We start from the raw sequence: 144179 nt of genomic DNA on the forward strand, positions 1-144179 counted from the left end.
TGCTTTTGGTGCCTCGTGCCAATTGCTAGTCTCCACCCCTTCTCAAACAGATAAATCCTGCTCAAATATAAACACCCCCCTAACTGTCCAACCACTCTAAACTTTTGACCTCATAGAGACCGTGCTTCTACCCATATTTAATTTTTTAACCCTGTTTGCCCTAAAACCAATGTAATAATAGAACAACACGGCACTCGTAGTAGTGTATAGACTAGGTGCTCAAGTAGGGTATCCAGCCCCACAAGTCCAAATCCGAAAAAAACTTGGCACTCTAGATGAATAATTATCATATGCAAAAGGTTTATTGATGTGCATCCATAAAGGCAAGTCGAACGTTTTCGGTCCACATCCGGACCTTCATCAGAACAAATATACTAGCAAAAAACAAAATATGCACAAAGATATAAATGAATACCCTTCATAGTAAATGGATCTTTTTACGTAATAGAATAACAATCATGCACATGTAAATCAAATGATACAAAAATAAAGAGAAGAACAAACACACGCTGTGTTTGTTCTCTTTATTTTTGTCTCATTTGATTTGCATGTGCATGATTGTTATTCTATTACGTAAAAAGATCCATTTACTATGAAGGGTATTCATTTATATCTTTGTGCATATTTTGTTTTTTTGCTAGTATATTTGTTCTGATGAAGGTCCGGATGTGGACCGAAAACGTTCGACTTTGCCTTTATGGATGCACATCAATAAACCTTTTGCATATGATAATTATTCATCTAGAGTGCCAAGTTTTTTCAGATTTGCCCTACAAACCAAGTCATGTGTCAGTCCGCCCATGGCTTTGCTGAGGGCTACGTTTTTTCTTTCTGATGGAATCATTCACTTTTACCATGTTTTCCATCTGGCCCAGACCGACATGACGACTTCTTCCAGTCAAAACTCGTCTGCAGAGATAACAACAAAGAAACATTTGACTTCTCTCATTTCCAGAACGGTCCCATCGATTCCAAACCTGCACAAATTCATCATCCTACTGATACCCCGTATGTGTCCATACTACTGCATCTACTGTGTGCCCTCTAGATGGTAAAACAAACCTCTAGAATATATTAATGCCATGTGCAATTGCCCTAGAAAACAGTACCCACATTTTGCCCCCTGGAAACTAATAATTCCCTCTGTGTGCCCCCTAGACAGTCACAATAACCTGAGTTCCCCTATAACATTAAGTGCCCACTTGCATTTAATAATGTCCCAAGTCTCACCACTGCACAGCTTCCATCTACATAGTATGATGCTCTTATACATATTATAATGCTCCCCTCACTGTATAGTACTCCCCACACAGTATATTGACCCCTTAGTAGCCCCAAAATTGTTTGAGCACTCCAACACTATATAATAGCCCATACAATGTACACATTAGCTCCAGTACTGTATGATGACACCCTCACTGTAATCTCCACACTGTATGATGGCCCCTAAATAGCCTTCATATGGTATAATGCACCCCATAGTCCTCCATATAGTATACTGCTCTTCTCATAGGCCTTTATATAGTACTAGCTATTGAACCCGTTCTACGCCCGGGTGGCGAGCATTTATATTGGTATATGGTCTCCATCCTGTCATGTGCTGCTCCATCCTGCGTCCCCATCCTGTCATGTGCTGCTCCATCCTGCGTCCCTATCCTGTCATGTGCTGCTCCATCCTGCGTCCCCATCCTGTCATGAGCTGCTCCATCCTGCGCCCCCATCCTGTCATGTGCTGTTCCATCCTGTGCCCCCATCCTGTCATGTGCTGCACCCATCCTGCGCCCCCATTCTGTCATGTGCTGCTCCCATCCTGCGCCCCCATTCTGACATGCGCTGCTCCCTTCCTGCGCCCCCATTCTGACATGTGCTGCTCCCATCCTGTGCCCCCATTCTGACATGTGCTGCACCCATCCTGCGCCTCCATTCTGACATGTGCTGCACCCATCCTGCGCCTCCATTCTGACATGTGCTGCACCCATCCTGTGCCTCCATTCTGACATGTGCTGCACCCATCCTGCACCCCCATCCTGTCATGTGCTGCTCCCATCCTGCGCCCCCGTTCTGTCATGTGCTGCTCCCATCCTGCGCCCTCATTCTGTCATGTGCTGCTCCCATCCTGCGCCCCCGTTCTGTCATGTGCTGCTCCCATCCTGCGCCCCTGTTCTGTCATGTGCTGCTCCCATCCTGCGCCACCGTTCTGTAATTTGCTGCTCCCATCCATATGCCCCGTACACTGCTCCATAAAGGTTTATGGCCCCCATAAGATGCTCCATAGTATATGCCCCGTACACTGCTCCATAAAGGTTTATGGCCCCCATAAGATGCTCCATAGTATATGCCCAGTACACTGCTCCATAAAGGTTTATGGCCCCCATAAGATGCTCCATAGTATATGCCCCGTACACTGCTCCATAAAGGTTTATGGCCCCCATAACATGCTCCATAGTATTATCTGCCCCGTATGCTGCTGCGATATAAAAAAAAAAAAAACATACTCACCTATCGTCGCTGGGCGCCGAGTGCTGGGGGGCCTGAGCAGGCGGGGATACCGGCGCGCTGTGGGGGTCAGGTGCCGGAGTCGCCGCTAGCTCAGGCCGCCGACACTTGCTATACACTGCAGTGCTAAAACATGTAAACTTGAAATACGAAATTTGAACTGCATTACTGCACTAGAAATATGAAAAATGAGAGCGTTTTTTATGCGCTAAACGCTCTCATTTTTCATATTTTTAGTGCAGTAATGCAGTTCAAATTTCGTGTTTCAAGTTTACATGTTTTAGCGCTGCAGTGTGCTGCCTTGTTTACTTGACTATATACGAGTTGGCGACTCTAGGTTCAGCACCTGTTCACACTTAGTCTATGTTTGGATGTGCAGGTCAGGTTTTTGAAATGGACACTTGCTATAGTCACCTGCCCTGATCCAGTGCTGCGTGCCGCTTCTTCCGGATCCTCTGGCTGTGACTGTTCAGTCAGAGGGCGGCGCGCATTAAGCGCGTCATCGCGCCCTCTGAACTGTGAACGTCACAGGCAGAGGACCCGGGAGACAGAGCGGCACGCAGCGCTGGAACGGGACAGGTGAATATAGCATTCTCACCCTCGTGGCGCATCCCTGCCTCTCCATTGGAGATCGCGGTGTGCGTGCAGAGTTTACGCATACCACGATCTCCTGGGAGCGTCACTCTGTGGGGTTCACACTGCGCCGGCGCTTGCGCAGTCTATAAAGGCTTCAGACAGAGTGATGCTCCCAGCCTTATATTATAGATAATGCTCGTCTATAGTCCTTGATATAGCATAATGCACTTCCCATAAGCCTCTATATAGTATAATTAACTCCAAACAGGCCTCTATATAGTGTAATTCACTCCCCATAGGCCTCCATCTATATATATAATCGTCTAAGGGGCACTTCCGTCTATTTGCTTGTTTGTTTGTCTGTCACGGAAATCCCAAGTCGCTGATTGGTCACGGCCAGCCGGTTGTGACCAATCAGCGACGGGCACAGTGCGGCCGCGAAATGGCCGCTCCCTACTCCCCTGCAGTCAGTGCCCCCTCCATACTCCCCTCCCAGTCAGCACCCGCCGCCCACATAGCGTTTTAGCAGTCCTTTAAACCGACTGCGTTACACCGCGGCATAACGCGGTGTAACGCAGTCTGTTAACGCTGCTATTAACACTGTGTGACGAACTTTTTACTATTGATGTTGCCTATGCAGCATCAATAGTAAAAAGATATAATGTTAAAAATAATAAAAAACGTTAAAAATGGTGCTATTCTCACCTTCCGCCGTCCACCGATGTGCGCGAGCGGCGAGGCTGCCGCCAGCTTCTATTCCCAGAGATGCATTGCGAAATTACCCAGATGACTTAGCGGTCTCGCGGTAGCCTCGCCACTCGTGCGCATCGGTGGATGACGGAGGGTGAGTATATAACTATTTTTTATTTTAATTCTTTTTTTAACAGAGATATGGTGCCCACATTGCTGCATACTACGTGAGCTGTGTTATTTACAGTGTGGGCTGTGTTATATACTACGTGGCTGCTATATACTACGTGGCTGCTATATACTATGTGGCTGCTGTATACCACGTGGCTGTGCTATATACTATGTGGCTGCTACATACTATGTGGCTGCTACATACTATGTGGCTGCTGTATACTATGTGGCTGTGCTATATACTATGTGGCTCTGCTATATACTAGGTGGCTCTGCTATATACTACCTGGCTGTCTGTGTTATATAGTATGTGGACTGTGTTATATACTACACGGCTGTGCTGTATACTACGTGGCTGTGCTATATACTACGTGGCTGTGCTATATACTACGTGGCTGTGCTATATACTACGTGGCTGCTATATACTACGTGGCTGTGCTATATACTACGTGGCTGTACTATATACTATGGGCTGTGCTATATACTACGTGGCTGCTATATACTACATGGCTGTGCTATATACTACATAGTACGTGGCTGTGGTATATACTACGTGGCTGTGTTATTTACTTCGTGGCTGTGCAATATACTACGTGGCTGTGCTATACACTACGGGCTGTGCTATATACTACGTGGCTGCTATATACTACGTGGCTGCTATATACTACGTGGCTGTGCTATATACTACATACTATGTGGCTGTGCTATATACTACGTGGCTGTGTTATATACTACGTGGCTGTACTATATCCTGCACCCCGAACCCCCGACATCCAGCGCCCCGAACCCCCGACATCCTGCGACCAATCAGCGACAAACGCAGTCCAGCCACAAATTGACGCAGGATTTAAACCACACTTCGCTGACCGGGCGCGACCAATCAGCGAAGCGTGGTTTAAATCCTGCGCCAATTCAGCGATATTGGCGCGGTATTTAAACACCGCTTCGGTCATTGGTCGTGCCCGGCCAGACGCGACCAATCAGCGACAGGCGCAGTCCGGCCACGAATTGGCACCAGATTTGAACCACGCTTTGCTGATCGGCCAGCCGGGCGCAACCAATCAGCGATATTGGCGCGGAATTTAACCCCCACTCACAGTGCGACGTACATACATACATACATATTCTAAAATACCCGATGCGTTAGAATCGGGCCACCATCTAGTATAGTATAATTCACTCCCCATAGGCCGCTATATAGTATAATGCATTCCTCATAGGCCTCCATATAGTATAATACACTCCCCATAGGCCTCTATATAGTATTATGCACTCTCCATAGGCCTATAGTATAATGCACTCCCCATAGGCCTCTATGTATATAGTATAATGCACTCCCCATAAGCCTCTCTGTATAGTACAATGCACCCCCCTTAGGCATATATATAGTACTAGATGGTGGCCCGATTCTAACGCATCAGGTATTCTAGAAAATGTATGTACGTCGCGCTGTGAGTGGGGGTTAAATTCCGCGCCAATGTCGCTGATTGGTCGCGCCCGACTTGCCGATCAACGAAGCGTGGCTCAAATCTGGCGCAAATTCGCGGCCGGACTGCGCCTGTCGCTGATTGGTCGCGGCCGACCGGGCACGACCAATGACCGAAGCGGTGTTTAAATACCGCACCAATATCGCTGATTGGTCGTGGCTGACTGTGAGCTACCAATCACTGAAGCGGTGTTTAAATCCCGTGCCAATATCGCTGATTGGTCGCAGCCTACTGGGCACGACCAATGACCGAAGTTATGCTTAAATACTGCGCCAATATCGCTGATTGGTCGCACACGGCCGTGTGCGACCAATCACTGAAGTGGTGTTTAAATCCCGTGGCAATATCGCTGATTGGTCGTGGCCGGCCGGGCGCAACCAATCAGCGAAGCGTGGTTTAAATCCCGCGTCAATTCGCGGCTGGACTGCGTCTGTCGCTGATTGATCGCAGGATGTCGAGGTTCGGGGTGCAGGATATAGTACAGCCACGTAGTATATAACACAGCCATGTAGCATATAGCACAGCCACGTATTATGTAGTATATAGCACAGCCACGTAGTATATAGCACAGCCACGTAGTATATAGCAGCCACATAGTATATAGCACAGCCCATAGTATACAGCACAGCCACGTAGTATATAGCACAGCCACGTAGTATATAGCAGCCACGTAGTATAAAGCACAGCCACGTAGTATAAAGCACAGCCATGTGTATATATAGCACAGCCACATAGTATATAGCAGCCACATAGTATATAGCATAGCCACGTAGTATATAGCACAGCCACATAGTATATTGCACAGCCACGTAGTATATAGCACAGCCACGTAGTATATAACACAGCCCACGTACTATTTAACACAGACAGACATGTAGTATATAGCAGAGCCACATAGTATATAGCAGAGCCACGTAGTATATAGCACAGCCACGTAGTATATAGCAGCCACATAGTATGTAGCAGCCACATAGTATATAGCACAGCCACGTGGTAAATAACAGCCACATACTATATAGCAGCCACGTAGTATATAGCAGCCACGTAGTACATAACACAGCCCACGCAGTAAATAACACAGCGCACGCAGTATATAACACTGCCCGCGTAGTATACAGCAGTGTGGGCACCATATCTGTTAAAAAAAAGAATTAAAATAAAAAATAGTTATATACTCACCCTCCGTCGTCCACTGATGCACCTGAGCGGCGAGGCTGCCGCCAGCTTCCTTTCCCAGAGATGCATTGCGAAATTACCCAGATGACTTAGCAGTCGAGACCGCTATGTCATCTGGGCAATTTCGCAATGCATCTCTGGGAACGGAAGCTGGCGGCAGTCTCGCCGCTCGTGCGCACCGGTGGACGGTGGAAGGTGAGAATAGCACCATATTTTATTTTTTTATTATTTCTAACATATCTTTTTACTATTGATGCTGCATAGGCGGCATCAATAGTAAAAAGTTCGTCACACAGTGTTAATAGCAGCGTTAACAGACTGCGTTACACCACGTTATGCTGCAGTGTAACGCAGTCGGTTTAACGGACTGCTAAAACGCTATGTGGGCGGCGGGCGCTGACTGGGAGGGGAGTATGGAGGGGGCACTGACTGCAGGGGAGTGGGGAGAGGCCATTTCGCGGCCGGACTGTTCCTGTCACTGATTGGTCGCGGCCGGCTGGCCGTGACCAATCAGCAACTTGGGATTCCCGTAACAGACAGACAAACAGATAGACATACAGACAAACAGACGGAAGTGCCCTTTAGACCAGTGGTCCCCAACTCCAGGCCTCGAGGGCCGCCAACAGTGCAGGTTTTCAGGATTTCCTTAGTATTGCACAGGGGTTGGAATCATCACCTGTGCAGATGATCACATTACCACCGATGCAATACTAAAGAAATCCTGAAAACCTGCACTGTTGGTGGCCCTCGAGGCCTGGAGTTGGAGACCCCTGCTTTAGACGATTATATATATAGATAATGCACTTCCCATAGGCAGACAGTATATAGTAAAATACACTCCCCATAGGCCTCTATAAAGTATAATGCATTCCAAATTTTCCTACATACAGTATAATGCACTCATCATAGGCCTCTATGTAGTATAATATATTCCACATAGGCCTCTTTATATTACAATGTACTCCACATAGGCTTCCATACAGTATAATGCACTCACCATAGGCCACCATAAAGTGTAATGCACTCCACATAGAAAAATACAATAATCACCTCTCCTCCTTGTTCCCCCACTGCTCCGAGCGCTTGCACATCTCAGCACAGCAGGCACCATGTAGTGAGGCCATTGCACCTGCTGTCATTGTCTGCATCAGTGACGGCAGACGCAGAGGGGAAATGATAGAAGAGAGAGCATGAAACTACCTTTTTCATCATTGCTTTGAAACGTGTCAGCATCATCCCCTGCTCATTGGCCCCATAGCAGCCGGGTGGCAGTGCAGGAAGATCGAGTCTCCATGCTCTGCTGCAGAGTTAAACTGTATGGGAATGCTGTGCATGCTGATGCAGATAGCGGTTGTAATGCTGCTGCAGTGCAGTATAGCGCAACCTCCACCAGGGGATGCTGGTGAGGGAAGAGAGGCTGCACACACAGTCTAACACCTAGCAGCAGCACAAGCACCACCAAGTGGCGAAACAGTGGTCAGACAAGCCGAGTCAGAAACTGTCAGGACGAGAAGTACCAGAAGTCACAGCAATACACGTGATCAAATACAAACCAGAAGTCAGAGCCAGATGGAAACAGATACAACCGAGACAAGGGACAGTAAAACAGGTCAGAAGACAAGCCGGGTCACATACCAAGAGGTCCAAGAACAGGGAGGGAACACTAAGACAAAGCGGGATGGAAGGAAAGGGAAGTCACAGGAACAGAGTACACAAGCAGAAGACAACACATGGTTTCAAGGGGTCAGCTGCTCTAGCCTGGGAGCATGAACTATCACTGACATAGGTCTGCAGGAACAGCAGACTGAAAGAGCCACACTGAAGCCAAAACGAGGCCGAGGTTAACCCCAGCATGACCAGACTGGGGAGAGAATAACATGAAACAAACCCCTGCCTGGATCATGACAGAGGTAGTGTAGCCCAGAGCAACTGTTCTCCCCTCAGCCCTCCCAGTAGCCGCGCTACTGGTTTGTGGCATGGGAAGTAGGCAATGAAGGTTTCTATTAGATTACTGAAAGCAGAGATCTTAATGATTTCGACGGATTAATACAAAAATATATGGAAAGGGTAAACTGTGTTTTTTTGAACCATAATAACCCTTCTTGAAGATTTCAGGAAAAAAAAGAAAGGCATGGATGTGAGGTAGGGCTCCTCTCTACCTTATGCATCCTAGGAATGGTTGGTAAAATGTGACACACTGGTGGGACATAGCAAATAGATAAATGAGTGCACTCAGTTGTACTAAAGCAAGGGAATTATGCTATTCACATTTCATGTATCACACATTCCCTTGCTTTAGTACAATTGAGTGCAGCCATTTATCTATTTGCTATGTAACTTGTTTTCGGTTATGCACCAGTTCAGACTAGTTCTCTGATCAGTCTGTTTACCTACACTGGAGGGACATTCATTGTTATGCCACCTTCAGTGCTAGTGATAAATTGTATTCCATCTGATGTGCTCTACGGACTGGTTACCTAGTCTCTGTATTCATTATGTATCTGGCTGCTGTATCTCTATCTCAACTCAGTCTACCACTATTTTTGCAGACCTTATCTAGGGGCAACATAAACTATTTATTAGAGCATTTTGACACTATCGGGTTGCTGCATGCATAATTTATCCGGTCTCTGTATGCACTGATTGTGCTACTTATCTAGGTGATGCGTTTACTATATACAGTAACAGTATTTGAATGCTCATAAAATCATGAACTCTCTGTATATACTAGTGACCGGTATGATGTAGTCACTATGTCCCCAATTTATCAAGACCGGTGATTTTCCTGACAGTCTTGATGACTGGGCATGTTGGATAAAAAGGTTCCTAATGCATTAAGAGGCGCATACCTCTGACGATTGTCTTGTACCTCTTTGCTAGAAACCTTTCTCCAGTCCCTGACTGGACTGAGAATTCTGATGTAAAGAATGCCACAGCCTCTCATGATATTTATTAGATGATCTGTAGAGTTACGCCCCAGCCATGCCCATTTTGGCAGAGCTGGAAAAAAACCTATGTGAAAATGGCAAAAAATGTTCAGCAACTCTGCGCTTCATAAAACTTTTGCAACTTTTCAAAGCGATTTATGCCAGAATTCAGGCAAAATTGCCTTGATGAATAGAGGCCTATTTGTCCTATTTATCAGGATGCATGGTATGAGTAATGTACCCACTATATACCCAAACATCACATGGACTATTTATTGTGTGCTGTATGATACTATCAGGAAGTTGTATGAAGCCATTTAACTGAGCTTGTTACAGGACAGTATTTATCTGCTTGATGCATGTAACATTTGTCTGTAAGTTGCATTGAGGCCATGTTCACACGTTCTTGATTTCCCTGCTGTTTTTTCTGCACTAAAAACCGCAGCTCTTGGCAGAAAACGCAGGTGCGTTTTTTGATGCGGTTTTTAGTGCGTTTTTTTATGCAGTTTTCTCTGCAGAGTCTGTGTGTTTTCTAGGAAGTTTTTTTAGGGTTAAAATGGCTGAAAATACCCTACCCCTACCCCTACCCCTAGTTCTAACTGTAGTGGGGAAAAAAAGTAAAATAAATTCTTTATTTTATTATTGTTACTACCTATGGGGGTGATAAAGGGGGGGGGGGTCATTTACTTTTTTTTTTATTTTGATCACTGTGAGGTTATCACAGTGATCAAAATGTGCCTGTAATGAATCTGCCGGCCGGCAGATTCGGCGGGCGCACTGCGCATGCGCCCGCCATTTTGGAAGATGGCGGCGCCCAGGGAGAAGACGGACGGACGGACACCGGGAGGCCCGGTAAGTATAAGGGGGGAGATGAGGGCACGGGGGGGCGTCGGAGCACTGGGGGGGTGGCATCGGAGCATGGGGGGGTGGGATTGGGGCACGGGGGGACAGCCACACTCCGCCCACGCACTTCCTGCTGCAGCGGTTCTGCACCACAAACCGCAGAAAACCCGCAGATATTTTTTTCGTCTGCGGGTTTTACTGCGGGTTTGACCTCACAATGGAGGTCTATGGGTGCAGAACCGCTGCAGTTCCGCACAAAGAAGTGACGTGGTCCTTCTTTTTTACCGCAGCTATTCAGCGCGGCTTTTTTAGTGAATTTCCGCATCATGTGCACAGCGGTTCCTGTTTTCCATAGGGTACATTGTACTGTACCCTGCATGGAAAACAGCTGCGGACCCGCAGCGGCAAAATCGCGGCGGTTCCGCAGTAAAAAACTGTTTATCTATATTTTGGAAGATTTTTGACATTATTTATCTGGTTGCTATAAACAGTATTTATTTTTGTGCTGTATACAATGTGTATCTGAACACTCTATACAATACTCAAAATAACAATATTTATCTGGTTGACATACCTACTATATACAGTCGTGGCTGAAAGTGTTGACACCTTAGTAATTGTGCCAGAAAATGAAATATTTCTCCCAGAAAATTGTGTTTTCTTATACATACCGGTATGTTTATTTCCTTTGTGTGTATTGGAACAATACAAAACAAAACAAAGACAACTTGGACGTAATTTTACACAAAACCTCTAAAATGGGCCAGACAAAAACAGTTGGCACCCTCAACTTAATATTTGGTTGCACACCCTTTGGAATAAATAATTGCAACAAATCATTTCCTAGGATCTTCAACAGGCTTCTTACACCTCTCAACTGGAATTTTTGACCACTTTTCTTCTGCAAATTGCTCCAGGTCTCTCATATGTGAAGGGTGCCTTCTCCCGACTGCAATTTTAAGATCTTTCCACAGGTGTTTGATGGGGTTTAGATCTGGACTCATTGTTGACCACTTCAGAACTTTCCAGCAATTTCTTGGTGCTTCTTGAAGAATGTTATGCTGGAAGACCCATAACCTAGGACACGAACCCACCTTTCTGACACTTGTGACACTGGACACAAGATGAACTATGGCCTTTTCGCATGTAATCACTTCAACGGCACGAAACGGCTGTAGTTTATCTTTCCCGTCCCTGCATGCCTCCTTGACCTGCACGTCCATTTCATTGTTCGATGCCACTTAGGGTGAAATAAAGGACTTTGAAAAATAATATTCAACATGGTGAGTGCTGCATTTTCTTCTCTGAACATTCTACATGTGATTTATTCATGCTGAGCACCACATACCAGTTGACCATTCTGCTGTATCTCAGAAACCAAGGGATCATTCATCTGCAAGTGTGACACAGGTGCTCCACTGGTGCAGTTCTACTTTTCCTCTTTAAGAATAGATTATTCATAATAATGTAGAAATAATGCATATAGCCACTATTAAAACTGAAATTTAACTGTGTTAAAAAAATCTGTGTCGGTCTCAAAATGTTTGGCTACTACTGCAGTTTATGAGTTCTTTTGTTTGAAGGAAAAGTATTAGAAGAGATCACAAGCAACTCTTTTAACCCCTTTCCAACGTTGGGCGTAATAGTACGCCCAAATCGGACTCACCTTAACCCCGGAGCCCGCACCTTTTCGGGCACATGACAACTGATCTGTACAGTTGACATATGCCCGCAACAGCAGCGGGTGGAATCACAATCCACCTGCGGCTTTTAACTAGTTAAATGCTGCTGTCAATCTCTGACAGTGGCACTTAACTCGCGCTTACCAGAAGCGCGTTGCTAATCCCGCCCATCGGTGACCCCGATTGCGGGTCACCGATGGGTCGGCATGACAACCAGAGGTCTGACGCAGACCTCTATGGTTGTCATTGCTGGACTGCTATGAGTGTCACCCTGTGGTCGGAGCTCATAGCAAGTGAGCAATTCTACTACACACAGGCGATCTGATCATCGCCTGTGCATAGCAGAGCCGATCAAAGTCCTGCAGCTTCTAAAATCCCATGGAGACTATTGTAGCATGCCAAAAGTAAAAAAAATGTTTTTAAAAATATATATATACGGTATATAAAAAAACAATACAAAAGTTCAAATCACCCCCAATTCAAAGCAAAACAATAGAAAAAATATTATTTCTGCTTAGCATAGTCATGTTATTTCCATGTGTTATTAGGCCGGTATTTCATTTTGTTATTTCCACACTATGCAGCCATGTTATTTTTGCACTGTCTGAGACTATTTAAAGTTTTTGATAGTGTTGCTTCCATAGTCGTATAGCCAAGTTCTTGAGACTGGATAGTGCTGCCATTTCTACACTGTATGGCATTAGTATTTGTCACTGCTGTTTCTGAAAGGTACTACATTATGGCACAAATATGTGGACAATGCGTGTTACTGTTTTTTACTCACTGTATAGCCAAGTTCTTTAGGCACCGTATGACACTAATATTTGAACAGTGTTTGGTACGGTAAAAAAGTGCATATAAAACTTCTTCCATTGTTTTTAATAAAAAATCCAAAAAGTGTTGTTGTGCACTCAATCACATTTTGTTTCAACGCTGCTACCAAATCTGCTTCAATATGTGACAAGTCATTAAAGGGTTTATCCAGGACTATTTTTTTTGCCTAAAAGTTAACAGGCCAGTAGTTGCTACTCACCTGTCTGTTGAGCCTGGTGCCTGTGATGAAGCCATACCTCGTCACTCCGCCTGAAGTCACTATTACGCCAGAAGGATCACGTAATGTGGTCTCTCCACTTTCACCAATGTACGGTACCATACACCCTGAGGACATATAAGGTGAGCTTGGTACAGTTTTATACAGACACCCCCTCTCCTTACGAGCCCAGAGAGACATAGGGAGTGAGAGGATGTGGCCCACGCAGTCACTGACATGGCACCACACTCACAACTGACAGGCTGAGAGACCCCTTTCACTAGCACCAATGAAACAGAGAAATTCCAGCCTGGTAGAACTGCCACCAGTTCCTCATTAGATATAAGCCAGGTCCATTAACAGGATTATATCGGGCCAGAAACCAGTCCCGGTAGCATGGAAAGTTAAACCATGAAACGGACATGTGGATTCATTGGAACGAGATAAAAGAACAGCCTATGGTTAAATACAGTAATATATTTAATTGCCTTAAAATCACACTAGACAATGCACTATATACACAATGGTTATATATATACAATTGTCAGATATGCATATACAATAGTGGTAGGACAAAAGATATAAGCAAAAGATATAAGATGAATCATGTTAATTAACGGGTTGATATGCGACCATGTGTGTGCTGGGACACAGGGGGCATGGACTGCCAGCTGGCTCCTAGGTCCTTCACAGCACGTTACTTGACGTGATTCCCCTTTCGAAGTGTACTGCATGCATAACAGAGAGAGACCACATGACCTTACACTAGCCTTTATTCCCTTTGGGTCACTGCTCTCCTGCCCTTTGGGATGATCCTAAATCCCTTTCCTTTAGCAGCTAAAGACTCCAAAACCTAAGATGAGTCATCATAACTCTTTAATGGACAGTCCGAGGGAGGCGGTTTTGATGCCGTCAGATCTGGCCGGGCCCCTGCTACTCATTGAGACTGAACACATTTTTCTATCTGGTTCCTAATAGCCATTCTATGTATCTCTCTCCCCTCCCTGGGGTGTTACAATGAAATCAAGATCCTGGGAAGCGTTTGGTCTATTCTAGAGATTTTGAAAATGTGCACGATGTATAGATAGGACATATAGTATCTCCATAACGCCTTATAGAATTATGTTTCTAGTATGTTTTCTAGCAGCTTCAACATGACTCTATATTGCAAGCAAGTCTTTGTCTTACTCTGAGCTGGATGGCTCAAGGTGTGAGATCTGTCACACTAAGCCTTTTGAGGCTTGACACCCCCCCCCCAGAGCTTGTTGTTCTCTTACAGCTGCACTCTGAAGGCTTTTTATAATCCTATGCTACATAGGATACAAATGATTGACATGGAACTATATCGCCAATAGTTTTTACAGTGCCCATCTCTCCCATCTCTGCAGGTACAGAGTGGTCGTAGACCGCACCTTCTGGAGAATCAGCGGTTTCCACTGACGTTAGGTTGGCATACCAGATGCTTCTTTTCCACTCTGCTCTGTTGATGAAGCATCAGTGGACATCATGCGGATTAACATCCAGCGGTCTAACTGCAGGGAACCAGCTGTCAATCAGCACTACATCTGCAGTCATGCCCTATCCATTGACCGTTTAACTGAAGTGGTGTCCAGGTGGATTCTTCTCTCAAACGGTGTGCATAAGGATGCTTCCACTTTGTGTTCTGTGTCCCCGTCGGGGCATATGTCCAAAATCCCCCTCAAAACGGGATCCGACTGGGCCAACAGACTGCAATGGTGATGGCTGAGCGAACTTGAGCTCTGCCGTGCACTTTTTTCGGGAGTGTACGCCTACAGGAGGCAGACATTCAGATACGGGGGAAGGAGTGATGGGTGAGAGAGGGACTGGAATAATTCATATGAGTTCTATCTGTCATTTTGACGGAAAGCACCAGTCTCCAGGTTATTCAATGAGGTTGTGGACGTCTGAATTTTTTCCTCAAACCGAGGGGGTTCCAAGAACAAAAATCGCAGCATACATTGCCTCCAATAATCGGATGACAGTCACCTACTCAAGTCTATGGGTTCCTTGAAAAAATGGGACCTCATTCAGATGACGGACAGAATGGAGAAACTTTTTTTTTCATTCTCCACATCTGAGAACATTGGATCACATAATTGTAACGATTTTCTTGGATGAGAGAAAAACTATTGTGTGACCTCGGCCTAAACATCTGGAAACCCCAAAAGACACTCCACCACGCAAACCATAAACAAAATGGAAGAATAAGGTGCAAATAAAAAAACAGAGACAAAAAAAGTAGACAAAAAAGGCGTAAATGCCACAATGAACTGGGCTCTAGTTCTGCCTTGGATTATGGAGCACCTGTGACTCTCCCCTATCTTTGCCCCCTATGACCCGCTTGATGCCACAGTGCTGGCCATTACCTGGCACCATTTTGGCTTTGTACCTAGTATAGTGACACATTATACAAGTCCCTGGGTTGTGTTTTTTTTGTATTTTTCAGATTTTTGTCCTGCTGTGACTGCTCCCGTCAGGGGTGGCCTGCAATGTGCGGCCTGCTGTCTGCCGTCCACCTGCCGGGGCTGGAGGGTGACACGAGGAGAATGGCCCCCAAGATGCTGATGACAAATGGCGAGGAGGCTGTTATGCAATGTCTCCCCGCCTCCTCTCCCGTCCTCCCGTGCAGCCTGGCCGGGCTCCTCGCACTCACAACCTCCAGCAGGAAGCAGCTGAGCACACGGCCGGCCGTGTCTATGTGTCGGCGGCTGGCGTCTGCGCCTCATGCCGCCCGGTGCCCCATGCCGCCCTGTGCCCGGACCGTGTGGCTGTGACTGAGGCGGCGGAGGAAGGGGAGCGCCCGCAGCTCAGGTGAGAGGGACGCGCTGCGCACCGTCGCCTTAACCCCTTCCTGGCCTCGGGGGCCGCATTGTCACCTGTGCTGGCGGCAGACTGGGCACTGTGCACCCTGCTGGGTGGCTCCCTATAATCCCACATAGCAGCACATTTATGGTTGGACTTCACCCCAGCAGGCGTGCAGCAGAGGCAATGGTGGCATGTGCTGGTACAGACTGGTTTTCTGTCAGTGCCACTGGGACTATTGCTATGTATGCACTTATGTTACTGGAGATGGCATCTGCAGGACTGTATGGCACAAAAAAGGCTGGCATGGGGTACATGCCATGTTACTGAGCCGCACTGGACCCCATAGCTGGTCCTAAAAAGTCAGAATCCTCAGTCCATAAAAGTCAGAATCCTCGGTCCTAAAAAGTCAGAATCCTCAGTCCATAAAAGTCAGAATCCTCGGTCCATAAAAGTCAGAATCCTCGGTCCATAAAAGTCAGAATCCCCAGTCCATAAACGTCAGAATCCTCGGTCCATAAAAGTCAGAATCCTCGGTCCATAAAAGTCAGAATCCTCGGTCCATAAAAGTCAGAATCCTCAGTCCATAAACGTCAGAATCCTCAGTCCATAAACGTCAGAATCCTCAGTCCATAAAAGTCAGAATCCTCGGTCCATAAACGTCAGAATCCTCGGTCCATAAAAGTCAGAATCCCCGGTCCATAAACGTCAGAATCCTCGGTCCATAAAAGTCAGAATCCTCGGTCCATAAAAGTCAGAATCCCCGGTCCATAAAAGTCAGAATCCTCGGTCCATAAAAGTCAGAATCCTCGGTCCATAAAAGTCAGAATCCTCGGTCCATAAAAGTCAGAATCCTCGGTCCATAAAAGTCAGAATCCTCGGTCCATAAACGTCAGAATCCTCGGTCCATAAAAGTCAGAATCCTCGGTCCATAAAAGTCAGAATCCACGGTCCTAAAAAGTCAGAATCCTCAGTCCATAAAAGTCAGAATCCTCGGTCCATAAAAGTCAGAATCCCCGGTCTATAGAAGTCAGAATCCTCGGTCTATAGAAGTCAGAATCCTCGGTCCATAAAAGTCAGAATCCTCGGTCCATAAAAGTCAGAATCCCCGGTCCATAAACTTCAGAATCCTCAGTCCATAAAAGTCAGAATCCTCGGTCCATAAATGTCAGAATTCTCGGTCCATAAACGTCAGAATCCTCAGTCCATAAACGTCAGAATCCTCGGTCCATAAAAGTCAGAATCCCCGGTCCATAAACGTCAGAATCCTCAGTCCATAAAAGTCAGAATCCTCGGTCCATAAACGTCAGAATTCTCGGTCCATAAAAGTCAGAATCCTCGGTCCATAAAAGTCAGAATCCCCGGTCCATAAAAGTCAGAATCCCCGGTCCATAAACGTCAGAATCCTCAGTCCATAAACGTCAGAATCCTCGGTCCATAAACGTCAGAATTCTCGGTCCATAAACGTCAGAATCCTCAGTCCATAAACGTCAGAATCTTCGGTCCATAAAAGTCAGAATCCCCGGTCCATGGTGATGGCTGTCCCCATATACACAGTCGGCATCATACCCATAGATGAACCATGAAATGCACCCAAATTCATCATATTTCCCCTGATAGCTTACACGGGGCACTTCATAATGACTTGAGGTGCCAGCCCACCATGAGACCCCAGATTATCGTACAATATCTCAGACCTGAAGATTAATGTCTCACGCCGTGGAACAAGCTCCAGGCCAAACTAAGCACCGGCTTGTGACATTGATGGATATGTTGCATCAGCCGTGAGCACTGAATCTTCACATGGGTCTTTGCCAATATGTAAAAAGTCTTAGAGTGGTTAATATGGCCCATGTCATCCCCTGAAGCCTCCTCCATCAGGTGCTCCGCTACGGCACGTTCTTGTCATCCATTGTTCCTTCCCTCGGGTGATTCCGGGAATCCATCACCGGATGTGATTTGCTGTATACTGGTTTAGTCTCCTGGGAGAGACGACATATGGCTCATGGCTCCCTTCCTCCCATAGGAATATAGGAAGCTTCTGCCTGTAATGTGCTAATTATTAATAGCAATTATTAGTTACCGTATATTTGACGCCAGGCAGCTAATTCTCTGTATACGCATGTGGTTATCTGCAAGGGTGTGAACAAGAGGTTAAGAAAAGCCAAGCTGAAATACAAGATCTTGCCAATTTTACATTTTCATCCCTTGAGAGCCTGGAGTCCCCAACCTTTCTCACCTTGAGAGTCACATTCAGCTCTGAGAGATGGTCCGTATCCCCAATAGTAGAAGCCTCCTGTGTGCCCCCGAGTTCCCCCTTATAAAATAATAACACTTCAAATGCCCCTTTATAAAGTAAAAATGCCCCAGTGCCATCTCATAAAGTTATAATGGCCTAAGCCCCCATATACTTTTGCCATTTATGCCCTTTTATAAAGTAGTGTCAAGTGTCCCCATATAAAGTAATGATCGCCCAAGTGCCCCATTATAAAGTAGTAATTCCATGTCACTAGTGCGTTCTTTGAAATTGATAATGCCCTGAATGCCCCTTTTTAAAGTAATAGTGAACTGAGTGCCCCTTCTAACGTGTAATGTCCCTTCAGTGCCCCCTTCACAAGTAGTAGTGTATGCCGATACAGCTGAGAGGGGCACTCACTTGAGCAGACGGCTGCGAGCCACACATAAGGGGCCAGTGAGTCACATGTGGCTCCGGAGCCACAGGTTGGGGACCCCTGCTGTAGACTGAGACCATAATGGGGGGCTGGCCACATACGGCTGAAATTCAGCTCACCCGCAAGGGCTACATAATTTTGGTTGAAATTGTGTGGCCACTAGGCTTTGGCCACCAGCTGCATGCATGGTCCACCATAGATATGGTACACTATGCCTACGTGTCTAGAACCCCCCATAGACCATCGTTCGGTCAATCATTTGTCCAGCAGCTGTCTCGGTCCATCTCTCCCACATACAGGAGCTTATGTAAATGTGGGTGGGCTGCTAAGGGGCTACAGGTCCTTGAAATTTTTTGCAGGAGCAGAAATTCCCCTTTTCATTGATATTCTTTTGGAGGATAGTTGCTATCCAGACTTTCTATAGTGGACTGAGAGAGCACACGCTGGTCTCATTTTTTACACTGTGACATAGTTAATGTATTACTTTTAGTTGCAGAATTTATAGTGTCTTATCTGGCATAGAACGAGTTAATCTCGTTTCCTCTTTCTTTAGCAGCTCTGACATTTTTGAGGTTAAACGTTGAGGAGGTGCAGAGAGATCTGTTAAAATCCTTCAGCGCATAATTGCATGTTCTTGAAAAATGAAAGACCACCAGCGCCTCATGTCACTCGGTACCTCCAACTGTAAGGCGAGGGCTACGTGAGGATTGTAGCATGGCGTTGAAACTTCACTAATTGCAAATTTGGCAGCATTGCAGCCTGCGACCAGCTGCGACTGCAGCGTGACTATTACAAGATCCAACCTATTTGGATTTTTGGCCTCAAGGAGATCCCAAGTTTGGGTTGTGTGCAATTGTGACACGAATACAGTCAGACTTGGATTTTTTTTAAAGCGGTCGTCCACTCAGAGAATATTGATGCCCTATCCTTTATATGCGGAAAATCTGCCTAAAAAATGCGCTGCGTGTGAACCTGGTTTTTATGCTACTGGAACCAATAACAGCTGATCAGTGGGAGTGCACGGTGTCGGACCTCTACTGATCTTCTATTGCTGACCTATCCTCGGACCGGACATCCACTTACCGGTCACATGCTGCATATTTGGATGCAGATTTTCCACAGCATTTACTGTACTAGCAAAGTGGATGAGTTTTAACTTAATCGCATCCTCTTGCTGCATTTTTTTGTGCAGAATCTGAGCTGAAACTGACTTGTCTTTAGAGTTGGTATGAATTGATTCGTCCGACCCGGTCCATCGGCCATGACACTAAACCTTGGCCAAGGACGGGAGCCATGAGAAGCACATCTTACCTGCCAGCATCCTTGGCTCTTCTTTAGGGTATGTGCACACGATGCAGAAAACGCTGCGGATCCGCAGCGTGTCCGCAGCAGTTTCCCATGAGTTTACATTACAATGTAACCCTATGGGAAACCAAAAACGCTGTGCACATTCCGCAGCATGCCACTTCTTTCTGCGGATTCCACAGCGGTTTTACAGCTGCTCCTATGGAAAACGGCAGTTGTACAACCACAGTGAAAACCGCAGAAAAAACACGGTAAATCCACGGTAAATCCGCGATAAATCTGCAGCAAAAACGCAGCGTTTTTGCCCTGCAGATTTATCAAATCCGCTGCGGAAAAATCCACAGTTAACAAGAATACGTGTGCACATAGCCTTAGAATAGCCAGCCTGGCGCGATGTCATCATTGGGGATGCACAGGCCGGATAATTCAGGCTATGTGCACACGTTCAGGATTTCTTGCAGAAATATCCTGACAAAAAACGGACATTTCTGACAGAAATCCACATGCGTTTTTTGTGCGTTTTTGATGTGTTTTTTGCACTTTTTTTTACGCTTTTTTCCCGCGTTTTTTTCCCAATGCATTAAATAGTGGGAAAAATGCGAACAGTCCACAAAATTAATGAACATGCTGCTATTTTTAGCGCGATGCATTTTGTTTGCGGAAAAAACCACACCATATGCACAAAAATTGCGGAATGCATTCTAAATGATAGGATGCATATGTGTGCGTTTTTTATGCGTTTTTATCGCGGAAAAACGTGAAAAATCCTGAACGTGTTATCAAGCAAGGGATGGCTCTCGGGGCTCTTGTCCTTCGGCCAATCACTTTGCACCAATTCTACCTGCGTTGCGTTTTTGAAATCCACAGTCAAATTCTGTTGCAGAAACGCCCCTTTTGGTGAAGATTTTACTCTTTCATTTCAATGGGGGCCCAAAATCCACAACAGTAAAAGTGCACAAAAGCACACAAATAAGTGCGTAAAATATGCGTAGGTTTCACATGCAGTAATACTGCTCATTTCCGTTTAGAAATCCGCACTTAAAATCCTTACCAAACACGTGTGATCTTAGCCTAAAGGCAAACATTTTGCATTTTACAGAAATTTCTGCAACAGTCAAATCCATCTTCTAACTTGTCGAAATAAATGTGCTTGCCACCGAAACAACCGTATCTAAGTTCATGGAGATTAATTGATTTTGTAGAATATTCTGCAACAAAATCTGACACGTGAGGATTTTTTGTAACAAGGTGATTGATGTAACTTCTTCAGATATAAAGACCATCAACATCTCTGAAGTCAGCCAGCTTTGGTTGTAGAAGACAATCAGTTCATTTTGGTTTTTATTTATTTTTTATATTACTTTGATTATAAGGTTAAGGTGTATTAATGACGTTCATTTTAAATCAATTTTTATATATTTTTTTATATTAATCCTTGTAATGCACTGACACCAGCAGTCCTCTAAAACGAGAACTCTCTGAGCGACCCCTTCTATTACTTTCATAAGTTTTAAAGGGATTTTCTAGGACTCATTTGTGCAGCCATGCAGATTGTCAAATTGTGACAGGGTTCAATACTGTCATAATTGCTCTATATTCCCAGCGCAAGTTGGCGCAGGTATGCGATTTGCACGTTTCGGTCACATGCCAACTAGACTTTCATACGCTTCCCTCGCTGTTCTATTGAGCACATGTCCTGAAGTACGCAAGTAGCAAACTTGCCATCATGTCGCCACTGACTCTCACTGGAACTAGAGGGGAATCCTCAGTGTGTGCATTGAATATTGTCGCAATACAGTAATCGCAGTCACATAGAGTGACTGCAAAAGTTTGTCCAGAGTCTGGAAAACTCCATTAGGGAAAGGTCACACTAGGCATTTTTGCTGCGTTTTTTTTCTCTGCAGCTAACCTGATCTCTTGGCAGGAAAGAAGCTGCAGAAAAAAAAGCATTTTTTTTTCTTTCTTCTTGCATTTTTGTGGCGTTTTTGGCATGCTAGATTTGTCTTTTGTGCATGATGATAAAGTCCTACTCCATAAAATTAGGTTTTGGCACAAAAACCACAGCAAAACCTGATACCTGTGCTTTTGGTGCATTTTTTCAGCGTTTTTTCACCACCCATTTATTTCAATGGGTGAAAAACGCTGAAGGAAGTGACATGCTCCATTTGGCAAAAAAACATGTAAAGCACAAAATCCTGATTGCAAAAAAAAACAAAGTGTGTGTCATGATCCAGAGCGGGTTTTGAGTCCTGTCTTCCCCTTTTTCTGGTCTTGTCATGCCAGAAATTAACTTTCCCAGCGTCAGTCTGGTCTCAGGTTTGCTATTTAACTCCGCTGTGTCCTGCAGACCATGTCAGTTATAGTTTCTGCCTACGGCATGTGTAGCTGTCTCCGTTTGCCTTGATTTGTCTTGCTGCTTGCTTACTGAACCCGTGTCTGCTTCTCCCCTTTTCCTTTCCCGACTCAGTGTTCCCCTTCCGTGTATTGACTCTCTGGTTTGGTCTTGGCGTGGACCTGGACCTGTAGTTTTGTCTCTTGTCTTTGACATATCAGCTCCTGACCTGTACTGACCATTTGGCTTGTTGTTGACTCTGTGTTTGCTTATTCCTTTTGTACTGCGCTAAAGTCTTATATCGACCCGGCTTGTTTTGACTATTCCACTGCTACCTGGTGATGGTCTTGCCGCTGCATTGAAGGTCTGGTCTTGCTGTGTGCACTCTTTCCTCCACTCTATTGCCACGTAGTGGAGCTTGCATTTACCTGCATTGCAGCGGCGTGACAGTGTGTGCATGAGATTTCTGAAATCTCAAAGACTTTGCTGGTACTGTAAAATGCAGCTGAAAACTTGCATGAAAAAAACGCTGCAAAAACGCCAAGTGTGAACTTAGCCTTAATAGGACAAATTACTAATTAGGATGCAAAGAAGGCATTGAAGTGAAAGCCGATACCTTTACGTACTGAGATGTTTACAGGTTAACACAATACACGTGGTCATGTTATGCCATGGCTAGTATCATAATAATGATTGCCCCACATGGGAAATGCCTGTGGATTGTTGGTAAATGCTATGATTATAATATTTGGTTTGTCACCTTGTGGAATAGTCAGTTACATAGTTGCTTTTAGTTACATCCGTGGTTATTATTATTATTATTATGTTTACTTTTTACATTTTATCACCTCCTGCTTGGAGTCAATATTTGAATATCAGATTCCAAAAATCAAAGAACTTTGTGTTAAGGAAACTTGGTAAAACTGTCTGATTAAAGGAACCGAGAGCATTCTATACAGCGATAACCTGATGATGTAAGGTTTTCACTTCCATCTGGAAGCAGCTGCTGGGCGACCTTTTCTGCCGATGTCTGTCCATACTAACCGCATTAACTGCAGCTGGATTTTTCTAGAACACTAAAAAAGTCTCCTTTTTTGCATGTTACTAATAAGACAGATCAAGACTATTTCCTATGTTATTTCCTTTAAGTAAAAGTGTTTTTTAAAAAACACATTTAAATTAAAATATTGTTTAAACTATTGTTTATTTATAAAATTCACTCCCTGCACATTTTTTTTTAATATAAATTGAATGTGAAATTACGGCCCATGCTTTACCCATTCTGAAGTTGGCACACAGTGGCACATAGCTAATATCAGCAGGCCAGTAAAGGCCAAGAAGCAACCTAAGGGTACCGTCACACAGTGCAATTTTCATCGCTATGACGGTACGATCCGTGACGCTCCAGCGTCGTAACAATATCGCTCCAGCGTCGTAGACTGCTGTCACACTTTGCAATCTACGACGCTGGAGCGATAATTTCATGACGTATGTGCGATGTAGAAGCCGTTGGTTACTATGCGCACATCGTATACGATATATGTTACACCATGCAATCATGCCGCCACAGCGGGACACTAGACGACGAAAGAAAGTTTCAAACGATCTGCTACGACGTACGATTCTCAGCGGGGTCCCTGATCGCAGGAGCGTGTCAGACACTGCGATCTCGTAACTATATCGCTCGAACGTCACGAATCGTGCCGTCGTAGCGATCAAAATTGCACTGTGTGACGGTACCCTTAGTGGTGTGAAGGAAAGGACAATGCAGCATTGTTCTGTTCATGTGTACAACCATTGTAAAGTTTGCTATCACACTGGAAACTATTCTCTTCCAGGGTCTCACAGTAGTAGAGATGGAGAGATTGAGAAAGTTCCCATTAAAATTAGGCATGGAGAAATCTCAGATGACAAGTAGGCACTTTTTGGCTAATATGTTGCGTTAACTTGAACTGAATACTATGGGAAGTTTTTATTGATGCAGGATCTTATAGTAGGCTGCTCTGAATTTGGTACACCCTCATCATTGGCTTCAATGTCCCACATTTATCAAATCGGTATAATTTAATAAAGAGATATTTCGATATCTGACATTTATAGCATATCCTTAGAACTTTACAAAAATATCTTTGCGAACCATAGGACACACATCTATCTTGACCCCTTCTTATGCCGCTATGAATGAGGAGGGGGCTGCACATGCGTCACTGCCTCTATTCACTTTTATGGGAGCTCAGAAAAAAGTTGAGAAAGGTGAAAGTAGAGCTGCGGGGACCACCATGAATATCTGGACATCCCGGCGGTGTTGCTCCTTTCACCATTATAAATGTGAATCAGTATTTGTGGTGAGAATTCTACTCAATTATTTTTTCTGTTTTTGGTGACGTAGCTCATTAATTATATTAAATGATTAAACATAGATCTCAAATGTGCGTAGGCATATGGTAGGAATTATATTGTCATATGGCCAATGAATAAAACTTGCTAAGTCATATTCCGGCCTTGAAAAATATACTTTACTAATCTTCATTTAATTGTATCTGCAATGGGTTTTCTAAGGTCAGTTGGACAACCATAAATTTGCTGCATAAATCTATGTTCGTTTCAATATCTAGAGAAAGGAGATTTAAGGACTTTAAAGGGAACCTGTCACCAGGAAAATGCCGTCCAGTCTGCAGGCACCATGTTATAGAGCAGGGGGAGCTGAGCAGATAGATATATAGCTTTGTGAGAAAAGATTCGGTATATTCTTTGTTTTACTCATTTAATCCTCTGCTCATTCTGGGATATTCAGTCCAGTGGGCGGTCCTATCAGTGACTGAAAGCTGTCTCTTGTACATAGAAAGCTGTCAGTCACTGATAGGACCGCCCACTGGACCAAAGATCCCAGAAAGAGCAGTGAATTTGGCTCGCCTTTCAGTTCCGCTCCTCAAGAAATGTACACCAGTTAAGGTACCGTCACATTAAGCGACCCTGCAGCGATATAGACAACGATGCCGATCGCTGCAGCGTCGCTGTTTGGTCGCTGGAGAGCTGTCACACAGACCGCTCTCCAGCGACCAACGATCCCGAAGTCCCCGGCTAACCAGGGTAAACATCGGGTTACTAAGCGCAGGGCCGCGCTTAGTAACCTGATGTTTACCCTGGTTACCATTGTAAAAGTAAAAAAACAAACACTACATACTTACATTCCCGGTGTCTGGTCACGTCCCTCGCCTTCAGCTTCCCGCACTGACTGAGCGCCGGCCGTAAAGCAGAGCACAGCGGTGACGTCACTGCTGTGCTGTGCTTTACGGCCGGCCGGCGCTCACCAGTCAGTGCGGGAAGCTGAAGGCGAGGGACATGACCAGACACCGGGAATGTAAGTATGTAGTGTTTGTTTTTTTACTTTTACAATGGTAACCAGGGTAAACATCGGGTTACTAAGCGCGGCCCTGCGCTTAGTAACCCGATGTTTACCCTGGTTACCAGTGAAGACATCGCTGAAACGGCGTCACACACGCCGATCCAGCGATGTCAGCGGGAGATCAGCGACGAAATAAAGTGCTGGACTTTCCTCAGCGACCAACGATCTCCCAGCAGGGGCCTGATTGTTGGTCGCTGTCACACATAACGATTTCGTTAATGATATCGTTGCTACGTCACAAAAAGCAACAATATTGTTAACGATATCGTTATGTGTGACGGTACCTTTAGAGTTTCTTGGTGTGCATTATGGTGAATTTGTCGGCCGTACTCCGCCATGCCTTTTCCTGGCTAAGCTTCGCTTGCTTTTCAAAAAGATGGCTGAGCTGGCACAAAAATGGCAAAAGTAGTGCATTTCTGTGCAATTACGAGGTGTTCCAAAAAATTTGCACCCTTTCCAGTAGTTTTATTGCAGAAAATTGTTTTAAACTGCTTGATGAATCAGGGTCAATATTTTTTTGTGTTTTTCTAAGTTAAAATGATGCAGTTGGATAGATCTGCACCAATGGGTCAAATTTATCTTTGTTTCGTAAGTAAAATACATGGCATGTGAAGATTAGAGATGAGCAAACGTGCTCTGATAAGGTGTTGTTGGATCATGCTGAGGTGCTAACCGAGTGTCTTGGGCATGCTCGATTATTATGTTCGAATCCCCGCGGCTGCATGTGTTACAGCTGTCGAACAGCCAGCCGCGGGGACTCCCAACATATTTTTCAAGCACGTCGAAGACACTGGGTTAGCACCTGAGCATGCTCAGATAACACCTTATCCGGGCACGTTTGCTCACCACTGATGAGGATCCTTAAAGAGGTGTAGGCGATCTATGTCATGTTATTGGGCCATTAATGAAAGCTTTGACTTTTAAAATGGCTACTACAGGGAATCGGCATTGCTGTGTGTCAAACGTCCATCAATATAATTCTTAGGCATAACAGACAATTACCATGAACCATGAGACACTTTACTAGAATGTGTGATCAGAAAATTACCTATCGTTTTAATCAGGTTTTTTATGTTACAGGAATTTTTAGAACGATGGTCAAAAGAGTCCTTCGTGGTTAATACCTTTTAATGGTTAGCTGAAAAGATGACAACAAATAGCAAGCTATTGTTTTTCTTTTAATGACTAACATGGTACAAAGATATATGTTTAACCATTTTCAGATTTTTTTTTTTTTCATATCGCTATCTTTATTTTGAAATACTAAATTTGCAATTTTTACAATTTCCTGTTTAGAGTTTACAGCAGTTTTCTTATCATCAGAGGCAGGTTTACAATGACTGACAGCACTGTGATAACACAGGATCCATCAATCACAATATGTAATGTCACAGCTGACCCTGTTCACCCGTACTTCATAATGATCTTTGCACACGCTCATTAGATGCTTCAATACAAAAGATAGGCTCAGAGTCTGTTCATTGTGGCTAATGTACATGTGCATTTCCTGAAAAAATAAGTTTCTATTTTTTATTTTTTTTTTGTGTAACGAATGTGATATGGAAAATAAAATATCACCAACAATGTGTGAAAGAAAAAAAAACATTAAACACAAAAACTGTTCCAAACAATAGGTCAGTTTCCTTAAAAAAAAAAGATAAACTTTAAACTTTAACACCAACTTTTTCCGTTAACAGCATGCACAAATGTGCCACATTATTCCACTTTCTGCATCATATAAAATATAACTTAGTGAATATATAAATAATACTTGTAACACAAAAAAACTGTGATTCTCTACAAGAACAGCAGCCTGACAAAATGTTTATAATGTCTGTGTTCAGCTGATTTGTAAAAGCACCAAAGCGAAAAATCTGGGATGAAACCTTGAATTATGTTCCACTAAAAGATGTGACCTTTCCGCATGGTTAAGAGCTAAATGTTTTATCCGCCGTCGCCTTTCCCATATACCGGCTCACCGATTAAGTTGTATTCAGCATTTTTATAGCTTTTTCTTTACACCACAGTGTGGGCTTCTGCAGAGGGCTAATGATTAGGTGCACATTCTGTACTCGGGTTAAGCCTTTTTTTTTGCAATAGGAAGTTAATGTTTAAATGACCTTTTTTGCTTTAACTTTTCATATAGGTGTGCTGCTTAATGTGTTTGTCTGAGCATGCTTTTTTTCAGATGCACATACTTCAGGTGAATGAAATAACGTGCCATACCCAAGGGCTACCAGTAGACATTGCATTGGGCTACAGTGTCCTGCCCTGTACATTGGAACAGATATCAGCTAATCAGATAGGGTCACTTGTCAGACCCCACCGATCCCACATTAATGGCCTATTCTATAGAGAGCGCATGAATTGTTACTAAACAACCCCTTTAAGGCCCTTTTACCCAGGCTGATAATATCTGAAACAGAAATCTGCCACTTAAAAGAAAATATGTCACTAAGATCGATCCCCCCTTCAAACTGCACATTTGATCATGTAGGTCTTTAAAATGTAAATCTATCTACACCTTTATATATTTTATGTGTTGCTGCTTTACTGAGTAATTAGTGCTGTCATTCATATGCAAATGAGGAGTTAAGTGCTCTGGACCCAGGTAAGCACATAAGGAGCTTCTGCCTCCAGAGGTTGTAGCATCAGCTTTTTTAGTTTGATTGATAGCTCACTGTTTGATTTCCTGGCCTGATGTCACACAGATAGTTATCAATCAAGCTAAAGAGGCTGGTACTGGGCTATAAAAGAACCTCAGGAGGCAGAGGCTGGGCATGTGCTCTCTCATGCTCAAGGCACTTAATGCCTCATTCGCATATGAATGAAAACGCTAATTACATGGGGAATGCAGCAACAGATAGAAAATATAAAGGTGTCAACGGATTTACATTTTACAGACCTCCATGCCCATATATGCAGTTTGTGGGGGAGGGGGCGTTCCTTTAAAGGTGCTCTTCAATATTGTGTGCATTAATACCACTGTACATAGGCTACCTTCACCATTGAACACTTGAGTACTGTGAATAAAGTTAGATTTTAGAAGCTGAAGCACTACACTCTTAAAGGGAACCTGTCACATCAGATAACGCTATTAACCTTCATATATAGGGTTAATATGACACCGAGTCACTTCTCACAGACAAGCCATGAGGCAGGGAAGTCAAGGAGTCCAAGGTCAAATGCCAGGAGGGTACGTCATAGACAAAGAGAAAATATAGCCAAAGGCAAAGTCCGGGGTCAGGAAACCAATGTTAGCATATGTCAAGGCAAAAAGGGGTTATAAAAACTGGTAGGCAAAAAGGCAAAGCCAAGTGTTAGGAGTCGAGTTTCCTCTGCTGCACTGGGGGAATCTCGATCCATCTCCGCTGCGGTCTCCCATTCTTCTCCAGCCGCGGTGGAGTCTGCTCAGCAGGGACGTCGATCCCAGCGTCTCGCTCAGTCTGACTCTGTGCGAAGAGTTACTGCTGCTTTTCCTGCTTCTGCCATTGAAGCCAGTGCTGGGCAGCGGCGAGTGGACGTTTCTGGATCTAAGTCCTGCTTTTCTCTGTCTGAGCATGCCCAGGGCAGGATCTCCCGTTGGAGATCGAGGGTCACATGCTCAGGTATTGCAGCACATCCCATTGGTCCTCTTGGCAGGTCCTGAAAGGGCAAAACTTCTGGAGCTGCTTCCTGTGCTGCTACTATATAAACTGCGCATGACCGCACGGCCATGTGCTAGTATTGTCTTGTAAATATGTGTGTGTGTTGTGAGTGATAGTCGCTCTTTAAATAACCCTCCCTATTGAATGTCTGTTCGCGGAAGGTGTATGTTTGCTATCTAGCGCCCGACTTATCCAACAGCACGAAACACACATTACAGCTACCAGTTGCTGTGTCCGCCAGTACGGCGCCGTGCGCTTGCTCTGCGCTTTCCTGACCCAAGCCTGGGTGGTTAGTGGCGTCCGACAGTGCGGCACCGCACGCACTCTTGTGCCTTTATATTATTATTTTTGTTCCTCTGACACACCCAGTTGCGGTGTTGTGCCAGCAAGAGTCTAATTGGACTTCAATCCTGTGTAGGGGTTGAGTCCGCTGACTTCTTGCTCGCGCTTTATGTGCGGTACTGCGGTCCTGTGACGCAACAGGATCGCTTCCTTCACGCAGGGTGAAGTTAACCCATGTGTGTATACTTAGTACCGCCATATAGTCCGTCTTACTAGCAGCAGGGTCTTTTACCTGCACGGTGGACCTCGGACTGCGAACGCACCTAGTTTCTTATTATCTATACTTGGTGCGTTCCGCCGGTCCTTAACACCAAGGTCCAGCAACAAAGATCACAGTATCAGAATACAGAGCATGTAGCAAACACACCACTGAACTTAAAGCTACAACTGGGAAGGTCTGATAATAACCAGCCAGCTAAATAGCCAAGTAATTATCTAGATTTAGCGATACCTGCAGAACCTGTCTGTAAGATCTTAGCCCCTTAGCAAAAAATAAGCAGAGTCCCGTATAACCCCTTTAAGAAGGCAACAGCTGCTGCAGTTTCTCTTTGATTCCCTCTCCTATTTCTGTATGCCTGGCCTTTGTATGCAGGCTGATGCAGAAGCTGTTGTGTGACTGGTGCTTTGCCTTAGACCTGTCCTAACTCTTAGGCTATGTGCACACGCTGCGGATTAGGCTTAGGAATTTCTGGTGCGGATTTTGTCTCTCCTGGCAGAAAACGCACCTGCGGATTTGGCGCGTTTTTTGTGCGGTTCCGCAGCGTTTTTTGTGCGTTTTTCCTGCAGTTTTCTTGCGGATTTGCTGCGTTTTTTACCCCTGCGGTTTTCTATAATGGAATGGGTACAAAAACGCTGCAGATTCACAAAAAAGAAGTGACATGCTACTTCTATTAAACCGCAGCGTTTCCGCAGCGGATTTTCCGCAAAGTGTGCACAGCATTATTTTTTTCTCATTGATTTACATTGTACTGTAAATCAATTGCGCATCTGCAGCTTTTCTGCACCTCAAAAAACGCTGTGGATCCGCAGAGAATCCGCAACGTGTGCACATACCCTTAATGTCATTGAGAGTTACCAATGCCAGTGTTGCCAGCCTGTGACATCGACAGTGGATGAACTGTATAATCGTTTGTTACCTGCATTCATTGCCAAGTTTTAATGATGTTTACCAGTCGCACTGCGTACATTTACTTATCGGTTTTCATTCTTATTTTTGGAAATGTAAAAATAAGAGTGAGGTGAGAATACAAAAATGAAATATTTTGTGCCAGCAAAGGGATTTAGGAAAGAAAGGATCTGATTCTTTTCATTGTGCAGGTCTTGACATTGGGCAATGAATTGGACAGATCTGTAAAAAGAAAAGCAGACCCTTGTAGCGTCATATAACCCCTTTAAAGTATAACTTTGGTCAGTGAAAATTATGATCGGTATTCTGCAGATATTAATCAGATTTCGTATATTTTTCTGTGTTCAGGGTAAGAGTTATACCCCAAAAGTGGAGTGATACGACGGCAGCTTGCTATATAGTAGCATATACACGAAATGATCCTTCTGTCTGGAGTTATATTGGGGCAATATACTTGATCTACATAGAGTTCAAGGGCAGGACAGCGACTTCAGCTCCATGCCGACATGCGCCATGTAACGGCTGCCATGGTGCACCGTGCCTGTGGATGGTAACGTCTTATCTGAATCCTCCGCCTTGTACACTTTTGTGCATTTTCTAATTCATGCCATTCCCTATCATTACCATTTTTTTTCTTTTACTTGTTATGTTCTTAGATGTTTTTTCCTTTGCCTTTTTACTGGTAACAGACAGTGACAGCGCTGCTGGTCTATGAGGCAACTCTGGCTCTTAAAACTGAAATGTTTAACCAGTCCTGACTTTCCCCGTTCAGTGCTAATATAATATACAGTTGGGTCCAGAAAAATTTGGATAGAGAAATCATTTTTAGAATGTGAGTCTCTGTACACTATACAATGGATTTTAAACTTTGCCGTGAAGATGTGATTGAAGTGCAGACCTTCAGCTTTAACGCAAGTGGTTTCACAAATGTATTACGCTAACCATGTGTAATGGAGCCTGCCCACTTTCCCCGTTCAGCCAACAGCTACTGATGGTGTATAAGTACAGTAGGTGCTCCCTAAACATTAAAAATGCCCAAACCTGTGGATATCGGCTGCATCAGCCAACAGTGTAACGTGTATGGAGGTCTCTCGACACTTCTCCAACATGTGATGACAGGGAGGGTACAAGGTTCTGGCTTGTTAGATGTCCAATGGTCAGTCCCTCCTTTTGTTCTATGGGAGGTAAGCCGCTACCGGAGATGTCTGGCACTGGTCCTCTTAGAGAACACAAGCTGATCCGATTGCCCCGTGTATGGAGGAGTCTGGGGAGATAGTTGTCAGCTGTACGATCATTCAGTCAATAGATATCTAATGTGTATGGTGGTCTTAAGAGTAGTGAATGCTTCTAGATGATAATTTGACCCATCATTACATTACCATGGCAATCTGATGAATGTAGTGTATGTAAAGAGACTGAAGGCCCCACACACAAATTAGATTCAAGTATTTTGCTGATTGAACAATCACAATGCCAACACAGCCATTCACATTTCATTTTAGTCCACATTGCCAGTTATAGTCGTTCCACCTGGTCACACACATCCACACATCCAGTGACACAAGGCAACAAATACATTTCTACATTTCCTGGAATATTCTTGCATTGATAAATGGTTCATGGATAAATAAAGTTTATTTGAATGAAAGAACTTTCATCTGACTTTTGGATGAAAAAAAATCGAAAACATCCGATTTAATTTCAAATGACGACATGGTGTAACGCGCTAGAGCGTTGTAGGGCATCGTGGCAGTGACATAGGCGGACACACTCCATATACAGAAAATGTTGGACTTTATTTTCACCCAAAATGTAACAAACAATAAAGAAACCAAAACAACAAACACTTGCCCGGCTAGGCGCTATCTAACACACCCTACCTCTGACTCACGCTACCAGGGATATATGTGGGGCTTGACTCCCCAGCCACTCATCATTTAGCACATTTAATCACTGTAAATATCCTCCACGGGAACACATTTTATCAGTTCAGAGGCTGTGTCCCCCTCTGGAGCTTTTCTTCAGCCTTTTCTGCGTCCGTAATGAGAGACCTCTCTTGGCTGAGCTGGCTAAGCCACAAGTACTACTTATACTGGAACGAGAGTGGGAGTGATGAGTCCCACCACTAAATCCTTCTCATTGCTCCAATAAAATCCGGAACAGAACTATCATAAATAAAACAGCGCTGCACAAACCAGCACTACCTGTACTGAAGCGGGAGTAGGAGTGATGAGTCCCACCACTAAATCATCCTCATCACTCTATTAAAACCCGGCCCAGAACTATCATAAATGAAACAGTGCTGCACCAACCAGCATTACCCGTACTGAAGCGGGAGTAGGAGTGCTGAGTCCCACCACTAAATCATCCTCATGACTCTCTTAAAACCCGGCCCAGAACTATCATAAATGAAATGGTGCTTCACCAACCAGCATTACCCGTACTGAAGCGGGAGTAGGAGTGATGAGTCCCACCACTAAATCCTCATCTCTCCAATAAAACCCGGCCTAGAACTATCATAAATAAAACGGCGCTGCACCAACCATTACTACTAGTGTTGAGCATTCCGATACCGCAAGTATCGGGTATCGGCCGATACTTGCGGTATCGGAATTCCGATACCGAGATCCGATATTTTTGTGATATCGGGTATCGGTATCGAATCAATAGGGATGTGTAAAATAAAGAATTAAAATAAAAAATATTGATATGCTCACCTCTCCGGCGGCCCCTGGACTTCACACTGCTAACCGGGAGGCTTCTTTGTTTAAAAAGCGCGCCTTTCGGACCTGTGAATGACGTCCCGGCTTCTGATTGGTCGTGTGCCGCCCATGTGACCGGCACGCGACCAATCAGAGGCCGCGACGTCATTCGCAGGTCCTCAATTCCTAGAATTAGCAGTTTTGGGAATGAGAATGACGTCGCGGCTTCTGATTGGCCGCGTGCCGGTCACATGGGCGGCACGCGGCCAATCAGAAGCCGCGACGTCATTCTCATTCACAAAACTGCTAATTCTGATGCATTTTACGTGGCTAACTTCTCAATATACTTGTCTAGTAATCCGGTATGTATTATGTTTTGTATTCCCAATTTTTTTCTAATCTTTGATGCATCCATTTACATTCTTTCATATTACTGGACATGTAGTAGATATCAAGTTTCCTTTAGAAACAGAATTTCCTTAATTTTATCTTTCCAAAGTCCATAGAAAGCAGAGTACATGTAATATCACATTTATATTATATGCAAAGTCCTCAGAATTAGACTGAAAGAATTTGTGATAACAATTCCACAGAAACACAAGGGCAATAACATTAATTATTGTTGGCAGTCAATATAAGGAATAAATGGTTGTGACAATCAATATGACAACTGTATGTCGATGTAGTGGGAACAGTTCATTTTGATTGATCACTATCTAATATCTGTGGACAGTTTAGGTTTTCAGTTGATCCATGTTTCGCAGTTTTGGTACGGACCGCAACGCATGGACCAGCCATGGACGTCCTGTTCCAAACTCAGCAGTCTCATAGACTTGGGTTGTGTCCATTCTCGGACCAGAAAACATGAATGTGTGCTTCTGTCCCTATAGGGATCTTCGTTCTGGTGCGTTTTCCCTGTTCATGTGGTTCTCACTGATTTGTGCTTCTTGGTCCTTTTCATGCAGAAGGTGTTTGGAAATGACATAGTGAATTACCACTATGAGTGAGTGCTACAATGGGAGCTGTGGCAGATCGCTCAGGATGAACATCTGTTCTTTTATTATTTTTAACACTCTATTGAGCCCTTTTATGAAAATATTAAATTGCTCGGAAAACCCTGTTAGGCATGATTTTCTTTCTCCCAGTGTAAAGTTGAGGGGATTGTTCTATGAATAGATCACCAATATCAAGGTGCGTTCAGTACCTGGCACATCCACCAATCGGCGGCCATTTTGAACTCCGATTCATGCCATATGTAAATAGTGTATGGAGTCAGAAATCCATTGCTCTTTCACAGTGTATAATGGCAGCTTGGGGCTTCTAATCAATTGAAAAGGCTGAAAACAGGTGATCAATACGGCAGCCAAGTGTCCGACCCCATGAAACTGATATTGATGACCTATCTAATCAATAGGTCATCAGTATGATCAGGCTGGACAATCCCTTTCATTGACCGTGTGTACATTAATGATTACACGCCAACATCAAGTGATTAACATCTGTGAAGGTCAGGCAGCATTTTTATGGGAACCGATATGTATCAGGCAGTGACCATCATGGGCATTCACTATAGGGACAGACAGACAGATAGACGAGATCAGGGTTGCCGACAGTCCAGAAATTCCAGGACAGTCCCTAAAAATATGGCACTTTTTTTTTTGCAATGAAGAAACTTATACAGATAATGTTGACTGTAATAATCATCATTTTACAGTTTACAATGACTGCAGCTGAGGTTTTCATGTGATAATTATGGGCTGCAGACATGTAACGCATAATCGTAATGATTTATTATGGTTTTCCAATGTGTCTGTCCCTGATTTTTTTGATTACTGCTGTCCAGAAAAAGATAAAAAGTGAAGTTGGCAACCCTGCAAAAGATTAATCTGCAGTGATCATAGTTCTGTATTAACTCTTTCATTACTTTATTACTATATTAACTTATTATGCCCTCAAACCACAGGAATAATCATGCTTCTTGCCTCGCTTTATTACTTTCTTGTCTTACTGTTCTCCCATTTATTGTTGTTCTGCTCTCGTGTTTTGCAGGGCTTGGTGGTATTTTGGGGATTAGTGACCACACACAGTTTTGCTTTTCTAGCATGAAAGGGATTAATAGCAATAAGTTTTATGTGCAAGACAAACTGCAGTTATTTTCAACAACTTTTTTTTTTAGCATTTGATATCCCAGTAATTTTTGTAAATCTTCTACAGTTTAAACAAGTAAAAAGAAATAAAAATGTATTGAAAAAAAAAAAAACCTTGTAAAAATACAGTATTTTCCTTATTGAACCCCTCTATTTCATTACTAGGATGTCATATATTGGCCTTATCTTATAACTTAATATATATAGTTTATGGTATTTGTGGCAAATTTGTGATAAAGCAGGTGTTTTTTTCTTACATATCTGTGTATTGGTGAACCGCTCGAACACTTCCATCTCTTTTGCAATTGACAAATAAAGAAAGACTGAAAAATAGTTGCCCGGGATGATTCATCTGCGGATTGTGAAAACCTGTACCTCCCGCTGCCCAGTTTTTGGCTAAGGGATTATATGTACAAATTACGTATGAAGGTTTGTGGGGCTGAGCTGCAGGACTAGGTGTATCTGCCTGTATGAAAAGATTGTTTTGTCTGAAATAGTATTTTTCAACCCATTTATTAAACCTGACCCAATTACACATTGCTGCCTAGCTTTGGTGAAATTAGGGATCCAAGGAGGAGGTACAGTATAGCTTGTCCCAAAGGTAAAGGTACAACATGGGTCCGTAGATTTTTGTTGGTGCCCCATTACAAATTCATACAATACAGTCCCGTTATTATCATGCATTGCATATCATATTCCAGTCTGAATAGAGACATTATTATCACTGTCCTCATCACGACTAACAATCTACTTTCCCTATCAGTATGTCTTTGGAGTGTGGGAGGAAACCGGAGAACCCAGAGGAAACCCACACAAATACGGGGAGAACATACAAACTCTTTGCAGATGTTGTCCTTGGTGGAATATCTGCCTGGTCTTACTTTGACCATCGTCGCTATAAAAATAAATATATTTTGCAGGTCAAAATGTAATCCTGACAAATCAAATTCTGAAAAGGTGAGAGCATAAAAGGGGAGATCAGGGTTCGACTAAAGTTCCCCATATCGGGGGGAATCAGCTGACAGTCAAATGTGTATGGGGTCTCCTACTGCCCCCTAAAAGGTGATATTGGGGAGACGTAAAGTTGATACACACGATCTTTTTGTTTGGTGGAGAGATAAATGAATAAGAGAGGAGTCTGGACACTGCTCTCATAGAGAACATACGAGCACTCGGCCGAACTGTACCTCCCTGTATATGGGGCAGTCCAGAGTGATAGATTTCAGTCATTCCATTGACAGCTATCTGATGTCTATGTTTTTTTGGGGGGATATCCCATGCAGTATTTCTAGGAGAGTTCCTTTAATTATTTAATTGAGATTACTGTAAAAGATATTCCCATTGCACTTCCATTTGTTTAAAGGAATGACTTACATGTCTGGATACACATGATGAGAGCATTATACTGCCTCTGTACAAATCCCTGGGTAGACCGCACATGGAGTACTGTGTACAGTTTTGGGCACCGGTGCTCAGGAAGGATATAATGGAACTAGAGCGAGTACAAAGGAGGGCAACAAAATTAATACAGGGGATGGGGGAACTACAATACCCAGATAGATTAGCAAAGTTAGGATTATTTAGTCTAGAAAAAAGACGACTGAGGGGCGATCTAATAACCATGTATAAGTACTGTATTTTTCAGATTATAAGATGTTCCAGATTATAAGATGCACCCCAAATTTTGAGGAAAAAAATAAGACTTTTTTTTTTTTTTTTTTAAATAAAATGGTGGTGCTTCTTATAATCCATGCGTCTTATTGCTTATTGCTAACACCATGCATCACAAGTAAGGGAGGATCGTCTCCTATAGTCTGGCCACCAAGCCTGCTTCATGAGTATTGCAACAAAGCTAAGTATCGCTGGCTATGAATTATCCATGTACTCCTGATGAACCTCAGTGGAGGGGAAACGCATTGAGTGTGTGTTTGTTGCACTACTGTAGTATGCAGCGTGCATAGGCATTTGAGTTTACTGCTCATAGTGTACGGAGATTGAAATATGTTGTATTATTGTGTACAAAACTATCTAAGTTACTGAGGCGGCCTGATTTTTACAAGTGTATCCTTCTCTGGTATGCAGACATTAGAGGACACGGTGGTTATTACTACTATCAAGCAGCTATATTTTGAATATGTGCATCTATGCTAATAAACCGATATGATTGATTTTTGTCTGAGATCTTTTTGCATATTGGATCCATATCAGTGTTGTTAACACGGTCTAGATCTGTATCTTTGGGTCACACAGGTGATCAACCTAGATCACTGTATAGTGATAGCTGCATATAATACAGAGCATATCGGGTTAAGCAGATCCCTATTGGTTGTCTTATTTATGTGTGCATTGATTACACATGGGGACCATACGCCATCAGTAGGATTAAGATAAGATAAGATATCTCTTCTATTGTTCTCTGCTCTGTTTCTTCTATCTATGGACATACAGTAAACAATTGGCTCGAAAATTAAAATAGCATCTGTTTTGAACCATTAAGGATTCTGAATCTAGCTATTAGGTAACCATATAAGAAGATATCCACTCAACAACCTACATCTAGCTTTGCCAAATCTGTAGCCAGTGATTAGGAGTCCATACAAGAAGGTATCTATCTAGCTGAGCCGATAGACAAGTTATATCCAGTTCTATTATACTAAAGAGACAAATTCCATATCTCCTTTTCTATCTTTTCACCCTTTAGGCATCCTTTTTCACTCCCCTGCCATGTTTGGGAGCAATTAGGGCAGACAGGGAGAGCCGCCGACGAGCGGGGGCGCCAAAGCGCAGGTCATAGGGTGCCAACCTCCGCTGTCAGGCAGGGTGAGATAGGTTATATATAGGGACAGGCACCTCCCCTGGGTGCTTCTGTATTTTAGTTTAGTGGTGTTGGTGTCTATTCACTTTGTTGTATTTAATTGTTTTAGACATTAATAAAATTGAAGTTTTATATTGACACGTTAGAGTCTAGCGGTGATTACTTGGGGTGGTGGCTGCAGTGAAGCAGGGTCCCAGGGTTGCTCCCGGAGGAGGCAGGATGGGATGAGGGGTGTTCCAATGTGTGGCACGCCCCTGCGGCTTCCCAGTAACAAACACTGTTACGTTACCGTAGAAAAATAGAAAAAGTCCACAGCACTGTTGTGCCTGTGTATCACCACCTCCTCAGGTGCAAAGTGCTGCTGAATGCGGTTGCTGTGCCATATTTGTCATATATAGACGCTGGGTGCATTTAAAAAGACAAGTATGCAAATCCAAGGGAAGGAAAAAACAGAAATGCACTCACCGGTCTCTTGTGCGATAGTCCTTTATTCAGAACATGTGCACGCACACTTGGGGAGAACGTGGACAAAAGACGACAGCCGTTTCGCAAGACCCGTAGAAGCGTGGAACTGTTACGTTACCGCTTTTTTTCAACACCTGCCTAAAACTTATTTACAGTGATACATGTGCCCTGAAGGCTGCCCCCTATTGTCAGCTGCAATCTGTGAGAGAATTCGGGCAACTGTTTATTACTCCAAAGAGTCACCACAGTTCTCACTGAAATTGGTAACCTGTCCATGTCAAATAGTGAAAAAAACACGTACTGGGTCCTCCAAATAGAAAGATGCACTTTGTTCCAGGTACCTGATGTGGCATTAGCTGCGGGTGTCTCCGGTGCTACCGGGGTGTCCGGTGCTGCTGGCGGTGCCACGGGGGTGTCCGGCACTGCGGGGGTGTTGGGGGCGGTGCTGCCCGGTGGTGCTCATGTTGGTCTCCGGTGGAGCCCCCGGCAGTTCCATGGGTTTCCTCCTGTGTGGTGGGCTCTGTTAAAATGGCTGCCGTGGGCGGCGCATGCGCAGATGGAAATCTCAGCACCGAGATCTTGGGAGATTACACCCCCTTGGCACCGCCAGCTGCGCCAGACACCCCGTCATCCAACCTGCGGCCTGCAGCAACACTACTGGGTAAGGTATATCTGCATTATAAGACGCACCCCCATTTTCACCCCAAATTTGGGGAAAAAAGTACATCTTATAATCCGAAAAATACCGTATATAAAGGGACAATACAAATATATCTCCGAGGATCTGTTTATACCAAGTAATGTGACTGTCACAAGGGTGCATTCTCTGTGTCTGGAGGAGAGAAGGTATTTCCACCAACATAGAAGATGATTCTTTACTGTTAGGGCAGTGAGAATCTGGAATTCCTTTCAGTCGAGGAGTTCAAGAGAGGCCTGGATGTCTTCCTGGAGCGTAGCAATATTGTATATTACAGTTATTAGGTTCTGTAGAAGGATGTAGATCTGGGGAGTTATTCTGACGGAATATAGGCTGAACTGGATGGACAAATGTTTTTTTTCGGCCTTACTAACTATGTTACAATGACTATTGGCCTTTTCCTTCCACTCGACCTTGTGGAGGTGTAAAAATAAATTTTCTATCTCTATTGCGAAGCAATATTTTATATTTTTCTTTGTTATGCATTCTTACATATATTTCCCATAAGATTTGTGTACATTTGCATATGATATATCTTTAGGGTGATTAGATTAGTATTTTAAGCTGCATTTACACTGCAAGATAATCACGAGTGAGCTTTGCTAAAAACTCTGATTTCTCGATAATCTTGCTGTGTAAACAGGCTGCCGGCTGCGTTTTAAAATGATCTTTTGTCTTTGTTCTCGGCGGTTCATCGTCCTTTGTAAACAGGACTCGCACTGCCGATAACTATGGTGGGCTATGTGCACTGAGCCATCTAGTATAAATCCCTCAGTATGCATAGTTTACTTTTTCTTTGCCTGCCTGTGTAAACAGGCCATTAAAAATGATGGCCGATCTGCAAAAGTTTATCGATTGGCGGGCGTATCGTGCTGCTGGGCGTATCGTGACACCAGTCGGTCTATGTAAATGGAGCCTTAGTGGTAGTTTAACCCCTTTCTGACATTGTGCGTAAATGTACGCCAATGTCATACTCTCTCCTTTTGATGTGGGCTCCGGCGGTGAGCCCACATTTTTCCCGGCACATGTCAGCTGTTTTAAACAGGGGAGCAAAAAATGAAAATGCAAAGCCAAAAATACCTCTGGTCGTTAAGGGGTTTAAGTAGCGCTACAATGAACATTTTTATCCTCTTAATATAGTGAAGCCATCATACCGTATGGCACTGTGTGCTTATAATTGCTCATTTTTCTACCCAGTTGAATGTCCTCTTTTCCATTAGGTCTATGACATCAGATGATTAAAAAAAGACTAGCTAAATCCTTCTAAGCTCGATGTAAAAACAGGAAGTTTCTTTTCCTCTACATGAGTCATTATTAGAACTACAATTCTACTTACAGCAAATTCCCTAGCATAGAGGAGGGGGGGCAGCTGAGTCAGGAGGTGAAGATGGGGATGATTTATGCAGGGGAAAGTGACTTCCTGTTTCTACATAGAGCAGAAAAAAGAAGAATTAACTGGGTAGAAAGGCAAAATGAGCAATTGTAAGTACACAGTGCTATATAATATGACTGCAATATATTAAGAGGATAAAAACTGTGCTTCTTTAAGAACCAAACAGGCAGTTTGACACTTTTTAAACCCATCTACACTTTGCCAAATAGCCTTAAAATACATTATAGTCATTGTGTTTCAGTTGCTCCCATTCTTAAACGTCTATGGGACCTACAGTCATGGCCAAAAGTATTGATACCCCTGCAATTCTTTCAGATCATACTCAGTTTCTTCCTGAAAATTATTGCAAACACAAATTCTTTGGTATTATTATCTTCATTTAATTTGTCTTAAATGAAAAAACACAAAAGAGAATGAAGCAAAAAGCAAAACATTGATAATTTCACACAAAACTCCAAAAATAGGCCAGAAAAAAGTATTGGCACCCTCAGCCTAATACTTGGTTGCACAACCTTTAGCCAAAATCACTGCGACCAACCGCTTCCGGTAACCATCAATGAGTTTCTTACAATGCTCTGCTGGAATTTTAGACCATTCTTCTTTGGCAAACTGCTCCAGGTCCCTGATATTTGAAGGCTGCCTTCTCCAAACTGCTATTTTTAGATCTCTCCACAGGTGTTCTATGGGATTCAGGTCTGGACTCATTGCTGGCCACCTTAGAAGTCTCCAGTGCTTTCTCTCAAACCATTTTCTAGTGCTTTTTGAAGTGTGTTTTGGGTCATTGTCCTGCTGGAAGACCCATGACCTCTGAGGGAGACCCAGCTTTCTCACACTGGGCCCTACATTATGCTGCAAAATTTGTTGGTAGTCTTCAGACTTCATAATGCCATGCACACGGTCAAGCAGTCCAGTGCCAGAGGCAGCAAAGCAACCCCAAAACATCAGGGAACCTCCGCCATGTTTGACTGTAGGGATCGTGGCTTCAGTCATTGTTATTCTTCACAAAGGACCTTGAGCGCAGTTCTTGGTAAGCAGATTTCACTGTTTGCTGTGCTAAGCCCCGGTGCGCAGTTGCTTTTTCGCTTCTCTTCCCCATCTGAATGTGTAGAGGAGGGTTTTGTACTGTAGTGCGGCGCTTTTCTGCAGCCTGATACTGTAAATTATCCCGCATCCTCTACACCAGCCAACATAAAGGGGCTGTCAGGGTTTAGGGATCAAATCTGCAGTCACTCGATGTGAGTGCACACTTGTGAATCCTCATAGTGTGTGAGGATCCTCTGGTGACGGCACCAGGAGCCAACGCGCGTTTGACTGCAAGTATGTGATTTGCATACATGTTGTCACATGTCAACTAGACATGCTCTGTCTCTCTCAATCCAAGTGAATTGAGCGAGGCCGGACACATCTAGTTAGTATGTGGACAAAGGTATGCAAGTGGCATACTTGCGGTCACATGACCGCCCACTTCCGTTGGCGGGAAAATCTTGACAGTTTGCACTGTGCACGCTGTGAGGATTCACAAATCTGCAGTCACATAGGGTGACTGCAGACTTGACCCCCAAGCCTGGACAATTCCATTACTCATGATGTATATATTATTTCTGTACAAGAACAAAGGGGTCATTTCCTTATGTTCATTAACAATTAAATTAATTTGGATTCAAAATGTTAATTAAATGTTGAAATGCCAAGACATAAAACAGTTATGGTTCAGAATATGGCTTATTTTTATGAATTTTATTGCAAAACAGGCGGGAAAAAGGAAATAAAATAATTTCATCCATTGAGAACATTAACATGACACCTATATCACACTGTGAAAGCGGTATATAAAAAAGACTTTTCCATAATTTACACCGAAAAATGATGTCAGTGATAGCCTATGGACGGTTCATAGAGGCAACAAAATTGATTAAAGAGGTTATCTGAACTTGGCAAACTATTGCTTATCCACAGAATAGATGATAACTTGGAGTTTGATGGGGGTCTGAAAACAGGGACCCCCGACAATCCTGAGAACAGGACTGTGATGCCCATATGAGATGAACTGCGATGTGCGTGTCACAGATTCATTCATGGTCTGTGGGATTGATGGAAATAGCCGAGCTGTGAATCACAGGCTGAATAGAGCACAAGTATTCAGTCCGTGCAGAACATGTATTGCTACCATCATAGTCACCTTGCAAATTACAGAAGGATAGTCCACCTGATACACAGATTATCAAGTACTAGATGGTGGCCCTATTCTAACGCATCGGGTATTCTAGAATATGCATGCCCACGTAGTGTATTGCACAGCCCACGTAGTATATTGCCCAGCCACGTAGTATATTGCCCAGCTACGTATTATATTGCCCAGTCACGTAGTATATTGCCCAGCTACATAGTATATTGCCCAGCCACGTAGTATATTGCCCAGTCACGTAGTATATTGCCCAGCCACGTAGTATATTGCCCAGCCACGTAGTATATTGCCCAGTCACGTATTATATTGCCCAGCCACGTAGTATATTGCCCAGCTACATAGTATATTGCCCAGCCACGTAGTATATTGCCCAGTCACGTAGTATATTGCCCAGCCACGTAGTATATTGCCCAACCACGTAGTATATTGCCCAGTCACGTAGTATATTGCCCAACCACGTAGTATATTGCCCAGTCACGTAGTATATTGCCCAACCACGTAGTATATTGCCCAACCACGTAGTATATTGCCCAGTCACGTAGTATATTGCCCAACCACGTAGTATATTGCCCAGCTACGTATTATATTGCCCAGTCACGTAGTATATTGCCCAGCTACATAGTATATTGCCCAGCCATGTAGTATATTGCCCAGTCACGTATTATATTGCCCAGCCACGTAGTATATTGCCCAACTACATAGTATATTGACCAGCCACGTAGTATATTGCCCAGTCACGTAGTATATTGCCCAGCTACGTAGTATATTGCCCAGTCATGTAGTATATTGCCCAGCCACGTAGTATATTGCCCAGCCACGTAGTATATTGCCCAGCTACGTATTATATTGCCCAGTCACGTAGTATATTGCCCAGCTACATAGTATATTGCCCAGCCACGTAGTATATTGCCCAGTCACGTAGTATATTGCCCAGCCACGTAGTATATTGCCCAGCCACGTAGTATATTGCCCAGCTAAATAGTATATTGCCCAGTGATGTAGTATATTGCCCAGCTACATAGTATATTGCCCAGCCACGTAGTATATTGCCCATGCCCAGCTACATAGTATATTGCCCAGCCACGTAGTATATTGCCCAGTCACGTAGTATATCGCCCAGCCACGTAGTATATTGCCCAGCTACGTAGTATATTGCCCAGTGACGTAGTATACAGCACAGACACGTAGTATATTGCCCAGCCACGTAGCATATATTGCCCAGTCACATAGTATATTGCCCAGCTACATAGTATATTGCCCAGTCACGTAGTATATTGCCCAGTCACGTAGTATACAGGACAGAGCCACGTAGTATACAGCACAGAGCCACGTAGTATATTGCCCAGCCACGCAGTATATTGCCCAGCGAAGTAGTATACAGCACAGAGCCACGTAGTATATTGTCCAGTCACGTAGTATATAACACTGCCCACACAGTATATAACAGTGGTCACGTAATATCTAGCACAGCCCACGGAGTATATCACACAGCCCACAGAGTATATAACACTGCCTATGTAGTATACAGCACAGAGCCACGCGGTATCTAACAGCCCACGTAGTATACAGCAGTATAGGCACCATATCCTTGTTAAAAAAATAATTAAAATAAAAAATAGTTATATACTCACCCCTGGGATCCAGCGAAGCTCCGGCGATACACGCGCGGCTGCCGCCATCTTCCATTCCCAGGATGCATTGCGAAATTACCCAGATGACTTAGCGGTCTCGCGAGACCGCTAAGTCTTCTGGGTAATTTTGCAATGCATGTCCGATGTCATGTTGACGGCGCTGCAGCCAGTAACTTAGCTCTGCCCAAATTGACGGCATGAACCACTCAGGGCCATTGAGTTCACTGATTGGCTGCAGTGCTGTGCATGTGACATCAACGCTGCAGACAATAAAAGACACTGGGAGCAGCAAAAGAGATGGACCCAAGGAGGGTGAGAAAGGGGCAATTTTTTTAACCCCTTAGTGACGGAGCCAAATATTTTAAATCTGACCAGTGTCACTTTATATGGTAATAACTCTGGAACGCTTCAACAAATCCCAGTGATTTTGAGAATGTTTTTTGTGACACATTATACTTTATGATAATGGTAAATTTAGGTCGATATGTTTTGTGTTTATTTATAAAAAATATCAGAAATTTGAGAAAAATGTAAAAAAATTAGCAATTTTCAAACTTTGAATGATTATCCCTTTAATCCAGATGATCATACCACAGCAAAACATTAATAAATAACATTTCCCACATGTCTGCTTTACATCAGCACCATTTGTAAAATGTTCTTTTATTTATTAGCATTTTAGGAGGTTTAAAAATGTAGCAGTAATTTTTCATTTTTTCAAGGACATTTACGAAATTAATTTTTTTAGGGACTTATCCATGTTTGAAGTGACTTTAGGGGTCTCATATATTTGGAAACCCACAAAAGTTATACCATTTTAGAAACAGCACCCCCAGACATATTGAAAACTGCTGTCAGGTAGTTTATTATGCTTTTCAGGAATTAATGCAAAGTGACATGACCGAAATGACAATGTGCATTTTTACCACCTACATGCCTCTAACTTCTGAACAGGTTACAACAGCCGTCAGACTCTTAGGCCAGCATTTGGTCATGAATTGCCAATCGCAAACATCAGGACCACACAATCATGATCTAAAACGCACAAATTGGGATTAGGAGGAAGCCCCCACAGTCTGTTACCCATTTATAATGATGTAGTCACTATTGAAAGCGGCACCTAAGATTTGGACGGTGCAAACACTGATCTGATATTAGACCGGGGGAGGGTGAGTAAAGTGCACTTTTATTTTATTTATTTTTTTAAACCAATCTGCAGCCAGGGGAGAGGAGTATTCTGTACCTGGAAAACCCCTTTAAGAAAAGAGACCTAAGCATTAATATTGTATTACACAGGGAAAAGCAAGCGCTGACATGTGAGAATGGTTCCTGCTCTGCTCCATCTGCTGTGTGGGTGGTTCCCGTTATCGCACATAGGTTTTGTACAACGCCAGCATGCCAGTGGATCACTTATTTCTAGATGCACGGTCCTCGTATACAGAATTCTGTGCGAAATCTTCTGTGACCAGGGTAGATTTCTGCTGCCTCCGAGCCCAGATGGCGCCGGCTTCCTTAGGTGCCATTACATCGGCGTGACCTGCACAGCTGCCGCTCACATTGGCAGCGCAGGACTGACACAAGGATTTTAAGGGTCGGTTTTTGCTTTATTTTAAACTGGTTGAAAGCAGAATGAACGTACAGCATCCTGTTTCCTGCAATAATCCGCCTCGGCATCACGCGGCAGCTTTTCCTGCAATAATGTCCTCCAGGGCACTGTAATTTATATTTAGCTCATTACATTGGCCATGTCCTTTTTTTTAGCAGGTTGATGTAATCTGATTTATGCATGCGGGCGCTGTCTTGTTGGCTTTCTTACCCCAGGGCAAAGCTGACCAATATTTCATAGCTGGCGAGTGATTCCTGTCTCTCCAGACAGGGTCGAATCTTTCCAATGTATCACATAAGTCAAAATCCTGGATTTCTACAGATCCTTATTTCTTACAGGACGTCACTCACCAGAAATATGTAATTTTTAATCTGGCGTAAATGCTGCTGTTTTCTTTAATCTGACAATGTTTTTTGTTTGTTCCCATCCCTCTTCATTCCCTCTATTCTATGTATGCAAATCTAGTTTTCTCAACCAAGTGGGTGTGGTCATTGAGTTCATTGTGGATGTCTTCTGAATGGTCACACCCACTTGCCTAACAAGACTAAATTTATCATGAGAAAAGGGGGTGAAATCTGGTGGATTCATAAGAACCACGGAATTTACACCAGGTAAAAACAGATGACATGTCCCCTTTAAATTTAGAGGATTTGTCTCCAGGTCAGAAGTGGCCAGTTTTTTCTCTTATTCTATTTCCGCTGTTTCCCTCATTATTAGTTTTTTTTTTAATTTTTCTAAAATCCGCCATACAGTTTCAGAGATATGAGCCTTTTTATTTAGTACTAATTTTTTTTCTTTACTCTGGGGGCGTGACTTACTGGATTCTCTGGGGGCGTGTCTTTATGCCGCTCTACATTATTACCCTGGTAGCCACGCCCTCTTGATAAAGACCATAGAAAATAGTGTAAAATAAAAAGAGCCATATCGCTGGAACCGTACGGCGGATTTTAGAAAAACGAAAAGAATAATAATCGGGGAACCATCGGGAATAAAATAAGAGCAAGAACTGGACGCTTTTGACCCGGTGACAGGTTCCCTTTAAGGCCTCATTAAGACGGCATCCTTTTAGCATTTATAGATACCTATGATGCTGTTAGTTCAGATGATGAAACCCACGTTCAGGCCAGGATTTGTGGCCATAATACTCATGCAAATATGCTCTCGTCTCAATGAGGCCTATCCATTGGGGTATTGTCTGGCTGCCCCATGTGGACAAAGATGTTTGCTTATTCCTGTAAAATCTAAATAATATATAAGCCCAGATTAAGGCTGTTTATGCACCTGCAGTTTTTAGAGTCAAAGCCAGAAGTTTCCCTTGTATTTCCTTTTCCTTTAATTTCTATACAAGTTATTGAAAAAGAAACCTGTAACAAAGCCTGGCCCGAAACATACAAGTGGCTACACTGGAAAATTTCATAGAAGTCAATGGAGAAACACGCCCGTCTGCAACCATTTAACTATTGGCAGCAAACACGAGTCTAGGAACAAGGGGCCCATGTTCTTGTGACTGGACCCCATTGAGATGGTCCCAGAGAAGAGACCCATATTTATCAAACATTTATTTTACTACAATGTCATTATTATTATTATAAGGCATTCATCATCTATATGGGCCTTGATTAGATTGTTGTCATTCATTGTCAGATTATTGTCATATGTCTTAAAATTCTTATTGGGGAGTAGAAAATATTTAGAATTGAGAGTCCTCAGTGGTTGATACCTTTTAATGGCTAACTGAAAAGATGGTAACAAATTGCAAGCTTTCCAGACTACACAGGTCTCTTCATCAGGCAAAGACTAAAACAAATTCTGAAGAATCACATATTTATGCACAACATAGTATAGGAAAAAAAAAAAAAAAGAGGGGGAAAAAAAAAAATTGGGGAGTAGAATTTTTTGCAGCATTTATAACATACCTGACTTGTTTTCTTCTGACATTTTTTCAGTGTCTTTTTTTTTCTTTATTAACTAATTCTTGCATGTTTGGTGGCCCTTTTAATGCATTTTTCATACTACATATCCAGAGGTGTATCTAGCTCCTCCTACACCCGGGGCAAAGGATCAGTTTGGCGCCCCCCCCCAGATTTCTGCCACCTATAATCTCCTCAGATTTCGTCTGCCCCCATAATGTCCTCAGATTTCTTCTGCCCCCATAATGTCCTGATTCCTGCCTCCATCCCCTCCCTTCCCGGGTGCAGTTGCATGTGGTGGAGAAATCTGAAGAATATATGGGGGGGGGATGGGGGCAGAATTCAGGACATTAGGGGGCAGAAGAAGTCTGAGCACATTATGGGGGCAGAAATCAGGACATTGCACCCATCCAGCCTACTGGCCTTACTTCAGTCCTCACATAGTAGTATATAGCACAGCCCACATAATAGTATATAGGACAGCCCACACAGTAGTATGCAGCACTGCCCACACAGTAGTATACAGCACTGCCCACACAGTAGTATACAGCATAGCCCACACAGTAGTATACAGCACAGCCCACACAGTAGTATACAGCACAGCCCACACAGTAGTATACAGCACTGCCCACACAGTAGTATACAGCACTGCCCACACAGTAGTATACAGCACTGCCCACACAGTAGTATACAGCACTAACCACACAGTAGTATACAGCACTGCCCACACAGTAGTATACAGCACAGCCCACATAGCAGTATACAGCAGAGCCCACATAGTAGTATACAGCACTGCCCACACAGTAGTATACAGCACAGCCCACATAGTATACAGCACAGCCCACATAGTATTATACAGCACTGCCCACGTAGTATATAGCAGCCCACGTAGTATAACACAGCCGACGTAGTATATAGCAGCCCACTGTTGTGAAAGACAATTCAGAATCACAATGGACATGGAGGTCAGAGCACATACAGTGAACTGACAATAACCCAAAATAATAGAACGAGCTCTGAGACGTGGGAACTCTGCAGACCGCAATCCCTAAGCCTATCAAACCACACTAAAGGTAGCCGTGGAGCGCTCCTGACCAGAACCTAGGCGCCTCGTCACAGCCTGAGAAACTAGCTAATCCTGAAGATAGAAAAATAAGCCTACCTTGCCTCAGAGAAATTCCCCAAAGGAAAAGGCAGCCCCCCACATATAATGACTGTGAGTAAGATGAAAACACAAACATAGAGATGAAACAGATTTAGCAAAGTGAGGCCCGACTAGCTGAACAGAACGAGGATAGGGAAGATAACTTTGCGGTCAGCACAAAAACCTATAAAAAACCACGCAGAGGGGACAAAAAGACCCTCCGCACCGACTAACGGTACGGAGGTGGTCCCTCTGCGTCTCAGAGCTTCTAGCAGGCGAGAAAAACCAATAAAGCAAGCTGGACAGAAAAATAGCAACAAAATAACATAAGCAAAACTTAGCTTTGCAGAGCAGCAGGCCACAGGAATGATCCAGGGAAAAAACAAGTCCCACACTGAAACATTGACAGGAAGCATAGATCAAAGCATCAGGTGGAGTTAAGTAGAGAAGAAGCTAACGAGCTCACCAGATCACCTGAGGGAGGAAACTCAGAAGCTGCAGTACCACTTTCCTCCACAAACGGAAGATCCCAGAGAGAATCAGCCGAAGTACCACTTGTGACCACAGGAGTGAACTCTGCCACAGAATTCACAACAGTACCCCCCCTTGAGGAGGGGTCACCGAACCCTCACCAGAGCCCCCAGGCCGACCAGGATGAGCCACATGAAAGGCACGAACAAGATCGGGAGCATGGACATCAGAGGCAAAAACCCAGGAATTATCCTCCTGAGCATAACCCTTCCATTTAACCAGATACTGGAGTTTCCGTCTTGAAACACGAGAATCCAAAATCTTCTCCACAATATACTCCAATTCCCCCTCCACCAAAACCGGGGCAGGAGGCTCAACAGATGGAACCATAGGTGCCACGTATCTCCGCAACAATGACCTATGGAATACGTTATGTATGGAAAAAGAATCTGGAAGGGTCAGACGAAAAGACACAGGATTAAGAACCTCAGAAATCCTATATGGACCAATAAAACGAGGTTTAAACTTAGGAGAGGAAACCTTCATAGGAATATGACGAGAAGACAACCAAACCAGATCCCCAACACGAAGTCGGGGACCCACACGGCGTCTGCGATTAGCGAAAAGTTGAGCCTTCTCCTGGGACAAGGTCAAATTGTCCACTACCTGAGTCCAAATCTGCTGCAACCTGTCCACCACAGTATCCACACCAGGACAGTCCGAAGACTCAACCTGTCCAGAAGAGAAACGAGGATGGAACCCAGAATTGCAGAAAAACGGTGAAACCAAGGTAGCCGAGCTGGCCCGATTATTAAGGGCGAACTCAGCCAAAGGCAAAAAGGACACCCAGTCATCCTGATCAGCAGAAACAAAGCACCTCAGATATGTTTCCAAGGTCTGATTGGTTCGCTCGGTCTGGCCATTAGTCTGAGGATGGAAAGCCAAGGAAAAAGACAAGTCAATGCCCATCCTACCACAAAAGGCTCGCCAAAACCTCGAAACAAACTGGGAACCTCTGTCAGAAACAATATTCTCTGGAATGCCATGCAAACGAACCACATGCTGGAAGAACAAAGGCACCAAATCAGAGGAGGAAGGCAATTTAGACAAGGGTACCAGATGGACCATCTTAGAAAAGCGATCACAGACCACCCAAATGACTGACATCTTTTGAGAAACGGGAAGGTCAGAAATAAAATCCATAGAGATATGTGTCCAAGGCCTCTTCGGGACCGGCAAGGGCAAAAGCAACCCACTGGCACGAGAACAGCAGGGCTTAGCCCGAGCACAAATCCCACAGGACTGCACAAAAGCACGCACATCCCGCGACAGAGAGGGCCACCAAAAGGATCTAGCCACTAACTCTCTGGTACCAAAGATTCCAGGATGACCAGCCAACACCGAACAATGAAGTTCAGAGATAACTCTATTCGTCCACCTATCAGGGACAAACAGTTTCTCCGCTGGGCAACGATCAGGTTTATTAGCCTGAAATTTTTGCAGCACCCGCCGCAAATCAGGGGAGATGGCAGACACAATTACTCCTTCCTTGAGGATACCCGACGGCTCAGATAAACCCGGAGAGTCGGGTACAAAACTCCTAGACAGAGCATCCACCTTCACATTTTTAGAGCCTGGAAGGTACGAAATCACAAAGTCAAAACGGGCAAAAAACAACGACCAACGAGCTTGTCTAGGATTCAAGCGCTTGGCAGACTCGAGATAAGTCAAGTTCTTATGATCAGTCAATACCACCACGCGATGCTTAGCTCCTTCAAGCCAATGACGCCACTCCTCGAATGCCCACTTCATGGCCAGCAACTCTCGGTTGCCCACATCATAATTACGCTCAGCAGGCGAAAACTTCCTGGAAAAGAAAGCGCATGGTTTCATCACTGAGCAACCAGAACCTCTCTGCGACAAAACAGCCCCTGCTCCAATCTCAGAAGCATCAACCTCGACCTGGAACGGAAGAGAAACATCTGGTTGACACAACACAGGGGCAGAAGAAAAACGACGCTTCAACTCTTGAAAAGCTTCCACAGCAGCAGAAGACCAATTGACCACATCAGCACCCTTCTTGGTCAAATCGGTCAATGGTTTAGCAATACTAGAAAAATTGCAGATGAAGCGACGATAAAAATTAGCAAAGCCCAGGAACTTTTGCAGACTTTTCAGAGATGTCGGCTGAGTCCAATCATGGATGGCTTGGACCTTAACAGGATCCATCTCGATAGTAGAAGGGGAAAAGATGAACCCCAAAAATGAAACCTTCTGCACACCAAAGAGACACTTTGATCCCTTCACAAACAAAGAATTAGCACGCAGGACATGAAAAACCGTTCTGACCTGCTTCACATGAGACTCCCAATCATCCGAGAAGATCAAAATGTCATCCAAGTACACAATCAGGAATTTATCCAGGTACTCTCGGAAGATGTCATGCATAAAGGACTGAAACACTGATGGAGCATTGGCAAGTCCGAACGGCATCACGAGATACTCAAAATGACCCTCGGGCGTATTAAATGCAGTTTTCCATTCATCACCTTGCTTAATTCGCACCAGATTATACGCACCACGAAGATCTATCTTAGTGAACCAACTAGCCCCCTTAATCCGAGCAAACAGATCAGATAACAATGGCAAGGGGTACTGAAATTTAACCGTGATCTTATTAAGAAGGCGGTAATCTATACAAGGTCTCAGCGAACCATCCTTCTTGGCTACAAAAAAGAACCCTGCTCCTAATGGCGACGATGACGGGCGAATATGCCCCTTCTCCAGGGATTCCTTCACATAACTGCGCATTGCGGTGTGCTCAGGCATGGACAAATTAAACAATCGACCTTTTGGGAATTTACTACCAGGAATCAAATTGATAGCACAATCACAATCCCTATGCGGAGGTAGGGTATTGGACTTGGGCTCATCAAATACATCCCGGTAATCAGACAAGAACTCTGGGACCTCAGAAGGAGTGGATGACGAAATTGACAGAAATGGAACATCATCATGTACCCCCTGACAACCCCAGCTGGACACCGACATGGATTTCCAATCTAATACTGGATTATGGGCTTGTAGCCATGGCAACCCCAACACGACCACATCATGCAGATTATGCAACACCAGAAAGCGAATATCCTCCTGATGTGCAGGAGCCATGCACATGGTCAGCTGGGTCCAGTATTGAGGCTTATTCTTGGCCAAAGGCGTAGCATCAATTCCTCTCAATGGAATAGGACACTGCAAGGGCTCCAAGAAAAACCCACAACGCTTAGCATATTCCAAGTCCATCAAATTCAGGGCAGCGCCTGAATCCACAAATGCCATGACAGAATATGATGACAAAGAGCAGATCAAGGTAACGGACAGAAGAAATTTTGACTGTACAGTACCAATGGTGGCAGACCTAGCGAACCGCTTAGTGCGCTTAGGACAATCAGAGATAGCATGAGTGGAATCACCACAGTAGAAACACAGACCATTCAGACGTCTATGTTCTTGCCGTTCAACTCTGGTCAAGGTCCTATCACACTGCATAGGCTCAGGTTTAAGCTCAGGTAATACCGCCAAATGGTGGACAGGTTTACGCTCACGCAAGAGTCGTCCGATCTGAATGGCCAAAGACATAGACTCATTCAAACCAGCAGGCATAGGAAATCCCACCATGACATCCTTAAGGGCTTCAGAGAGACCCTTTCTGAATATTGCCGCCAGCGCAGATTCATTCCATTGAGTGAGCACTGACCACTTTCTAAATTTCTGACAATATACCTCTATCTCATCCTGAGCCTGACAAAGAGCCAGCAAATTTTTTTCTGCCTGATCCACTGAATTAGGCTCATCGTACAGCAACCCAAGCGCCTGGAAAAACGCATCGATATTACTCAATGCAGGATCTCCTGACGCAAGAGAAAACGCCCAGTCCTGAGGATCGCTGCACAAAAAAGAAATGACGATCCTAACCTGTTGAATTGGGTCACCAGAAGAGCGAGGTTTCAAAGCCAGAAATAGTTTACAATTATTTTTGAAACTCAGAAATTTAGTTCTATCTCCAAAAAACAAATCTGGAATAGGAATTCTCGGTTCAAGCAAAGAATTCTGGACCACAAAATCTTGAATATTTTGAACTCTTGCCGTGAGCTGATCCACACATGAAGACAGACCTTTAATGTCCATTGCTACACCTGTGTCCTGAACCACCCAAATGTCTAGGGGAAAAAAAAGACAAAACACAGTGCAAAGAAAAAAAAATGGTCTCAGAACTTCTTTTTTTCCTCTATTGAGAATCATTAGCACTTTTGGCTTCCTGTACTGTTGTGAAAGGCAATTCAGAATCACAATGGACATGGAGGTCAGAGCACATACAGTGAACTGACAATAACCCAAAATAATAGAACGAGCTCTGAGACGTAGGAACTCTGCAGACCGCAATCCCTAAGCCTATCAAACCACACTAAAGGTAGCCGTGGAGCGCTCCTGACCAGAACCTAGGCGCCTCGTCACAGCCTGAGAAACTAGCTAATCCTGAAGATAGAAAAATAAGCCTACCTTGCCTCAGAGAAATTCCCCAAAGGAAAAGGCAGCCCCCCACATATAATGACTGTGAGTAAGATGAAAACACAAACATAGAGATGAAACAGATTTAGCAAAGTGAGGCCCGACTAGCTGAACAGAACAAGGATAGGGAAGATAACTTTGCGGTCAGCACAAAAACCTATAAAAAACCACGCAGAGGGGACAAAAAGACCCTCCGCACCGACTAACGGTACGGAGGTGGTCCCTCTGCGTCTCAGAGCTTCCAGCAGGCGAGAAAAACCAATAAAGCAAGCTGGACAGAAAAATAGCAACTGTTATGTTTGCTAATGACAGGTGTTATGAAAGCAATCCAGAAACACAGTGTGCTTAGCGATCAGAGCGCACACAGTGATCTGACAAATACCCAAAAATACAAGAACGAGCTCTGAGACGTGGAAACTCTGTAGACTGCACACCTGATCCTATCCTAAACACAACTAAAAGCGGCTGTGGATTGCGCCTAACAACTACCTAGGCAACTCGGCACAGCCTAAGAAACTAGCTAGCCTGAAGATAGAAAAATAGGCCTGACTTGCCCCAGAGAAATTCCCCAAAGGAAAAGGCAGCCCCCCACATATAATGACTGTGAGTAAGATGAAAAGACAAAAAGTAGGGATGAAATAGATTCAGCAAAGTGGGGCCCGATATTCTAGGACAGAGCGAGGACAGTAAAGCGAACTTTGCAGTCTACAAAAAACCCTAAAGCAAAACCACGCAAAGGGGGCAAAAAAAAACCCACCGTGCCGAACTAACGGCACGGCGGTACACCCTCTGCGTCTCAGAGCTTCCAGCAAAACAAAAGACAAGCTGGACAGAAAAAAAGCAACAAAAAAGCAAAAAGCACTTAGCTATACAGAGCAGCAGGTCACAGGAACAATCAGGAGAAGCTCAGATCCAACACTGAAACATTGACAAGGAGCAAGGATAGCAGCATCAGGCGGAGTTAAGTAATGAAGCAGTTAACGAGCTCACCAGAACACCTGAGGGAGGAAGCTCAGAAGCTGCAGTACCACTTGTGACCACAGGAGTGAATTCAGCCACAGAATTCACAACAGTACCCCCCCCCCTTGAGGAGGGGTCACCGAACCCTCACCAGAGCCCCCAGGCCGACCAGGATGAGCCGCATGAAAGGCACGAACAAGATCGGAAGCATGAACATCAGAGGCAAAAACCCAGGAATTATCTTCCTGAGCATAACCCTTCCATTTAACCAGATACTGGAGTTTCCGTCTAGAAACACGAGAATCCAAAATCTTCTCCACAATATACTCCAATTCCCCCTCCACCAAAACCGGGGCAGGAGGCTCAACAGATGGAACCATAGGTGCCACGTATCTCCGCAACAACGACCTATGGAATACATTATGTATGGAAAAGGAGTCTGGGAGGGTCAAACGAAAAGACACAGGATTGAGAACCTCAGAAATCCTATACGGACCAATAAAACGAGGTTTAAATTTAGGAGAGGAAACCTTCATAGGAATATGACGAGAAGATAACCAAACCAGATCCCCAACACGAAGTCGGGGACCCACACGGCGTCTGCGATTAGCGAAAAGTTGAGCTTTCTCCTGGGACAAGATCAAATTGTCCACTACCTGAGTCCAGATCTGCTGCAACCTATCCACCACAGAATCCACACCAGGACAGTCCGAAGACTCAACCTGTCCTGAAGAGAAACGAGGATGGAACCCAGAATTGCAAAAAAATGGAGAAACCAAGGTAGCCGAGCTGGCCCGATTATTAAGGGCGAACTCAGCCAACGGCAAAAAAGACACCCAATCATCCTGGTCTGCAGAAACAAAACATCTCAGATATGTTTCCAAGGTCAGATTGGTTCGTTCGGTCTGGCCATTAGTCTGAGGATGGAAAGCCGAGGAAAAGGATAGGTCAATGCCCATCCTACCACAAAAGGCTCACCAAAACCTTGAAACAAACTGGGAACCTCTGTCAGAAACAATATTCTCAGGAATGCCATGCAACCGAACCACATGCTGAAAGAACAAAGGTACCAAATCAGAGGAGGAAGGCAATTTAGCCAAGGGCACCAGATGGACCATTTTAGAAAAGCGATCACAGACCACCCAAATGACTGACATCTTTTGAGAAACGGGAAGGTCAGAAATGAAATCCATCGAAATATGTGTCCAAGGCCTCTTTGGGACCGGCAAGGGCAAAAGCAACCCACTGGCACGAGAACAGCAGGGCTTAGCCCTAGCACAAATCCCACAGGACTGCACAAAAGTACGTACATCCCGTGACAGAGATGGCCACCAGAAGGATCTAGCCACTAACTCTCTGGTACCAAAGATTCCAGGATGACCAGCCAACACCGAACAATGAAGTTCAGAGATAAGTTTATTAGTCCACCTATCAGGGACGAACAGTTTCTCTGCTGGACAACGATCAGGTTTATTCGCCTGAAATTTTTGCAGCACCCGCCGCAAATCAGGGGAGATGGCAGACACAATGACTCCTTCCTTGAGGATACCCGCTGGCTCAGATAAACCCGGAGAGTCGGGCACAAAACTCCTAGACAGAGCATCCGCCTTCACATTTTTAGAGCCCGGAAGGTACGAAATCACAAAGTCGAAGCGGGCAAAAAATAACGACCAACGGGCCTGTCTAGGATTCAAACGCTTGGCAGACTCGAGATAAGTCAAGTTCTTATGATCAGTCAATACCACCACGCGATGCTTAGCTCCTTCAAGCCAATGACGCCACTCCTCGAATGCCCACTTCATGGCCAGCAACTCTCGATTGCCCACATCATAATTACGCTCAGCGGGCGAAAACTTCCTGGAAAAGAAAGCACATGGTTTCATCACTGAGCAATCAGAACCTCTCTGTGACAAAACCGCCCCTGCTCCAATCTCAGAAGCATCAACCTCGACCTGGAACGGAAGAGAAACATCTGGCTGACACAACACAGGGGCAGAACAAAAACGACGCTTCAACTCCTGAAAAGCTTCCACAGCAGCAGAAGACCAATTAACCAAATCAGCACCCTTTTTGGTCAAATCGGTCAATGGTTTGGCAATGCTAGAAAAATTACAGATGAAGCGACGATAAAAATTAGCAAAGCCCAGGAACTTTTGCAGACTTTTCAGAGATGTCGGCTGAATCCAATCCTGGATGGCTTGGACCTTAACTGGATCCATCTCGATAGTAGAAGGGGTAAAGATGAACCCCAAAAATGAAACTTTCTGCACACCGAAGAGACACTTTGATCCCTTCACAAACAAAGAGTTAGCACGCAGGACCTGAAAAACCATTCTGACCTGCTTCACATGAGACTCCCAATCATCTGAGAAGATCAAAATGTCATCCAAGTAAACAATCAGGAATTTATCCAGATACTCACGGAAGATGTCATGCATAAAAGACTGAAACACAGATGGAGCATTGGCAAGTCCGAACGGCATCACTAGATACTCAAAATGACCCTCGGGCGTATTGAATGCAGTTTTCCATTCATCTCCTTGCCTGATTCTCACCAGCTTATACGCACCACGAATATCTATCTTAGTGAACCAACTAGCCCCCTTAATCCGAGCAAACAAGTCAGATAACAATGGCAAGGGATACTGAAATTTAACAGTGATCTTATTAAGAAGGCGGTAATCAATACACGGTCTCAGCGAACCATCCTTCTTGGCTACAAAGAAGAACCCTGCTCCCAGTGGTGATGACGATGGGCGAATATGTCCCTTCTCCAGGGATTCCTTCACATAACTGCGCATAGCGGCGTGTTCGGGCACGGATAAATTAAATAATCGACCTTTAGGGAATTTACTACCAGGAATCAAATTGATAGCACAATCACAATTCCTATGCGGAGGTAGAGCATCGGACTTGGGCTCTTCAAATACATCCTGATAATCAGACAAGAACTCTGGGACCTCAGAAGGGGTGGATGACGAAATCGACAAAAATGGAACATCACCATGTACCCCCTGACAACCCCAGCTGGATACCGACATGGAATTCCAATCCAATACTGGATTATGGGTTTGTAGCCATGGCAACCCCAACACGACCACATCATGCAGATTATGCAACACCAGAAAGCGAATAACTTCCTGATGTGCAGGAGCCATGCACATGGTCAGCTGGGCCCAGTATAGAGGTTTATTCTTGGCCAAAGGTGTAGCATCAATTCCTCTCAATGGAATAGGACACCGCAAACGCTCCAAAAAAAACACACAACGTTTAGCATAATCCAAATCCATCAGATTCAGGGCAGCGCCCGAATCCACAAACGCCATGACAGAAAACGACGACAAAGAGCATATCAAGGTAATGGACAGAAGGAATTTGGACTGTACAGTACCAATGACGGCAGACCTAGCGGACCGCTTAGTGCGCTTAGGACAATCAGAAATAGTATGAGTGGAATCACCACAGTAGAAACACAGACCATTCAGACATCTGTATTCCTGCCGTTCAACTCTAGTCATAGTCCTATCGCACTGCATAGGCTCAGGTTTAACCTCAGGCAGTACCGCCAAATGGTGCACAGATTTACGCTCGCGCAAGCGTCGACCGATCTGAATGGCCAAAGACAAAGACTCATTCAAACCAGCAGGCATAGGAAATCCCACCATGACATCCTTAAGAGCCTCAGAGAGACCCTTTCTGAACAAAGCTGCCAGCGCAGATTCATTCCACTGAGTGAGTACTGACCATTTCCTAAATTTCTGACAATATACTTCTATATCATCCTGACCCTGGCACAAAGCCAGCAAATTTTTCTCAGCCTGATCCACTGAATTAGGCTCATCGTACAGCAATCCGAGCGCCAGGAAAAACGCATCGACACTACTCAATGCAGGGTCTCCTGGCGCAAGAGAAAATGCCCAGTCTTGAGGGTCGCCGCGCAAAAAAGAAATAATAATCAAAACCTGTTGAATAGGATTACCAGAAGAATGAGGTTTCAAGGCCAGAAATAGCTTACAATTATTTTTGAAACTTAGAAACTTAGTTCTATCTCCAAAAAACAAATCAGGAATAGGAATTCTTGGTTCTAACATAGATTTCTGATCAATAGTATCTTGAATTTTTTGTACATTTATAACGAGATTATCCATTGAAGAGCACAGACCCTGAATATCCATGTCCACACCTGTGTCCAGAATCACCCAAATGTCTAGGGGAGAAAAAAAAAAAAGTGAACACAGAGCAGGAAAAAAAAAAAAAAAAAAAAATGATGTCAGAACTTTTTCTTTCCCTCTATTGAGAATCATTAGTTTGGCTCCTTGTACTGTTATGTTTGCTAATGACAGGTGTTATGAAGGCATTCCAGAAACACAGTGTGCTTAGCGATCAGAGCGCACACAGTGATCTGACAAATACCCAAAAATACAAGAACGAGCTCTGAGACGTGGAAACTCTGTAGACTGCACACCTGATCCTATCCTAAACACAACTAAAAGCGGCTGTGGATTGCGCCTAACAACTACCTAGGCAACTCGGCACAGCCTAAGAAACTAGCTAGCCTGAAGATAGAAAAATAGGCCTGACTTGCCCCAGAGAAATTCCCCAAAGGAAAAGGCAGCCCCCCACATATAATGACTGTGAGTAAGATGAAAAGACAAAAAGTAGGGATGAAATAGATTCAGCAAAGTGGGGCCCGATATTCTAGGACAGAGCGAGGACAGTAAAGCGAACTTTGCAGTCTACAAAAAACCCTAAAGCAAAACCACGCAAAGGGGGCAAAAAAAAACCCACCGTGCCGAACTAACGGCACGGCGGTACACCCTCTGCGTCTCAGAGCTTCCAGCAAAACAAAAGACAAGCTGGACAGAAAAAAAGCAACAAAAAAGCAAAAAGCACTTAGCTATACAGAGCAGCAGGTCACAGGAACAATCAGGAGAAGCTCAGATCCAACACTGAAACATTGACAAGGAGCAAGGATAGCAGCATCAGGCGGAGTTAAGTAATGAAGCAGTTAACGAGCTCACCAGAACACCTGAGGGAGGAAGCTCAGAAGCTGCAGTACCACTTGTGACCACAGGAGTGAATTCAGCCCCAGAATTCACAACAAGCAACAAAATAACATAAGCAAAACTTAGCTTTGCAGAGCAGCAGGCCACAGGAATGATCCAGGGAAAAAACAAGTCCCACACTGAAACATTGACAGGAAGCATAGATCAAAGCATCAGGTGGAGTTAAGTAGAGAAGAAGCTAACGAGCTCACCAGATCACCTGAGGGAGGAAACTCAGAAGCTGCAGTACCACTTTCCTCCACAAACGGAAGATCCCAGAGAGAATCAGCCGAAGTACCACTTGTGACCACAGGAGTGAACTCTGCCACAGAATTCACAACAGCCCACGCAGTATATAACAGCCCACGTAGTAAATAGCAGCACACGTAGTATATAGCAGCCCACGTAGTATATAGGAGCCCACGTAGTATATAACACAGCCCACGTAGTATATAACACAGTCCACGTAGTAAATAGCAGCCCACGTAGTATATAACACAGCCCACGTAGTATATAGCAGCTCACGTAGTAAATAGCAGCCCACGTAGTAAATATGGAACCAAAAACACATGGGCTACTTGCACAGTGAACAAGTCTGTAGAAATCTGTTCACACCACCAAGAAACTTGAATACACAATTGGTGGAGCAGCTTAATATACATTTTTTTGCAAAAAAAACGTATTAACTAAATACCCTGTATTTTTTTCATTTTTTGACTAGCACTTGCTCATTTACTGTGACTTCTTTACAACAGAGTATTTTTGAACTCGCTGTGCTCTTTTTGTGTATCCACGTAGTAAATAGCAGCCCACGTAGTATAAAACACAGCCCACGTAGTAAATAGCAGCCCACGTAGTATATAACACAGCCCACGTAGTACATAGCAGTCCATGTAGTAAATAGCAGCCCACGTAGTATATAGCAGCCCACGTAGTATATAGCAGCCCACGTAGTATATAGCAGCCCACGTAGTATAAAACACAGCCCACGTAGTGAATAGCAGCCCACGTAGTATATAACACAGCCCACGTAGTAAATAGCAGTCCACGTAGTAAATAGCAGCCCACGTAGTATATAGCAGCCCACGTAGTATATAGCAGCCCACGTAGTATATAGCAGCCCACGTGGTATATAGCACAGCCCACATAGTATATAGCAGCCCACGTAGTATATAGCACAGCCCACGTAGTATATAGCAGCCCACATAGTATATAGCAGCCCACGTAGTATATAGCACAGCCCACGTAGTATATAGCAGCCCACGTAGTATATAGCAGTCCACGTAGTAAATAGCAGCCCACGTAGTAAATAGCAGCCCACGTAGTATATAGCAGCCCACGTAGTATATAACAGCCCACGTTGTATATAGCAGCCCACGTAGTATATAGCAGCCCATGTAGTATATTGCAGCCAACGTACTATATAACAGCCAGCGTAGTATATAACACAGCCCACGCAGTATATAAGAGCCCATACCTTGTCCTCCCAACCAGGCTCTGCATCCCCCCGGCCCCCGCAATCCTTTGCTCCAGGTGGCAGGTGCTGCACACTTCCTGTTTGGCGACACGCGGCTCATTCTCCGGGCACTGGACGCTTGGAAGTCACTCTGTGTATCCATGGCGACGCATTGTGGGCAGCTCTCCAGCAGCTGCGAAAGTCCCAGAGCTCCGTGCCGCCTCCCCTCTTCTAGCGTGCACCGCGGGCTCTCCAGCAGCTGCAAAAGTCGCAGAGCTTTGTGCTGCCTCCTCTTCTAGCGTGCACCTCGGGCCGCAGATGCCTGCCTCGGGCCGCATGCGTGTTTGAATTCTGCCGATGGGGAGCCTCTTCCTTGGACCACCGCATCAGGCGGCCTGCTGGCGCCCCCCTGTCGGCTGCGCCCGAGGCACATGCCCCGGCTCCCCCCCTGGATACGCCACTGTACATATCTTGTGATTCATAGAACCTTTGATTCAAAGCTTACTCTTAGACTCACATCAATTGTACTGTAAAAGAAAACATAACAAAAAATACAAGCAAAAAACACCAAATACCGTATATACTTATTAGTACTATAGTATATAGTACTATTACTGTAAGTCTTGCCAATGCTGGAGCAGATTTCAAAGGAACAGTGGGAGTGCCAGGTGTCAGACCCCCACTGATTTTCTATGGTCAAGTCATCAATATTAGTCCCAAGCAATCCCTTTAAGTCTTGCACAGTTGTATATATTGTGCACTAACCTCTGTGCTGTCAAATTTCTATTCTAATTACAATAATTGTGATTTTTTTTGTTTTACATATGGCAAAAAAAAAGTTAATATTTTATTGTTTCATTACTAAATATCTTTCTTTTTACTCCAAGTGAACCGCTTTTAAAATGTAGTGACTGTTTTTTCTTTTCCTTCTCTTCTCTGTGTCTTGTAACCTTTGTAGTGTGGAACAACCAGTCTGTGCCATATAGCTGAGTCTCGCAGGTACTGAGTGCAACCAGAGGCACAAATAGATTTTCACACTTAAGGTGTGTTTCCACGTTCAGGAAACGCTGCGTGTTTGATGCTGCATAGAGATGCAGCGTCAAACACGCAGCGTCCAGATGTAACAGCATAGTGGAGGGGACTTTATGAAATCCCGTCTCCACTATGCGTGGTAACACGCATCCGGCGGCCCTGCGATTCCGAACATGCGGCGCGTATTTTTAGATTCGCAGCATGTCCGTTTACCTTGCGGCGGCGCTGCGCCGCCGCACACTATAACACAGGGCCCTATGTGTGGGGTGCGATGATTCCGGATGTGTGCAATGAACACATCCGGCATCATCGCGTCTCCAGAAGGGGGCGAAACTTTGGGCGGAGCGAGTTTGCTGCTCGGTCAAAACCGCCGGCCATCCTGAACGTGGACACGTACCCTAACAATCTGAAATCTTCTGCTGATGTAACTGCTAAACTTACTCATCTACTTCTTGTAATAGTAGCACACCGATATAAATAGATATTTCCTAACTTTTCTTGGCCCTTCACCAACAAAGACCTGTTGAATTTCTATTGTTTTCTTAATGTTGCTTTAATTTTACCTCCTGTGACCTCAGGATATTAAATATCAGCCACCCTTATCCAGGGTCGGACTGGCCCATGGGAGAACAGGAGAATCCTCTGGTGGGCCCATGTACAGAAGTAGGCCATCACCCTCTTAAATGAGCAGTACTTGGCACATTACACTCGATTCACTATGTACAGATAAAGGCAACATCTTATTTATTTCACAATAAACCCTGTTGCTATAGAAATTTGTGAGTGAGGATAAAGTCATATTTGCAAATAGCTAAAAAGTGGGGCCCTGGAGTTGATATTTCTTGTGGGCCCTTAGCACTCCAGTCCGACACTGCCCTTATCTCTCAACTTAAAGCATACCTGTCCTTTTATACGAAACCTGGACAAAAGCATGCTCTTGCAGCTCTCATCCCTCACCAAAATTGTAAACGGCTTTTGGTGCACATAAATGTCTCGGAACTATCCCAATTTTCATTTTCTGCAATATTCTTCGCCTGCTTTGTCAGCGAGGGGTTCCTCTTCATCAGCTTTCTAGCAGTATTACATGTGCAGAAGCTCCACCGTGCTGCAGAGAGCATTGCTCCTGTCATTTTCCAGTATCATGCCTGTATACAGTATAAGCTGGAGCAAAGAGACAATAATCCTCTTCACTTCCTGAAATCCTTAGTGTTTGCTGCTGGAGACAGATTACACTTGACAACAGGCAGCAAATGATAAATTAGAAGAGAGGCACCTATTGTTTGGAATTTTGGAGTAGTTTTAAAGGAGCAAGACAACTATTATTAAGTAAAGTGATTTGCAGATTGTTTATTTATCACATTTATTAGTTGAGATCAAGTTGTCTAAAAGTACAGCGACCATCTATAGACTTTTCTGCAAGCTCTGGCACATAAGTATAAATCAGCAGCTCCGATCACTTTTTCTATGATTGATATTCAATGGCAGCCGACATTAATGTGATTAGATGTGTTGGAACCTTTTTTTCATGCCATACTAAGGGCATATTTACACATCAATTTTTTTCATCCCTTTGGGCAGCACACATATCCATAAGGTTTATTGGAACACTTCACATGTCCTCATTTTTAATCGATCCATGTGTCCTCTCCGGAAAGCTCAGTGCATGCCCTATTCGGATCTATTTTTGAGGATAAAAATCATCTGTTCAAGTTTACGGGGATCTGTTTTCCATCCTTTTCTAAATAACAGTGAAAAAAGCTCACACATTTTACCTCCTTCAGTTTTTTTAAATGGATAAGAAAAACACTAGTCTTAAAAAGATATATAACACGTGCCACGCGAGACAAAATAATTTCCGTCAACGAAAGCAGAAACATTTAAACAAATGAATATATCCTGAACTATATACTAGAGTCTGCCACATATTTTTTTGTCATATTTTACCATTAGAGACAAGAGATGAGTGGATTGATCCTCGGAAATTTGAATTTCCTGAATCTTGCAGTTTTGTGCGAATTTGAACACTTTAACATTCGATTTGCGGTTTGCAAAAAAAAAACTTTCCTGGGCACCATTTCCTACACTACTGAAGCATCCGAGAGTGGGCTAGTGTCTTTGTGTTTCTTTGTGTTTGACCACACGGGCTTCCTCCTATTCCCTGCAGCTACGACTTCTTACGAATTATTATACTTTGTACAGTGTTGGTCAGTACCTGGGCCATCACAGATCAGTGGTTCCCAGTGGAGGACAGTTTGTACCGCAGAGTCGTTTTCCATCTCCAAAATGACTGGGTAAGTCTCTCTCCTGTAGGCTGTAAGCTCTTTATGATCAGAGAAGTGCTCTGTCTCCTATAGTGTGAAATCACTTTTGATCAGCGGGGTCCTCTGTTTCTTCTAGAGTGTAAGATCGTATGGTCAGTAAGGTTCTCTCTTACTTCTCTGCTCCATAAGTATTTTTCGATCAATTAAAAGCTTTCCAAGCATTGAGATTGCTGAAAATTAATTATTTGAGAAAAAATCATCGTAGCTGGTGATTTTGAGTTTCAAAAGATTGGTTCATCTCTATTGGGGAAACCTCATATTACAATTGTTAAAGGAAAATGCTGGAAAGGGTCTACATTCAATCAGTAGAAAGGTGGCTGTCAATCATTTCCGTGTGTTCCATACCATAAGCCAAATTTAAGAACTATCCATTGTCTTATTTTACAATTGGGAGGAATAGAATAGGAGCAATAGAACTAAGCAACAGCATGTGTGAAAAAGACCTGGGTATACTAATAGATCACAAACTGCACATGAGTCAACGGTGTGATGCAGCAGCAATAAAGGCAAACACAGTTCTAGGATGTATTAAGAGAAGCTTAGAGTCTAGATCACTTGAAGTAATGATCCCTCTCTACTCCTCCTTGGTTAGGTTTCATCTGGAATACTGTGTCCAGTTCTGGGCACCACATTTAAAAAAAAGACATTGAAAAACTGGAGCAAGTTCAGAGAAGAGCTGCCAGGATGATGAGCGGATGACAAAGTATGTCCTACGAGGAACAGTTAAACAATCTGGGAATGTTTAGCTTGCAAAAAGCAAGGCAAAGAGGAGACTTAATAGCTGTCTACAAATATCTGAAGGGATGTCACAGTGTAAAGGGATCATCATTATTCTCATTTGCACATGGAAACACGAGAAGCAATGGAATGAAGCTGAAAGGGAGAAGATACAAATTAGATATTCGAAAAAAGCTTTTGAAAGTGAGGGTGATCAGTGAGTAGAACAGGCTGCCACGAGAGGTGTCGCGTTCTCCTTCAATGGAAGTCTTCAGAGGCTGGACAGACATCTGTCTGAGATGGTTTAGTGAATCCTGCGTTGAGCAGGGTTTTGGACACGACCCTGGAGGTCCCTTCCAACTCTAACATTCTAGGATACTATGAATTGTTCGGAACACTAATAAATGTAATATAGTGCAAAATTGACTTTTCTTTTGATTTTCAAATGGTACAACCATGCAGTAGGAAGGCCGCTGCCAGTAATTTCCATGCGTTCCTTATGTCTTTAATTTACAAATCTTGACAGAATCATACACTAAAACTGATGAGATGTAAAAGTATAGAGGTTCAACTAAACAATTAGTCAGTTCAAGAAGTCACAGAGCATCTTCAGCTTCTTCATGTCTCTCATTAGAAAAAGTGGCCTAATGTCTTGTCCCTTTGACCCTCCAAGTATTTCATAGAGTAGAACCAATCTCGAAGAATGCACGGGACAGCTATGTGACAGTGTCTTTCGTTTAGGTTATGACCAGACTGATTCGGCAGTCCCTTGAGATTTTATGGGAAGAATAGTTTTGCACAACTCATTTGTGGGTTAATGGGGTCCACTGTGCACCACTGGTATCAGATGCCAGGCAGCAAGTCCATCACTTTAGATTCTGCTAGAAAACGATCAAACCTGTAGCTCAGTGATTGAGATTCGACATATACATAGTGCAATAGGTTGCTCATTTCTACAGCTAGCTAGGATCTAAGTGATGTCTATTACTAGTATATTCTGGCATATACTGATCACGTAGTGTGAGATGATGCGGTGAAACCCATTGTTATTGTATTTTATTACATAAGATAATAAACATTCAAGAACACAAAAAAACTAGTTTTGTACCAGTGTAAGGGAGGTATTTATTGGAACTGCTCAAAAACCACAGTTTAGATGAACTGTACAAAGCGGTTTCAATTTCCTTTACATTATTTTTAACTTCTGCAGGAAGTGCTGGCTCGTGTAAGGCTGATTGTTGAATTTTTAATCAAAAGAAAAGCTTACTGCTTTCATTTAAATTCATTCCCTTGAGAGACATCCATGATAAACTCAATAAGAAAAGCCCTATTCCCGGTAGAATGTAGATGTCACACTGTCCCCAAGAATGCAAGCCTTTGAAAACTGACATAACGGTTTGATGGTATCAAAATGAGAAATTAAGACAAAATGTTAAAGTTGACACTGTGTGTGTGTGTGTGCGTGCGTGCGTGCGTGTGTGTGTATGTATACAGGTGCATCTCACAAAATTGGAATATCATCAAAAAGTTAATTTATTTCAGTTCTTCAATACAAAAAGTGAAACTCATATTACATAGAGTCATTACAAACAGAGTGATGTTTTTCTGTTAATGTTGATGATTATGGCTTACAGCCAGTGAAAACCCAAAAGTCATTATCTCGGTAAATTAGAATACTTTATAACACCAGCTTGAAAAAAATGATTTTAAAATCTGAAATGTTGGCCTACTGAAATGTATGTTCAGTAAATGCACTCAGTACTTGGTCGAGGCTCCTTTTGCATCAATTACTGCATCAATGCAGGAGGCGTCAGCCTGTGGCACTTCTGAGGTGTTATGGAAGCCCAGGTTGCTTAGATAGCAGCATTTAGCACTAGATCTTAAGCAGCTTGGATTGTGGCCTCTCCACTCTTCCTCCAGACTCTGGGACCTTGATTTCCAAGGTCTAGTGTGAAGTTCCACAATCAGTGATGGTTTGGGGAGCCATGTCATCTGCTGGTGTAGGTCCACTGTGTTTTATCAAGACCAAAGTCAGTGCAGCCGTTTACCAGGAAATTTTAGAGCCCTTCATGCTTCCCTCTGCCGACAAGCTTATTGGAGATGGAAATTTCATTCTCCAGCAGGACTTGGCACCTGTCCACACTGCAAAAAGTAAGAATACCTTGTTTAAAAACAACAGTATCACTGTGCTTGATTGGCCAGCAAACTCACATGACCTTAACACCATAGAGAATCTGTGGACTATTGTCAAGAGGAAGATGAGAAACACCAGACCCAACAATGCAGACGAGCTGAAGGCTGCTATCAAAGCAACCTGGGCTTCCATAACCCCTCAGCAGTGCCACAGGCTGATCGCCTCCATGCCACGCCGCATTGATGTAGTAATTGATGCCAAAGGAGCACCGACCAAGTATTGAGTGCATTTACTGAACATACATTTCAGTAGGCCAACATTTCGGATTTTTAAATCATTTTTCAAACTGGTGTTATAAAGTATTCTAATTTACTGAGATAATGACTTTTGGGATTTCATTGGCTGTAAGCCATAATCATCAACATTAACAGAAATAAACACTCTGTTTGTAATGACTCTATTTAATATATGAGTTCCACTTTTTGTATTGAAGAACTGAAATAAATTAACGTTTTGATGATATTCTATTTTTGTGAGATATGCCTGTATATATATTTCACCTGTATTATATATATAAACTCATGGGACATTTTGTCTTCCATTTCCTCAAGGAGAAACCTTACTCCTTAGACCCCAGTCCAGAGCCTCTCACCCAGCCAAATCAGTGCGACGGGCTGGGGGCAACCTCAGTTCTCATACCTTGCACTGATGAGGGCCTATAGCATGAAACACCATGTCTGCAAATTGAGATTCCGACTTGGCTTTTATCGTAAGTCATATTGAAAGACTCGTAAAAGGGTTGATTGTGACTTGTATCGCTACTTCCAACAGATGGCGCTATAGAGTTCAAGTCCTATTTCTCTCTGAAGAGGCAATTTGCATGGTATGTTACTAGGGATCAAGCGTCAAAATAGTAGCCAAAATATACACTGATATTCTAAAAGAGCTAGAGTAGCGAACAATATCTTATATAAAAAAAAATTAAACGGAGGATTGGGTCTCCCCAATTTAACTGCCTATTATTTTGCTAACCTCATTAAGCAAAGTGAAAACTGGTTTACACAAGATATTCGGAATTCCTGGATGGTATTAGAACTTGGTTACAATAATAACCTTTCTTTTCTTTTATGTTTTAGGCTATGTGCACACTTTAGGAAGGGCTGCGGGTTCTCCCGCGGGTTTTCCCGCAGCGGATTTGATAAATCTGCAGGGCAAACCCGCTGCGGTTATCCCTGCAGATTTATCGCGGTTTGTGTTGCGGGTTTAATCCTGCACTTGTTACCATTGATGCTGCATGTGCAGCATCAATAGTAATGTTAAAAATAATAAAAATAATGATATACTCACCCTCTGACGTCCTGATCTCCTCGGCGCTGCAGTCGGCGGTCTGGTTCCAAAGATACTATGCGAGAAGGACCTTCGTGACGTCACGGTCATGTGACCGCAACGTCACCGCAGGCCCTGCTTGCATAGCAACCCTGAGACCGGACGGCTGCGTGCAGCGCTGAGACTTCAGAGGGTGAGTATATCATTATTTTTTATTTTAATTCTTTTTTTTTTTTTTACACAAATATGGTTCCCAGGGCCTGGAGGAGAGTCTCCTCTCCTCCACCCCGGGTACCACCCGCACATTATCCGCTTACTTCCCGCATGGTGGACACAGCCCCATGCGGGAAGTAAGCGGATCAATGCATTCCTATGGGTGCAGAATCGCCGCGATTCTGCACAAAGAAGTGACATGCTGCGGGTTGTAAACCGCTGCGTTCCCGCACGTTTTTTCCCGCAGCATGTGCACAGCGGTTTGCGGTTTCCATAGGGTTTACATGTTACTGTAAACGCAATGGAAACTGCAGCGGACCCGCAGCGGCAAAATCGCCGCGGTTCCGCGGTAAAAACCGCAAAGTGTGAACATGGCCTTATTGTTCTCAACGCATTCCACTATGTAATGAATAAAGATTTGAAACTGGAATATTTCATTGTGATATCTAGGATGTGGCATTTTAGTGTTCCCTTTATTTTTATGACCTGTGCATAATCTTACTGTAGCAGGTATCTTTACATAATTCATACTGGTAAGCAGAAAGAGTCCCTGTGCCAAATATGTGGTGCCTTCTTCTTCAGACCAGCCCATGGCTCAATACTGCAGTCTTCTGAGGATACCATAGATTTTACATGTTTAATACAAAATTGCTCCGCAATCATTGAATCATTTCTGTCATGACTGATTGCTTCCAATTTTATTCCAATCTTTACTTCATTTCAAAACTACATTGGTGGAGGCTTAGGGTATAGATTGAACTGTTCTGTTTTTTTCTCATTTTGCAGCTGTGTGAATACGTAAATCAGCCCTTTCCCATCTCAAACTATTTGTAGAATCTGCCAACATAATAATGCAATTAGTTATTCAAAGACTTGTTGTATTTGTAAAGATTTGAGAAGCATCTTCGGAATATTAAATGTTTTGCCCTTCAGCAAAAGATGTTTTTACTTTGATCCATGGGGCCCCGTAAACATCATTTAGCAAAAGGACTAAATTAAATTACTTGTCTAATTGCAGTTTAAAAACTCTAGGTATTACAATGTCAGCGGTCAAATAATTAACTTCTCACGATTGACCCTTCCCTGCAGTCACTACTTGTTTTCAGGTTCTGCTCTGCTTCCTATAAGTTGTTGTTCTCATATATCTCCTTCCACATGATTACTGAGGACTGCTGTATAATCTCACTCCAACCAGCAATTTTAATTTTTTTGTTTGACACCAGGGGGCTTTTTGATGGGCTTGATGGATGAACCATCTGTAGGAAGATCGATCTTTTGTAAGCCTAGATAGGTCCACCAGGGTCTTTTCTGACATTTGGATTGTATCAATCGGGTTGCTGGTCTTCCTATTTGCCTTGTTCCTTCTATTCTTCCAACCATGATGTCCTTCTCCAGTGATTGCTCTCTTCGTATGATGTGTCCAAAGTAGTCAAGTCATAGCTTGGTGATCCTTGCTTTGAGTGATATGTCTAGCTTGATTTGTTTCAAAATTGATTTATGTGTTCTTCTCCTTCTCCAGCACCCACATTTTGAAAGTGTTGATTCACCTTCTCTCTTGTTTCTTTATCATTCAGGTTTTGCATCGGTATGTAACCACAGAAAAGACCAAACTATGTACGTGCCCTGTCTTCTTTGCCAGTGAAATGTTCCTTGATTTGAAGATCTTGTCCAGTGACTTTATTGTTGATTTGCCCATAGTTATTCTATTGACTTCTGGCGTTGTCTCTGCATCCTGAGTTATCATCGATCCAAGTATTTTGATGCCTTTACAACTTCCAGTTCATCGCCGACCATATCAAATGTGTCCCGTTTGTTGTTCATGGCAGTAGTCAATATCTTTGCCTTATTTGTGTTGTTTGTATAGAGTAGCATATACCGTATATACTCGAGTATAAGCCGACCCGAGTATAAGCTGACCCCCCTAATTTTGCCACAAAAAACTGGGAAAACTTATTGACTCGAGTATAAGCCTAGGGTGGAAATGCAGCATTTACCGGTGAATTTCAAAAATAAAAATAGATCATTATTTCCCCATAGCTGTGCCATACAGTGCTCTGCACCGTTCATATTTCCCCATAGCTGTGCCCCATATACAGTGCTCTGCACCGTTCATTGTGCCCCATAGCTGTGCCATATACAGTGCTCTGCACCGTTCATTGTGCCCCATAGATGTGCCATATACGGTGCTCTGCACCGTTCACTGTGCCCCATAGATGTGCCATATACGGTGCTCTGCACCGTTCACTGTGCCCCATAGATGTGCCATATACTGTGCTCTGCACCGTTCACTGTGCCCCATAGATGTGCCATATACGGTGCTCTGCACCGTTCACTGTGCCCCATAGATGTGCCATATACGGTGCCCTGCACCGTTCACTGTGCCCCATAGATGTGCCATATACGGTGCCCTGCACCGTTCACTGTGCCCCATAGATGTGCCATATACGGTGCTCTGCACCGTTCACTGTGCCCCATAGATGCTCCACATAAATCTCTGCCGCCGCTGCTGCTGCTGCAATAAAAAAAAAAAAACACATACTCACCTCCCTTGATTGCAGCTCCCGGCGTCTCGTTCCGGCGCCTCCATCTTCCCGGCGTCTCCGCTCTGACTGATCAGGCAGAGGGCGCCGCGCACACTATATGCGTCATCGCGCCCTCTGCCTGAACAGTCAGAGCGCAGACGCCGGGAAGATGGAGGCGCCGGCCGGGAAGATGGAGCGACGCTCGGCGGCTGGAACGAGGACAGGTGAATATGCTATACTTACCTGGTCCTGGCGATCCTCGCGCTGTCCCTCTGCCTGGTCTTCGGTGCCGTAGCCTCTTCCTCTATCAGCGGTCACCGGCACCGCTGATTAGAGGAATGAATAGGCGGCTCCGCCCCTATGGGAGGTGGAGCCGCTTATTCATTTCTGTAATGAGCGGTCCCACGTGACTGCTGAAGAGGGGAAGAAGCTGCAGCACAGAAGCCCGTGGGACGGCAGGGACAGCGCGAGGATCGCTGGGACTAGGTAAGTATGCCTCAGCGCCCTCACCCCCTCACCCGCCGACCCTGCCACCCACCTTGACTCGAGTGTAAGCCGAGAGGGGCACTTTCAGCCCAAAGTTTTGGGCTGAAAATCTCGGCTTATACTCGAGTATATACGGCAGGGTGGATAAAAATCTTGATTTTTTAAAAAAAATCAAAAAAATCAGATTTTTTTTATTTAAATCAGATTTTTTTGATTTAAATCATTTGATTTAAATCAGATTTTTTAATCAAGTTGTACACAAGCAAAACTTTGTCTTTTTGCAAATCTAATTGTTTTACACAAATAAAAATATTAAAACAGTTGATTATGAAACCTAATAATTTTTATTTGCACTATTAAACACTCAGAATTGAACTACAGAGAGTAAGTACTTTTTAACAATAGCCTATCTCTAACGTTTGAAGTAAGCAAACATCTTCAGTGAATACATCAGTCCTTTAAGCCTACTGTTTATTTAGGACTTTTAATAGGAAAACCAGTTGTCCTGCTTTAGCAGTTCCTAAGCGGTTTCGGACTGTTGTGTGCACAAAACCAAATGAAGAAAACAATCTCTGTACTAATGCGGATGAAGCCGATGCAGTCAGTAGCTGAGTAGCTAGATTTATTATCTTTGCTGGAAGAACAAGTGATTGCGACTTCCACCAGTCCAGTGGTTTTAGTTCATTAACGACGTTATCTGCAAACATGTATTTTTGAAATGGTGCAGATTCACACTTCAATTTCAGCACAGTTGCCACAATGTCATGGTTAGTATTGGCGAGCCACTCCATTGCAGAGTTGATTTCCGCCTCAGATAATTTTTTCCCTCTGTAGATGGGATGCAAGATATTGGCTAAATAGTGTTCTTCTTTTAATGCTTGGTCCTTGCGGTGCTGTATTGCAACCTTTACATTGTTTGAGAGGTTCAAGCGATCTAGAGAACCTTCTAAATCTTTCCAAACTTCTGTGGCATCAGCTATGGTTGCAGTATCTTTCTGCATTTTATCCAACGCAATCGATATTGGCTTTAACCTTTCCAAAAGGTCCTCGGCATTTCTCTTCACACCAAGATTTAATACTTTGCTTCGTATATTAGCATCAATTTTATCCTGATGTGTTTCGCAAATGGACAGTAATTTTGACCAGTTGTTAATAAACATTTCCAAGCAGTCAGCCAAGGTATTCCATCTAACATCTTGTGGTAGAACCAACTTCAGTCCTCCCATTTCCTTGTAGGTTGCATGTGCAAAATGATTATTGCGGAAATATTTAACAATTTCTACAACATGTTCCTTGACACCCGAAATATGCAGGTCTTTTGCCAAAAGATGCAACAAATGGGCAGAACAACCGTATGTAATGACATTTGTGTCATCCTCATGTGCCAGTTCCGCTCGCATTTTTGCCACATTGCTTGCGTTATCAGTAACTAAGCTCCTTACTTTACATCCAAACTGTTCTTGGCATTGGTGAATTGAGTTCTTAGCAATTTCAAGTAAATATTCAGCAGTATGTGAATTTCCAGATGTGTCGATTGTGTCTGTAAGGTAAGTTTCACCATCTTCTGTTGTGACACAAGTGCAAATTATGGGGTCGTTGTGGATGTTGCTCCAACCATCCAAGCTCATGTTAACAACCTTGTCTTTCAAATATTTTGTACAAGCCGCTCTTTCTATGTCGTATACAGCCTGAAGATGTTTTCCTGAGATATCAAATCTACTTGGTGGTTTGTAGCCTGGTCTAATTCCTTCGATCATTTGTACAAACAATGGGTGCTCAACTAGTCGGAAAGAAGAATTGGTTGCAAATATGAATTTAGCAATTAATTCATCAAAATGTTCTTTCTGGCTCGTCGTAGTCTTTAAGATGAATTTTTCTACACTTTGCACGCAAAGTTTTTTTTTGGGCTGCTTTGTTGAAGTTGTACCCAGATATTGATTGTCATGTGCAGCACAAGCCATATTTGACCCTGAAAGCACAGAAATTAAAAATATAAATCGGCTGCGTATTTGAAGAAATATAACGAAAATATTTTGAAACAAACTTTTTGAACAATGTAATGGTCCTCGTCCTATAAGGGCTGTCTCAAAAGTTATGCTACTCAAGTTTTCCGGTGAAGTTGCTGTAATACTGGTAACTAATATCAGAGCAACTGAAAAAAATTATGTCACAAAAGTTTTAAAAATGTTTTTTTTTTAAAAATGGTCAATTTGGCAGACTTCAAAAGTGAATTGCAGCCTACAATAAAAAAAAAATAAGCGTATACACACTTTATTTTTACTTAAAGGACATGTGCACCTTTATTTTTTAAGGTGCAGTGTGCACATGTCCTCCCCCCGCAGCTCTCTTACCTCCGATGTCAGCGCTGCGGGGATCCGTGGCTTCGTTCTGCCCGTCCGCGAGCGCGCCTCCATTCATTTCAATGGAGCGTGCGGCCCGCTGACGTCACGCCGCTGGATCACTGCGAGTAGGCCGCAACCGGAGGACGGGAGGCGGACGGTCAAAACGAAGCCACGGATCTCAGCGCTGCGGGGATCGGAGGTAAGAGCGCTGCGGGGGGGGAGGACATGTGCACCTTAAAAAAATAAAGGTGCACATGTCCTTTAGCGTTAATTTTCTGTGAAATATTGCCTTAACATAAATTTAAATTCTATACTCCAGAACTACTAGTGCTAGAAATTTCTCTTTTCATAGACTTTAACCATCCCAGTAAAATGTCTGTTAAAAAAATAGGTTGTAATTGCCAGACTTACTAGTACTAGGCTCCTGGTGCATAAGAAGCTGTGGGGGTTCATTGACATTAGTTGTATCACTATCAACATCTTCATTTCCCTTCTGGTTGCAGTTTTCATAATGTGATTTCAAACGGCAAACAAGTCCTTGGATATCCTTTTGACAGTATTTGCACTTTGCTCTTGCACCTTTCTTTCCAAGATCTGCTGCTGGCATCTCAACAAAATGAACCCAAATAGGGTCTCTCTTACGACCTGCCATGGCTCACACAGATCACTTATGAAGTTTGATTGTTACTACAGCCAAGTACTGCTGACTATCCAACAAGTTTGGGCATGTCAACTGAATGGAAAAAGAAACTAAACCAAAAGTGAAACCAAGCTAGAAGTGTGGAATTAAAGGGGCAGTATGAACAAAATGTGGAGGCTATTAATAGTTTATACAATTAAGACATGCTGCTTTTAAACACCTACCTATTGCCATATAGTAAAACAAAAAAGATTTTTACTTACTTTGGGGTCCCCCCCCTCACCCTGGCGTTAGATCGTTGCCCCTAGTTTCGTCCGTGTAACTATGGGCGCACATGCGCACTGCTCTCACTTCTCATTTTAATCGTGATTTATATTAAAAAAAACCTTTTGATTTAAATCAGTGATTTAAATCATGATTAAAATCATGATTTAAATCGATCCGATTTAAATAGAAAAAAATCTTTTGATTTAAATCGTGATTTAAATCATGATTTAAATCGGCGTGATTTAAATCAATCCATATACGGTAAGTTGTTTTTTAAATAATACATTGGAACACATCTGATTCCAAAGCATTATTTATTGTCAGGGAATTACTTCCAAATTTGGTAAATCTAGTTTCAGCCGTTCTCTTACAGGCACAACTTTTGTTAGTTTCATAACTAAGCAGTGCATTTATGATGCTGATCCTTACTTTAGGCTTCCAGCACTTTAAATGAACATACCGTATATACTCGAGTATAAGCCGAGATTTTCAGCCCAAATTTTTGGGCTGAAAGTGCCCCTCTCGGCTTATACTCGAGTCAAGGTGGGTGGCAGGGTCTGCGGGTGAGGGGGAGAGGGTGCTGAGGCATGCTTACCTGCTTCCAGCGATCCTGACGCTCCCCCTGCCGTCACACGGTCTTCGGTGCTGCAGCTTCTTCCCCTCTTCAGCGGTCACGTGGGACCGCTCATTAGAGAAATGAATAAGCGGCTCCACCTCCCATAGGGGTGGAGCCGCCTATTCATTTCTCTAATCAGCGGTGCCGGTGACTGCTGATAGAGAAAGAGGCTGCGGCACTGAAGACAGCTGTCCGGGAGAAGGAGCCGGACGCCAGGACCAGGTAAGTATGTCATATTTACCTGTCCCCGTTCCAGCCGCCGGGCGTCGCTCCATCTTCCCGGCGCCGCTCTGTCTTCCCGGCGTCTCTCCCCTCTGACTGTGCAGGTCAGAGGGCGCGATGACGCATATAGTGTGCGCGCCGCCCTCTGCCTGATCAGTCAGTGCAGAGAGACGCTGGGACCGGACGCCGGGATCGGATGCTGGGAGCTGCAAGCAAGAGAGGTGAGTATGGTTTTTTTTTTTTTTTTATTGCAGCAGCAGCAGCAATGGCAGAGCTTTCAATGGAGCATCTATGGGGAAATATGAACGGTGCAGAGCACTATATGGGGCACAGCTATGGGGAAATATGAACGGTGCAGAGCACTATATGGGGCACAGCTGTGGGGAAATATGAACGGTACAGAGCACTATATGGCACAGCTATGGGGCAATAATGAACGGTGCAGAACACTATATGGCACAGCTATGGGGAAATAATGAACGGTGCAGAGCACTATATGGCACAGCTATGGGGAAATAATGATCTATTTTTATTTTTGAAAATCATCGGTAAATGCTGCATTTCCACCCTTGGCTTATACTCGAGTCAATAAGTTTTCCCAGTTTTTTGTGGCAAAATTAGGGGGGTCGGCTTATACTCGAGTATATACGGTATGTACCGATGGATTAATAGCATTGTTTGGGATTAGAAAAGTATGGCTTCTTCTAGAAACAATGTCTGTCTTGTCCATGGGCTTTGCCATTGTTTTTTTGCTTGACTATGCCACAAGAATTCAATTAGAAAGGTCTGCTTTTTTTAAATTTTTTTGAAAACCAAGCCAAACGCTTTGAATAAAGTGTGTACAGTCGTGCCCAAAAGTTTTGAGACTGACACTAATTTTGGTTTTGCTGCTTCAGTGTTTTTAGATCATCAGAAAAAATAACCTTACCCAAGTTCTCTTCGGTCCAATCAAAACACTTCCTGCTAAATTATTTTCTCTGATGAAGCCCCCTTCAGATTCTTTGAGACATCTGGAAGAATGATGGTCTGGAGAAGAAAAGGTGAGCACTACCATGAGTCCTATGCCATGCCAACAGTAAGGCTTCCTGAGACAATTCATGTGTTCGGTCGCTTTTTATCCAAGTGTGTTGGCTCATTCACAATTTTGCCTAAGAACACTGCCATAAATAAAGAATGGAATCTAAACATCCTCCAAGAGCAACTTTTCCCAACGATCCTAGAGCAATTTGGTAATGAACAATGCTTTTTTCCAGCATGATGGAACATCATGTCACAAGGCAAAATTGATAACTTAGTGGCTCGGTGAACAAAACTTTGACATTTTGGGTCCATGGCCAGGAAACTCCCCAGATTTCAATCCCATTGAGAACATGTGGTCAATCCTCAAAAAGGGGGTTACAAGCAAAACCTCAGAAATGGTGATAAACTCCAACTACTGATTAGGCAAAAATAGGTTGTTATTAGTCAGGATTTTGATCTGTAGCTGCCATGGCGAAGGGCAGAAGTCTTAAGATATAAGGGTCAATTCTGTAAATGACTGTTTGCATAAACATGATTTGTCAAGAAAAGTTTAAAACGTATGAGATGCTCAATTATACTTCACTAGATGGTGGCCCGATTCTAAATCATCGGGTATTCTAGAATATGCATGTCCACGCAGTGTATATTGCATAGCCACATAGTATATTGCCCAGCCACGTAGTATATTGCCCAGCCACGTAGTATATTGCCCAGTTACGTAGTATATTGCCCAGCCACGTAGTATATTGCCCAGCCACGTAGTATATTGCCCAGCCACGTAGTATATTGCCCAGTGACGTAGTATATTGCCCAGCCACGTAGTATATTGCCCACTGACGTAGTATATTGCCCAGCCACATAGTATATTGCCCAGTTACGTAGTATATTGCCCAGTGACGTAGTATACAGCACAGAGCCACGTAGTATATTATACAGCGACGTAATATATAGCACAGAGGCACGTAGTATATTGCCCAGCCACGTAGTATATTGGCCAGTCACGTAGTATATTGCACAGCTACGTAGTATATTGCCCAGCCACGTATGTCACAGGTTAAAAAATTAAAAATAAACATATACTCACCTTCCGAGGGCCCCTTGTAGTTCGGTCATGTGACCGCGACGTCATCATGGCAGGTCCTTCTCGCACAGGCGCGCGGGACCTGTGGTGACGTCACGGCAGGTCGTTCTCGCGCAGGCCCTGTGATGACGTCGCGGTCACATGACCGTGACGTCATGGCAGGTCCTTCTCGCGCAGGCGCGCAGGGCCTGTGATGGCAGGTCCTTCTCCCATACCATCCTTGGCACCAGAACCTGCCGGAGGTCACCGGAGCTTCGCGAATGGTATATTTGTTATTTTTTAAATTATTTTTAACATTGGATGTTTTTACTATTGACGCTGCATAGGCAGCATCAATAGTAAAAACTTGGTCACACAGGGTTAATAGCGGCCGTAACGGAGTGAGTTACCCGCGGCATAACGCGGTCCATTACCGCTGGCATTAACCCTGTGTGAGCGGTGACTGCAGGGAGTATGGAGCAGGCGCCGACTGCAGGGGAGTAGGGAGGGACTAATCGGACTGTGGCCGTCGCTGATTGGTCGCGGCAGCCATGACAGGTAGCTGGCGAGACCAATCAGCGACTTGGATTCCATGACAGACAAAGGCCACGACCAATGAATATCCGTGATAGACAGACAGACAGAAGGACAGAAAGACGGAAGTGTCCATTAGACAATTATATAGTAGATTAATGTTAGATCTTTTAGTCTGATGTTTCCAAAAAAAGTGGAGCAGCAACTTTATGAAAAACAAAATTTGTGTCAGTCTCAGAACCTTTGGCTACAACTGTAGTCGGTATCATTTTTAAAAACTATGGTCTAAGAAAAGAATAAAATGTATTAAGCCTACTTAAAGAGATTTTTCAATATTAGGATATTGATAACCTTTCCTTAAAGGAACCTGTCATGTGAAAAATGCTATTTACCTGCATATATGGGGTTATTCTGCAGGTAAATAGGGTTAAAATACTTCCTGGCTGTTTTGCAGAAAGCACTGCTCCCAGGAGGAAATTAACTTATATTCTCGCTTTCAATCATAGGGGCGTGCAGTTACAGTCACTACATACTATACTGTGAGCGGTGATTGCAATAGACACCTCGCTCTGCAGCTTGTATGTCACCTTTAGAATGTGTGCCCACGTTACGCTTTTTATGCGTTTCTGCCGTGTTTTTTGCCGCAGCGGAAACGCTTAAAAACCGCAATCCTATGGGATTCCGCAGTTGCTGTGCCCATGCTGCGGATATTCCCGCTGCGGAATCGCATAGTGGTAAAATCGGCAGCATATTCATTATTTCTGTGAAATCGCGGCGATTCCGCAGCCATAGGATTGCATTGAAACGCTCACTTTATGCATGTGGCTATGCCCACCATGCGTAAAGTGAGCGCTTCATGGGCGGATGGTACCCAGACTCTCCTCCAGGCCCTTGGGAACCATATTTCTGTAAAAAAAAAAGAATTAAAATAAAAAATAGGGATACACTCACCTACCGAAGGCCCCCGGAGTCCTCCTGCCTCTCAGCGGTGCACGCTGCGGCTTCCGTTTTCAGGGATGCATTGCACGAATCACCTGGGATGACATCGCGGTAACGCGACTGTGAGGTCACAAAGGTCCTTCACGCAAAGCATCCCTGGGAGCGGAACATACCGGGAGCGCCGCTGAGGAGATTGGGGGCCGTCGGAAGGTGAGAATAACAATTTTTTTATTATTTTTAACATTCTGTCTTTTATTATGGATGCTGCATAGGCAGCATCAATAGTTAAAAGTTGGTCACACTTGTCAAGCACTATGCTTGTGTGACCAACCTGTCAATCACTTTTCCAAGCGATGATTCAAATCGCTTGTAAAAGCGCAAGCATTCTGCAAGCTAAAAATTCCTGCAAGACGCATACGAATTCCGCATACGTTTTACCCGCAGCAGTGAGTTGCGGAAATGCTGCGGACATTTCTGCAGAATTTCTGCAACATGGGCACATAGCCTTAATAGGACCTGTCATCAAGTCAAGTGTCCAGTTCAGCAACTTCACCGATGCAATGGCTGGATTGAGGATGAACAATAAGTAACCATTGGTGCCTGGAATGCCGCTGGTGCGGCTCAACAATATCGGGGGAAAGTGGTAATCGGGAAATGTTAAAGAAACAGTCTTCATTAGAAATCCATTAAAACCCAAATCAGATCTGGTGAGACATTAAAATCTGACGCGTTTCTGGCAACCGCCCTTAGTCATAGTTTCTCACCAGAACTAGTTTGTGTTTCAATTGATTTCTAATAAAGTCTGATTCTTTTACATTTCCCGTTTGGATGTGGCAAATTCCTACCACTTTCCTCTGATATTGCTGTCCAGTTTTTGCTCTTATCTTATCCCGCTGCTCTCTTGATTATTTAAGCTTCATTATAAAATCCACCGTGTAGTCTTAGAGATGAGGACTTATTTATGTAGTGCTATTTTTTATGGTGTTTACCAAGTGGGAGTTCCTCATTGTGCACAAATCCTTAGCGTGCTTGCAGTAATAACACTCATCCCTTAGTAAAAAGTAGTGTAAAACAAGACAGACCGTACAACACACGTGATCTATTACGGCATTTTACTTATTTAAAGTAAATGTCCATTTATTCTGTATTATTATTGTGAACAAGAGTCCCTAAAAACGTTCATTTCGCAATATGCTGGTCTGTCGTGTGAAATGATCATTTGGTTTGCACAAAGGTCATTGTTCTCTGCAGCACATTGTCCTGTGTAAACAGGTTTTTCTTATTTATGACATATTCTATTTCCTAGTTACAAGAACAAAATCGGCAGATGCGCACTGGACATTATATACTACATTATATTATAATATACAGCCACCAATCAATAAATATTTACCGTTCGGCTGTTATTTAGCCCTGCAAAATCGGCAAAGGCTCCTTTCACACTAGCGTCGGAATCTCCCCGTCGCAATGCATCGGGGAGAGATTCCGACGCTAGCGTTTACTGCATTGCACAATGGAGGCAGCGGATGCATTTTTCCGGCGCATCCGCTGCCCCATTGTAAGGTGCGGGGAGGTGGGGGCGGAGTTCTGGCCGCGCATGCGCGGTCGGAAAAAGCGGTCCGTCGGGAGAAAAAAACGTTACATGTAGGGTTTTTTCTCCCGACGGTCCGCCAAAGCACGACGCATCCGTCGCAAGACGGATGCGAAGTGTGCCAATCCATCGCAAATGCGTCGTCAATAGAAGTCTATGGGGAAAAAACGCATCCTGCAAGCACTTTTGCATGATGCGTTTTTTCTGCAAAACGACGCATTGTGACGGATTTAAAAAAACGCTAGTGTGAAAGTACCCTAATATAAATGAAACTTAACACAGATTTCCAGCAGCGATATCGCTATGTGCAAAAATAAATGACCCCATAAAGTTAACTTAAGTAGTTGTATTTGATCATGTGTTCTAAAAGGAAATAAATAAAGGGATCAACTCCTTTACATAAACATATTATTTATTCAGAAAACCATACTGCTTGTTTCATGAGGGTTTTCTTAATCTAGTTTTCATATTCTTTTTTTTTTCCTTTTGTTTTCTAATTTTGCAGATTTCAATTAATGACAAATCCTTTATTATCTTTAAACGTCCAAGATGGAAATTACAGGGTCTGTAACTGCATTTAGTTTTTGTTCAGTTATAGTTCTGTATTCTGATTTGGGCTTCATCCAAGAATAATTATCACCAGCAAAGTTAAGAGGTTCCAAAAAGTTGTAGAGTTCCCTTTCTCCATGTATACCACAGGGGATTTGTCAGTCAGACTGTCTCTGCAGAAGTCATTCTATCGTCTTTAACACAGGGCTTGGATTTACTTTAGAGTTTTTCCTCCTCCTACTCCTCTTTTTAAAGCAAGACTCCATAATATAATGCACTTCATTTCATATTTCCCTTTGATATTTCTTGAGATTTTATTCTCTTCTGTAAAGCATCAATTTTACAAAATTTTCTTCAGGCCTACATGTAATAATGAAGTTCTCATTTTATCGATGCCTTTCCTTTGATGTTACAATATGCAGAGGCAGAAAAAGCTAAATGGTATTGATCAAGTATAAAGTTTGTAGTGCTAAGTTTTGTTTAACATTTTTATGTAAGAAAGGGATAAATTTAAAGTTATGATATCATTCTCTTGAATTTAAGGCTGTAGTAAAAAAAAATAAAACTATGTGCAAAACCAATGGCTCCATATGTGACTGCCCACCACTAGTCCTCTCTGGTCAGTATGCCGGAGTGATGTGGCATGTATGACACATCAATTTAAAGAAGCATTTAATTCATGTTATAATGAATGCATTATTATGTAATATGGCATCACTCCATAACATCACTCCAGGATAAAGGACTGATCAAGAGTCTGTATTCGAAAGTGTTTTTTTTTTTTATTTTAACAAGTAGGATGAACACTACTTAAAGTGAACCGGTCAGTAGGATTTTGCTAAGTAAACTACAGGCACTGTCAGGTTGGTGCCGTTATACTGATTAAAATGATACTTCGGGTGAAGAAATCCGTCTTGTGGTTGTTGTGTCATCAGTGTTAGATGTTTTCAGCTAATGATATGCCTGTGCTCAGGGGTGGGACTGTAGGCAGAGTCTTATCTTCCTGCTCTAAGCCAGAGCAACCAAGAAAAGACCTATCCACAGGCCGCCCCAAAGCACAAACATGTTCCTCATCAAAGAGAGAGAGACTGACTGTGCTTCGGGGCGGCCTGTGAGCAGGTCTCTTCTTGGTTTCTCTGGCTTAGAGCCAGAAGATAAGACTCTGTCTACAGTCCCACCCCAGAGCACGGGCATCTCATTAACTGAAAACTTCTAACACTGACTACACAAGAACCACAAGACGGATTTCTTTATGCCAGGTATCATTTTAATCAATTTAACACTGCTAACCTGACAGTGTATGTAGTTTACTTAGCAAAATCCTCCTGATAGATTCGCTTTAAAGGAGTTTCCTACATTTCGAAGGTATAACTTCCAAATCACTGGTGCAGGAGACTAAACTGAGAGAAAACAAAAGAGCGCCACCTAAGCGCAGTGAATATAGTAAAGGTGTTGGTAATACATGTATAAAGGCTCACCTGGGTTGGTTATGCAAGATAGGCACAACACTAGACTGGGCTTTGGAACTGGATGGGATTCTAAATGCAAATTTGATGATCAATTGGGATCCCACCTGCCAGACGGAAGCTCCTCCGGAATTCCTGTTCCGTTCCCAATCACTGGGGAAGCGATGGATGATCATACACACTTCCGCTCCATTCATTTTCTATGAGATCGCTGGAGATAGGTGCAGGCAGCATTTGGCTGGTCTTTGGTATTCCCATTAAGAATGAATGGAGAAGAGGTGTGCAATATTGACTGTTGTTCTATTCATACTGGGCTCTGAGCCCTGGTTCTATGGATTGTTGGGGGTCACCGTAGTCAGCAACCGAAGATTTGGGAAGTTATTCCTTATGCTATGGATAGAGAATAACTTCCAAACTTAATACAACCCCTGCCGGTTCACCCCAGTGTTTGCTGAAATCATAATTCAATGTACGAGAGCCAGAACGAGACTTACATTGAGAACTTGTGTCCGTTACTTCTGACCTCCAGTCAAACAGAAATTGTGGTCACAAGATGGTGAATCAAGACAGGAGCAGCGCCAATAAAAGCTGAAGACAACGGCAGGTAAGTACCGTATATAAGTATATAACTAGGAGCAGGGAACTTACGTTAGTGGTACCACTCCAGCCCTGAAATTAAAAAAAAGCTCTGGAATGGTGCTGTAAGAAAATAATTGTAGAGTTAATTCTAATATTGTATTATATGAAAAAAAAAAACATTTTGGGGTATAACCCTAAATATCACAATGAATTTTTGGTGAATTTTTGAGGCTGTATATTTTTGCTGCTTGAAAATGCAGCGTCTTACAATTTCAATCAAAGTTGATGAGATTTGTACTTTTTTGCTACTCGGCATAAACTGTCCTGCGGTGCGTGTTTCAAATCTGCAATTTGTCAATTTTTCTTGCGAGTACACCAAATTTTCTGTGCTGCAGGTTTCCCCCATAATATTGCACTAAATGCCGAAAATCTGCAGGTTAAAAATGCATGTAATCCACACATGACTGTAAGGTTTTTTCATAGCCAAATACTAGAAAGTATAAAAAAATTAAGTGGGTTTATTTAAACGTGCCACCAAAAAGAGAGAAGACCTGCAGTGTCAAAACACAATAAAAATGGATATAAAGAACGCACTCAAAACTGAAACAATAAACACGCAAGTAACCTCATTTACAGAATAGGCGCTGAACTGCTTTAGAAATTCTGAAACTTGACAAAATACTTGTTATGGGAATGGAGCCTAATAAATAATAATTAAGACTGAGGAGTTGTGATTCAAGGAAAATGCACCAGGGGAAATGTTTGTAGAAACCGCGGATGGCATGGCAGTCTAAAAAAGCAAATCCTTGACCTAACACTAAATAACAATTTAAAAACAAAGTAAAGACCTTTTCTTATTTTAGATATATTACGGAAGGAATCAGATTATTTTACAAATACAAAGTGTTTGGAGGAGTTGAGAGAGAGTAGAGAGAGCAAGTGACCAGCAACAAGATCTGTGCCATCACAGAGATAACAATCATATGCTTGGTCACCCAGAGATTCATTGTCTGCATCGGGGGATGTCTCTACGTAGTTGCATGGCCAACAAGTGAGACCTACAGACCCAAAGCTAGAAAGAATTCAGCAATGTATAGATGCATATCTAAAGCGCTAGTTACATAAATGCAGAGTCGGTGTCATGGAAATTGAGGAGTCGGAGGTTTGGCTTACCGATTCCACAGTCCTGTCCGGTCTGTGGAGTCGAAGTCGTGGAGTCGGAGCCCATTTTGGTGGAGTCGGTGTCATGGAAATTTAGGAGTCGCAGGTTTGGCTTACTGATTCCACAGTCCTGTCAGGTCTGTGGAGTCGAAGTCGTGGAATCGGAGCCCATTTTGGTGCAGTCGGAGTCATGGAAATTGAGGAGTCGGAGGTTTGGCTTACCGACTCCACAGCCTTGGTAAAGGGGACCCAAAGAGGGTAACACTTCAAAATGATTGTATCTAAAATCAGCACAAGAAATGTTGGCTCCCAGGACTAAAGAAGTGAGAACAACAGGAGGATACAATATATCACTTTTATTGAATAATAAATAACAATAAAATATGGTTAAAATTTAAAAAAATGTGGCGAGTCCCACATAAATATTGCCACATGGACATTCGGCATGATCAATAACACCTAAAAATATTTTCGGATGTCAAAAGTTTTTGAGCGATCAAAATTGCATAAAATTTTGAATTTAATACAATTGGCACAAGCTTTACATAATCCATATGAATAAAAGCCTTTTGTAGGAGATTGCCTTGATAGACCACTGGTGCCATTCAACTATCAGCCACTATCCATGATACCGCCATGTTTTATTACTATGTTAGCTGAGATTATTAGTGTGATCCTACTAGAAAGGGTCATGCATTACTACAGTGGTCATCATGACTGAGATATTCTGATGCCATGTCGTAGCGATCCCTCTGTGGCAGCACTCTTATGGTCTCTATTGCTTACATGTAGCTGGTACCTTACCCGTCCCTAGTCTTAGAGCACCTTCTTTATTTCCTTGCACTTCCCAGCAGTCAGATCCCCAGCAATAATAGATTTATCATCATTCTATATTGTTTAAATGCTCTTGTTGAATCTTATGAAAAAAATAGAAGTTTAATGGTCAGATCTTTCTTAATATTCGATTTTGCCAAACGGAATGATTTCTTATGTGAATTTTCCAGAATTTTGCAAACCATGCAATGCATAAACATGAAAAGCAGAAGTGTCACATCTGCTGTGCCTTATGAATAAGAGGAACAACCTCATCACAGTAGGGTGAGGGCCCCTTCAGAGTCACAGGAGAGATAGTGGCTGTGAGTGACCTACTTAGACTTGTCAGCCCTATGATTATGTTTTCCCTTGTCATCTGCACCGCTAATGTTTTCCTGTTGATTGTTGATGTGCTTATACGTTCTGTGCGGGCTGTGCATGGAGAATTATTGAAAACAGTCATTGTATGGTTTGATTATTTATGTTGTTTATTGGTGGTAATGGTTCCATTTTCAAGGTTTTATCTTCCAACAGTACTATAAATCTAAACAGGATCACCTTGAGAAATCATCTTGGAGAGAATTGCCGATGGCGATACATTTTTAGCTACGGTTTACGTATGAGATAAATAACGCTAAATTGGCCAGCAGTGCCTTGTCTCTAGTTGCAAGATTATTTATTTTCTTATCTGCTGTATTTGTATATATACAAGTAGTGTACACATTTATACAACCTCTAAACTGCTATTGATTCGTCTTGCAGAGATCCTTCTAGCATAAAGTCCTTAGAGGAGTCCACCCTCAGCTTTGTGAGATGCCATATCTGTGTACTCCACATCAAAGGGTACTGATTCTCCCTATGGTAATCATGCAAGCACGGCGGGGTGTATAGATCAGCTTGTATTCTTTATACTGACCTCTGCATCCAGTACATCAACTCGACAACCCTTGATTTCCGTTAGGTCCAAAGAGTATTTTGCAATTTGTTTGGCAATTTTATAACCACATCCAGATGTTTGTATGTGAATTGTCACGCCCTACAGACGTGTCTATCGGGTGGACCCACTGGACCGCAAATACAGCGGTTACTGATACCAGGAAGGGAGAACCAGACCAGGAAAGCAGGTCCCCTAGTGTTAGGGACATGGAAGGAACCCCTGGTCCCGGGTCACCCGACATCTGTGCCATGACAGAACGGCTGCTTAAAATTTGACAATGCATAATACTGGAGTAAACTAAACCAACCAAGAGGCGGTGAAAAGTTTGCCAAAATTTGTGCCAAAATTTTCAACCAGCAGGAGCTACTGTGATCAGTTTGGCACATTTAAGACTTTCTAATCCTAGGGTGCTATTACCATAGTACCATTGCCGATTTATGGGAACAAATATTCCTAGCTCATTTCCCAATAATCGGGCAGTGTAAGCAGGCTACCAATCACCCAATAAACGAGAAAAATGCTCGTTCGTCTGGTGAAATGATTTTTGAGTTTGCTTTCAGATTGTCTTTCTTGGCAGCACATCTTGTGGAAACAGGACATATGCTGCCAAGAACAATGACAGTCTATACACACAGAATAGTCATATTTCTGAGAAGTGCCATCGTGCAACAGGCTAATAAACGACTACCAATCAGCTTAATTAAATGTAGCCGATCCGCAGTCGTTTAATGACTGCAATCGGTAATGTAAATGCAGTTTAAGTTTTCACTGTTTAAATGTCAGACAAAATTATCAACTCTGCCCCATTATATCTCACCACAGACAGATAGGCAAATTTGCATGATGTGGCACAAATGTCTGATTCTTGGAGTCCATGTTTATTGTGATTTATTGTTCTCCTAGACGCAGCATCTGCTGGGTTGTCCTGAGATGAAAGATTCTGTTCAGTCGTTCCTAATAAGCTCTACTTCTGGGAAAGCCGGGTGACAGCCCTGAAAAATGAAAATCCCTAATTGGGCAGATTTAATTTGGCTGTAATGCAACCAAATTTTAATACTGTATCCATATTTAGGCTGCAAAGCCAAGACCCGTGCAGTTCTCCAGAACTTGTCTTACATCACAATAAAATGATAAAGAGATAGTTTGGTTGAGTAGAATGAGAATCCTGGGGCACGGGGCTTGACCTACAACTTTTCTTGGTCTTTCTCATGAGTAATTTGTACAAATTGAACAGAAATGTTAATGTTTAATGGTGTCTCTTCATCAACTCTTGAATACCGTATTTTTCGCTTTGTAAGATGGTTTATAAGATGCACCCCAAATTTTGAGGAGAAAAATAGGAAAAAACTTTTTTTTTTTTTTAATAAAATGGTGGTGCTTATAATCCATGCGTCCTATTGCTTAGGCTGTGTTCACATTATGATATAAGCAGTCTGTTAGACGGACTGTGTTAGACCGTGGCATAACGCGGTGTAACGCAGTCCATTAATGCATGTGTTGAACGGGCTGCTTTAACGCAATACGAACCTGGCCGGGGTGGTGGCTGCGGTAAAGCGGGGTCACAGGTTCGCTGCTGGAGGAGGCCGGAGTGGAGCGCTGCTGCAGGTGTCCTGTACTGCAGGTGGTTCCTGTGCTGCGGGGGGTCTCCTGTGCTACTGGGGTGTCTCCGGTGATGCTGGCATCTCTGTTGCTGCGGGGGGTTCTGCCGACATTTTGTGAAAGGCCAGAACCCTCCGGCAGGAGGCGGTGCATGCACAGATGGAGATATCGGGACCATGATCTCGAGAGATGAGATCTCAGCGCTGAAATCTCATCTCCTGAGATCTTGGTGCCGAGATCTCCATCTGCGCATGTGCCGCCTCCCGGCGGCCTTTTTCCCAAAGTCCACCGCACAGTAAAGCATGGTCGAACTGCCGGGGGGCTCTGTCCTTTCACAAAATGTCAGCAGAGCCCCCCGCAGCACCGGAGACGCCAGCATGACCCTGAGCAGCGGCGGACACCCGTGGCAGCGAACACCCCCTCATCCCAGCCTGCAACGGTATCGGTAAGAGTTATATCCGCATTGCAACATGCACCCCCATTCCCCCCCCCCCCCAAATTTGGGGGAAAAAAGTGCGTCTTACAAAGGGAAAAATACGGTAATTGGTTGGTATCCATATGTTATTTTGCCTGTAGGAACATCGAAAACTATTAATGGTTTCTTTTTATATTCTCCAGTTTTAATGCCTCACGCTAATCTCAGCTTAGCAGAAGAAGATTAGAGCGTCTGCTTGTTTCAAGATCTCATGCATTTTATATTTGACCTGTGGTGGTCTGCTAATTTAAGTCCATTACAAGCAAGGATTAATACATGTTATAAGAAATGACAGCGGCACAGCGACACTGCACATTGCTATGAACTGGGACTTTTGTACATTGAGAAGCTTCTCAGGGTTTGGGTTCAATTTAATTGTCATAAATTGTATGTAAAGTAGACTGCATTAGATGAGGAAAAGACGATTCGAAGTTGCATAGTAACTAAAAATTGATTTATACAAGGTAATTTGCCCATGCTAATGAAACAGTATTGGAAAAATTCTGCAATATGTCGCATTTGGTTTCAATCTTCTATGCAAAGATGTTTCACCTTTTAAGATGCATCCACAAGGTCAACAGTGGAAACTCAGCTCGCCAGCCTGGCATTTCCCCTGCAGTAGCCGCAGGACAAAATGTAATATTACATTAGAGCCATTCAGATGAATGGCCACCATGTAAAAAAAAAGTATAGCGCTATAACATGAGCTTATGTAGAGGTAGGCTTACGGATCCCAAATGTGGCACTGCCTATTATGATGTGCCTAAACCATACTAAGGGAATAACAAAGCAATGGAAACACTGTTCTACAGCCAAATTGGTTCAGAGATGAAAACAATTCAACTTGACTAATTTTGTGGTGCTCTAAACAAATAAGATACTTAAATTTGCTGACTAGCTCTAATGTTCAAGATCCAGAGGAGGTTCTAATTACTTATGACACTTTTGATGCAGGCTTATAGAAAAATTGTGTCTTTATTATTTCATTATCATTATTGCATTAATAGTAGCTTGTCTATTACATCATCTATTTAGCCTATTGAGCCTTCAGTATTTTTATCATCTTAGGGTGAACAATCAAATAAAGCTAGCTCAGCTCCGATGATGAAATCCTTGTTACAGATGCATCACCTAATTTTATAAATGTTCTCTTTGTAAAGTATACAGTTTTAGGATTTCTTGGCTTAATTTCTTAGCATATTGAGATGTTTGTATATGTTTTTTCAGATAACAAAGCGGATAGTTTTTGTTACATATGCAGATAAGTCACTTTTGGGTCACAAAGGCAAAACTTGGCAACCATGATGAGGAAAACCTATTTTGGCTGCAGAATATGAGATCAGGAAAAGAGTTGGACTCCACACATATGCTGCAATAGATGTGCATCACATCTTACCCAGTCATTGCTTGGGAGGAGTAAATCTATGCTTTTTGCAGTCCCAATGATCTGGAGAGAGCCAACCCATCAAACTACCAATTACTATTTCTGAAAGATGCCTCCCTTTAGGAAAGGAGTTTCAAGGAAGAAGAAGTGGACTTTACAGTATCCAAACATCTCATCTGTATTATGCCCATTACCACATACAGAAGAACAACTGCCGGTTGCAGCACCAGAAACTTTTTCAGTCGAGGCAAGTGACTCTGTCATCAACCTCACCTTATAACATAAAGTGAACTGAACGATTTTGTTAGATATTTGGATTTGCCCAAGAGTAAGGTTAAGCTCTTCGGTTCCAGGCTGCAGCAGTGGAATCTTCTAGTGAGCGATGTTTGGATTTATTTGTCCCACAATCGTGATAAAGATCTTGTCTAATACTTCTTCATGGAGGGTGATCTTGTGGCATGCAGCAACATCAACAGTTTAATAGAAGCTTTGAGGATTAGTCATAATCCAGAGTAATGAAGGCTCTTCATCGATTTGTCCAAAACAAGCCTAAAATTCATGTGGCTGCATAATGGAAATGTGCTACCTTCAATTCCAGTTGGTTATGCAGTCCACATGAAATAAACTTATGACAACATGAAACAGCTGTTGAGGTGCCTGAACTATGACCAACATTTCTGGCCCTTCTGTGATGACTTTCAGGGGGTTGCCCTCTTACTTGGTCTTCAGGGTGGATACACAAAGTACTGCTCCTTTCTGTGTGAGTGAGATAGTCATGCAAGAGAATATAACTACAATAAAAGAGACTGGCCCCGTCATTCATTTCAGCCAGGGAGTAAAACTGTCCTGCATCCACTACTTGTTGGCCCATATAAGGTTTTGTTACCACCATTGCATATCAAGTAGGACGTAATGAAGATCTTTGAAAAGACAATGAATAAAAATGCAAAAACATTCAAGTATCTCATTGATACATGTCCAAAGTTGAGTGAAGCAAAAGATAAAGGAAGGAATCTGTAATTGTCTTCAAAATCTTTATTGGACCTCAGATTTGTAAGCTTCTTCAAAATGAGTTTCTCCCTTTATTGCAGGGAAAGGAAAAGGCTGCATAGGTAGCATTCGCATTAGTGGTAACTATTTTTTTTGGAAAAGTCAAGAGCAGATTACTATGAAGAGTTAGTGAAAGAGCTCCTCAAAACATGGATGTTACATGTCTTCAAAGATTCATCTCTTACATTCACATCTAGACCTTTTTCCACCAAACTGAGGAGCAGTGACCGGAGAGCATGGTTAGAGATTTCACCAAGAAATTGCTCCTGTGGAAAAAATATATCAAGGAAAATGCTTGCAGTTTACAGTTGGACCATTGTAAGAAATGATCTGATCCAGAAGTACAAGAGACAAGCAAAAGGAGTTGTCACTGAATGAGGGCCAAATTTTGTAGTGAAATTTCTGTAACTTTATAATTCGCAATAGTGTTTAGACATGCTTTAGTTATTGTTGCTAAGTTTCCTCTAAGTAAATATCTGAAAACTGACATAAAATATTCTGCATCTTTATATTTGCAAATATAATAATGTTTCAAAGTACTGAAACTTGTTGTAAAGACTGGTGGAAAGCACCGAGTTAATATAGATGTTATAATTGGTGCGTTCGCAGCCCGGGGTCCACCGTGCAGGAGAGAACCTGCTGCTAGAAGATGACGGCACTATATGGCGGTATAAGTGAACTGAGTTACTTCACCGAGTCGCACTGAAAAGAACACGCTGTGCCCTGTTAGCGTCACAGAGGAACACAGCTAACTGCTGAGCTGATGGCAGTCAGTGGTCACGCACAGAGAAGCACACAAACACTCCTCTCCGGTGGAACCGGAATTCTAGTGGCTATTAGCCAGCCCTGAATACATACATACAAACTTCTTACCGCAGGTGCCAGTATTCTAGGGGCTTATTTCAGCCAAACCCTGTCCACATACAGGCGCGACCACAAATAGCAAGCTCATAACATGAAGTGATACTAGCGCATGGCCGTGTGGCCATGCAAACCTTTTATAGCTGCAGTAGCTTCAGGACTACCTAGAGGACCAATGGAAGCTGCTACAATACCAGAGCAACTTCAGGACCTTCCTAGAGGACCAATGGGAGCTGCAGCAGTACCTGAGCATGTGACCCCTGACCTCCAATGAGAGGTCTTACCCTGGGCATACTCAGAAGGGAAAAAGCAGGGCTTAGTCCCAGAGACGTCTGCTCGCCGCTGACCAGTACTGGCTACAATGGCTGAGCCTGGGAAAGCAGCAGAAACCATCCGCACAGTATCAGGCTGAGCCAGACGTCTCTGCTGAGCAGGCTCCACTGCGGCTGGAGAAGAATGGGAGACCGCAGTGGAGGTGGTTCGAGATTCCCCCTGTGCAGAGGCGGGAATTTGACCCCGAAGGGTATGTGCACACGTCAGGATTTCTTGCAGAAATTTTCCTGACAAAAACCGGACATTTCAGCCAGTAATCCGCATGCGTTTTTTGGGCGTTTCTTCCCAAATGCATAGAATAGCGGGAAAAACGCAGAAAATCCGCAAAATTAATGAACATGCTCCTTTTTTTTTTTTTTTAACCGTGATGCGTTTTTTTTTTGCGGAAAAAAATGCATCATGTGCACAAAACATGCAGAATGCATTCTAAATGATAGGATGCATAATGTATGCGTTTTTAATGAGTTTTTATAGCGTTTTTACCGCGAAAAAACACGAGAAAACCTGAACCTGCACATAGCCTAACACTTGTATGCATTAATTATATGTAGCAATAAAAGGAAAACTCTTTGATATCATGGAAACAAGAGCCAAATAAAACATTTTCATTGTCAGATTTGAATTCAGGAGGTCAAAATCATCAAGAAAAGGCTCATTTCATAACTGAACCTGACAACTGTTGAAAATATATTGAATAGTATAATTACACTCCACAATAAAGCAAATCCCAAGAAGGTAAGAATAATGAGTAATTTCTTAATTACATTTATTTCAAGCAGAGAAGAAAAGATTACCACATTGCAATATCTGATTATATAGATCCTACAAATATTGTCCCTCAGTTTGCCTTAAACGACGAGTCTACCTATGTAACAGACAATACACCTGAAGAACGCTGCAAACAGCCGAAACGCGTTGTGTGTATAGTTTTTATCAGTTTGAATAAACATTCTTTTACCTACAAGCAACCTGAAATTTCTGTATCTTGATTTCTCTTGGTGGCAAAGACAGCGCTATTCCCTGGTCCTCCTGGAGACAATATCTCGGTAGTGATACGTTCAGTGCTTCCATATTTTTTTCCTCGAATTAAACAGATTTGCCGTCATGTGTCTAGTAAAGCTCTGCAGTGTATATCTTCCAACTTCCTGAAATAAACTAAATATGCTAATTTTACCAGTGCAAATACTGTGTTTTCCATTTCTCTTATGTTAGAGGACAGTTTGCTTTATTTTAGGAAGTTAGAACACCCAAGCAGTCATAAAGTAATTACCGTATATACTCAAGTATAAGCCGACCCGAGTATAAGCCGACCCCCCTAATTTTGCCACAAAAAACTGGGAAAACTTATTGACTCGAGTATAAGCCTAGGGTAGAAAATGCAGCATTTACCGGTGAATTTCAAAAATAAAAATAGATGCTTCATACCGTTCATTATTGCCCCATAGATGCTCCATATACAACTGTGCTATATAGAATGCTCTGCACCATTGATTATGGCCCCATAGATGCTCCTTATAATGCTGTGCCATATATGCTCTGCACCTTTGATTATGGCCCCAAAAATGCTCCTTATGTTGTGCCATATATGCTCTGCACCTTTGATTATGGCCCCATAAATGCTCCTTATAATGCTGTGCCATATATGCTCTGCACCTTTATGGCCCCATAGGTGCTCCTTATAATGCTGTGCCCCATATATGCTCTGCACCTTTATGGCCCCATAGGTGCTCCTTATAATGCTGTGCCCCATTTATGCTCTGCACCTTTATGGCCCCATATGTGCTCCTTATAATGCTGTGCCCCATATATGCTCTGCACCTTTATGGCCCCATAGGTGCTCCTTATAATGCTGTGCCCCATATATGCTCTGCACCTTTATGGCCCCATAGGTGCTCCTTATAATGCTGTGCCCCATTTATGCTCTGCACCTTTATGGCCCCATATGTGCTCCTTATAATGCTGTGCCCCATATATGCTCTGCACCTTTATGGCCCCATAGGTGCTCCTTATAATGCTGTGCCCCATATATGCTCTGCACCTTTATGGCCCCATAGGTGCTCCTTATAATGCTGTGCCCCATATATGCTCTGCACCTTTATGGCCCCATAGGTGCTCCTTATAATGCTGTGCCCCTTATATGCTCTGCACCTTTATGGCCCCATAGGTGCTCCTTAGAATGCTGCTGGTGCTGCCATAAAAAAAAAAAAAATCACATACTCACCTCTCTTCTCAGGACGCTGGCGCTTTCAATAATTACCTGCTCCTCTGCGGCTCCGTCTCCAGCACTGACGCTCAGCAGAGGGCGCGCACTGACTACGTCACAGCGCCCTCTAACCTGAGCGTCACTGCTAGAGGACGCTGCAGACGGAGCCGGAGCGAGGAGCAGGTAATTATAGCGCTGCGCTCCCCTTACCTGCTGCGGCGCGGTCCCTGCAGTCCCTGGCTTCTCCGGCGCTGCAGCTTCTTCCTGTAATTGAGCGGTCACATGGCACCGATCATTTACAGCAATGAATATGCGGCTCCTCCCCTATGGGGGTGGAGCCGCCTATTCATTTCTGTAATGAGCGGTGCCATGTGACCGCTCAGTGCAGGAAGAATCTGCAGCGCCGGAGAAGCCAGGGACTGCAGGGACCGCGCCGCAGCAGGTAAGTATGATTACACAGCCCCCGCTCCCCCTCCCCTGCTGACACCCGGGTATATGACTCGAGTATAAGCCGAGAGGGGGACTTTCAGCCCAAAAAAATGGGCTGAAAATCTCGGCTTATACTCGAGTATATACGGTACCTATTCTCTGAATGTGTGATAAATGTTTATGGGACTACCTCTTTAAGGCACACATATAGAAATTGAGAAGCACATTAAATAGTATCTAAAGAGGAATGCATTCAACTGATGCAGTATTAAAAAAGAAAAACTTTAGTGCGGAATTTACCTTTATCTCAGTAAATAAAAATGAAATTGATGCCTACTTCATATAATTGAGAAGTAAGAGATAGTGGAAAATAGCAAATTTACACCTAAAGTGGCTGTCAGCATGATGGATGGGAAAGGAAGAAATTGTAAATGGTAAGTATTTACCAATTCTAGAAGTGAAGTTTCATTTCAGATTAACTTTAAAGGGATTGTCTCGAGTTTCGAAATGGGCAAAAATTGCAAAGTACTTGTAAAAATAAGCACTTTAATCCTCTCCATTCTCAAGAACTGATTAATTTAAAATGATTTGATGTACAGCTCTTTGCTCGTAACCGATCACTTTGCAGTCCCACTCAGGCCGGTTACATAGGCAAGGAGGGACCTTTTCGAGCAGGCACTATGCTGTACAGCCTGCTAGAACCACTCTGAAGCTGACCAGATCAACGGATTGAGCAACTCCAGTCCCATGCTGGTGAGATAAAGCTGCTTCTGCCAGTAGCTTGGAAGAGCGCACAATTTGGCCCACTGGTGCTGGTCACTTGGTTGCATTTATTTTTTATTTGCAGACGCGGCATATTTGCATTTCCAATTTTGATCCGAGTTATGGATCAATCTTAACAATGCAAATCTATGGGTCCATGAAAAAAAGTCAGACAGCACTCAGATGCCATCTATGTGCTGTCTGTTTTTCATGGACTGTTTATTATGAAAAGCTTTAGAAACCTACATCAGTATTATGTTTTTTTTATTTGAGAAAAACTGATGAAATTCCGACCAAACTCGGATAGTAAAGACTGGCAAAACCTTAAGGCTACTTTCCTACAATGAGTGTTTGGTGCATTTTTGACGCTGTGTGTTTTGCTGAGTCTAAAACACAGTGTCACACAGTTCCAGCAAAGTGGATGGGATTTCTCAAACTGTCATGCCCACTGTGCCTCTTTTTAATGCTGCGTAAACTGACCTACGGTACATTTTTCAAATCTGCAACATGTCACTTTCTCTTGCGGGTACACTGAGTTGTTTGTGCAAATTTAATGTGCTAACATTGGTTAGAGTAGGACTCGTAAGTGTGGGGACCCGTGACGTCGGTTACGAGCTTGCATATTTTGACCAAAACATAAACTAATACCTCACATATTTTTTTGTACGTGCTTTTTGCATTTTTTCGGGGTGCAGTTGGGCCCATCCTGTCTTATAAACCGTGGTGTCTGTTCACATGGGATGCATCTTAATAGCGCTGGGCAGCCCGCCTGAGCCAATAGAAGGGCATCACTAATAGGCTGTTAACCTGGATGCTGTGCATTCCCAGTGTATGAACAGCGCCACATACAAGTCTCTTATGTGCAGTCATATGCAAAGCAGCCACCCCCTCCATTAATTTGGTAGGTTGTGAGTGCCTGCCTCATCGGTATTTCTGCACCTGTGTTATCTTAAGCACATGGGTCTACTGCATCCTGATAGTTCATTTGTTTGGAGGCCTAGGCAGGTGAGCATCTCTGCCTTTTTTTGCTATTTTTCTGCAAATTTACCCCATAGAATTACATTGGATGTGGAAAATCCGCTGCAAAACAACGCACATGCGTTTTTAGTACGTGTCTGCTGCAGAAACGCATGTAGTCCGCTCCTAAGTATAGTAGGAATGTTTTGTTAAAGCAAAAAAATAGGATGTATCAAAAACAAAGCAGCCTTAGGTAAAGCATGACGCAAACAGGAGAGACAAAAATCGCAGCGTCAAAACGCAATTAAAACGCAAGTAGCCTAATTTAAATAAAAGGTTCAGAAATGGCGCCGAAATTCTGCAGCATCAAAAATGCCCCAAAAGCTCATCGTGAGAACGGAGCCTGAGAGTTTGCTCAGCGCGTCATCAGATAAGATAAACTTACCTGGAGCAGCCAGTGCCAGGCAGCGGCTGCCAAGGCAAACAGGATCATGGGGTGCATTAAAAGAGGTCTGGATACACATGATGAGAGCATTATACTGCCTCTGTACAAATCCATGGTTAGACCGCACATGGAGTAATGTGTACAGTTTTGGGCTCTGGTGCTCAGGAAGGATATAATGGAACTAGAGCGAGTACAAAGGAGGGCAACAAAATTAATAAAGGGGATGGGGAACTACAATACCCAGAGAGAATAGCAAAATTAGGATTATTTAGTCTAGAAAAAAGACGAACGAGGGGCGATCTAATAACCATGTATAAGTGTATAAGGGGACAATATAATTATCTCTCCAAGGATCTGTTTATACCAAGGAAGGTGACGGTCACAAAGGGGCATTCTCTGCGTCTCGAAGAGAGAAGGTTTTTCCACCAACATAGAAGAGGATTCTTTACTGTTAGGGCAGTGAGAATCTGGAATTGCTTGCCTGAGGAGGTGGTGATGGCGAACTCAGTCGAGGAGTTCAAGAGAGACCTGAATGTCTTCCTGGAGCGTAACAGTATTGTATCTTACAGTGATTAGGTTCTTTAGAAGGACATAGATCTGGGGATTTATTCTGATGGAATATAGGCTGAACTGGATGGGCAAATGTCTTTTTTCGGCCTTACTATGTTACTATGTTACAGTGTGTCTCTGATGAAAAACTAGAAAAAAATGTTTTCTATCTTTTCAAATTTAGCAGTCTGTGAAAAAACACAACGCATAAATGGCGTCCGAGTGTAGTTGCATTTTTTTCAGAACTAAAGACTTGCATTGCCAATTTTGATCCATCACTTGAATCAAGATCGGACATGTCTCCGCGATTTTGTGCTAACACTCAGTCCGCAATAAATCATAGACATGTGAACGGTACCATAGACTTTCATAGTGATGAGTGATATCTGAAAAATCATGGTTAGTGCTAGTACGAGAAAAACTGATGTGTGAATGAACCCTAGACTTTGCGTGAGGCCGCCATACGAAAACCTAGACCAGTCTCGTACATAAATTGGCTCTGTGTTCTCTTCCGCATAATGAATTAACACGGGAGCTGCTGCTATTGACATTACTAGTCTAATCTGTAAAATAGGCAGATTAGTCAATTCTGCGATTGTTATACGGACCATCGGTACCTTGGCAAAATTTGCTGGTGTGCACGGACACATAGGTTTTTATTAGATCACTGTGAAGTTCGTAGAGCACACGGACAGTGCACTGATGAAAAATGTGGACATCTTAACAAGCTCTATCATAGCCCTCACCAATGGCTCTAAATTAAAAAAAAAAGTTTCAGAAATTAGCAAATACTGCCAAGGTCAAAGAGATGTTAGACTTAGGCCTCATTCACATGTCAGTTTTTCACATACGTTTTCCACTGACTGATGAATAGGAGAAGTGTGAGAAACTTTTTCTACCTCATCAGTGAAAAAAAAAACGATGAAACTCTAACCAAACTCTGATGAACCTCTGATGATACTCGGTCCATTTTTCTTGTACATAATAAACCCCTGACCTCTAAAAAAGGCCTTAGTGATAATGAAGGACAAACAAACCTCAAAAGTGGGAAGCTAGACTGGGATTATATGCAGAACATGTAACAGTAATCACTACTAAACTGTGATCTCTAAGCTCTGACCTTGGAACAGCAATATTTGTTCCTTTGTTTCCATATCCATGAACGTGAGACCACACATAAGGCATCTGTAGATAATCCATAACAAACAATATCACCCGATAGTCAAGGTCCCTGGGATTTAAGACCTAGAACATAAATAGTCCTGAGTTATGAATTCTCTGTTAATGTGTTTATTATTTTTATATTTTTATTGTTAGTATTTATTATGCTAGTATTATGCTCTTTTATGGCAGGCCAATGACTAGTGACCCAAGATTTGCATACAAGTGCAACACTGCTGTCACCTGTGTGTTATGCAAACAGAATAGATGGATATGGTATTGCATGACATAAAAATGATCTGGAACATGACTTACTGAAGATGCAAAATATTACAATTAAGTGAAACGTTAAAGTGTGACTGCATTTTCTGAAGATTGCTCAGAATAAGCTGTCCTGGGTATATATGAGGAATAACACTATTTCTGGTCATTATGTGACTTGTATCTTGCTTTGCTTAGCAGTTTTCCCATCTGTAGTCTCCAGTAACTAGAAGCTGTATTGACCTCTTTTACTATTTGCTCACTCTCTTTTTCCCTGCAGTTTCACCCTTGTTTCCATAAACTTCTATAGGCAGCAGATGTAATTTGATCCCTCACTGAAGACAGATCTGTAGACAGATTTGAGCAGTCTTTAAGATGATGTGTCAGGGTGTCACGAGCAGTGATTGATAAGTGGGGAATGGGGAATTTTTCTTTATAAGTATGTGCACATATTTAGTACTTGCAGCAGATTTTTCTGCTGCAAAAAACCATAGTGATGTCAGGAAAAATGTGTAAAATAGGTGCATTTTTGTAACATTTTTGATATGTCTTCGCTTGTATTTTTTTCCCATTCATTTTGGGGAAAAACACTGGAAAAACACTATAAGAATTGACATACTGTGCAGGTTTGAAAAAAAACGATATGAAGGTTCAAATCTGCAAGGAAAAAATAAGAATCACATGCTTGAAATTTCAGAAATCTCATTCACTTTGCTAGTACTATAAAATTCTGCATTTTCTTTGGTATTTATTTGCTCATATTTAAAATTTAATGTCTCCATTGTGGAAAGGTAATAGTAAATAAAAATAATGTATTAACTTTGCATGTTTCTTTTCTTTTTAGGAATGTTCACCCTTTCGGAAGTTGCATCACTTAATGACATTCAGCCCACTTACCGAATTCTGAAGCCATGGTGGGACGTGTTCATGGATTATCTGGCAGTGGTTATGCTCATGGTTGCCATCTTTGCTGGCACCATGCAGCTAACCAAAGATCAGGTTGTTTGCTTACCAAAGTTAGAATCCGCTGTCTGTTTAACAACTCCAGCAAGCAAAGATGGACAGAGCAACCCACGAGGGTCTTCTCAAATTGAAGAGACTACGACTACAGAGACTAGTAAAGAATGGCTGACTTCCTCTCCTGAAGTTAAACTTGAGACACATTTGGAAACACAGAAAGACATTTTAATTAATCCAGCTCCTTCTATTCAGAGTCTTAATAAAGAAGCAAGCAGCTCCGGAGGAAGAAAAACCAACCTAGACTACCAACAGTATATATTCATCAACCAAATGTGCTATCATGTGGCACTTCCATGGTACTCCAAATATTTCCCATACCTTGCGCTTATACATACAATTATATTAATGGTTAGTAGCAACTTCTGGTTTAAATATCCAAAGACCTGCTCAAAAATCGAACATTTTGTTTCCATCCTTGGCAAGTGCTTTGAATCTCCTTGGACAACAAAAGCTCTGTCCGAGACGGCATGTGAAGACTCGGAAGAAAATAAGCAGAGACTAACCGGTGCTCAATCCCTCCGAAAGCATTTCTCAAATAGCAGCGAAGAGGGAAGTCCAAGCCCCAGTACTCCAATGATCAGTAAATCGGGCTTGAAGTTTTCAGCAGACAAACCGGTAGGAGAGGTACCTGGAATGACCATCTTAGACAAAAAGGATGGGGAGCAAGCAAAAGCCCTTTTTGAAAAAGTTCGTAAATTTCGTACTCACGTCGAAGACAGTGATTTAATTTACAAGCTTTATGCTGTTCAAACAGTGGTCAAGACAGTAAAATTTATTTTCATTCTTTGTTACACTTTGACCTTTGTAGCTTCAATTACTTTCAAGCATGTCTGTTTCCCCAATGTAGAGCACCTTACAGGATATACAGCATTTGAGTGCACTCATAACATGGCTTTTATGCTAAAGAAGCTCCTCATCAGCTACATAGCCCTGATTTGTGTTTATGGCCTTGTTTGTATTTACACTTTGTTTTGGCTTTTTAGACGACCTCTGAAAGAATATTCCTTCGAAAAGGTGAGAGAGGAGAGTAGTTTTAGCGACATTCCTGATGTTAAAAATGATTTTGCATTTCTTTTACATATGGTAGACCAATATGACCAGTTATACTCCAAGCGCTTTGGTGTCTTCTTATCTGAGGTCAGTGAAAATAAACTACGGGAGATCAGTCTGAACCATGAATGGACTTTTGAAAAACTTAGGCAGCACATATCTCGAAACGCGCAGGACAAACTTGAGCTACACCTCTTCATGCTTTCCGGAGTCCCCGATGCTGTATTTGAGCTTACTGATCTTGAGGTTCTAAGACTTGAACTTATTCCAGAGGCTAAAATCCCTGCCAAAATTTCTCAAATGACTGCTCTTCAAGAACTGCATCTTTACCACTGCCCTGCCAAGGTCGAACAGACTGCTTTTAGCTTTCTAAGAGACAACTTAAAGTGCCTGCATGTGAAATTTACTGACGTGGCTGAAATACCTGCCTGGGTCTATCTGCTGAAAACTCTACGGGAGTTATATTTGATGGGTAATTTAAACTCGGAGAATAATAAGATGATTGGACTCGAATCTTTGAGAGAGTTACGACATCTAAAGGTTCTTTACGTGAAGAGCAATTTGACCAAAATACCATCGAATATCACAGATGTGGCTCCTCATCTAACCAAGCTTGTAATTCACAATGATGGCACCAAGCTGGTTGTCCTAAATAGCCTTAAGAAGATGATGAACGTAGCAGAGTTGGAACTCCACAATTGTGAATTAGAGAGAATTCCACATGCTATATTCAGTCTGAGCAACCTGCAAGAGCTGGATCTTAAGCTCAACAGCATCCGTACCATAGAAGAGGTGATAAGTTTTCAGCACTTAAAAAGGCTGACTTGCTTAAAGCTGTGGCACAATAAAATAGTCAGCATTCCTCAGTCTATATCACAAGTCAAAAATCTGGAATATCTGTATTTATCGAACAACAAACTCGAGACGCTCCCCGTAGCTCTCTTCCACTTGCAAAAACTACGGCACCTGGATGTGAGCTACAATTGTATTTCCGTAATTCCGTTAGAGATAGGCTTACTGCAGAATCTTCAGTACTTGCACGCTACAGGGAACAAAGTGGACATCTTGCCAAAGACACTGTTCAAATGCATCAAACTAAGAACTTTATGCTTGGGTCAGAACTGTATCTCATCATTACCAGAGAAGATAGGACATCTAGTACAACTCACGCATCTAGAGTTAAAGGGAAATTGCCTTGATCGCTTGCCTTCTCAAATCATTCAATGCCGCCTTCTCAAGAAAAGTGGCCTGGTGGTTGAAGACCATCTTTTCGATGCTTTACCATCAGAGGTGAAGGAAGCATTAAACCTGGATACAAATGCACCTTTTGCTAACGGGATCTAGACATGTAGGCTATTTACAGAACAAAGACGGGTTTTTTGTTTTTGTCAGCGTACAAAACTGTCGGAATATTTTGTTGATAAAAAGCAATTTTTTTTTGGGCAGAGTGTTTACTTACAGAGATTTCATTGTTCAGTAGGCAAGCAATTAACTGTCTTAATTAATGCAGGTATATTCACATAATTCTATCAATTTATACATTTTGCAGATATTAGAAAATACAAATGTTCTGTTTCCTTATGTGATTTGAAGATATTCCTATATGGCTGTTTACAAATGACTGGTATGCCCACATGTTTATAGATCAGATGCCTATTAAATTTTGGTTATAATTGTTTTCATTTTTTTTTATTAAAAAAGGTACATAAAACATGTATAGTTTATACATACATACATAAATACATGACTCAATGGTCTCCTTCAAGTAAGACATCCTGAGAACTTGTTTTCTACAACTTTTCAACAGTATCCAGGAGCCTTGGTGTGCATGACGTGCATGGAGCCTTTGCGGAGCACAAACACAAGACTTGTGTATTTTTGTTAAAGGGAATCTTTCGTTTTTTGCTATCTCATCTGAGAGCGGCATAATGTAGGAAAAGAGACCCTGATTCCAAGGATGTTTTAGTTTAATGGGTGTAGCAGTCGTGTCACAATCCTGGCAGTGATCATCTCCTGTTGATTAAACAGTCATTGTATTTAAACAACAGCACACAGCCTAATAAAGTGACACATGGCTGAAATCAGTGTCTCAGCCCCTACTTCATGCTGCCCTCAGACTACATAGCAAAAACCTGCTGACAGATTTCTGTTAAAGAGATTGTTATAGCTGTTGTGCAGTACCTGGCAGCAGCCATTGCACATTGAATAGAGTTGTGCTTTGCAGCTCAAATCTATGTGGTTTACATACAGCGGGCTACTGGATAAAAAAAGTGAATCACTCTGGGTGCTGCGTGTCGACTGCTCACCTATCTTATATCGATCACCTGTCCTATAAAGAGGTTATCAATAGGTTGTGCCCAGAAAACACCTTTACCCCCAAGGGTGGTTTGCATGTTAATGAACGGTCCAATTTTTACAATTCTGACCACTGTCCCTTTATGAGGTTATAACTCTGGAACGCTTCAACGGATCCCGGTGATTCTGACATTCTTGTCTCGTGACATATTGTACTTCATGTTAGTGGTACAATTTCCTTGACATTACTTGAGTTTTTTTGTGAAAAAAATGGAAATTTGGCAAAAAATTTTAAAATTTTGCAATTTTCCAAATTTGAATTTTCATGCCCTTAACCCCTTCATGACCCAGCCTATTTTGACCTTAAAGACCTTGCCGTTTTTTGCAATTCTGACCAGTGTCCCTTTATGAGGTAATAACTCCGGAACGCTTCAACGGATCCTAGCGGTTCTGAGATTGTTTTTTCGTGACATATTGGGCTTCATGTTAGTGGTAAATTTAGGTCAATAAATTCTGCGTTTATTTGTGATAAAAACGGAAATTTGGCGAAAATTTTGAAAATTTCGCAATTTTCACTTTTTGAATTTTTATTCTGTTAAACCAGAGAGTTATGTGACACAAAATAGTTAATAAATAACATTTCCCACATGTTTACTTTACATCAGCACAATTTTGGAAACAATATTTTTTTTTGCTAGGAAGTTATAAGGGTTAAAATTTGACCAGCGATTTCTCATTTTTACAACGAAATTTACAAAACCATTTTTTTAGGGACCACCTCACATTTGAAGTCAGTTTGAGGGGTCTATATGGCTGAAAATACCCAAAAGTGACACCATTCTAAAAACTGCACCCCTCAAGGTGCTCAAAACCACATTCAAGAAGTTTATTAACCCTTCAGGTGCTTCACAGCAGCAGAAGCAACATGGAAGGAAAAAATGAACATTTAACTTTTTAGTCACAAAAATTATCTTTTGGCAACAATTTTTTTATTTTCCCAATGGTAAAAGGAGAAACTGAACCACGAAAGGTGTCCAATTTGTCCGGAGTACGCTGATACCTCATATGTGGGGGTAAACCACTGTTTGGGCGCACGGCAGGGCTTGGAAGGGAAGGAGCGCCATTTGACTTTTTGAATCAAAAATTGGCTCCACTTTTTAGCGGACACCATGTCACATTTGGAGAGCCCCCGTGTGCCTAAAAATTGGAGCTCCCCCACAAGTGACCCCATTTTGGAAACTAGACGCCCCAAGGAACTAATCTAGATGCATAGTGAGCACTTTGAACCCCCAGGTGCTTCACAAATTGATCCGTAAAAATGAAAAAATACTTTTTTTTCACAAAAAAATTCTTTTAGCCTCAATTTTTTCATTTTCACATGGGCAACAGGATAAAATGGATCCTAAAATTTGTTGGGCAATTTCTCCTGAGTACACTGATACCTCATATGTGGGGGTAAACCACTGTTTGGGCACATGGTAAGGCTCGGAAGGGAAGGAGCGCCATTTGACTTTTTGAATGAAAAATTATTTCCATCGTTAGCGGACACCATGTCGCGTTTGGAGAGCCCCTGTGTGCCTAAACATTGGAGCTCCCCCACAAGTGACCCCATTTTGGAAACTAGACCCCCCAAGGAACTTATTTAGATGCCTAGTGAGCACTTTAAACCCTCAGGTGCTTCACAAATTGATCTGTAAAAATGAAAAAGTACTTTTTTTTCACAAAAAAATTATTTTCGCCTCAATTTTTTCATTTTCACATGGGCAATAGGATAAAATGGATCATAAAATTTGTTGGGCAATTTCTCCTGAGTACGCCGATACCTCATATGTGGGGGTAAACCACTGTTTGGGCACTCGGCAGGGCTCGGAAGGGAAGTCGCGCCATTTGACTTTTTGAATGGAAAATTAGCTCCAATTGTTAGCGGACACCATGTCGCGTTTGGAGAGCCCCTGTGTGCCTAAACATTGGAGCTCCTCCACAAGTGACCCCATTTTGGAAACTAGACCCCCCAAGGAACTTATCTAGATGCATATTGAGCACTTTAAACCCCCAGGTGCTTCACAGAAGTTTATAACGCAGAGCCATGAAAATAAAAAATAATTTTTCTTTCCTCAAAAATGATTTTTTAGCTTGGAATTTCCTATTTTGCCAAGGGTAATAAGAGAAATTGGACCCCAAATGTTGTTCTCCAGTTTGTCCTGAGTACGCTGATACCCCATATGTGGGGGTAAACACTGTTTGGGCGCACGGCAGGGCTCGGAAGGGAAGGCACGCCATTTGGCTTTTTAAATGGAAAATTAGCTCCAATCATTAGCGGACACCATGTCACGTTTGGAGAGCCCCTGTGTGCCTAAACATTGGAGATCCCCCAGAAATGACCCCATTTTGGAAACTAGTCCACCAAAGGAACTAATCTAGATGTGTGGTGAGGACTTTGAACCCCCAAGTGCTTCACAGAAGTTTATAACGCAGAGCCATGAAAAAAAAAAAAAAAATATTTTCTCAAAAATGATCTTTTAGCCTGCAATTTTTTATTTTCCCAACGATATCAGGAGAAATTTGACCCCAAAAGTTGTTGTCCAGTTTCTCCTGAGTACGCTGATACCCCATATGTGGGGGTAAACCACTGTTTGGGCACATGCCGGGGCTCGGAAGTGAAGTAGTGACGTTTTGAAATGCAGACTTTGATGGAATGCTCTGGGGGCGTCACGTTGCGTTTGCAGAGCCCCTAATGTGGCTTAACAGTAGAAACCCCCCACAAGTGACCCCATTTTAGAAACTAGACCCCGAAAGGAACTTATCTAGATGTGTGGTGAGCACTTTGAACCCCCAAGTGCTTCACAGAAGTTTATAATGCAGAGCCGTGAAAATAATAAATACGTTTTCTTTCCTCAAAAATAATTATTTAGCCCAGAATTTTTTAATTTTCCCAAGGGTAACAGGAGAAATTTGCCCCAATATTTGTTGTCCAGTTTCTCCTGAGTACGGTGATACCCCATATGTGGGGGTAAACTACTGTTTGGGCACATGCCGGGGCTCGGAATTGAAGTAGTGACTAGAGTTGAGCGACCTTGACCTTTTTAGAGTCGAGCCGGGTTTCGCGAAACCCGACTATCTCAAAAGTCGGGTCGAGTGAAATCGGCCGATTATGACGTAAAGTCGGGATCGACCGAAACACGAAACCCAATGCAAGTCAATGGGGCAGCATAGTCGGCAGTGAGTGGGGGCCAGGAAAACACCTAGAGTGCCCATTTTAATGTCAAAACCATCCATTCTTCTTAATGAAGCTTGTCAAGCGTAATTTACCTTATAATAATTGGAAGGCATTTGAAATTGGGGTTCATTTGGCTAAAGTTGTGGTGGGTAGGGCTGGTTCAAGTAATTAGTGGGCCCAGGAAATCTGGACCACGTCACGGCAGTGGAGCAGGGAGAGGTAAGTATTTCAACTTTGCAAGTGCTGTGAACCTGAGCAAGCAGGGGGGGCCCACTCGTTGGCATTGGCACTGGCACAGGGCCCCTCAAAGTACAGCGGTGTTTGCACGGCGGGGGCGCCTCCCACCGGCAGCAACACTTTTGCGTACTATGAGAGGCCCTGTGCCAGTGACGTCGCCAACTAGTATTCCTCCCCCCCACCTGATGAAGGAACCTGCACTTTCATCTGCACCTTCCTGTTTGTCCCCGTGTAAGGTGGTATGGTATGCGGGAAGGGGGACCTGACTTTCAGCAGGGTCACAATCTTGCAGTGTAGCGTGCACGGGAAATGTTGTGTTATGGGTCAATGTACCAGCAGACTCATCTATCACTGGCTGGGCAATGGGCAGGATGAGGAGGAAACACAGATATAGGCCCAAAGAATAAAGTGGGCTAAATGCAGTTCAAAATTGGTAACACAGGACTAATCAGGGGGCATTGCAGTGGAGGACAACTGGAATGAGAGGCTGACACAGAGAGTAGGCCCAAATCAGTAAGTAGTCGAAATGCAGTTCAAAATTGGCAACAGTAGTAAACAGGCGGCACAGCTTTGTTCAGTGGAGGAGAACAGCAAGGAGTGGCAGACACCGATAGTAGGCCCCAACCCAACTAGTAGGCCAAATGCAGTCTAACATTAACAACTACTTAACGAGCGCCTGAAAACGGAATTTCAGGACAGGAAACCAGGAGAACAGCAAGGAGCGGCAGACACCGATAGTAGGCCCCAAACCAACTAGTACGCCAAATGCAGTTGTTCCGTTTAACCACAATTAATGAGAGCCTGAAGATAGAAGTTCAGGAAAGGCAACCTGGAGAACACCTTGGAGTGGAACACACCATCTCTCTACACCCCATACCCATTTTGTAGGCCTAATGCAGCGTAGTTTCCAACAACTACTAAACGAGAGCATGATGATCGAAGCATTGGCGAGGAAACCTGGGGAACACCTTGGAGTGGAACACACCATCTCTCTACAGTGGAACACACCATCTCTCTACACCCCATACCCAATTTGTAGGCCTAATGCAGCGTAGTTTCCAACAACTACTAAACGAGAGCCGGAAGATCGAAGCTCAGGAAAGGCAACCTGGAGAACACCTTGGAGTAGAACACACCATCTCTCTACACCCCATACCCAATTTGTAGGCCTAATGCAGCGTAGTTTCCAACAACTACTAAACGAGAGCCGGAAGATCGAAGCTCAGGAAAGGCAACCTGGGGAACACCTTGGAGTGGAACACACCATCTCTCTACACCCCATACCCAATTTGTAGGCCCAATGCAGCGTAGTTTCCAACAACTACTAAACGAGAGCATGATGATCGAAGCATTGGCGAGGAAACCTGGGGAACACCTTGGAGTGGAACACACCATCTCTCTACACCCCATACCCAATTTGTAGGCCTAATGCAGCGTAGTTTCCAACAACTACTAAACGAGAGCATGATGATCGAAGCATTGGCGAGGAAACCTGGGGAACACCTTGGAGTGGAACACACCATCTCTCTACAGTGGAACACACCATCTCTCTACACCCCATACCCAATTTGTAGGCCTAATGCAGCATAGTTTCCAACAACTACTAAACGAGAGCCGGAAGATCGAAGCTCAGGAAAGGCAACCTGGAGAACACCTTGGAGTGGAACACACCATCTCTCTACACCCCATACCCAATTTGTAGGCCTAATGCAGAGTAGTTTCCAACAACTACTAAACGAGAGCATGATGATCGAAGCATTGGTGAGGAAACCTGGGGAACACCTTGGAGTGGAACACACCATCTCTCTACAGTGGAACACACCATCTCTCTACACCCCATACCCAATTTGTAGGCCTAATGCAGCATAGTTTCCAACAACTACTAAACGAGAGCCGGAAGATCGAAGATCAGGAAAGGCAACCTGGAGAACACCTTGGAGTGGAACACACCATCTCTCTACACCCCATACCCAATTTGTAGGCCTAATGCAGCGTAGTTTCCAACAACTACTAAACGAGAGCCGGAAGATCGAAGCTCAGGAAAGGCAACCTGGGGAACACCTTGGAGTGGAACACACCATCTCTCTACACCCCATACCCAATTTGTAGGCCCAATGCAGCGTAGTTTCCAACAACTACTAAACGAGAGCATGATGATCGAAGCATTGGCGAGGAAACCTGGGGAACATCTTGGAGTGGAACACACCATCTCTCTACAGTGGAACACACCATCTCTCTACACCCCATACCCAATTTGTAGGCCTAATGCAGCGTAGTTTCCAACAACTACTAAACGAGAGCATGATGATCGAAGCATTGGCGAGGAAACCTGGGGAACACCTTGGAGTGGAACACACCATCTCTCTACAGTGGAACACACCATCTCTCTACACCCCATACCCAATTTGTAGGCCTAATGCAGCATAGTTTCCAACAACTACTAAACGAGAGCCGGAAGATCGAAGCTCAGGAAAGGCAACCTGGAGAACACCTTGGAGTGGAACACACCATCTCTCTACACCCCATACCCAATTTGTAGGCCTAATGCAGCGTAGTTTCCAACAACTACTAAACGAGAGCATGATGATCGAAGCATTGGCGAGGAAACCTGGGGAACACCTTGGAGTGGAACACACCATCTTTTTACAGTGGAACACACCATCTCTCTACACCCCATACCCAATTTGTAGGCCTAATGCAGCATAGTTTCCAACAACTACTAAACGAGAGCCGGATGATCGAAGCTCAGGAAAGGCAACCTGGAGAACACCTTGGAGTGGAACACACCATCTCTCTACACCCCATACCCAATTTGTAGGCCTAATGCAGCGTAGTTTCCAACAACTACTAAACGAGAGCCGGAAGATCGAAGCTCAGGAAAGGCAACCTGGGGAACACCTTGGAGTGGAACACACCATCTCTCTACACCCCATACCCAATTTGTAGGCCCAATGCAGCGTAGTTTCCAACAACTACTAAACGAGAGCATGATGATCGAAGCATTGACGAGGAAACCTGGGGAACACCTTGGAGTGGAACACACCATCTCTCTACAGTGGAACACACCATCTCTCTACACCCCATACCCAATTTGTAGGCCTAATGCAGCGTAGTTTCCAACAACTACTAAACGAGAGCATGATGATCGAAGCATTGGCGAGGAAACCTGGGGAACACCTTGGAGTGGAACACACCATCTCTCTACAGTGGAACACACCATCTCTCTACACCCCACACCCAATTTGTAGGCCTAATGCAGCGTAGTTTCCAACAACTACTAAACGAGAGCCGGAAGATCGAAGCTCAGGAAAGGCAACCTGGGGAACACCTTGGAGTGTAACAAACCCTCTCTCTACACCACGGAAGGGCTGATTCTTAGGAAGGAAGGCTGTCGGAAAGAAGCAGGGCGCGTCCGAGGGTGATTATATTCTTATTAGGTATATACTCACCCTCGGACGCGCCCTGCTTCTTTATTTGTAATGAATGTTTATTTGCAATGTGGTTTTGACTTACTCTATTTTTTTGGTAAATAATGATTTTATTATTTTCATTGTTTTGCATCTTCTTGGCAATAATATAAAGAAGACGCGACAGGACAACACTCGGTGGATGCCATATCTGTGTTTAAAATTGAAAAAACCTTTCAGTTAACTACTTGCAGGAGAAAGTTATTGTAGCTGGTGGCCATTTTTAGTACTGTACCAGATTTTTGTTGTATGTGTTTGTTTTTAATGTTAAAATGTCTGCATTTGATATCTCTCCAGTATTTTCTTTTTTATAAGCAAAATACTTATTTTTATATTTTCTGATGTTGGTTCCAGGGGTACACGGGCAGCAGTGGTGTGGTCAGTGGAGGCCTAGTGGAAGGAGTGACCGCAGACAGGCATCGAAGGCCTAAAATAATAACACATGGCTGTAGGCAATTTTAAATTGGTTCCAGGGGTACACGGGCAGCAGTGGTGTGGTCAGTGGAGGCCTAGTGGAAGGAGTGACCGCAGACAGGCATCGAAGGCCTAAAATAATAACACATGGCTGTAGGCAATTTTAAATTGGTTCCAGGGGTACACGGGCAGCAGTGGTGTGGTCAGTGGAAGCCTAGTGGAAGGAGTGACCACAGACAGGCATCGAAGGCCTAAAATAATAACACATGGCTGTAGGCAATTTTAAATTGGTTCCAGGGGTACACGGGCAGCAGTGGTGTTGTCAGTGGAGGCCTAGTGGAAGTAGTCACCGCAGACAGGCATCGAAGGCCTAAAATAATAACACATGGCTGTAGGCAATTTTAAATTGGTTCCAGGGGTACACGGGCAGCAGTGGTGTGGTCAGTGGAGGCCTAGTGGAAGGAGTGACCGCAGACAGGCATCGAAGGCCTAAAATAATAACACATGGCTGTAGGCAATTTTAAATTGGTTCCAGGGGTACACGGGCAGCAGTGGTGTGGTCAGTGGAGGCCTAGTGGAAGGAGTCACCGCAGACAGGCATCGAAGGCCTAAAATAATAACACATGGCTGTAGGCAATTTTAAATTGGTTACAGGGGTACACGGGCAGCAGTGGTGTGGTCAGTGGAGGCCTAGTGGAAGGAGTCACCGCAGACAGGCATCGAAGGCCTAAAATAATAACATGGCTGTAGGCAATTTTAAATTGGTTACAGGGGTACACAGGCAGCAGTGGTGTGGTCAGTGGAGGCCTAGTGGAAGGAGTGACCACAGACAGGCATCGAAGGCCTAACATAACAAAAATGTCAATACAATTGTATTGTCAGTGGCAGGCATTGAAGGATGTCAGCGCATAGACTAAACATTGGTGGAGCTGTGAGATAATTTTGCAAGTGGTAGAGCACTGTTTGAGCTGGGGGGGGGGGAACTGTCTTGTGGCCGGCGGTACAGGCCCAGGGCCCCTCATATTACAACGGTGTGTCTGACGTTGGGTGCGCACCACCACCGCCAGAGACACTTTATTGTACTAGGAGGGACCCAGTGGCAGTGCCGTCGACCAAAAGCGGGCACACTTACCTCTTCAGACAAACTGCACTCTCACGGGTGCTGTCGCCAAGTGTCGATACCACGGCCCCATGTGGGGAGTTTGGCCATTTAGTGAGGTGTAAACATGTCGTATGCTGGACAATCAGGTGCAGAAAATTACGAGATTGGAAAAGGCATTCAGAATAGTCCACAGGCAAGACCTTTTCATAGGAAAGCTAGGTGTCAGCCGGGCAAGGTGGGGCAAAAGATTTCGAAATCCAGTTGTGGTTCATTTTAATGAAGGTTAGATCATCTACATTTTGGGTAGCCAGACGAGTCCTTTTTTCTGTTAGTATTGAACCTGCAGCACTGAATACTCTTTCTGATAGGACACTAGCTGCCGGGCAAGCAAGCTCCTGCAATGCATATTCTGCCAATTCTGGCCAGGTGTCTAATTTTGATGCCCAGTAATCAAATGGGAATGACGGTTGAGGGAGAACATCGATAAGGGATGAAAAATAGTTTGTAACCATACTGGACAAATGTTGTCTCCTGTCACTTTGAATTGATGCTGCAGTACCTGTCCTGTCTGCGGTCATAGCAAAATCACTCCACAACCTGGTCAGAAAACCCCTCTGGCCAACGCCACTTCTGATTTCTGCCCCTCTAACTCCTCTGGTCTGCTGGCCCCTGCAGCTCGTGTGAGAACGATCACGGGCGCTGTGTGCAGGGAATGCCAGAAGCAAACGGTCAACAAGAGTTGATTGTTTGGTTGCTAATATTAGTTCCAAGTTCTCATGTGGCATTATATTTTGCAATTTGCCTTTATAGCGAGGATCAAGGAGGCAGGCCAACCAGTAATCGTCATCATTCATCATTTTAGTTATGCGTGTGTCCCTTTTGAGGATACGTAATGCATAATCCGCCATGTGGGCCAAAGTTCCAGTTCTCAAATCTGCGGTTGTGCTTGGTTGAGGGGCAGTTTCAGGCAAATCCACGTCACTTGTGTCCCTCAAAAAACCAGAACCCGGCCGTGCCGCGCCACCAATTTCCAGTGGCCCCGGAAAAGCTTCCTCATTAAAAATATAATCATCCCCATCATCCTCCTCCTCCTCTTCGCCCGCTACCTCGTCCTGTACACTGCCCTGGCCAGACAATGGCTGACTGTCATCAAGGCTTTCCTCTTCCTCAGCTGCAGACGCCTGATCCTTTATGTGCGTCAAACTTTGCATCAGCAGACGCATTAGGGGGATGCTCATGCTTATTATGGCGTTGTCTGCACTAACCAGCCGTGTGCATTCCTCAAAACACTGAAGGACTTGACACATGTCTTGAATCTTCGACCACTGCACACCTGACAACTCCATGTCTGCCATCCTACTGCCTGCCCGTGTATGTGTATCCTCCCACAAAAACATAACAGCCCGCCTCTGTTCACACAGTCTCTGAAGCATGTGCAGTGTTGAGTTCCACCTTGTTGCAACGTCTATGATTAGGCGATGCTGGGGAAGGTTCAAAGAACGCTGATGGGTCTGCATACGGCTGGAGTGTACGGGCGAACGGCGGATATGTGAGCAAAGTCCACGCACTTTGAGGAGCAGGTCGGATAACCCCGGATAACTTTTCAGGAAGCACTGCACCACCAGGTTTAAGGTGTGAGCCAGGCAAGGAATGTGTTTCAGTTGGGAAAGGGAGATGGCAGCCATGAAATTCCTTCCATTATCACTCACTACCTTGCCTGCCTCAAGATCTACAGTGCCCAGCCACGACTGCGTTTCTTTCTGCAAGAACTCGGACAGAACTTCCGCGGTGTGTCTGTTGTCGCCCAAACACTTCATAGCCAATACAGCCTGCTGACGTTTGCCAGTAGCTGCCCCATAATGGGAGACCTGGTGTGCAACAGTGGCAGCTGCGGATGGAGTGGTTGTGCGACTGCGGTCTGTGGACGAGCTCTCGCTTCTGCAGGAGGACGAAGAGGAGGAGGAGGGGGTGCGAACGGCTACAGCCAATTGTTTCCTAGACCGTGGGCTAGGCAGAACTGTCCCAAACTTGCTGTCCCCTGTGGACCCTGCATCCACCACATTTACCCAGTGTGCCGTGATGGACACGTAACTTCTCTGGCCATGCCTACTGGTCCATGCATCTGTTGTCAGGTGCACCTTTGTGCTCACAGATTGCCTGAGTGCATGGACGATGCGCTCTTTAACATGCTGGTGGAGGGCTGGGATGGCTTTTCTGGAAAAAAAGTGTCGACTGGGTAGCTCGTAGCGTGGTACAGCGTAGTCCATCAGGGCTTTGAAAGCTTCGCTTTCAACTAACCGGTAGGGCATCATCTCTAACGAGATTAGTCTAGCTATGTGTGCGTTCAAACCCTGTGTACGCGGATGCGAGGCTAAGTACTTCCTTTTTCTAACCATAGTCTCATGTAGGGTGAGCTGGACTGGAGAGCTGGAGATCGTGGAACTAGCGGGGGTGCCGGTGGACATGGCAGACTGAGAGACGGTGGGAGATGGTATTGTTGCCACCGGTGCCCTAGATGCAGTGTTTCCTACTACGAAACTGGTGATTCCCTGACCCTGACTTCTTTGGCCTGGCAAAGAAACCTGCACAGATACTGCAGGTGGTGCGGAAAATGGTGGCCCTACACTGCCGGAAGGGATGTTGCGTTGCTGACTAGCTTCATTGGCCGAGGGTGCTACAACCTTAAGGGACGTTTGGTAGTTAGTCCAGGCTTGCAAATGCATGGTGGTTAAATGTCTATGCATGCAACTTGTATTGAGACTTTTCAGATTCTGTCCTCTGCTTAAGGTAGTTGAACATTTTTGACAGATGACTTTGCGCTGATCAATTGGATGTTGTTTAAAAAAATGCCAGACTGCACTCTTTCTAGTATCGGATACCTTTTCAGGCATTACAGACTGAGCTTTAACCGGATGGCCACGCTGTCCTCCAACAGGTTTTGGCTTTGCCACGCGTTTTGGGCAAGATACGGGCCCGGCAGATGGAACCTGTTGCGATGTTGATGCCTGCTGCGGCCCCTCCTCCTCCGCTTCAGAACTGCTGCCGCCTGCACCCTGTTCCCCCAATGGCTGCCAATCGGGGTCAAGAACTGGGTCATCTATTACCTCTTCTTGTAGCTCGTGTGCAACTTCGTCTGTGTCACCGTGTCGGTCGGTGGTATAGCGTTCGTGATGGGGCAACATAGTCTCATCAGGGTCTGATTCTTGATCAGCACCCTGCGAGGGCAATGTTGTGGTCTGAGTCAAAGGACCAGCATAGTAGTCTGGCTGTGGCTGTGCATCAGTGCACTCCATGTCAGATTCAACTTGTAATGGGCATGGACTGTTAACTGCTTCACTTTCTAAGCCAGGGACGGTATGTGTAAAGAGCTCCATGGAGTAACCGGTTGTGTCGCCTGCTGCATTCTTCTCTGTTGTTGTTTTTGCTGAAGAGGACTGTTGTGAATTCTGTGGCTGAGTTCACTTCTGTGGTCACAAGTGGTATTGCAGTCTCTGGGCTTCCTCCCTCAGGTGTTTTGGTGAGCTCGTTGGGTGCCTTGCTATTTAGCTCCACCTGAGTCTGTCTTCCTTGCTCCTTGTCAATGTTCCAGTGTTGGATCTGAGCTTCTGCATCTTTCCTTGGGCCTGCTGCTCTGCTAGATAAGTGCTTCTAGTTTGTTTTCTGTTTTTTCTGTCCAGCTTGCTATTAACTTTTGCTGGAAGCTCTGAGAAGCAAAGGGGTGCACCGCCGTGCTGTTAGTTCGGCACGGTGGGTCTTTTTGCCCCTTTGCGTGGTTTTCGTTTTAGGGTTTTTTGTAGACTGCATAGTTCTCTTTGCTATCCTCGCTCTGTCTAGAATATCGGGCCTCACTTTGCTGAATCTATTTCATTCCTACGTTTGTCTTTTCATCTTGCTAACAGTCATTATATGTGGGGGGCTGCCTATTCCTTTGGGGTATTTCTCTGAGGTAAGTCAGGCTTGTATTTCTATCTTCAGGCTAGTCAGCTCCTCAGGCAGTGCCGAGTTGCATAGGTAGTGATAGGCGCAATCCACTGCTGCTTATAGTTGTGTGAGGATAGATCAGGTACTGCAGTCTACAGAGATTCCACGTCTCAGAGCTCGTCCTATTGTTTTTGGTTATTGCCAGATCTCTGTATGTGCGCTGATTACTGCACGCTGTGTTGCCTGATTGCCAGCCATAACAGTACAAGGAGCCACACCAATGATTCCCAATAGAGGGAAAAAAGAAATCCTGACATCATTTTTTTTTCTTAGCTCTGTCTTCAGTCTTTTTTTTCCCCTAGACATTAGAGTGCTTCAGGACACAGCTGTGGACATGGATATTCAGGCTCTGTGCTCCTCAATGGATAATCTCGTTGTAAATGTACAAAAGATTCAAGATACTATTGATCAGAAATCGATGCTAGAACCAAGAATTCCGATTCCTGATTTGTTTTTTGGTGACAGAACTAAGTTCCTGAGCTTCAGAAATAATTGTAAGCTATTTTTGGCCTTGAAACCTCATTCTTCTGGTAATCCTATTCAACAGGTTTTGATTATTATTTCTTTTTTGCGCGGCGACCCACAGGACTGGGCGTTTTCTCTTGCACCAGGAGATTCTGCATTGAGTAATGTTGATGCATTTTTCCAGGCGCTGGGATTGCTTTACGATGAGCCTAATTCAGTGGATCAGGCTGAGAAAAATCTGCTGGCTTTATGCCAGGGTCAGGATGATGTAGAAGTATATTGTCAGAAATTTAGGAAGTGGTCAGTACTCACTCTGTGGAATGAATCTGCACTAGCGGCTTTGTTCAGAAAGGGTCTCTCTGAAGCTCTTAAGGATGTAATGGTGGGATTTCCTATGCCTGCTGGTTTGAATGAGTCTATGTTCTTGGCCATTCAGATCGGTCGTCGCTTGCGCGAGCGTAAATCTGTGCACCATCTGGCGGTATTGTCTGAGAGTAAACCTGAGCCTATGCAGTGCGACAGGACTATGACTAAAGTAGAACGGCAAGAACACAGACGTCTGAACAGACTGTGTTTCTATTGTGGTGATTCTACTCATGCTATTTCTAATTGTCCTAAACGCACTAGGCGGTTCGATAGCTCTGCCGTTATTGGTACTGTACAGTCTAAATTCCTTTTGTCCATTACCTTAATGTGCTCTTTGTCATCGTATTCTGTCATGGCGTTTGTGGATTCAGGCGCTGCCCTGAATCTGATGGATTTGGATTATGCTAAACGTTGTGGATTTTTCTTGGAGCCTTTGCGGTGTCCTATTCCGTTGAGAGGAATTGATGCTACACCTTTGGCCAAGAATAAGCCTCAGTACTGGGCCCAGCTGACCATGTGCATGGCTCCTGCACATCAGGAAGTTATTCGCTTTCTGGTACTGCATAATTTGCATGATGTGGTCGTGTTGGGGTTGCCATGGCTACAAACCCATAATCCAGTATTGGATTGGAACTCTATGTCGGTAACCAGCTGGGGTTGTCAGGGAGTACATGGTGATGTTCCATTTTTGTCTATTTCGTCATCCATTCCTTCTGACATCCCAGAGTTCTTGTCGGACTTTCAGGATGTATTTGAAGAGTCCAAGTCTGATGCCCTACCTCCGCATAGGAATTGTGATTGTGCTATCGATTTGATTCCTGGTAGTAAATTCCCTAAGGGTCGTTTATTTAATTTGTCCGTACCTGAACACACCGCTATGCGCAGTTATGTGAAGGAGTCCCTGGATAAGGGACATATTCGCCCATCGTCGTCACCATTGGGAGCAGGGTTCTTTTTTGTAGCCAAGAAGGATGGTTCGCTAAGACCGTGTATTGATTACCGCCTTCTTAATAAGATCACTGTTAAGTTTCAGTATCCCTTGCCATTGATTTCTGACTTGTTTGCTCGGATTAAGGGGGCTAGTTGGTTTACTAAGATTGATCTTCGTGGTGCGTATAATCTGGTGAGAATCAGGCAGGGAGATGAATGGAAAACGGCATTTAATACGCCCGAGGGTCATTTTGAGTATCTGGTGATGCCGTTCGGACTTGCCAATGCTCCATCTGTTTTTCAGTCTTTTATGCATGACATTTTCCGTGAGTATCTGGATAAATTCTTGATTGTTTACTTGGATGACATTTTGATCTTCTCAGATGATTGGGAGTCTCATGTGAAGCAAGTCAGAATGGTTTTCCAGGTACTGCGTGCTAATTCCTTGTTCGTGAAGGGATCAAAGTGTCTCTTCGGTGTGCAGAAAGTTTCATTTTTGGGGTTCATCTTTTCCCCTTCAACTATCGAGATGGATCCGGTTAAGGTTCAGGCCATCCAGGATTGGACTCAGCCGACATCTCTAAAAAGTCTGCAGAAATTCCTGGGCTTTGCTAATTTTTATCGTCGCTTCATCTGTAATTTTTCTAGCATTGCCAGACCATTGACCGATTTGACCAAGAAGGGTGCTGATTTGGTTAATTGGTCTTCTGCTGCCGTGGAAGCTTTTCAGGAGTTGAAGCGTCGTTTTTGCTGTGCCCCTGTGTTGTGTCAACCTGATGTTTCTCTTCCGTTCCAGGTCGAGGTTGATGCTTCTGAGATTGGTGCAGGGGCGGTTTTGTCACAGAGAGGTTCTGGTTGCTCAGTGTTCAAACCATGTGCTTTCTTTTCCAGGAAATTTTCTGCTGCTGAGCGTAATTATGATGTGGGCAACCGAGAGTTGCTGGCCATGAAGTGGGCATTCGAGGAGTGGCGTCATTGGCTTGAGGGTGCTAAGCATCGCGTGGTGGTTTTGACTGATCATAAGAACCTTACTTATCTTGAGTCTGCCAAGCGCTTGAATCCTAGACAGGCCCGTTGGTCGTTATTTTTTGCTCGTTTTGATTTTGTGATTTCATACCTTCCGGGCTCTAAAAATGTGAAGGCGGATGCTCTGTCTAGGAGTTTTGTGCCCGACTCTCCGGGGTTATCTGAGCCGGCGAGTATCCTCAAGGAAGGAGTCATTGTGTCTGCCATCTCCCCTGATTTGCGGAGAGTGTTGCAGAAATTTCAGGCTAATAAACCTGATCGTTGTCCGGCCGAGAAACTGTTCGTCCCTGATAGGTGGACTAGTAAAGTTATCTCTGAACTTCATTGTTCGGTGCTGGCCGGTCATCCAGGAATCTTTGGTACCAGGGAGTTGGTTGCTAGATCCTTCTGGTGGCCATCTCTGTCACGGGATGTGCGTGCTTTTGTGCAGTCCTGTGGAATTTGTGCTAGGGCTAAGCCCTGCTGTTCACGTGCCAGTGGGTTGCTTTTGCCCTTGCCGGTCCCGAAGAGGCCTTGGACACATATTTCGATGGATTTCATTTCTGACCTTCCCGTTTCTCAAAAAATGTCGGTCATTTGGGTGGTCTGTGATCGCTTTTCTAAAATGGTCCATCTGGTGCCCTTGGTTAAATTGCCTTCCTCCTCTGATTTGGTGCCTTTGTTCTTCCAGCATGTGGTTCGTTTACATGGCATTCCTGAGAATATTGTTTCTGACAGAGGTTCCCAGTTTGTCTCAAGGTTCTGGCGAGCCTTTTGTGGTAGGATGGGCATTGACCTATCTTTCTCCTCGGCCTTCCATCCTCAGACTAATGGCCAGACCGAACGAACCAATCAGACCTTGGAAACATATCTGAGATGTTTTGTTTCCGCTGACCAGGATGATTGGGTGTCATTTTTGCCGTTGGCTGAGTTCGCCCTTAATAATCGGGCCAGCTCGGCTACCTTGGTCTCTCCATTTTTCTGCAATTCTGGGTTCCATCCTCGTTTCTCTTCAGGACAGGTTGAGTCTTCGGACTGTCCTGGTGTGGATTATGTGGTGGACAGGTTGCAGCAGATCTGGACTCAGGTAGTGGACAATTTGACCTTGTCCCAGGAGAAGGCTCAGCTTTTCGCTAATCGCAGACGCCGTGTGGGACCCCGACTTCGTGTTGGGGATCTGGTTTGGTTATCTTCTCGTCATATTCCTATGAAGGTTTCCTCTCCTAAATTTAAACCTCGTTTTATTGGTCCGTATAGGATTTCTGAGATTCTCAATCCGGTGTCTTTTCGTCTGATCCTCCCAGACTCCTTTTCCATACATAATGTATTCCATAGGTCGTTGTTGAGGAGATACGTGGCACCTATGGTTCCATCTGTGGAGCCTCCTGCCCCTGTTTTGGTGGAGGGGGAATTGGAGTATATTGTGGAGAAGATTTTGGATTCTCGTGTCTCTAGACGGAAACTCCAGTATCTGGTCAAATGGAAGGGTTATGCTCAGGAAGATAATTCCTGGGTTTTTGCCTCTGATGTCCATGCCCCAGATCTTGTTCGTGCCTTTCATGTGGCTCATCCTGGTCGGCCTGGGGGTTCTGGTGAGGGTTCGGTGACCCCTCCTCAAGGGGGGGGTACTGTTGTGAATTCTGTGGCTGAGTTCACTTCTGTGGTCACAAGTGGTATTGCAGTCTCTGGGCTTCCTCCCTCAGGTGTTTTGGTGAGCTCGTTGGGTGCCTTGCTATTTAGCTCCACCTGAGTCTGTCTTCCTTGCTCCTTGTCAATGTTCCAGTGTTGGATCTGAGCTTCTGCATCTTTCCTTGGGCCTGCTGCTCTGCTAGATAAGTGCTTCTAGTTTGTTTTCTGTTTTTTCTGTCCAGCTTGCTATTAACTTTTGCTGGAAGCTCTGAGAAGCAAAGGGGTGCACCGCCGTGCTGTTAGTTCGGCACGGTGGGTCTTTTTGCCCCTTTGCGTGGTTTTCGTTTTAGGGTTTTTTGTAGACTGCATAGTTCTCTTTGCTATCCTCGCTCTGTCTAGAATATCGGGCCTCACTTTGCTGAATCTATTTCATTCCTACGTTTGTCTTTTCATCTTGCTAACAGTCATTATATGTGGGGGGCTGCCTATTCCTTTGGGGTATTTCTCTGAGGTAAGTCAGGCTTGTATTTCTATCTTCAGGCTAGTCAGCTCCTCAGGCAGTGCCGAGTTGCATAGGTAGTGATAGGCGCAATCCACTGCTGCTTATAGTTGTGTGAGGATAGATCAGGTACTGCAGTCTACAGAGATTCCACGTCTCAGAGCTCGTCCTATTGTTTTTGGTTATTGCCAGATCTCTGTATGTGCGCTGATTACTGCACGCTGTGTTGCCTGATTGCCAGCCATAACAGAGGACAAGGAAGCGACTTGTCCCTGACCGTGAACATCCACTAACGACGCGCTGCTTTGACATTTACCAGTTTCACGAGAGGAGGCAAAAGAGCTAGAGGCTGAGTCAGCAATATAAGCCAAAACTTGCTCTTGCTGCTCCGGCTTTAAAAGTGGTTTTCCTACTCCCAGAAAAGGGAGCGTTCGAGGCCTTGTGTAGCCAGACGACGAACCTGGCTCCACAGCTCCAGACTTAGGTGCAATATTTTTTTTCCCACGACCAGCTGATGCTCCACCACTACCACTACCCTCATTACTAGCTGACAATGAACGCCCCCGGCCACGACCTCTTCCACCATACTTCCTCATTGTTTTAAAAACATAAACAAACTAACGGTATTTGTTGCTGTCACACAAATTACACGGTGAGCTATAACTTCAGTATGATTTAGCTACCCCTTTACAGGTGAGTGAGACCACAACGAAAATCAGGCACAATGTTACACACTCTGTTGTTGGTGGCAACAAATGAGAGAGATGCCACACACGCAGGACTGTCACTGAAGCACAAATGTAAATATTAATCTCCCACTGATTTTTTTTTTTTTTTTTAAGGGAGACTTTAGGAAAAAAAAATAATAGAATAAAATGATTTTTTCAGGGAGAATTTAGAAAACAAATAAAACAAAAAAAGGCTTTCTATGGCCCACTGAGTGAGAGATGACGCACACAGGAGTCAGGAGTGGCACACAAGCCCAGAGGCCAATATTTATCTCCCACTGATTGATGTAGTGATTTTTTCAGGTAGATTTTGGAACCCAAATCAAGCTAAAAAAAATAATAGGCTTTCTATGGCCCACAATTGGAGAGAGAGAGAGAGATGGCACACCCAGGAGTCAAGACTGGCACACAAGCAGAAAGGGCAATATTAATCTCCCACTGATCTGTTTTTTTTTTTTTTTTCTTTCAGGGAGACTTTAGGAAAAAAAATAATAGAATAAAATGATTTTTTCAGGAAGAATTTAGAAACCAAATTAAAATGATTTTTTCAGGGAGAATTTAGAAAACAAATAAAACAAAAAAAGGCTTTCTATGGCCCACTGAGTGAGAGATGACGCACACAGGAGTCAGGAGTGGCACACAAGCCCAGAGGCCAATATTTATCTCCCACTGATTGATGTAGTGATTTTTTCAGGTAGATTTTGGAACCCAAATCAAGCTAAAAAAAATAATAGGCTTTCTATGGCCCACAATTGGAGAGAGAGAGAGAGAGAGATGGCACACCCAGGAGTCAAGACTGGCACACAAGCAGAAAGGGCAATATTAATCTCCCACTGATCTGTTTTTTTTTTTTTTTTTTCAGGGAGACTTTAGGAAAAAAAATGATAGAATAAAATGATTTTTTCAGGAAGAATTTAGAAACCAAATTAAAATGATTTTTTCAGGGAGAATTTAGAAAACAAATAAAACAAAAAAAGGCTTTCTATGGCCCACTGAGTGAGAGATGACGCACACAGGAGTCAGGAGTGGCACACAAGCCCAGAGGCCAATATTTATCTCCCACTGATTGATGTAGTGATTTTTTCAGGTAGATTTTGGAACCCAAATCAAGCTAAAAAAATAATAGGCTTTCTATGGCCCACAATTGGAGAGAGAGAGAGAGATGGCACACCCAGGAGTCAAGACTGGCACACAAGCAGAAAGGGCAATATTAATCTCCCACTGATTTGTTTTTTGTTTTTGTTTTTTCAGGGAGACTTTAGGAAAAAAAAATAATAGAATAAAATGATTTTTTCAGGAAGAATTTAGAAACCAAATAAAATAAAATGATTTTTTCAGGGAGAATTTAGAAAACAAATAAAACAAAAAAAGGCTTTCTATGGCCCACTGAGTGAGAGATGACGCACACAGGAGTCAGGAGTGGCACACAAGCCCAGAGGCCAATATTTATCTCCCACTGATTGATGTAGTGATTTTTTCAGGTAGATTTTGGAACCCAAATCAAGCTAAAAAAATAATAGGCTTTCTATGGCCCACAATTGGAGAGAGAGAGAGAGATGGCACACCCAGGAGTCAAGACTGGCACACAAGCAGAAAGGGCAATATTAATCTCCCACTGATTTGTTTTTTTTTGTTTTTTTTCAGGGAGACTTTAGGAAAAAAAAATAATAGAATAAAATGATTTTTTCAGGAAGAATTTAGAAACCAAATAAAATAAAATGATTTTTTCAGGAAGAATTTAGAAAACAAATAAAACAAAAAAAGGCTTTCTATGGCCCACTGAGTGAGAGATGACGCACACAGGAGTCAGGAGTGGCACACAAGCCCAGAGGCCAATATTTATCTCCCACTGATTGATGTAGTGATTTTTTCAGGTAGATTTTGGAACCCAAATCAAGCTAAAAAAATAATAGGCTTTCTATGGCCCACAATTGGAGAGAGAGAGAGAGATGGCACACCCAGGAGTCAAGACTGGCACACAAGCAGAAAGGGCAATATTAATCTCCCACTGATTTGTTTTTTTTTTGTTTTTTTTTCAGGGAGACTTTAGGAAAAAAAAATAATAGAATAAAATGATTTTTTCAGGAAGAATTTAGAAACCAAATAAAATAAAATGATTTTTTCAGGGAGAATTTAGAAAACAAATAAAACAAAAAAAGGCTTTCTATGGCCCACTGAGTGAGAGATGACGCACACAGGAGTCAGGAGTGGCACACAAGCCCAGAGGCCAATATTTATCTCCCACTGATTGATGTAGTGATTTTTTCAGGTAGATTTTGGAACCCAAATCAAGCTAAAAAAATAATAGGCTTTCTATGGCCCACAATTGGAGAGAGAGATGGCACACCCAGGAGTCAAGACTGGGCACACAAGCAGAAAGGGCAATATTAATCTCCCACTGATTTGTTTTTTTTTTTTTTTTTCAGCGAGACTTTAGGAAAAAAAAATAATAGAATAAAATGATTTTTTCAGGAAGAATTTAGAAACCAAATAAAATAAAATGATTTTTTCAGGAAGAATTTAGAATACAAATAAAACAAAAAAAGGCTTTCTATGGCCCACTGAGTGAGAAATGACGCACACAGGAGTCAGGAGTGGCACACAAGCCCAGAGGCCAATATTTATCTCCCACTGATTGATGTAGTGATTTTTTCAGGTAGATTTTGGAACCCAAATCAAGCTAAAAAAATAATAGGCTTTCTATGGCCCACAATTGGAGAGAGAGAGAGAGATGGCACACCCAGGAGTCAAGACTGGCACACAAGCAGAAAGGGCAATATTAATCTCCCACTGATTTGTTTTTTTTTTTTTTTTTTTCAGGGAGACTTTAGGAAAAAAAAATAATAGAATAAAATGATTTTTTCAGGAAGAATTTAGAAACCAAATAAAATAAAATGATTTTTTCAGGGAGAATTTAGAAAACAAATAAAACAAAAAAAGGCTTTCTATGGCCCACTGAGTGAGAGATGACGCACACAGGAGTCAGGAGTGGCACACAAGCCCAGAGGCCAATATTTATCTCCCACTGATTGATTAAGTGATTTTTTCAGGTAGATTTTGGAACCCAAATAAAGCAAAAAAAAAAAAAAAGGGCTTTCTATGGCCCACTGAGCGAGTGATGACGCACACAGGAGTCAGGAGTGGCACACAAGCCCTGAGGCCAATATTTTTCTCCCACTGATTGATGTAGTGATTTTTTCAGGTACATTTTAGAACCCAAATCAAGCAAAAAAATAAATAGGCTTTCTATGGCCCACTATTTGTGAGAGAGAAGGCACGCTGTTATGGCTGGCAATCAGGCAACACAGCGTGCAGTAATCAGCGCACATACAGAGATCTGGCAATAACCCAAAACAATAGGACGAGCTCTGAGACGTGGAATCTCTGTAGACTGCAGTACCTGATCTATCCTCACACAACTGGAAGCAGCAGTGGATTGCGCCTATCAACTACCTATGCAACTCGGCACTGCCTGAGGAGCTGACTAGCCTGAAGATAGAAATACAAGCCTGACTTACCTCAGAGAAATACCCCAAAGGAATAGGCAGCCCCCACATATAATGACTGTTAGCAAGATGAAAAGACAAACGTAGGAATGAAATAGATTCAGCAAAGTGAGGCCCGATATTCTAGACAGAGCGAGGATAGCAAAGAGAACTATGCAGTCTACAAAAAACCCTAAAACGAAAACCACGCAAAGGGGCAAAAAGACCCACCGTGCCGAACTAACAGCACGGCGGTGCACCCCTTTGCTTCTCAGAGCTTCCAGCAAAAGATAATAACAAGCTGGACAGAAAAAACAGAAAACAAACTAAAAGCACTTATCTAGCAGAGCAGCAGGCCCAAGGAAAGATGCAGTAGCTCAGATCCAACACTGGAACATTGACAAGGAGCAAGGAAGACAGACTCAGGTGGAGCTAAATAGCAAGGCAGCCAACGAGCTCACCAAAACACCTGAGGGAGGAAGCCCAGAGACTGCAATACCACTTGTGACCACAGAAGTGAACTCAGCCACAGAATTCACAACAGTACCCCCCCCTTGAGGAGGGGTCACCGAACCCTCACCAGAACCCCCAGGCCGACCAGGATGAGCCACATGAAAGGCACGAACAAGATCTGGGGCATGGACATCAGAGGCAAAAACCCAGGAATTATCTTCCTGAGCATAACCCTTCCATTTGACCAGATACTGGAGTTTCCGTCTAGAGACACGAGAATCCAAAATCTTCTCCACAATATACTCCAATTCCCCCTCCACCAAAACAGGGGCAGGAGGCTCCACAGATGGAACCATAGGTGCCACGTATCTCCTCAACAACGACCTATGGAATACATTATGTATGGAAAAGGAGTCTGGGAGGGTCAGACGAAAAGACACCGGATTGAGAATCTCAGAAATCCTATACGGACCAATAAAACGAGGTTTAAATTTAGGAGAGGAAACCTTCATAGGTATATGACGAGAAGATAACCAAACCAGATCCCCAACACGAAGTCGGGGTCCCACACGGCGTCTGCGATTAGCGAAAAGCTGAGCCTTCTCCTGGGACAAGGTCAAATTGTCCACTACCTGAGTCCAGATCTGCTGCAACCTGTCCACCACATAATCCACACCAGGACAGTCCGAAGACTCAACCTGTCCTGAAGAGAAACGAGGATGGAACCCAGAATTGCAGAAAAATGGAGAGACCAAGGTAGCCGAGCTGGCCCGATTATTAAGGGCGAACTCAGCCAACGGCAAAAATGACACCCAATCATCCTGGTCAGCGGAAACAAAACATCTCAGATATGTTTCCAAGGTCTGATTGGTTCGTTCGGTCTGGCCATTAGTCTGAGGATGGAAGGCCGAGGAAAAAGATAGGTCAATGCCCATCCTACCACAAAAGGCTCGCCAGAACCTCGAGACAAACTGGGAACCTCTGTCAGAAACAATATTCTCAGGAATGCCATGTAAACGAACCACATGCTGGAAGAACAAAGGCACCAAATCAGAGGAGGAAGGCAATTTAACCAAGGGCACCAGATGGACCATTTTAGAAAAGCGATCACAGACCACCCAAATGACAGACATCTTTTGAGAAACGGGAAGGTCAGAAATGAAATCCATCGAAATATGTGTCCAAGGCCTCTTCGGGACCGGCAAGGGCAAAAGCAACCCACTGGCACGTGAACAGCAGGGCTTAGCCCTAGCACAAATTCCACAGGACTGCACAAAAGCACGCACATCCCGTGACAGAGATGGCCACCAGAAGGATCTAGCAACCAACTCCCTGGTACCAAAGATTCCTGGATGACCGGCCAGCACCGAACAATGAAGTTCAGAGATAACTTTACTAGTCCACCTATCAGGGACGAACAGTTTCTCGGCCGGACAACGATCAGGTTTATTAGCCTGAAATTTCTGCAACACTCTCCGCAAATCAGGGGAGATGGCAGACACAATGACTCCTTCCTTGAGGATACTCGCCGGCTCAGATAACCCCGGAGAGTCGGGCACAAAACTCCTAGACAGAGCATCCGCCTTCACATTTTTAGAGCCCGGAAGGTATGAAATCACAAAATCAAAACGAGCAAAAAATAACGACCAACGGGCCTGTCTAGGATTCAAGCGCTTGGCAGACTCAAGATAAGTAAGGTTCTTATGATCAGTCAAAACCACCACGCGATGCTTAGCACCCTCAAGCCAATGACGCCACTCCTCGAATGCCCACTTCATGGCCAGCAACTCTCGGTTGCCCACATCATAATTACGCTCAGCAGCAGAAAATTTCCTGGAAAAGAAAGCACATGGTTTGAACACTGAGCAACCAGAACCTCTCTGTGACAAAACCGCCCCTGCACCAATCTCAGAAGCATCAACCTCGACCTGGAACGGAAGAGAAACATCAGGTTGACACAACACAGGGGCACAGCAAAAACGACGCTTCAACTCCTGAAAAGCTTCCACGGCAGCAGAAGACCAATTAACCAAATCAGCACCCTTCTTGGTCAAATCGGTCAATGGTCTGGCAATGCTAGAAAAATTACAGATGAAGCGACGATAAAAATTAGCAAAGCCCAGGAATTTCTGCAAACTTTTTAGAGATGTCGGCTGAGTCCAATCCTGGATGGCCTGAACCTTAACCGGATCCATCTCGATAGTAGAAGGGGAAAAGATGAACCCCAAAAATGAAACTTTCTGCACACCGAAGAGACACTTTGATCCCTTCACGAACAAGGAATTAGCACGCAGTACCTGGAAAACCATTCTGACTTGCTTCACATGAGACTCCCAATCATCTGAGAAGATCAAAATGTCATCCAAGTAAACAATCAAGAATTTATCCAGATACTCACGGAAAATGTCATGCATAAAAGACTGAAAAACAGATGGAGCATTGGCAAGTCCGAACGGCATCACCAGATACTCAAAATGACCCTCGGGCGTATTAAATGCCGTTTTCCATTCATCTCCCTGCCTGATTCTCACCAGATTATACGCACCACGAAGATCAATCTTAGTAAACCAACTAGCCCCCTTAATCCGAGCAAACAAGTCAGAAATCAATGGCAAGGGATACTGAAACTTAACAGTGATCTTATTAAGAAGGCGGTAATCAATACACGGTCTTAGCGAACCATCCTTCTTGGCTACAAAAAAGAACCCTGCTCCCAATGGTGACGACGATGGGCGAATATGTCCCTTCTCCAGGGACTCCTTCACATAACTGCGCATAGCGGTGTGTTCAGGTACGGACAAATTAAATAAACGACCCTTAGGGAATTTACTACCAGGAATCAAATCGATAGCACAATCACAATTCCTATGCGGAGGAAGGGCATCAGACTTGGACTCTTCAAATACATCCTGAAAGTCCGACAAGAACTCTGGGATGTCAGAAGGAATGGATGACGAAATAGACAAAAATGGAACATCACCATGTACTCCCTGACAACCCCAGCTGGTTACCGACATAGAGTTCCAATCCAATACTGGATTATGGGTTTGTAGCCATGGCAACCCCAACACGACCACATCATGCAAATTATGCAGTACCAAAAAGCGAATAACTTCCTGATGTGCAGGAGCCATGCACATGGTCAGCTGGGCCCAGTACTGAGGCTTATTCTTGGCCAGAGGTGTAGCATCAATTCCTCTCAACGGAATAGGACACCGCAAAGGCTCCAAGAAAAATCCACAACGTTTAGCATAATCCAAATCCATCAGATTCAGGGCAGCGCCTGAATCCACAAACGCCATGACAGAATATGATGACAAAGAGCACATTAAGGTAATAGACAAAAGGAATTTGGACTGTACAGTACCAATAACGGCAGAGCTATCGAACCGCCTAGTGCGTTTAGGACAATTAGAAATAGCATGAGTAGAATCACCACAATAGAAACACAGTCTGTTCAGACGTCTGTGTTCGTGCCGTTCTACTTTAGTCATAGTCCTGTTGCACTGCATAGGCTCAGGCTTACTCTCAGACAATACCGCCAGATGGTGCACAGATTTACGCTCGCGCAAGCGACGACCGATCTGAATGGCCAAGGACATAGACTCATTCAAACCAGCAGGCATAGGAAATCCCACCATTACATCCTTAAGAGCTTCAGAGAGACCCTTTCTGAACAAAGCCGCTAGTGCAGATTCATTCCACAGAGTGAGTACTGACCATTTTCTAAATTTCTGACAATATACTTCTACATCATCCTGACCCTGGCATAAAGCCAGCAGATTTTTCTCAGCTTGATCCACTGAATTAGGCTCATCGTAAAGCAATCCCAGCGCCTGGAAAAATGCATCAACATTACTCAATGCAGAATCTCCTGGTGCAAGAGAAAACGCCCAGTCCTGTGGGTCGCCGCGCAAAAAAGAAATAATAATCAAAACCTGTTGAATAGGATTACCAGAAGAATGAGGTTTCAAGGCCAAAAATAGCTTACAATTATTTCTGAAGCTCAGGAACTTAGTTCTGTCACCAAAAAACAAATCAGGAATCGGAATTCTTGGTTCTAGCATCGATTTCTGATCAATAGTATCTTGAATCTTTTGTACATTTACAACGAGATTATCCATTGAGGAGCACAGAGCCTGAATATCCATGTCCACAGCTGTGTCCTGAAGCACTCTAATGTCTAGGGGAAAAAAAAGACTGAAGACAGAGCTAAGAAAAAAAAATGATGTCAGGATTTCTTTTTTCCCTCTATTGGAAATCATTGAATGGCTCCTTGTACTGTTATGGCTGGCAATCAGGCAACACAGCGTGCAGTAATCAGCGCACATACAGAGATCTGGCAATAACCCAAAACAATAGGACGAGCTCTGAGACGTGGAATCTCTGTAGACTGCAGTACCTGATCTATCCTCACACAACTGGAAGCAGCAGTGGATTGCGCCTATCAACTACCTATGCAACTCGGCACTGCCTGAGGAGCTGACTAGCCTGAAGATAGAAATACAAGCCTGACTTACCTCAGAGAAATACCCCAAAGGAATAGGCAGCCCCCACATATAATGACTGTTAGCAAGATGAAAAGACAAACGTAGGAATGAAATAGATTCAGCAAAGTGAGGCCCGATATTCTAGACAGAGCGAGGATAGCAAAGAGAACTATGCAGTCTACAAAAAACCCTAAAACGAAAACCACGCAAAGGGGCAAAAAGACCCACCGTGCCGAACTAACAGCACGGCGGTGCACCCCTTTGCTTCTCAGAGCTTCCAGCAAAAGATAATAACAAGCTGGACAGAAAAAACAGAAAACAAACTAAAAGCACTTATCTAGCAGAGCAGCAGGCCCAAGGAAAGATGCAGTAGCTCAGATCCAACACTGGAACATTGACAAGGAGCAAGGAAGACAGACTCAGGTGGAGCTAAATAGCAAGGCAGCCAACGAGCTCACCAAAACACCTGAGGGAGGAAGCCCAGAGACTGCAATACCACTTGTGACCACAGAAGTGAACTCAGCCACAGAATTCACAACAGCACGCTAAGGACTGGCACACAAGCCCAGAGGCCAATATTAATCTCCCACTTTTTTTTTTTGGTTCCAGGGAAAATTTATAAACCCAATAAAAAAAAAAAAATAGGCTTTCTATGGCCCACTATCTGAGAGAGAGAGCTGGCACGCTTAGGACTGGCACACAAGCCCAAAGGCCAATATTAATCTCCCACTGATTGATTTATTGATTTTTTCAGGTAGAATTTAGAACCCAAATAAAGCAAAAAAAAAAAAGGGCTTTCTATGGCCCACTGAGTGAGTGATGATGCACACAGGAGTCAGGAGTGGCACACAAGCCCTGAGGCCAATATTTTTCTCCCACTGATTGATGTAGTGATTTTTTCAGGTAGATTTTAGAACCAAAATCAAGCAAAAAAATAAATAGGCTTTCTATGGCCCACTGAGTGAGAGATGACACAGACAGGGATGGCACTCTAGCAGAAATGTCAAACTTAATCTCCCACAAAAAAAAAAAAAACAGGGAGTGTCCTTCAATTACTATCTCCCTGCAGTAATCTCAGCCAGGTATGGCAGGCAGCAATAAGGAGTGGACTGATGCACAAATTAAATAAAAAGTGTGGACAAACAAAAAAGATAGCTGTGCAGAAAGGAAGGAACAAGAGGATTTGTGCTTTGAAAAAAGCAGTTGGTTTGCACAGCGGCGTACACACAGCAATGCAGCTATCAGGGAGCCTTCTAGGGCAGCCCAATGAGCTACAGCGCTGAGGGGGAAAAAAAAAAATGTAGCTTCCACTGTCCCTGCACACCGAAGGTGGTGTTGGGCAGTGGAAATCGCTACAGCACAAGCGGTTTGGTGGTTAATGGACCCTGCCTAACACTATCCCTGCTTCTGACGAAGCGGCAGCAACCTCTCCCTAAGCTCAGATCAGCAGCAGTAACATGGCGGTCGGCGGGAACTCCCCTTTATAGCCCCTGTGACGCCGCAGACAGCAAGCCAATCACTGCAATGCCCTTCTCTAAGATGGTGGGGACCAGGACCTATGTCATCACGCTGCCCACACTCTGCGTTTACCTTCATTGGCTGAGAAATGGCGCTTTTCGCGTCATTGAAACGCGACTTTGGCGCGAAAGTCGCGTACCGCATGGCCGACCCCGCACAGGGGTCGGATCGGGTTTCATGAAACCCGACTTTGCCAAAAGTCGGCGACTTTTGAAAATGAACGACCCGTTTCGCTCAACCCTAGTAGTGACGTTTTGAAATGCAGACTTTGATGGAATGCTCTGCGGGCGTCATTTTGCGTTTGCAGAGCCCCTGATGTGGCTAAACAGTAGAAAACCCCCACAAGTGACCCCATTTTGGAAACTAGACCCCGAAAGGAACTTATCTAGATGTGTGGTGAGCACTTTGAACCCCCAAGTGCTTCATAGAAGTTTATAATGCAGAGCCGTGAAAATAATAAATACGTTTTCTTTCCTCAAAAATAATTATTTAGCCCAGAATTTTTTATTTTCCCAAGGGTTACAGGAGAAATTGGACCCCAAAAGTTGTTGTCCAGTTTCTCCTGAGTACGCTGATACCCCATTTGTGGGGGTAAACCACTGTTTGGGCACACGTCGGGGCTCAGAAGGGAAGTAGTGACTTTTGAAATGCAGACTTTGATGGAATGGTCTGAGGACATCACGTTGCGTTTGCAGAGCCCCTGGTGTGCCTAAACAGTAGAAACCCCCCACAAGTGACCCCATTTTGTAAACTAGACCCCCAAAGGAACTTATCTGGATATGTGGTGAGCACTTTGAACCCCCAAATGCTTCACAGATGTTTACAACGCAGAGCCGTGAAAATAAAAAATCATTTTTCTTTCCTCAAAAATGATGTTTTAGCAAGCATTTTTTTATTTTCACAAGGGTAACAGGAGAAATTGGACCGCAGTAATTGTTGCGCAGTTTGTCCTGAGTATGCTGGTGCCCCATATGTGGGGGTAAACCACTGTTTGGGCACACGTCGGGGCTCGGAAGTGAGGGAGCACCATTTGACTTTTTGAATACAAGATTGGCTGGAATCAATGGTGGCGCCATGTTGCGTTTGGAGACCCCTGATGTGCCTAAACAGTGGAAACCCCTCAATTCTACCTCCAACACTAACCCCAACACACCCCTAACTCTAATCCCAACTGTAGCCATAACCCTAATTCCAACCCTAACCCCAACACACCCCTAACCACAACCCTAATTCCAACCCTAACCCTAAGGCTATGTGCCCACGTTGCGGATTCGTGTGAGATTTTTCGGCATCATTTTTGAAAAATCCGCGGGTAAAAGGCACTGCGTTTTACCTGCGGATTTTCCGCGGATTTCCAGTGTTTTTTGTGCGGATTTCACCTGCGGATTCCTATTGAGGAACAGGTGTAAAACGCTGCGGAATCCGCACAAAGAATTGACATGCTGCGGAAAATACAACGCAGCGTTTCCGCGCGGTATTTTCCGCACCATGGGCACAGCGGATTTAATTTTCATATGTTTACATGGTACTGTAAACCTGATGGAACTCTGCTGCGAATCTGCAGCGGCCAATCCGCACCGTGTGCACATAGCCTAATTCTAAAGTTATGTGCACACGCTGCGGAAAACGCTGCGGATCCGCAGCAGTTTCCCATGAGTTTACAGTTCAATGTAAACCTATGGGAAACAAAAATCGCTGTACACATGCTGCGGAAAAACTGCACGGAAACGCAGCGGTTTACATTCCGCAGCATGTCACTTCTTTGTGCGGATTCCGCAGCGGTTTTACAACTGCTCAAATAGAAAATCGCAATTGTAAAACCGCAGTGAAATGCGCAGAAAAAACGCGGTAAATCTGCCATAAATCTGCAGCGGATTAGCACTGCGGATTTATCAAATCCGCAGCGGAAAAATCCGCAGAGGACCAGAATACATGTGCACATACCGAAACCCTAGCCCTAGCCCTAGCCCTAACCCTAACCCTACCCCTAACCCTACCCCTAACCCTAGCCCTAACCCTACCCCTAACCATATTCTAACATTAGTGGGAAAAAAAAAAATTCTTTGTTTTTTTTTATTGTCCCTACCTATGGGGGTGACAAAGGGGGGGGTCATTTATAATTTTTTTTATTTTGATCACTGAGATAGGTTCTATCTCAGTGATCAAAATGCACTTTGGAACGAATCTGCCGGCCGGCAGATTTGGCGGGCGCACTGCGCATGCGCCCGCCATTTTGGAAGATGGCGGCGCCCGGGGAGAAGACGGACGGACCCCGGGAGGATCGGTAAGTATGATGGGGTGGGGGGGAGCACGGGTTTGGGGGGGATCGGAGCATGGGGGGGGTGAATCGGAGCGCGGGAGGGGTGGAACGGAGCACGGGGGGGTGGAACGGAGCACGGGGGGCGGTGGAACGGAGCACGGGGGGGTGTAACGGAGCACGGGGGTGGATCGGAGCGCAGGGGGGTGATTGGAGCACGGGGGGGGTGATTGGAGCACGGGGGGAGCGGACAAGAGCACGGGGGAGCGGAGCACAGGACGGCGGGGAGCCGGAGCAGTGTACCGGACAGATCGGGGGGCTGGGGGGAGCGATCGGTGGGGTGGGGGCACATTAGTGTTTCCAGCCATGGCCGATGATATTGCAGCATCGGCCATGGCTGGATTGTAATATTTCACCAGTTATAATAGGTGAAATATTACAAATCGCTCTGATTGGCAGTTTCACTTTCAACAGCCATTCAGAGCGATCGTAGCCACGGGGGGGGTGAAGCCACCCCCCCCCCCGGGCTAAACTACCACTCCCCCTGTCCCTGCAGATCGGGTGAAATGGGAGTTAACCCTTTCACCCGGCCTGCAGGGACGCGATCTTTCCATGACGCCACATAGGCGTCATGGGTCGGATTGGCACCGACTTTCATGACGCCTACGTGGCGTCAAAGGTCGGGAAGGGGTTAAATCACAGAGATATGCCACACAAAATACTTTATAAGTAACATTTCCCACATGTCTACTTTACATCAGCACAATTTTGGAACGAAAATTTTTTTTTTGTTAGGGAGTTATAAGGGTTAAAAGTTGACCAGCAATTTCTCATTTTTACAACACCATTTTTTTTTTAGGGACCACATCACATTTGAAGTCACTTTGAGGGGTCTATATGATAAAAAATACCCAAGTATGACACCATTCTAAAAACTGCACCCCTCAAGGTGTCACCCCTAAATGGTGTCACTTTGGGGTATTTTCTTTCATCTTGACCCCTCAAAGTGACTTCAAATGTGATGTGGTCCCTAAAAAAATGGTTTTGTAAAATTTGTTGAAAAAATGAGAAATCGCTGGTCAACTTTTAACCCTTAGAACTTTCTAATAAAAAAAAATGTTGGTTCCAAAATTGTGCTGATGTAAAGTAGACATGTGGGAAATATTATTTATTAACTATTTTGTGTGATATGACTCTCTGATTTAAGGGCATAAAAATTAAAAGTTTGAAAATTGCAAAATTTTCTAAATTTTTGCCAAATTTCCATTTTTTTCACAAATAAACGCAAGTCATATCGAGGAAATTTTACTGGTATCATAAAGTACAATATGTCACGAGAAAACAGTCTTAGAATCAGTGGGTCCGTTGAAGCGTTCCAGAGTTATTACCTCATAAAGTGACAGTGGTCAGAAGTGTAAAAATTGGCTGGGTCAGAAAGGTGAAAACAGGTTGGGTCTTGAAGGGGTTAATCCATAATGATGAGGTCACACGACGATCCCAACTCTGCTCATCTGGATGGTTTGGAGAGTGGTGACATCAATAATGTGACCGCTCACAACGCCAGCTGGTACACACTGAGCTTAGCGTGAGAGCGCAGCTGCAGTGACAAGCAGTGACGTAATTAAGGTTACCGCAGGTCACAGGCAGCGGTTCTCATAGTAAGTTCTGTGTGAGCCGGTACTTTAACCTTACTGATGTTACCGCTCGCAGTGTGGTGCGCGGTCACATTACTGAAGTCACTGCTCCCCACACCATAGGGATGTAGCAGAGTTGGGAATTATCATGGGACCTCATCATTATGGATTAATGGTGGACAGGTGAGGAATACTTTGATTTTTTATTTTTTAGGTTAATAACTAGGTAAAAGAGGGTAATTGTAGGGGAGTGATTTTTACAATTAAAGGACTTTTTTCTGTGAGTGTCTTTATTTATTTTGACTACAGGGTTAGTAATGGGGCTGTCTGATCGACACCTCTCCATTACTAACCCCTGGGATTGATGTCAGTGGACATAAAACAGCTGACATCGAGCTCAAAACTTTGCAATGCACCAGGGCAAATGGGAAGAGCCGAGGCAAAGAGCCAGAATTGGTGCATCTAATGGATGTGCCTGGGAACAGTGTTAAATATACTGCTTTTTCCAAGAAGACGGTATGCGCTACACTCACGATGCACACAGACGGCACACGGATGCCACACAGATGTTACACACGGACAGCACCGATGCTGTTTTTTCCAGTGCCGTAAATATCAGGAATGGACACGTGAAGAGGGCCTAACACGGTATTTGCAGTTTAGTATCATTGATCTCAGTTGGAGTCATTAAGGCTGCTGATGGAAATGCCTAGTGAAGGATCCACACACTCTTGCATGACTATTTGAAGCAGTGTCTAATCAGGAAAGCCTTTGGGAAAACATTTCCTGATTACACATTCCAGGATCGATCTCATTTTGGATTCTAAATATATGGCTGCTACATTGATCCGTATTATGGTTGCCTAAATGCAAATGGTGTTATGCACACAGGAGAGCTATGTGCTGGATGCTTTACTGTGGCATATGAAGTCACCTGGATCAATATAGTATAGAGCTATAGGAACTCTGTGGGCTACCATGTGGTGCTATATATAGCTGCCAGATATCAGACATATTTTCCTTAGAGAAGAATTACAGAGTGAAGCTCTTCTGTAAAAATAAATATATTTGTTTGCATATGGCTGTGTCTCAGCTGCCTATGCCACTCACTCTTAGAGAACTGAGAAAAAAACATTTTTAAAAACACTCAGAAATGTTTTGTATAATGTACCGTAATTATAATCCGATATATCTACTATATAGATATATATATATATATAATCACATGCATAGCGTATTTCCATGTGCTAATGTAAGGGGTTAATGTGTCTCCTTGTAGAGAGTGCCATGTCAGCATAAGAAGGCTTAAAGGCCATGCAATGCTCCTCTGGGAATTTAAATATGCAAATATCCTCTTCATAGAGGAAAAGGACAGGAACTCTATCGCCATCTATTGGAGGTAGCAATCCTAAAAGTCAACATCGACCCTTTAATGAGCTTTGCCACATCACTAAAGGTACCTTCACACATAACGATTTAGTTAACGATATCGTTGCAACGTCACGCTTTTTGTGACGTAGCAACGATCCGCTAACGATCTCGTTATGTGTGACAGCGACCAACGATCAGGCCCCTGCTGGGAGATCGTTGGTCATTGGGAAATGATCAGGACCTTTTTTTGGTCGCTGATTACCCGCTGTCATCGCTGGATCGGCGTTTGTGACGCCGATCCAGCGATGTGTTCACTTGTAACCAGGGTAAATATCGGGTTACTAAGTGCAGGGCCGCGCTTAGTAACCCGATATTTACCCTGGTTACCATTGTAAAAGTAAAAAAAAAAAAAAAAAGTACATACTCACATTCCGATGTCTGTCACGTCCCCCGCCGTCAGCTTCCCTGCACTGACTGTCAGCGCCGGCCGTAAAGCAGAGCACAGCGGTGACGTCACCGCTGTGCTCTGCTTTACGGCCGGCGCTGACACAGTCAGTGCGGGAAGCTGACGGCGGGGGACGTGACAGACATCGGAATGTGAGTATGTACTTTTTTTTTCTTTTACTTTTACAATGGTAACCAGGATAAACATCGGGTTACTAAGCTCGGCCCTGCACTTAGTAACCCGATGTTTACCCTGGTTACCCGGGGACTTCGGCATCGTTGAAGACAGTTTCAACGATGCCGAAGTCGTTCCCCTGATCGTTGGTCGCTGGAGAGAGCTGTCTGTGTGACAGCTCCCCAGCGACCACACAACGACTTACCAACGATCACGGCCAGGTCGTATCGCTGGTCGTGATCGTTGGTAAGTCGTTTAGTGTAACAGTACCTTTAGTATAAAAGGCCAATCCAGACACTCCATTTGCAGACAATGTGTTCCAGGGTGTTTGCCCCTCATCAGTGCAAAGCAGGAGGTCTGATTTGACTGGGTGAGAGGAAACTTTGCACTGATAAAGGAAAAACACCCTGAAACACGTATCTGCAAATGGAGTTTCCGATTTGGCTTCTTAGCCAAAGTCACGTGGCAAGGCTCGTTATTGACTTTTAGGATTGCTACATCCAAAAAGTGGCAGTAGAGTGCCAGGTACGTTATCTTGTTTAGCCTATAAAGTCTATACATGACTTTTCCGCCACATTTTCTGTTAGTCTGAAAATATTATTATGGTGTCATCCATTGTGTAATTAGGATAGACAGTAAATATACTGCAGTACATGTAGTTTCAAGTAAAAAAAAAGATGATAGGAAGTTGGACAGTGTATATTAAACATGCAGCGTCATGGATATTTTTTGGGGTGACCTATCATCTTGAAATGCATGGGGAGTTTTAGCAAACTGCTGAAAGTGGATCCTCTCCTGCACTGTGCTGCATTATGTTGCTATGCAGAGGCCGTCTCCGCAACTCGGCTGATAACAAGTAATGTAGCTCTTGGCTCTGTTCACTGTTATTGCAGCTGAAACGCTCTAATACAATAACTGCAAGACTTAATCAATAAACTGAATCATGAACATTCCTTTTCTTTTACCAAATTGTAAGCATAGCAACTACAGGTAAACCTTAAGGGGAAATACTTTATTCAGAGACCTGACCACACTATTAAAGGGAACCTGTCACCCCCAAAACCGAAGGTGAGCTAAGCCCACCGGTATCAGGGGCTTATCTACAGCATTCTGTAATGCTGTAGATAAGCCCCCGATGTAACCTGAAAGATGAGAATCCCTTCACTGGCTCCCCATTACCCAGAGACTCCAGTACAAAAGCCTAACCATGACATACAAAGCCATCCACAACCTGTCTCCTCCATACATCTGTGACCTCGTCTCCCGGTACTTTCCTGCACGCAACCTCCGATCCTCACAAGATCTCCTCTACTCGTCTCTTATATCCTCTTCCCACAATCGCATACAAGATTTCTCTCGCGCATCACCCCTACTCTGGAACCCTCTACCACAACATACCAGACTCTCACCTACCATCGAAACCTTCAAAAAGAGCCTGAAGACCTACCTCTTCCGGCAAGCCTACAACCTGAAGTAACCACCGATCCACCAAACCACTGCACGACCAGCTCTATCCTCACCTACTGTATCCTCACCCATGCCTTGTAGATTGTGATCCCTCGCGGGCAGGGTCCTCTCTCCTCCTGTACCAGTTGTGACTTGTATTGTTCAAGATTATTGTACCTGTTTTTATTATGTATACTCCTCCTCACATGTAAAGCGCCATGGAATAAATGGCGCTATAATAAATAATAATGAGAAAAAGAGGTTAGATTATACTCACCCAGGGGCGGTCCCGCTGCGGTTCGGGTCCGATGGGCATCGCGGTCCGGGGCCTCCTATCTTCATAGGATGACGTCTTCTTGTCTTCACGCTGTGGCTCTGGCACAGGCGTACTTTGTCTGCCCTGTTGAGGGCAGAGCAAACTACTGCAGTGCGCAGGGCCTCTCTGACCTTTCCCGGCGCCTGCGCACTGCAGTACATTGCTCTGCCCTCAACAGGGCAGACACAGTATGCCTGCGCCGGAGCCGCAGCGTGAAGACAAGAGGACGCCATCCTAAGAAGATGGGAGACCCCGGACCGCGACGCCCATCGGATCGAACCGCCCGCACAGGTGAGTATAATCTAACCTCTTTTTCTCATCTTTCAGCATACATCGGGGGCTTATCTACAGCATTACAGAATAAGCCCCTGATGCCGGTGGGCTTAGCTCACCTTCGATTTTGGGGGTGACAGGTTCCCTTTAATGCTTAACTTTGCTACTTACTAATATGGGTGGCGACTACAGTTTTCAAAATTCAGTTCTGATTACGATCGGCGGCGAATATTGTATTTGCAATATTCGACGAACACACCCAAAGGTGAATAGTCCAAGGGATTAGTAAATGTATTCCACAGCAGACTAGATATTTTTTTGAGTAATATGTGACAAAACACAAATTTATAGGTTAATGGGGGCCTTGTCATTTACTGCAAATCTTCACATCACACAATTCATCACAGAACTGATTTTCCACACATCCAGGATAGAATGCAGAGTGCTTTTATATTGTGGAGCTGAGTTATCAGTTCATCTGATCTTGTGATGTTTATTTTAGGCAATATTTGCATCCTCCATAATGTAGAAATTCTAGAAATCTACAGAAAATGACAACTGAGAGTTACCAGTTGAGGGTGCATCCCTACTCAATATGACACCAGCTATTCAGAACATACAATATCAAACTGTAAGGGACACACCCCTTCATTCATAAATTTCTCAGAGAACAGGAGCGGCACAACACTGAACTATAGGTGACGCTGAGTCACTTCTCACGGACAAGCCGGGAGGCGGAGAAGTCAAGGAGTCCGAGGTCAAGATCCAGAAGGCTACATCACAGAGGGAAAAGACAAAGGCATAGTAAGATAAAGGTCCAAGGTTAGTATATCAAAAGATAGCAGATCAGAGCAAAGGGGTTAGGCAAACGGATGGTCAGAACAAGGTCCAAGGTTAGGCAGCAATAGATCTACAAGGAAAGGACAAAGCACGGAAAAACAAACCACACTGATCTGAACCTACAACTGACAGCTATCTGCACTGCCAGCCAAGTTAAGGAGCTCAGTATTCATTAGAAACAGGATACACCTGACAAGAGCTCAGCACCTCCCAGTCTCAGATTGGATGGCCAAGCTGTCAATCAAAAAAAAGCTCTGCACGCCCCTGCACCAGTCTGGATGACTGAGCTGTCAATCACTGCATTGAAGACACACTGAGGGGTGGAAGCATGACATATAGTAAACTATACTCCAGGAAAGTCTTTCTTTATGAGGAATACAGACATGTCGCAGAGCTTGCAGTCCCTCTTTAAGCAATCTCTGATGTCTGAATTGATAGTTTCAGCTTGTTTAGTAACCCCTTCATGTTTGGTGGCAAAGTGCCACAACATCCATTTGCCTAATGACTGGTGGTGAGACCATTCAATTATCTAACCTGTGAACCGAGGCTGCATTTTTCTTAGCTAGCTTAAAGGCTCATTTTCTTGTCCATGGGTGGCCACATTATTTTAAAATGACTGAAGATATCAGCAGAATTTTTTTTTTATCACTTGAACAAAAGCATATCTTTTATGATAATAACAACAGTAACATCAATATAGTTGCGTCAAGCTTATTCCACTAGTGTTCCAACACATACAGGCAAATGGTACATACTGTACATACTAGTGCCAGTCCTAGTGCGGATTGTAGTACACAGATAACAATATTCGTTAAGGTTCACATTAGACTAATTTTGGCCAAACCTATCAATATTGTTGGGCTTGGCCAACAGTCTGATGTGTATGGGGGCGTCAGGGGAGAGGGAAGAAGGAATTGGAAGAGTATTGAGGCTTCCCAGGAGACGCTTGTCTGCCAACCTGTAAATCAGAAAACATCCTAGGAGATCATCTATGGATCTTCTGGCGTCTTGATGATCCCCAAACTGTGTGAAATAATGTTCTATGGAGAATATGTAAAGTGGAAACATTTTGCCAACATTAACCTCACCAGTTGTGACATAAAGCAGGTACTTTATTTCAGAACATTGTACCTTCAGTCCAACATGGTTGTGTGATGTGTCACCTCTGGATATGAGCCGCTATTACTGCAGGAATGTTGGCATAACATGTTGGCACCAATGACACGGCAAGGAAGGACCTACCGACAATCTGCAAGAACTTTGAAGAGTTGGGGAAGAAAGTAAAGGAACTGGATGCACAGGTAGTTTTTTCTTCTATCCTTCCAGTAGATGGGCATGGCACCAGGAGATGGAACAGGATCCTTGATGCGAACAACTGGCTAAGGTGATGGTGCAGACAACAAGGATTCGGATTCCTGGACCACGGTGTGAATTACTTGTACGATGGACTCCTCGCCAGAGACGGACTACACCTCAACAAACCTGGGAAACACACATTCGCCAGAAGACTCGCTACACTCATCAGGAGGGCGTTAAACTAGAAGAAGAGGGGACGGGAAGAAAAACATTAGACTTGAACAAAGAAGACCCAGGAAAACATACTCAGAAGGGAGGTAAGAACATTTCTAAAACAATCCACAGCGAGGAGATTGGAACAAAACAAAATCCTCTAAACTGCATGCTCGCAAACGCCAGAAGCCTGACAAACAAGATGGAAGAACTAAAAGCAGAAATATCTACAGGTAACTTTGACAGTGGGAATTGTTGTGAATTCTGTGGCTGAATTCACTCCTGTGGTCACAAGTGGTACTGCAGCTTCTGAGCTTCCTCCCTCAGGTGTTCTGGTGAGCTCGTTTACTACTTCATTACTTAACTCCGCCTGATGCTGCTATCCTTGCTCCTTGTCAATGTTTCAGTGTTGGATCTGAGCTTCTCCTGATTGTTCCTGTGACCTGCTGCTCTGTATAGCTAAGTGCTTTTTGCTTTTTTGTTGCTTTTTTTCTGTCCAGCTTGTCTTTTGTTTTGCTGGAAGCTCTGAGACGCAAAGGGTGTACCGCCGTGCCGTTAGTTCGGCACGGTGGGGTTTTTTTGCCCCCTTTGCGTGGTTTTGCTTTAGGGTTTTTTGTAGACTGCAAAGTTCGCTTTACTGTCCTCGCTCTGTCCTAGAATATCGGGCCCCACTTTGCTGAATCTATTTCATCCCTACGTTTTGTCTTTTCATCTTACTCACAGTCATTATATGTGGGGGGCTGCCTTTTCCTTTGGGGAATTTCTCTGGGGCAAGTCAGGCCTATTTTTCTATCTTCAGGCTAGCTAGTTTCTTAGGCTGTGCCGAGTTGCCTAGGTAGTTGTTAGGCGCAATCCACAGCCGCTTTTAGTTGTGTTTAGGATAGGATCAGGTGTGCAGTCTACAGAGTTTCCACGTCTCAGAGCTCGTTCTTGTATTTTTGGGTATTTGTCAGATCACTGTGTGCGCTCTGATCGCTAAGCACACTGTGTTTCTGGATTGCCTTCATAACACCTGTCATTAGCAAACATAACAGTACAAGGAGCCAAACTAATGATTCTCAATAGAGGGAAAGAAAAAGTTCTGACATCATTTTTTTTTTTTTTTTTTCTGCTCTGTGTTCACTTTTTTTTTTCCCCTAGACATTTGGGTGATTCTGGACACAGGTGTGGATATGGATATTCAGGGTCTGTGCTCTTCAATGGATAATCTCGTTATAAATGTACAAAAAATTCAAGATACTATTGATCAGAAATCTATGTTAGAACCAAGAATTCCTATTCCTGATTTGTTTTTTGGAGATAGAACTAAGTTTCTAAGTTTCAAAAATAATTGTAAGCTATTTCTGGCCTTGAAACCTCATTCTTCTGGTAATCCTATTCAACAGGTTTTGATTATTATTTCTTTTTTGCGCGGCGACCCTCAAGACTGGGCATTTTCTCTTGCGCCAGGAGACCCTGCATTGAGTAGTGTCGATGCGTTTTTCCTGGCGCTCGGATTGCTGTACGATGAGCCTAATTCAGTGGATCAGGCTGAGAAAAATTTGCTGGCTTTGTGCCAGGGTCAGGATGATATAGAAGTATATTGTCAGAAATTTAGGAAATGGTCAGTACTCACTCAGTGGAATGAATCTGCGCTGGCAGCTTTGTTCAGAAAGGGTCTCTCTGAGGCTCTTAAGGATGTCA

The 144179-nt window shown here is 43.8% G+C and overlaps 2 protein-coding genes across 2 annotated transcripts; one reads left to right on the top strand and one right to left on the bottom strand.

Annotated features, from left to right (window-relative positions):
* The first annotated feature begins 15722 nt into the window (after window positions 1-15722).
* On the top strand, window positions 15723-103628 carry LRRC8D (leucine rich repeat containing 8 VRAC subunit D). Its single transcript, XM_069737539.1, has 2 exons — window positions 15723-15910; window positions 100725-103628. The coding sequence occupies exon 2, from the start codon at window positions 100727-100729 to the stop codon at window positions 103292-103294; it is 2568 nt and encodes an 855-aa protein (XP_069593640.1). The 5' UTR covers window positions 15723-15910; window positions 100725-100726; the 3' UTR covers window positions 103295-103628.
* Window positions 73001-76007, bottom strand: LOC138648053 (uncharacterized). The gene is made up of 2 exons (XM_069737537.1): window positions 75429-76007; window positions 73001-74644 (listed from the first exon to the last, which is right to left on the bottom strand). The coding sequence occupies exons 1-2, from the start codon at window positions 75667-75669 to the stop codon at window positions 73140-73142; spliced, it is 1746 nt and encodes a 581-aa protein (XP_069593638.1). The 5' UTR covers window positions 75670-76007; the 3' UTR covers window positions 73001-73139.
* Window positions 103629-144179: the final 40551 nt, after the last annotated feature.

The sequence above is a fragment of the Ranitomeya imitator genome, chromosome 8 (assembly GCF_032444005.1).
Source record: "Ranitomeya imitator isolate aRanImi1 chromosome 8, aRanImi1.pri, whole genome shotgun sequence".
Taxonomy (NCBI): Eukaryota; Metazoa; Chordata; class Amphibia; order Anura; family Dendrobatidae; genus Ranitomeya; species Ranitomeya imitator.

Excerpts from the sequence above, each read along its gene's own strand:
- LOC138648053 (XM_069737537.1), bottom strand. The coding sequence starts at position 75,669 with ATGGCAGGTCGTAAGAGAGACCCTATTTGGGTTCATTTTGTTGAGATG. Across the intron at positions 74,645-75,428 it reads GCACCAGGAGCCTAGTACTA|GGTCAAATATGGCTTGTGCT; the intron begins GTAAGTCTGGCA and ends CTGTGCTTTCAG.
- LRRC8D (XM_069737539.1), top strand. The coding sequence starts at position 100,727 with ATGTTCACCCTTTCGGAAGTTGCATCACTTAATGACATTCAGCCCACT.